Consider the following 144,179-nt stretch of genomic DNA (forward strand, 5'->3'; position numbering starts at 1 on the left):
ACCTCTGTCAGTGAGGAGAGCCTCCTTCAGCTCTGTCATCCCTCCCTCAACCCTGCCTCTGTCAGTGCAGGGAGCCTCTTCTGGCTCCTCTGTTTCTTTGATGCTTTGTCCCTCGTTGTAGCAGAGAGCCCCTGCCGGCTCTCTCACCCTCCAGTCATTCCAGGCAGTGCCTGGTTGCAGAGACCTCCCCGTCTCTGCTCCACTCTCCCTGCTATCTTCCCCGGCAGTTCCTCTTATCTCCACCAGCCAGTGACTGCCAGTGACGTCACCAGCCAGTTTCAGCTGGATAAAAGTGTGGCTTATGATCCACATGGATTTCCTCTCTCCCTCCAGCTGCATTGCGGGACCTGTTGCTGTTGGTAAGTGATCCCTTTGAGTTATTTTTATATCTCTTTCCTTTCCGTCATGTGCTCCCTGCCCCAGGGGATCCCCGTTTATTGTTTGGGGTTCTTTCCCCTATTTTCCCCCAGGACAGGGTCATACTAATTATATGCGACAGGCTGAAAGAGAGGGTGTGAGAAGCATTCTGGTAACTGTTTGTGGCCCTGTTTGGTGATGTTTGCCAGACATTTAAGGCTGGTGAAGAAATGGCAATTATTGGAAATGGGAAAGAAAGTTGCAGCTCAGGTGCAGGAATGAAGAGGAAAGCAAAATGTATTCACTATAGTGGCTTACCATGATTTGAAAGAGTTGGCATTTAGAGGGACTGTGCTCAATGGGTATCATATGTCTTACTCAGGTGGGCTGCACTAGCCTATCCTCATGGTAGACTCTTATCAATTAGCTACACAATTTATGGTTTATTGATTTTGGGTTTTCTCCCTAGCTTGCTTCTTTGGTCTTTTGGCTAGGGTCAAGTGAGACCAGAGGGCATTTGAACCCCAAGGCCTCTGGGCTCGGGGCTTATAGGAATGCCTGCCATGGATTTGGGAGTATCTGAAGCCCCAGACTGGTAAGTCTGGGAGTTAGACTACTTGGCCAGAGGTAGCACTCTACACACTTGAATGATTGAGCTCTGCTCAGTCAAAATTTGGAACTTAATTCAGAACTGATTTGGTCCTGGAAATAAAATGTTATTTTAAAAAAATCATCATGTTTGCTCAGTATGGGTCATGTGTCTTATAGTTATGCTTAGTGTTGGCTGCATCGAGTCAACTTTCTAGTTGGTTTCCATTACTGAGCATATGCTACTTTTGGCAGCAGTGTAATACTAGACAGCATATTTAATGAGGTTTCCTTCTATGCAAATGTAAGACAAGGGGCTTTTTCCTTTATGCTGATAGCGGTGAAAAATCTTGTCTTGCATTCAAGTAAATATGGTATTTATTTCAGTGCTTACCTCTTTGCAAAGGAGCCGAGGATTGGGAGTGGAGTGTGGCCAGGAAGGGGCTGAGCCTAAGCTTGTACTTACCTCTTATCTCCTCACATCTCATAACACTCTTCAATAGAGCTTAGGGCACCTCTGGCTGCTCCAGCACCCTGGCTGAGAATAATTGTTCAATACTAACCTAGGTTTCCCAGCCTATTATGGTTTAAAAGCCTTGTTATGATTAAAGCTAGAATGTTTGGTTACATTATTGAGTGATTTAAACAACAACTTTTATGGCAAGTAGGCTGAAAAGTAGAAAGATGGATATTTCATTCTATGCTTGCTAGCATGGAGGAATTGTACAGAATCATCCTGCCTGATGTAGCAGAGTTGGAACAATGAAAATAGCAGGTAAGGAAAACCCCTTCACATCCCACTTATAAACAGTGGGGGAATTTAAATATTCAATTAACCTTAGTTTACGAATGCAGGTTTAATGAAACCTAAAGTCAAATGTATAACAACTTTGGTAAACAATGACATTTTTTTCAACTGTATATTCATGCTATGCCACTTATTTGTCATTTGCTATGCATTACTGACAGTTTCACAATAGAAAGAATCCAGGCATATTTATGAATCTTGCAAAGCAGTAGCCTTCTCCCAGATGCCTTTAGAACCATATCCATCATGCCACCATCTTTTAGGAGGCTGGTGCCTGCTATATTAAAAAAGAACAATTTTCTCTTACACACAAAAATTGCTTTCTGAAGTGAAAATCCTGACCAAAATGCAGACTTATTCAAATGGCCAGCCTGGTGTTTAGCAAGTATACTTAAAAGTGCTGGAAGAACTGAAAAAGAGCAGGGAGGGACTGATAAGAAGGTAATAGAGGGGCAGGGCTGGAGGTTGGGAAAATTGGCAAGGAGTTCAAAAAGATCATTACATCATTGACAATGATGCTGTAGTTTGTTCTGGTTCAGGTGTCTTGAAGTCAGATCCTCTGCTACCTTAAATCTGGCACACAAAACAAAGTGATTTAAGAGGGAAACCTTGGTAGCACAGAGCTGTTTTAGTAGCTGCTGTTCCTTTCTAGCCCTCTTTGCACAGGAAGGTTGTCCCTAAGCTCCCACAGTTCCTGGATTCTAGAATGGTATTTGCAGGTCACTGGTAGTTCATGCATAAAAGGGACCTGTTAAACACTAAAATTAAAGATGGATAGAAACTAGCTGTAAAGTTGTTACATATTTTCAAGCACTAACTTTATAGCTGATTGGCTCTCTTTATAGCTGGATATTTATTTTTATTATGTGATAATTACATTACACTTGTGGCTGGTCTTATTTTGCACTTGTGGCTGATCTACATTTATTGCATGATTAACCAGTTAATTGCATAATATATGTAACATGTAGCAGGGGTCTAAATGCAGTAATCCACTCCAAGGGGTTGTTACAATGCCAAGCTAGTCAAAAGATTCAAAAGGAGGCATTAATGACACCTTGCTATCTGTGACAGGGGGCAACTCCTGGGGCCTGGTCACAGTACTGGTCTGCCCACCTGTCTAGGGCAGTCTGCCCAGTCTCTTCTGCCATGCCTTGTTGCTATGCTTGAGTTGTAAAAAATGTGGGAGGCTACCTGTTTTACTTCCCTGATGCCAGAGGATGCTGTACATGACTCTGACCTTTCCTTGTCATGTCCCATGCCTTGCAGATGGCATCCTTGAGTTGTTCTTTACTCTGGCTTGTGGTTGGGTCAAACTCAGCCCCTTGCTAGCTTCATGCATCCGCTCTTTCATTCTACCCCATTGGGCCTCTTTCATACCACCCCACTCTCTCACAGGGCTTCTTGCATGCTGCCCCTCACTGGGTCACACCCAACCTGCCCTGCTCCCTTGAGCAACTGCATAGGCCATCAGGCTGGCCTCTCACGCTCCTTGGCTGGCTGGCACACAATCTCTTGGGCCCTCTTGTGACCCTCATCTGAATGGTGACCAGCCAGTATGTCTTGCCCTGAGCCGAGCTCTGACCCAAGCCCCTATTCGGGTACCTCATCACTCTAGCCCCCTCATTGGGGCCAACCACTCGCTCCTTCCCCATGACTCCCATTGAACGGCACCACTTGGCCTCAGGTCCAACTACGGCCTCACGCATCCAAAGATCAACCGTGGCCTCACTGCCGCCTTCTGAGGCTTACACTCATGCCCTCACCCAAAGGCCTTCCACTCACCGCCCCTTCTCTGGGGCCTCACTACTACGGTCCCTTCTGCCTAGGGCCACTGGGGTCTTATGGCCCCACATGGGACTCAGGTGCTTCTTACCAAGCGTACCTGGCCCCCACTACTCACACTGGGCCCAGGTGCCTTTCCCTAGGCATGCCTAGCCCTACTACTCACACTGGGCTCAGGTGCCTCTCTCTCGGCATGCCTGGCCCCACTACCCTCCAATCTTAATGACCCACTGGATGGTGGGGGCTGGGGTTATCAGGCGCCCCTACTTGCCTTTCACCAGGGAGGTAACTGACCTGGCATTTCTGAGGGACTGTCCCACCATGGACAGCCTCACCAGACCACCCTTCCTCAGCAGGATGCAGCTTCTGGTCATGCACAGGACCAATGTAGGCCTATCTGCTCTGGTCTTATCCCTGCTGGGTTATGTGTTGTTTCTGGGCTGCTCTCTCTCCTGGGCCTTCTATTGCAGCCTTCTTCTGGCTGCCACCTTCATAGCAGTGTGCATGCTGACTGACTCCTACCCTTTTTCACCTGTGATGTCCTCCCCCTCAAGAGGACCTTCAGCCTGTTTGAAGCCCTGGCCCCACCTCCAGGCCAGTCGGGATGCCAGATGGCTTTCTGCAGCCCTGGCCTGGCCCTTGTGGGCTCAATTGCCCTTTGACCCTGGCCCCCTTACTTTGACTAGTTGAGCGATCAGAGAATTACCCTAGCTAGACTAGCTGCTGCCCTCTGTGGACAACAGGGATCCCCTTCTGGGCCCCACCATATGGCCCTCTCCCCCAGGGCTTGCTTAGAGCCCCAAAGATATTAATGGAGCAACTCTTCTCTCAACTGAGTTCAACTCTTCTCTCAACCTGAGCCCTAGGCCTCATCCCTGCCAGCTCTATTCAGGGGCTTGCCTGGCCCCGTTGTAGGCCCACAAGCTGGTAGCCCCATGCCTAGGCTTGGCTTTGCTCTAACTAGGCCCAAGCCTTCTTTCTGGGGCTTGAGACCTCACTGGGCCCCTAGGAACCTCCTACCATTTCCATAGTTCCTCCTTTACTTCCACAGTGTTGTGAGCAGCAGCTCAGCTGGGTGTTGTTGCTCCCTGGCTGCTTGCAGCAGACTACTGCCTCCATCCGGAGAGCCTGGATCTTAAAATGGCCACCTCATCAGGGCTGGCCCGCATCTGCTGGCTGCCTGCTCTCAGACTTAAAGTGACAGGCACCCAAAGGTGCACTGCCACACACCTTCCCCCTTAAAATGGCTACTGGGTGGAGGTCTCTCTGCTGCTTACCCTGCAGGCTCATCCATCATCTGCTACAGCCCACTAAGTGGTGAGTACCTTGATGGTGCTCCACCACACTATCTTATAACTCCCCTATCCCAAGCAAACCTTAGTTGGAGTTCAGTATTGGGCCACTGGTTACTAGTCACCTTCTTTATTACCAGTTCTTCTCCAACCATTTCTCTTAAGTGTAGTCTCAAATCCTTTCTACCCAAATTCAAGCTACCCAGAATACTTTTCTTTCATCCACAATTCTAAGTTTACTAAAATACATTTTTCTTCCTATGAAGTCTCACAGCTTCTGCTTATTTTCCTGCTTTTATCTTCTACATTAAATAGTAATATGTTATCAGTGTTAAATAGCAATATGTTATCAGTGTGTAACAACATAATTCAGAATAGCTACGGGGTTAGATTAATTATGCTTGTCACCATCTCCAATTGACAGCTTACCCTCATTATCTGATCCCTTTTCTTCACAACTGTAATAGTCCAGTAGAGGGTAACTCAGACATTCAATTTTAGATTTAAGGCTTTAGATTTCACCAACGTTTTGTCTGTGTCTTTCAAGGAGGTTAATAGTACTAGAATTAAGAGCAAATCATTCTTCCCAAATTACACACCAAAAAGCACATTCAGATCTCATTTATTATACTGATGTAAATGCAGAGTAATGGAAGTTAATGGAATGGCTTTGGTTTATACCTCTGTTAGAGATCTAAATCAGACCACACAACACTTTTGCTGTACTAGTAACTCCCTTCTTTAGCAGTTACTTCACAGGGCATTCATTCACCTCCTGAAGGTCTCCGATAATACCTCATTATATTATCTTACCTTTTAGTTTCTGAGACAACTTCAGCTAGCTGTAAGAATATATCCCCCTTCTCTGGTTTGAGGATTTCTTCCTTAGTTTAAAGAATGCTCCTGCTTTGCAGCGACTGATAATATTTTCATCTTCAGCTCTTTGTAATGAGTGGACTCTTCAAAATTTGATTTTTTCACTATTCTGTGCTGAGGAAGTATAGCAGGGAATTGGGTCTCAAGCTTATCCTTCCTGATGAGCTGGGACTGGAAATGCCATGGTGGGACTTCACTGTGGCAGACATGACCCCTTTAAGACTCGCATTTGCTAAGACTAGGATGGGGGAGGAAATTCAAAAGGAGTATGGAGTTCCATGCTGAACGTGAAGGTCGGAGCTCCTGTAAGCAAGGAGAAAGGAGAGTGAGCTGGGAAGTGAAGATTTAGTGGGTGCCAGCATGGAGGTGTGGGCCAATCTGGACTGGGAGTATCACTGAAGCTTCTGAAGCAAACTGGAAGTGGACACGGGACTCTCGTCACAAAAAAAGGAGATCTGGAGCAGCCAGGGACCTGCAAGAGACAACAGAAAAACAGAAGTTAGAAGAAACTGTGAGTAGTATTGTGAATCGGATGCTGAAGGGGTGAACTATCTACTTTAAGGAGGCTGATAGCCCTGCTTAGTAGCAGGGTAGGACATGGAGACTTGTCTGACTGAGGCAGTGGCCGTGGCTTACTGAGCTGCTGCTGATAATGCCACCTGCCATCTGCTCGTTCAAGCAGCAGGGAATATGAACTCGATGGGCTGGAGAGTCCTCTATGGCACACAGCCTGAGATTTCAGGGACAAGGTGGCAGAATAAAGAGAAAAGCATCCTGTACTAAGACAACAGTTTGTGGCCCGAGGAAAGAGGGGAAGGAGAAGGCCCTACTCAGGGCAGCAATTTGGAGGGAGACCACCTCAGAGATCGGGAGACAGAGTAACGAGGGTCCGCTGAGATAACACTTCTAAACACTTCTAAACAGAAGTGCTATTAAGAATACAAGTTCGCACACCCAAGATCATTTTGTTTATTTTCCCCGTTTACACAATTTTAGTTGCATGCAAATGAACTAATAAGAACTGTGACCTAATTCTGATTGTGACTTACTGTAAGTGTCCAGCAGAGAGTGATGGATTTATACTCTCTCTACGATGGCCAATATCATTAAGACCAACAGGTGAGAGATGGACCTCTCAACAGGTGAGAGAGGGTATAAGGGTGAAAGAGGCCTGGGCGGAGTAGGCACCATATGCAACACATCTGATCAGTCATTCTGAGGTATAGCTTTTCTTCAGCCTCCTGTAGAATCATTAAGGCATGGCAGGAGAGAGACACAGTGGTGGGGAAAAATTTAGGATCTGAGAGCAAGGAGGTGCCAATTCCAATAGTGCCCTGTGACAGGAAGACTTTAATTATGTACTATTAAATCAATAGCACTAGGTTGTACACTTTTTCTTTGCCACTCAATTAGAGTATTGCCCTTAATTAAAAAAATTGTGATTGTTTTAGATAGTGTAGGAGTGATGTCGTAGCAGTGATGGTCTAGAAATTATGTGAGAGGCAAGGATTTCTTAGGGTAATATCTTGTATTGGATTAACTATGTAGTTTGGATACAGTTAGACATGCTTTTGAATGCAGGACATTCTTCCTCTGGATCACAAGGAGCCAGGCACAGCATAAGAAAGAGCAGCAGTGGGAAGGAGAGAGAATTTCCCTGGGGTAGCAGACACACAATTAGCAGAAGAAATGAAGCTGATTATTGGGAGATCAAGGCCCATCAAAAGGAAGGAGGATCATTCTCATCTTTCATGTGTGGTACGAATTCCAGAGTCAGGTAAAATAGAATATGTCATAAAACCAGGATCAATGTTTAGTCTTTGGTTCTTAGTGTCCAGCCAGCTTATGAATTTTGTTCTTAAGTTTTCCTTTTAAAGGTGTTAGGTAGAATTCCTTTGACTATGATGATAAGTTAAGTCAGAGAGGGGGTGGCTATTCTGTGAGAAATATGCTTCTACTGGAACACATATGCCTCCATCCTTTATGTTTTTTTTCTGTGAAATATATTTTTATCAGTCTCTTCATTCTGGTACATAGTTGCTATTTAGTTTCAGCCACATAGTTGCCTTGAGGGCACTGGGTGAATTGGGTCAGCTGTATCACATTTTGGGAAAGGCACGTGTAGGAACCATGGATTCTGATGGTTTTGTTATAGGGGTTCTTGACAGTAGAGGCAGCAGAAATGTGCTTACAAGTTAAGCATTTCTTGCTAAGGCAAGACTATGTCCCACATGATGTCTCTTGGGCCATGGAGATCTTCTTCTAATGATGAGCTGGACAAGGTTAAGGGGCTGTTTGAAAGTTGGGAATATTTCTCTCAAGGTCTGATCTTTGTTGAGTATAGGCTGTAGGTTGCTAATTCTTCTGAACTTTGTGGGATGGTAGGTGACCACCAGGGTTGTACAGTCATGGAGGGTTTTCTTTTTTGTTTTGTAGCAGGTCACTGCAGGGTATTTGGATAGCTCTTTCAAATGTAGTCTATTTCTCTACTGGAGTTTCCTTGTTGTATAAAGGCAGATTTTAGGCTGGTCAGGTGAGCATCACAAGTGTTCTCCTCAGAACATATGTGGTGGTATTTTAAAGCAGGGTTACCATATTTCCAGTTCCAAAAAAGAGGACATCTGTTGTGTGGGGGGAGGAACGGTATATGACTGGGGGGGCAGTGACATGACAGTGCCCTGCCCCTGCCCATTCTGTTGCCCCTCACTCCCAAGCCACAACCCCCCCATCACCTCCCAGTGCCCCTCACTCAGAAGCCACATCCCCCGCAGCCCTGCCCTGCTGATGCCCCTTACTCCCAACCCATAATCCCCTGCTCCTGCCAGCCCTGCCTGTGTGAACACAGGCACTAGCCCCAGTGCTGCCAGGCCAGCCTGCTCCCTTCCTACCTGCTGCCCCCTTCCCCACTGGAGGAGCATGCATCCAGGGCATACACCTCCCCCGCCTTGCTGCAGCTGCAGCTCTGAACCACCCCCCTGCCCACACACACACACACACACACACACACACACACACACACACACACACACACACACACACACACACACACACCACCCTGCCCCACACAGACTTACTTGCATCCAGCTGCCAGGCTGCTTCCACCCCCTGCCTGTCTACACGCCGGCCACCTGTGTATGCACCCTGCCTCCAATTGCCCTGCCCCCAGCCTCAAGCAGTTCCTTGCTGGGGCAAGCCAGGAGCAGAGCAAAATCCTGCACATTTGGATTGTATTTTAAAAAACTGCCTGGACTAAGGTTGGAGGATCTAAAAAGAGGACATGTTCAGGAAAACCTGGACATATGGTAACCCTACTAAGGCCAGGCAGAACAAAATACAGCTTATTTTGTTCTGCTTGATCTAAACTATCTGGATTTCTCCTCCATTCTCACTATTCTGAAAGTCTGGCTATCCCTTCAATAGCACTTCATGACCCAACAACCATTTTCAATAATAAAAACTAAATTGGGATTTTTGAACAGTTCCCAATTGTATATTTACAACAGAAAACTAACTTGAGGTATCTAGAGAGCTGCATATTGTTGCTGAAAAGGCCGTTTGGGAGGGAACAAATACTGCCTCCCTCTTCCCCCCCCCCCCATAAGATGCTATATATATTTTCTTTAAATGAAGAGGCATGGAATGAGGTCCTAAATAGGTTCCAAGTGTAAAATACAGGGACCGAAGAGGAATAATGTGGGTAAATTATAGCCTTCATATTTTCTCTTTTTCAGTAGTTTTTCCTTCTTTACCTGTGGAAAGTTATGTCTTGTGGTTGTGTCAAGGTTGACTGTGCCTATTGGCTAAGGGGTTGGACAGCGTGGGATAGTTTGGACAGAGGTGATCTGGCAGGGAGTTGGACTAGATGAGCTCTGGAGGTCCCTTCCAGCCTTATTTCTCTATAATTTTAAAAGTAGAGGGAGTATGATTTAATTTTTCTTGACAAGGAGCAAGAAGAATAAACAGGACCGATTATGTTAGAGTAGATACACACTATACCTTTCTTTGTGTTGCTTTTTTCCTACTACAGCCCTCTGTATGCCTCCTCAATATGCAAGGTATATCAGCATGAAGATCTACCGACTCAATGTGAAAGAAGCACAGATGGTAAGTTAGAGAATGCAACTTGAATATCATAGTCCTATTTTAAGTTGGAAGAAAAAGAATTAACTAACAAGAGATAAGATTCTAAAGAAGATAAAGCAGTTGCTAGTTTCTACACAAGTTAACAACTTGAATTAAAGATGATGGGGGAAGCACAGTGTTTCCTTTGACTGAGTAACTACTGTCTTGTATTTAGGGGTCTACTGCACTTGAGAATGCAACCAGCCAATTTCATGGGCAGAGCCTGAGGCTGGCTTCCATTTTCATGGGCTGAGCACAGCAGGATCCTCCCATGCCTCTGATTAACTGAGGGGTCCCAGCAGTCCAGCCCCTCCCAGAAGGCCCAAAACTATGGCTTATTTACCCTGATTAAGGCTGGGGAAGTCATGAATCTATATGGTATTAAGTGTAGATTAACAATTTCCCCAGGTTTAATCAGGGTAATTAAGCTGTGGTTTTGGGCCATCCCCAAGCAGGGATGCTGCAGAAACAGCTGCACCAGGGTCCCAAGCCAGCTGTGGCAGGCAGCCAGAATGCTGCACCAGGGTCTGCGGAACTCTGGTCCAGTTCGTTGTATATGTGCACCCGCCACTGGCAACAGGCCAAGCCGGGGCTCTGTGGACCCCAGTGAATCCTACTGGCTGCTTGCCACAGTTGGCCCAGGAACCTGGAGCAGCTGCTTGTGCAGCATCCCTACTTCCCACTGTGAGCACCCCCACTCGCTCCCTGCTCCACTCGCTCCCTTCTCCTTTCCCTGCCGTCCTCCCTCTCCCCCTCCCCACCTCTGTCCTGACAAATAAGCAGCCACGGACCAAGCATCACCAGGTTCTGGTAGGGACAGCAGATGGCAATGCTCTCCTTCCTGACAAGTCACATATATTCTGTCAGTGCTGTGACATGGTGAGTATAGGTCACCACTATGATAAGACTGTCTGGTCCCCAGCCATGGGTCTACAAGTCGTCAACAATGGAGCAGGTGGAAGAAGATGTTAGAATTTTAACAGCTTTGGAGACAGATGAAGGTTGCAGTGGAATGAGATCTCCAATTGTCTTGGCCTCCTTGCTGTTGGATCAAGGTCCTGTTCTGTCAAAAACTGTGTGGAAGCTGATGCATAGTAGCTTTGCCACAATAACAGAAATCATGCATAGGCATCTTCCATGAAAATGGTTGGGTCCAACCTGACATGTGGCTCTGAGCCAGCGTGTGGGGTCAGACCCAACACACCCTTGAACCAAGGTTGAGGCTGGATTTACCACAGAGGCCTGGACCCACATATCAAATCAATCTATAGGCTCTATCCAGCATTCAGGCCTGGCTGCAGGTTTAGGAAGTTGTAGTCATTAAGGATGGCCACTACTTAGCACTACTCAACAAATTTTTCTAGCTCAATGTATCTGATATGGTAGTGAAGGACTTGCATCTTAACCAGACTCTAATAAACAAAACAAAAAAAATACAAAATTAAAAGTCTAAATTATGAAACAAAATTCTGAAATTCCAAAATTTCTGTTTCAAGACAGGTTTCTAGAATGATAGTTTTTATTCTGAACCAGAGCAAAACAACAGATTAAAAAATATAAAACCTTTTTACAATACAGAAAGATAGACTTTTATTCAGCTCTGCTTCAGACCCACCTAGAGACTTAGGGGCACTCTTTCATGGCACACAAGAGTAGCACCAGCTGATTTAATCTAATGTAAAAGTGGTGTAGTTCAAAGAAAATTCAAATGTCTAGGTTTCCTTCTGAATCTCATATTCAATTGTCAACAACTATACTCTATTATAAATAAAATGAAGCAACCTGAATTATGCTGAATACCTGAATGAAGCAGGTCTTTCAAATTACAGGGGAAAAAAACCCCCTTAGAAACTGTAACAACAGTAGGACAGTGGAACAAGTTTCATAGGAAAACTATGGAATTTCCTTAATGGCAGATTTTAAAAAAGAGTCAGAACAGAATCAATCTGGCATGCTTCAGGAATAGTTAATCCTGCATTAGAAGTTGGACTAAGGGAACCTTGAGGTCTCTTTCACCCCTATGATTCCATATAGACAAAGCCATATTTAGCAGTAATACATAATAATAATCACATATACCATAGCTTTTTATGTGTATGAAATGAAAATACAAGGTATCATATAGTGTAAATGTTTTTCTTTAAAAATGTTTTTTGAATTAATTTTATGGATTCTTTAACTAGAATAATGTGTTTTAAATTATTTTGGGTCCTCTGCTAACAGGTCATGTTGGAATGCCTAACAGAAAATACAAAGAAGGTGGATCTACTCAACAGGAACTTTGTCTCAGCCTTTACAAAAAAATTAAGCTGTAGCCAGACACCTAATAAGGATTATCTGGATAAGGAAGGGGGCAAGCTGAGGGAGGAGATAACAAAACAGACGCTCAGAGAGCTTTTGTTGGGTCTAAATAAATTGAAGTCAGCAGGGCCCGTTGAACTTAATCCCAGGGTCCTGAAGGAACTGTCAGCGGAGATCTTGGAGCCCTTGGCAATGATCTTCATGAAGTTACGGGAGATGGGCCAGGTACCAGAGGACTGGAAAAGAGCCAGTGTAGTGCCCCTCTTTAAAAAATGCAAAAAGGAGGACCCAGGTAACTACAGATGGATTAGCCTCACCTCAATACCTGTAAGTTACTGGAGTATATACTAAGGAAGGCCATTTGCAAGTATCTAGAGGAGGAGAGGCTGACCACAAGAAGCCAGCATGGATTTATGAAAAACAAATTGTGTCAAAGGAACTTGATCTCCTTCTTTGACAAAGTAACTGTTTAGGTGGATGAAGGGAATACTATGGATATAGAGTATCTGGACTTCAGGCTTTTGACAAGGTCCTGCATGACCTGCTCATAAACATTTTGGAGCAATGTGGGCTGAAAAAAACTACTATAAGGTGGAAAAATAACTGACTCAGTAGCCACAAGCAAAGCGTAGTTATTAACAGGTCCATGTCAGAATGGCAGGAGGTTTCTAGTGAAGTCACAAAAGGGTCTGTCCTGGGTCCAGTGCTGTTCAATATGTTTATTAATTATTGGGATGCTGCATAGAAAGCTCCATGAGCAAGTTTGTAGATGACACAAAACTGGAAAGGACTGTGAACATGTTGGAAGATACGAGTACAATTCAGAAGGATCTTGATAGATTAGAAAGTTGGGTTAGAGCTAACAGGATGAAGTCCAATGCGGACAAATGCAACATGCTATACCTTGGAAGGAATAATCAAGACACAAATATAAAATGAGTGACACATGGCTGTATTGGCAATACTATGGAAGAAGACTTGGGAGTCTTGGTAGATCACAGACTCAATATGAGTCTCCAGTGTGATATAGCCACACAAAAGGCAAATGCAGTTTTGGGAGGCATCAATAGAAGCATTAAGTGCAAGACATGGGAGATGATAGTGCCTCTCTACTCGGCACTGGTTAGGAGTACTCATTTGGGGTACTGTGTGTAGTTCTGAACACCACATTTTAAAAAGTACATGGAGAAGTTAGAGAGGGTCCAAAGACAGGCAACAAAATGATAAAGGTCTTGGAAAGCAAGTCATACAAGAAGAGGCTGAAGGAGATAGGCATGTTCAGCTTGCAGAAAAGGCGCTTAAAAGGAGGCATGATAGCAGTCATTAAATACTTGAAGGGCAGCCATAAAGAAGAAGGAAATCACCTTTTCTCTCTTGCTGCAGAGAGGAGGGACGTAGACTAATGTTCTGAAGTTGCAGCAAAGTTAATTTAGGTTGGATATCTGGAAAAACTGTTTCACTGTTAGAATAGTGAGGAAGTGGTATAGACTGCTTAGGGATTTTGTCAACTTCCCATCACTGGAGGTGTTCAAGAAGAGGTTGGACAGCCACTGGCTGGGGTGATCTAGGCATAGCTATGCCTACATTCTGCTATGGGTATTTCCTATGATTCTGGGCTTTGCTGGTTACCTCCATCGCCCTTTCTGCTACGTCTCAGAGTGGTTTTAAGCCTCCCTCAGAGGCATTGGGTGTTGGCTACAGGCAAGCGGGGGATTTTGACTGGGGTATGCCAATGCTCCTGATGGGTTCAAAGCTGAAGGTATCTGGCCAGGGAGTCCTGCTCCTCCATTCAGGGTCAGACTGATCATCACCATATCTGGGGGCAGGAAGGAATTTTTGCCTTCTCCTGTATTGGGGGCATGGCCCTCTACCCAGGATCTAAGCATATAGTGACAACCTTTCATAGAAGCAGGACATTGGCTGCCATGTTTTCCCTGTTTTACCTGTGGTAGGTTAGTGTGTTACATCTGTGTTGTGTCAGGGTTGACAGTAGTCTAGTGTAGAGTTTAGATTTTGGATTGTATAGGATGGTTTCGATAGGAAGGATCCTGCTCGAGGCAGGGATTTGACTAGATGACCTCTGGAGGTCCCTTCCAGCCCTCCCCCTCATAGTCTACTTGCCTACAATTCTATAATTAAATACACTCTGATTTTAACATCGGGTAAAACATACATTATCAGAAAAGGTAATATGTAGTGATAATATTGTTGCCTTCATACAAGTGTCCTGGAAATTGTACCAGTAATGTGTCCATAATGCAATAAGCAGAGTTTATCTCAGTGTATGCCACAACCCATACTTTTTAGTGAGTTAGTTTCCAATTAGTATTCATGTGTTGCCCAGAGGCAATCCATGATGTTAAATGATGATGTTGTTTCATTAATATCTGATTAATATTATTGGAATTCAACCTGTGGTCTGTCACAAAAATGGCTGTCCCTATATGTCATGTCACTATATCTTTTATAGATCCATATTTTTTGCCATCTGAATGCTTTTCTTTGTCTTTCATTTTAGCTTACATCTTTCAATGACATGACATGAACTACCATTATTTTACTTTGCTCTCCCAGCATGCTTTATCATGGTTGTTTCAGAGCTGATATCCCATCTTGGTGGATGCATGTCACAAAATGTTCTGAAACTCATTACTTCAAAGACAGAATTTGCCTGGACACTTGGAAATAGTGGTATTGCAGCTTTTCTCTGTAGTTTTATTGGTGCTCTGTTTTATGTGGTTTGTTCTTATTAGCATGTAACATTCTGAAACACCACATGATGCAGAGAATGAAAAACACTTTACAAATATAGTTATTGCATATTGTTGTGTCTGTGAACCCTTTAAATTTTTTTAAATGTTAAATTTGCCAGAGTTAATGTGTTAAGAAGGAACAAGCTACTTAAGTTAGTTAGACATCTCTTTCCTGAAGAAAATTACTATAATGGTTACTTTTGCTAAAATGCAATTACTGTCACTGTAACAATCAATCATATTTTCTTGTGTAAAGAACTTTCGCTACTTTTGAATGCATTAAGGAACCTAAGATCAAGTAGCTCAGTACAGAAAAAGGAGATGCAACAAAATCATGCCTTTTCATAAAATCTAGTGAAAGCTATAAGCAAATGATTGTTTGGTGGTTATTTAAAAATGGCTTAAGCTAAAAAGTCCTTTGAAATGGAGTCACAAGTGATTTGTAAAAGATCAAATAAAACATTTTAGGGCTGTAAGGTTTTCAAAATAGATGAATAAACTGTTTGTGTAACTGCTCAACACAGCACAACCTTAACCAAGTAGGTTTCACATGCCATTTACCAGTGCGATGAAATGGAAGCTTTGTTAAGAGGAAAGGTTTTGGAGGAAAAAAGATGTTATTCTGATATATATTTATTATATATTAAAAGTTTTTTTTAAACTAAAGAAATGTTTTTTTTTAAGTTTCTTTGCTCTTGAATCGGGTCCAGAGCCAGCCCTTGAGTAGCTTAGAAATATCAGTGTTAATCTCAGCTCTTTGCATCCTTACCCTAGGAATACATGTAAGGAACAGGCCCTTGTATAGGCACAGGGGAAATTGTTTCAAAGATCTATCCAAAAATATTAAGACTGCTTTGATCCATTCCCAGCACCACAAGTGGCCATGTTTCACTCTGAGGAAGTCTTCTTCACATATTTCCTGATAGAAGCACATGGGGAGTAGTGGTAGAAGAGAATGATTCCAATACATGAAGTTACATACCCATTTATCTTTCAGTGGAAACTTCCCCAGAAAACAAAGATTTTTAAATGTAGGTTCAATAGTTAAACTCAAGGTTTTTATTACTAATTATTAAAAATAAAGAGCTAATTCTTCAACATCATTTGATGATAATTTCTTTCATAATGTTGAAGTAAAGAAGCTGGGATGTAGCATTGCTTTGCTAACTATAGTAAGTTGCATTTTGTTTGTAAAGTGATCATGTGACATTCTTTTGCCCATACTGCTTCTGTTCCTCCTATTTCTGGACAGAGCTGCTGTTCTATATTTATGCTAAAAAGTCATGTTATCTGGAAAAGAAACAACATTAAAGTGCTCGATCAACACCCCCCCCCAACAAAAACAAAAGTAAAACACTAAATCACTTCATTTCAGGTATTGATATTTGGGATTAGCTCTTGCATTTTGATTGAATGTGTGCGTGATTTTTCAGACAGTTGATAATTATGACTTTAACATCATATCATTGTAAACAATAAAACAAATAATATAAAACAACTTAGCTTGAACAGCAAAAGACTTCTATCTTCCCCCTTTGCAGGGAAAATCTAGGCTTCAGAAGTAAACAATAATTTTGGGTGTCCAGCATGAGGCACATTAGAAGTAGGTTATTTTAAGACTGTACTGAGCACCACCTTCTGAAAATAAGACCTTTTTACAGGGTCTCAGATTCAGCTTCCATAATTTGAGCCACCCCGAATTATTAATCACTCCTGAAAATGTTGTGCTCTCTGGTCAGGGCTTATATAGATCTGCCCTCACTCTGGGGAACCTCAAAGCACTGGTAATTCGAGGCTTTCTATAAATCGCAGAATCTTCACAAGTGACTTGGTTAACTATGGACCATACAAAATAGACTCAGGAATCTGTTCTTATTTTCAGTATAGTATTTTACACTTCACTGTTCATGCTAATTCAGAGCTGTCCAACTTCTAAGCAGCTGGGGATCATATTCTGCATGGGGTGGATGCCCCAGGAGGTGCACTAGTTCAAACAGGGCAAATTGGAGGTGGGTGCAGTGGCAAAGACCCACCCACTGTTTCTCCCTCCCCCTTCTCCCTGTCAGTTGACCATGCCCTGGGAGAAGCAGCTAGGGACCCTTTTTTTTTTTTTTTTTTAACCCTGCCCTTCCCCTTCATGCTCAGCACAGCACCCCCCACCCTTCCCTTTCTTCCCCTACCTGCTGCTACTGCTTTGAGGGTGGGGTGGGATGAGCTTTGGCGTTACTTCTGATGATCCAACTGGTATCTGCAAGGAGCTAGGCTCAGTCAGGGACAGCAGCAGCAGCAGGTGGGTTCCCCTTCCCTGCCAGTCTCCTCAGGTGTTCCCTGTCAGCCCAGGAGCAGATGCTGGGGAAAGGAATCCACCTGTTGCCACTGCTGTCCATCACTGATGCTGGATCCATGTGGAACCCAGCTGCAGTGGGGGAAAGGAGCAGCTCTCATCCCCAACTCAGATGCTCACACACCCTCTTCCCAAAATTCTGGATCGGACCATGAATGTAAGCCACGGGCCTCCAGGCTGGACCCCGCCTCACTACATCATGGGTGAGGGCAGCCACTGTACTGCACACGCGGAAAGCCCCAGCTCTTCAGCTGCACCACACCCATGATGGCAGCCATTGTACAATATGAATTGATATTGCACGGCACATGTAGGTAGTGGTCACCATCTCCGCTCCCTTGCTGCACTGCACTGTGTGCTCCCCTGGTGCTGTGGGCTGCATTGCCCTGTCCCCTGGGTCTACAGTGGGAAGTGAAAACTGAGGGAGGGAGGGGAGAGCCTAGAGATGCTGGCTGCAATAGCAGCTGGAGTGATAGGGTGCTCACCAGAGGTGGCTAGGTAAGAACCTGGGGGTTGTACAGTAACTCCTTGAGGGCTGCATGCAGCCCACAGGCTGTTAGGTGGACATCTCTGTGCTATTTTATGGTCATTTAAACAAAATTTTATACATTTTTCTGCAAGTAAATAAGAAATTAATCCCAAATCAGAAAATTCAAATGGTCACTCGCCTTTATCACACACAGCTCAAATATGCAAATACTTACTCATGCAAATAATCCCATTGATTTCAGCAGACTCATTCATCATAAATGGTAAAAGTAAAGGTATGCCAGGTCATGCCCATAGGTATTCTGTAATCATAGTTTTGATATAAGAAAATACTGCTTTTCCCTTTTCTGTATTATGTTAGAATGAAAGACACAGTTAAATTTAGGTCATTTTCTAAAAAACAGATATTTTACTTTATCATGTGCAATTAACACACATGATAACTACTTTAAATAAAGTTGTTAAATGTATTATTACAGTTATCATTATAAATGTATTTTATTAGTTAGACCTATTATACATGATTTATTAAACATAATTTAATGTATCACTATAAATATATTTAAATCAGTTGACTAATAATTTGTTAAAATGTTGAATACATGTTATATGAGCTGCTGTTATATTTAAATGAGTTACTAATCCTACAGCTAAGTGACATAACAAAGGATTACTGATTTATATCCACTGTTTTTCTATTATTTTTGTGTTATTGATTACATATTGTGATTTTTAGCATTGCATTAACATCTATAAGTATAGTTTTATGTCTATAAATTTATATTGATTTGTTTCAGAAAGTGGACTTATTTAAAGTTGTAGATGCCTGTCGCTGGTAGGTGTTATAGGGCTTTGGTCCCTTTTTGGTTGGTGCCTTACCCCCAGCGAAGTCAGGGTGAGATCAGACTTCAGTGCCACCTAGATGTTTCGGGTGCTGCTCCTGCTTACTTGCCATGTCTTTGATGTTCGTTGTTGGAGAGGCAGTACCCTGTAGGTGGCGCAACGGGTCTTGACCCTGGGCTTTCTTCATGGGGCTCCAAGCTCCCCTCTACCCCACCCTTACCACATGCATGGCTGGGCAGAGGCTGCTCACCGCAGGTCTTCACCTGGATGATCTAGCCTCATCCACGCTGCCTGCCCCGAATGGGTTGGATCTTCCTGGCCGTCAGTCTGTCCATGTCTGTCCCTTGTCTTCAGGCTGGCTCCCAGGCAACTAAACCTGCCCTGTCCGGGGCTAACTGTAACTGAGGAAAACTTAACTGAGTAGTGTCCGGCATCTGCCGATGGGCTCTTGGGATTCCGTCTCCCTGGACCCTATCCCAGGAAAGGTCTTAGAAAAGATTATTAAAGAGGCCATTCTTAATGGACTGGCAGATGGCAACATCCTGAGGGACAGCCAGCACGGGTTTGTTGTGGGTAGGTCTTGCTTGACCAATCTTATTTCCTTTCACGACCAGGTGGACTATCACCTGGATAGGGGAGAGAAGATTGATGTCATATATCTTGGCTTCAAAAAAGCCTTCGATTTGGTATCCCATGATCACCTCCTGGCAAAACTGGCCAACTGCAGCCTCAGTCCACCACAATCCACTGGCTGGGGAATTGGCTCCGTGGTCAGACCCAGAGGGTGGTGGTTGAAGGACGTCAATTGTCATGGTGCCCTGTGACCAGTGGGGCCCCTCAAGGATCTGTCCTTGGACCTATATTGTTCAACATCTTCGTTAATGATGTGGACATTGGAGTCAGAAGCTGACTGGCCAAGTTTGCTGATGATACCAAACTTTGGGGTAAAGCATCCATACCTGAGGACAGGAGGGTGATCCAGACTGACCTGAACAGGCTCAGGAAATGGGTGGATGAGAACCTGATGGTGTTTAACACCAAAAAATGCAAAGTTCTCCACCTTGGGAGGAAAAACCTGCAGCATCCTTATAGGCTCGGCAGTGCTACGCTGGCTAGCACTATGGATGAAAGGGACTTGGGGGTCATGATTGGCCACAAGATGAACATGAGCCTTCAATGTGATGCTGCAGCTAGTAAAGTGAGCAAAATGTTGGCTTGCATCCATAGATGCTTCTCAAGCAAATCCCAGGATGTCATTCTCCCCTTGTACTTGGCCTTGGTGAGGCTGCAGCTGGAATACTGTGTCCAGTTTTGGGCTCCACAATTCAAAAAGGATGTGGAGAAGCTTGAGAGAGTCCAGAGAAGAGCCATGTGCATGATCAGAGGTCAGTAAAACAGACCTTATGATGACAGGCTGAGAGCTATGGGACTCTTCAGCCTGGAAAACCACAGGCTCAGGGGCGATCTGATGGCCTGAGTTTATCAGAGGTGTTCACCAGGATCTGGGGGAACGATTGTTTACCAGAGCCCCCCAAAGGATGACAAAGTCAAACAGTTTTAAACTCCTGCAAGACCGTTTCAGGCTGGACATAAGGAAGAATTTCTTTACTGTCCGAGCCCCCAAGGTCTGGAATAGCCTGCCATTGGAGGTGGTTCAAGCACCTACTTTGAATGCCTTCAAGAGAAATTTGGATGCTTATCTTGCTGGGATCCTATGACTCCAGCTGACTTCCTGCCCTGGGGTAGGGAGCTGGACTTGATTATCTTCCGAGCCCTAATGTCTATGAAATCTAAGAAATCTATGACCCTTGGTTACTTGGGGGACTCGTCCATCCTTTTTATCCTAGCAGGAGTCTGTCCCTTTTATCCTAGCCCAGGCCTCTGTCGGCTCCCCCAGCATGACCTCCCTGGGGCCCGGCTGACCTGTAGTCGGGCTATCCTGGTCCCACCAGCCAGTCATTTGCTTCCCCCTCCCAGGGGTCTGTGATCCCCCATGCTCTGCTCGCTGCAGGGCTGCCCAAGTGTGCCCGTGTGGGGCCGTCCCCTGTCGCGGCATCTAAGCTCCCAGTCAGAGCCCTGCCATTCCCCTGTGTTGTCTCATGGGGCTGCTGCTCCCCGGTGGGGGTCCCTTACCCCTGCTGGCTTCCAGGGCTTACACTCTTTGCCTTACCAGTCTGGGTCTTCTGGCAGGCACCTGGCCCCTTCCTCCGGCATCCAGGGCTTGAGCTTTCTGGCTCTGCAGCCGGCATCTCCCAGCCGGTATTCCACTCCTCGGCCCCTCTGCAGCTGTGCCTTCGGCTGCTTTATAAGCAGCCCGCACTTCTCCGGAGCTGTGCCCCTAGGATGTGCTGATTCACAGGCTCAGGCAGCTCCAGAACTGCCAAGCCTGCATCAGTGTCTCTCCCCAGCTGCTGCTCATCTTCACCCTTGCGGTGAATATCGGGATGCATTGCATGGGGGCTTGGGATGCTTTGGGGGGCTTTTGCCTCCCTTCTCACAATGCCTTTGCTATGTTTTAGAGATCCCAGTAGTTGTGATGGAACACAAGAGTCACCCCTAACAAAGCACTCCACTGCTGCCTAAACCTAATATAGGATGCTGACCATGATGCCAAATTCTTCCCCAACCTTTTGCAATAACTGGCCATGACATAGCTCAAGATTGAATCTGCCTACCATGAGAAACATTTCTTGAAAATGACAGAGAGAAAGAAAGAGTAGAGTAGGCATTTGAGAAATTAATTTGTCATAGATGATCAAAACTAGTGATTTGTGAGAAGCCTTGGCAGATAGTGACCTTAACAATATAATTATATAAATATAACAAGTTGCACCCTTGATCTAACAAGAGAGGAACTTGCCTAAGGCACACATACAGTCAACAGTTAACTTTTTTTAAGGGACTGTTTCTGAAGCTAACTTACATCTACAGCATGTACTTAACATAAAATGTTTATTCCATTTGCAGCCTACACATGGATATAGTATGCTTCTCTGTGTGTATATATATCATAATTGTGCGTTGTCAATAATGGGGCATTTAATATCTTTCCCAGTGGGATGAAGGCAAAGAAAAAACTGTAAATGTTTATGTATAAAGGAATGGATACTATTCAAGGATAGGGTTTTTTTTGAAGTTATAAGGGCATGTAGTATGTGGATGTTATCCTAAGTAAGGGGATGAAAGGCAAATATGTTGGAGAGTCTGGTAATCCCATTTTCTGGTCTTCAGGATTTCTGCTGGGGCCAGGAGATTCCCCCCCCCCGGCTTATGAATGAATTATTTGTTCTGATTTTTCATTTTCCTCCACCTTTCTCTGAAGCACTAGATATTGGCCACAGCATATTTTAGCCTAACATTTCTGTCATTGCACTTAGCAAGGCATTGACATTGCCCTCATCTCCTTTGCTCTTTACCTGAGGTAAATTGTGGGAAGTTTCTTTCTATAAGTTGCTTTGTGACTGATGTAAGGGAGGGGTTGGAATAAACCTGTTTGGTACAAAAGGTTGCCTGAGAATGCAGGGGACTGGACTCAGTGGCCAGGCCCCCTTCCCAGTCTTGTGTTCTGTTTTACATGTAGAGAACAGCCTTGATCATTAGTATGTGTAAAAGTTATTTAACTTAAAACAGGAAAATATGTAACCTATCAAGAGTAGAAAAGTTGATTGACAATTGTCAATATAAGAATCAAAGCCTGAAAAAATGTATATTTTATAGAGCTGTGGCAGGCATGACCAAAAAATATATTTTTCCTTGAAGGATAGATGATAGCATAATAAAGCTAATGGCAATGGAATACATCAATAATTCCTTATTAGCTAGAAGGATTTCTCGGTAGATGTATATGTTCTTTTGTTTATTAAAGTCCTTGGTTACTTGGTATGAATGGACATCTATTTTTAGTGTTTCTATTTTGCAACTTTTTAAATGTATATCGTTCTCAAAGAATTTTCTGTTCATAAGTTTTTCTAGTCTATTTGAAGTTTACGTAATTTTATTGTTACTATTGTGCTGTATATTACTAAAATAGTTAATTACTCTGCTGATATAGTAAAAGAAATAGCATTGTCTGTATATGGAAAGATGGAGGTCTACCACATCTGACATTGTAATTAGAATTCAGAAAATTCATTGACATGCAGTTGTTTTGTTGGCTGTCAGCCTAATCTTGTTACATTGTTTTTAGCTCTGAAGAGAGTGGGGTTTAAAGATCTCCAACACAGTAAATGAGATGGAGTTGTAAAGAGCTTAAAGAGCCAGAAAAGTATAACTCCTTCAAAGCAAATTATGTTGCAGATATGATCCTTTGAAAATTTTGTCTAAGCACCTGTGACAGGGGTCAGCTCGGGGCTGGATTTCAACTTTGACCCACCCACCTGTCTAGGGCAGTCTGCCCTGTCTCACCTGCCACAACTTGTTTTTAAGTGAACTTGATGTAATAAGCAGGAGGCTGCCCATTTAGTGCCCCAATACCAAGGGGCATTGTGCATGGCTCCACACCAAGCCTACACTTTGTCTCATGTCTCACAGATGGCATCATAAGTTCTTAACAGCTCCAGCCCCACACTGGGGCCCATGGCATTCTAGTCTGGACCCCTACTAGATCCCTCCTAATCAGGCTGTCTACTCTGCCCTCATTCTGGGCTGACAAGCCCCCTGAGCCTTTTTCCCTCTCAGCAGTGGCCCCTCTGTGACCCACACAAACCCTGGCCTCACCTCTAGGCCAGTCAAAACCCCAGGCCCCTTGGTTCTGGGCATCCCTTGTGGTGGGCACTCCAGCCCTCTTGACACTTCTGGTCATGGCCCCAGCATTGACCAGTCGAAGGCCTCTCTGGTCAGGTCTCTGATCAGCTAGCCCACTCCCTCTCAAACTGGTCCACCTTCTTAGGCCCCTCCATACACAGGCCTCATGCCCCTTTGTTCCTAGGCCTCCAATAACCCCTGGACCCTCTGCCTGTCCCTACTTTGGATTACCCACCAGGATGTCGGGCCTGGGGTTATAAGGTGCTCCTACCTACCTTTCACTATGGAGGCAACTAGCCTCGCATTTCTGGGGAGCTATCCCACCATGGGCAGCCCCACCAGACCATCCTTTTCCAGCTGGTTGTAGTTTTCAGTTACACCTAGGACCAGGAGCCTCCTGCCATACCCATAGCTTCTGCCCTTACCTTCAAGGTGTTCATGAGGAGCTGCTCAGCTAGGTGGTGCCTTTCCAGCTGACAGAAACAGTTTGCTGCCTCAGTCCTGAGAGCCTGGATCTAAAATGGAGGCTGCTCAGCCCTCTCTCTCCTCTTATCCCTTGGCTCTCTTGCAGTCATGTGACTGCCTTATTAGGGCTTGCCCACACCTGCAGGCTGCCCTGTTGCCTGCTGTCAAGCCTTAAAGTGGCAGGTACCAAAGGTGCTCTGCCACAGCACCCCTTAAAGAAATATGGAATGTTTTCTAAAACCACTCAAAGGAGTGATGTCATTTAAAACTTTTGGAAGTATTGCTAATTTATTTATTGCTCAACATATTGGTAGCCAGTTGGATAATAATTTTATAGGTTCATTTTAATCATCTGGATTGAATTGTGTTGCATGGGACAATGCAATTCATAGACTCTCAGTCTTAATAGAGGTATGGGTCAAATTTATCACATGTATAAATATGTGCAACTCCATTGACTTTGTTGGAGGTACACTTCCTTAAACTACTAGTTAAAGTGAACTTATTGTGATAAATTAGTATTTGATTCCTACCTCTCCCATTACATTTCAGTAGGAGACAGGTGCTTAATTTAGTCTTTTCTAAAAAACCTAGCAGAATTAAACCTAATAGTATTTTATATGTACAGCCCACCTTTGATTTTATCATCTCAAGTTGTTCAGCAGTAATATTTGTGGCCCTAAGGTATATGCAATTTGCCTATGCTAACAACCAGTATCACAGCCCAGGACTTCCAGTCCTTTTCTGATGCTGCCTCATTGCTGCTCTTTTGGAAATAATTATTCACTTCACCGAAATGTGAATCAGGCCCTCTCTTCCCAACATGCCAAAAACAAGGTCTGAACAAGTAGTAGTACCCAAGGAGAGCTGTAAAGATTAATTTATGTCTAACTTCAGGCAACATACATATCTGTAGTAGTTCTAACACTTTAATTTCAAGTTCTTTTTACTGTAGGTAAATGTAATGATAGAATTTAACTAATTGTAACTTCCAGATTAACTATAATGAAAACTAAGGAAGTTTCATTAAGTGAAACTCTTATATATAAGCCAACAGCCAGATTAAGACTCACTTTGTGGCTGGTTCTTATGCCTTTAATCAAATGTGGCTAATGCCTTTGATTGTTCATAGAGTAATTCAAAAGCTGTGCTTGCTTCAACTGAAAATCTTAGCTTTCCTTCTAGTCTCATCAGGCACATCAGGAGGGCATATATGCCTCTTGCAGTGTCCCAAACCCATTTGAGATGTTGCAAAAGGCATGTGGTGAACAAAAAAGGGCATCGGGAGGTAGGGCAGATTTTACCTTCTGGACCAGAAGGCAGGATGCACGTCTTGTGGGTAGACCCATGTGCCAGGTCAGCGCAGCAGGGTCCACCCACTCCCACCTATCATCCAGGGGGTCTCCAATACAGGTGACACCAGCCAGGATCAACCTCTGTCATAACCGGGATGCATCTGCTGTTGGCACCTTCAGCTGGGGGTTCCAGAGGAGGGGCTTGATGAGCAGGTCGGCACCCTGGGTGACTGTTGCGGGGGAGCTGGAGGTGGAGACCAGCCTCCAGGCCCAGAGGAGGTCCTGGTAGAAATTTGGAAGCCCTCAGAGGTCCTGCAGGGAGAAGCCTCGCAGGCTGAGGAGCTGCCAGTCATATCAGAGCTCCTGAAAGTGGTGGAGGAAAGTGCGTCACAGGTGGCCCTATGCCGTGTGGCTACTGACACCATATAGCAGTTGAAGGTGGAATGCTAGGACTTGGCTGCACAGGCAAACCAGGCCCTGGCTGCCCTCCCACAAGGGAAGGCTCAGGACTTCTGCAGTGACCCAGTGCCATCCTGGCAGAAAATCTCCAGTTTTTGTCTCTGGAGTACCACCAGGAACTCAGGGGACACAGGCAGGGTGTGTAAGTGGTGCCAGAGCATGGACAGAACCAGCTGGTTCAGCACCAGCACTCTCCCATGTAGGGAGAGACATCTCAGGAGCCCTGCCCATGCCCAGAGCTGCTCCATGACCCTTGTGTCCATCTGGCGCCAGTTCTCTGGCGGGGAGGGGTCTGTGGGGGACAGGTAGACCCCAAAGTAGAGCAGTGAGCCCATGCTCCAGTGGATCTCATGGAGCATGGGTGGGAATGAGTCCACCTGTCACCCATCACCCACAAGCCAGGCCAAAGCTTTTGACTCAGTTGACTGGGCAGAGGGGGCCGCTGAGTACAATGTCTGGCAGGCCTCCACCCACACCAGGTCACCTGAATCCTGGACCATGAGGAGTACATTGTGAAAATAAGTGCACCTGAGGGGGACACCAAGCAGAGCCACCCAGGCCGCACCCACCGGTCCTCAAAGGCATCCAAGGAGCTGATGGATGCCACCCACTGGTGCTCTACCTGGAGATGTGCATGGACAAGTGAGAGGAAAGAACCTTCCTGGCCAGAGCCTCCTTCCTGGTCAAATACAGGGCCCACTTGGCCAGGGCCAGGAGGAGGTTGACCAGAAGATCCCAGGACTTGGTGGGGCCATGGATGGGGTGACCAAAAACAAAAAGGTGGGGGGTGAAATTTAACCAGAACCTCAAGAGGAGGCTCTGGAGGTGGAGGGGCTGCAGCCTGGTGTACTTGAGGGTCATGTGCACCAGGGTCTCCCTCTGTTTGCAGAAGGGGCAGACCAGGGTGTCCATGAAGCTTGCCACATGCCTGTGACCACACAACAGTCATCCAGGGTGCCAACCTGCTTGTCGAGTCCCCCCTCTGGAACCCCCAGCTGGAGGTGCTGATGGAAGAGGCGCCCCAGTTGCCACAGAAGTTGATCCTGGCTGGTGTCACCCGTATTGGAGACCTCCTGGATTATGATAGGCAGGAGTGGGTGGACCCCTCTGCGCTGACCTGGCACATGGGTTTATCCATGACATGTGCAATCTGCCATCTGGTCCAGGAGGTGGAATCTGCCCTACCTCCTGATGCCTTTGCCTGTGTTGACCAGGTCCTGTGCAGTGGTGGTCCCCGCCCCCCCCCCCATGTTCTCCAGCCCACCGGAATTTGTTGTGGGGCTGGCGCCTCACTCGGTGCTCCCTGCTCCACCACCTGTGCTGGCTGGAGGACACCAGACTGGTCTGCTTTGCCACTGTTCATCACCGTCACTTTTACATGCTCATGCACTACACTGTCCATCATGCTGCCCTCACGTCCCACCCAAACACCAAGTGGCGGGACCTGCTCAGTGAGGGCATGGCTGGAGCACCCCAGTGGCTGAGTCTGTACTCTACACTCATCCCATGAGCCACTGGGGACCTCAGCTGGTGTGTATGTGGCCTGAGTCCATCTGAACTCCGGTCTGCTAAGACCCCAGACTCTGGTTGGGATTGGGAGAGCTCTGCAGGCCCTTGGGACAGGGGTGCAGGTAAGGGTGGGAGTGGGACTCCTTCACATGATGGTGGGGTAGAACTGGAGCCCTGTGGGGTCTGTGCAGGGTCCCTGACAAGATTGGCCTGTTGATTAGGGGACCCCACCATGACCCCCTCTGGTGTGGGACTATGGGGCAGGCTGGAGGTGAGGTTTTTCTGGGAGTGGGAGGGAAGAGACTCATGAGGCACCAGGGTGTCTTTAGCAGCTGCCTCGGGGTCCTGGGAAAGGAGACCCCCTCCTTCAAGACTTACTGGGGTGAGCCCCAGGGCCTCTTTATCTCTTAGATCATCAGAGGGAGAAGGCTTCACTGCCGGGCCTTCCTTTAGGTAGGCCTCAGCCTCAGCACCGGTGGCCTCAGGGGGTAGGCCCTGGTCAGTAGAATGAGTGGCTTTCTCCATGGGCTCCTGTTCAGGACTGTCTAGCACCCCAAAACCTCCTCCACAGGGATCACCCATTTGATCTTTCCTGGGGGTGGGGTGTCAGGTGCAGCTGGAGAGGCCCCCAGAGGCTGGGCTGTTCCTTCCTTCCAAGTGTGGTGATCTTGGGAGGGGGAGAGGAGTTTACATCAGAGGGGACCTGAACCAACTCAGCCATGGGGTGGTCTTCAGGTGGACAGGCTCCAGGAGGAGAAGGTGAGGGTTGGTGGGGATGAGGCAGCTATGACAGGGTCATGACTAGGGGCAGGGGGACCCTGCTCCCTCTCTCCCCTTGGTTGCTGCTGCCCTCCCCAGGACTCCATCAAGCTTGCTTGAGGAGTGGGGTCCCTTGGGCTCACAGGGGGGCTCTTAGTTGTGGCTGGGGTTCCAGGGAGGCCTGAGGGGGGAGGGGTGCTGGTGGTAGGGGCACCCCTCTTGCCAGTGGGATCTGTGGATGCCCTCCCTGCCTGGCCCATGGGGCACTCATGAAGCAAGTGCCCCGGGGAATGGCACCAGAAGCACCACAGGTCCCCCAGTGTATAGAAAATCCTCACCAGGGCTCCCTGATAAGAAATTGCCAGGCACCCGTCAGCCTCCGCCACACTCCCACTGCCAGCTGGATCATAACCTGGTGACGGAAAGAGCACATGTGGTGGAGGCTGGGGTCTCCAAACCCTGGGGAGAGTTATCTCCCTAGTGGTGGCCCTATTGCTAGGGTTCTGAGCTGGGGGAGCAGGGCCTAGTTGGGGTATAGGGAGGGATGGAGCTGAGGAACACCCTGATCCCCATCTCTTCTAGAGGCTCGAGGGGGACGTACTCGCCCTCCACCATGAGCCCCTTCTCCACCACCTTTTGTGCAGTGGCCTCCAACGCAAGGAAAAAGACCCCCTTGCCATGAAAGCGGGAGGCTGCCACAATCTTTGGGGCCCCCACTACCTGAGCCAGGGCCTATACCCAGGTCTCAAAGTGCAGGTTCTCATGCTTGGGCAGTTGGCACTTCAAACCATGCCTGCAGGTGAGCGCCTGAAAGGGGGCCCTGCTGCCTGAGCTGGAAGGACTGGCAGTGGAGGGTCCAGGCCCCCTGGCTTTGGGTCTCCCTGCAGCTGCCTGTGCATAGCTGTGGTTCCCCCCATCCCAGGGGGCCATGTTGGTGGGGCTGGGGCTAGGGCTAGGGACAGGCTGAGTGGGTGTGCTGGCTGGTGTAGCACATTTGGTCCCCATAGGCACTGGAGGTCTAGGCTTGGGGACAGGTCTCCTGCCCTTCCCACTCCCAGCTGTGGAGAAGGCTGAAGAGAAGCCCTTCAACCCACTGCCTTTGCCCTTGGTCCCTGAAGACAGGAGTGGGGGCTTGGGAGCCCCTCCAGGGGGGGCCTGGCCAGGGGAGACCCCCTGACCCTGTTGGCTCCTTACTGGAGTCCTGCCCACCCCTGTAGCAGAGGTTGCAGACTTATCCAACCCTGGAAGAGGTTGGTCAGACTCTGCCTCCAGGGTGGAGGCTGCAGGGCATGCATTCACTTGGGGACTTGGCTAGGATCTGTCCCCATAGTGGGGACTGCAGGAAGCTCTGTGGGGGCATCTGCCCCCCAGAAGTTTTCTGCCCTGCCATTGTTTCACATGAGGGCAGGGAAGACAATAAAGAAAAACAAAATATCCCACAGGGCTGGTGAATCTAGCAGGGACAGGCTGGGGTTGTGGGGCAGAAGGGGGATAGGGAGGAAAGGAGGAAGGGGTACAGGAAAAAACCAGGAGACCTATGGTTTAAGACTGTGGTGGAGAGGGGGAAAAGCACACACACAAGGGCTGGGGAAACTCGAGCTGGCTTACTCAGCCATACAGCAAACACCAGGTCAGGGGGAGTGGACCACAGGACTCAGCACACAAGGGCAAAAAAAACACACAGTGAAGGTTGCTGAGGCAGGTGTAAAAGACGTCTGGAGCAGTGGATGGGCTTGCTTGGGAAGATCTGTCGAGAAGCCCCTCAGGCCTCCAGCTGGGCACTCAGCAGAAAAGCAGTAGGCAGGATGACAAATCAGGATCAGATGCAGTGAGGTAGCTGTGGGGGAGGGTAGGAGTAGTCAGTCAATTAGGAAGTGATCCAGTGTAGGAGTGGTGTCAGGTGGTGCAGCAGGGAATCTCCCTCTCTCCTGAGAGAGGGCAGCACCAGAAACAATGGCAGCAGCATCAGCAACAGCAGTGGTGGTAAGAGCTGTCCAGTTCAGCCACTCAGGGTGTGCTTCTGGTGAAGGTGGAGGTGAAGGTAGGGGTGACCAGCTAAGGTAGCTGGGGCAGGCAAGGTTCTTTTAGGTTCCAGCAGTGATGGTAGGGGAGGGGCCCACAGGCAGCACAGGCTCCCTCCCCAGGTTGTCCCCCAACTGCGGTTTGGTGGTGGGCTGGGCAGCAGGCCAGAACAGGGTGCAGAACCTGGGGTGTGGTGCAGTGCAGTGTGCTCCTCCTTGAGGGTGGCAGCAATGTGTAGCAGAGGACCTCCGGGGGGCAGGGGTGGGGGGGGGGCAGCAACAGCAGTAGCAGCAGCAACCCAAGGCAGGAAGGGTTGTGGCCAACTTACTCCAAAACCTCTGAGATCAAGCCAGCAGCTAATAGTAGCCAGAGGCAGGAAAGGGCCTGGCCATCTTCTCCTCAGAAGCTCCTGAGACCAAGCTTGCAGCAATAAGCCACAGCAACAGCCTGGGACAGGAAGGGGTATGGCCTCCCAGAGGCTCCTCCTCCAGAAGCTCCTGAGAGCAAGAAGCCCTGAGCTGCTTGCTGGGGCAGCTTTTTATACTGCTGGGGCCAGGACAGGGCAGGTTTTTGTACTGCTGGGGGCTCTAGCTCCCCCTAGCTGCAGATCCAGGAGGAGCTGGGCAGGGTTCTTTTGCCTCAAGTGGCACAACTTGCCCTATACTGAAGTGCATGTCTGGGCATGTGCTCTGAGGCAAAAATCCCCGGCTCAAATTTGAGCTGCTGAAAGTGCACGTGCCTGCATGTGTGGACGCACCCAGAAAGAGTAAACTTAAAGTTGAGTAACAACAAAAGTATTTTCTTGTTATCCACTGAAGGACTTCCCATCTGTTACAGCTTTGTATGAACTGCTTAGCTATTATATTCTTGAAGGACAAGGCTTATACTGGGCAAAATTAACACATTGTAAAATAGCACACTGGTAACAATTTGACAACACAAAATTGAGAAAACGCTTACATTTCTCTTCTCTATAGAATGATTCAAATGTTAACCAGAAGTACAAAACAAAACAAGATTTCTGAAAGCAACACTTTCCCATTCATAATTATGTGAAATAGAAGAGAATGAATTTATGGACTGTAGTCTCATCCGTTTTGATTTATCACCTGCTTTTGGCATCCTTGAATATGTTCTTAAAATCTTTTCTACCCTTGTTTTCTCTGATTTTATTTCCTTCTACCTCCCTTCTACCTCCCTATATGATCCTTTAAAGAGTCTCACAGAGGGTCCAACTTGAGCCCCACCAACTTTCTGTGAATTTCCACAGCATTTTGTCTTTACTCTGAATCTTCTGATCTTCAAGATTTTATATGGGTAATCCCATCTGCAAATATGTACTCATTATCTATACTGATAGTAGAATACTTTTTTTTCATACCTGACTCCTGTCCATAAAGATATCTTGGTCTGTCTCCTTGATGTCTTCTGCAGAATGCCTGTCGCTCAAGTTAAGCTCCTATGGGCTGAAACAGAGAACCTAATAAACTTTTCTAGGGCTAACCTGTTTTCCTCTTTTGATCACTTGAGATTATTTCAGCCAGGTCTGTGACTTTGGTATCATCTTTGACTTGGACCTATTTCTACAGCCTCATATCAAGGTTGTATCTAAATCTTCCTAATTCTTTCTGGATAACATCTCTAAGATAGAGTTTTAGCTTTCTTCCCACATAGCTAAAACTTTAATCAAAGCTGTCATCTTTTTTGCATCTCAGTTGGTGTGCCTACATGAGCATTTGATGCAGGAGCAGTTTACTCATGAGTGAACTATTTGTAAGTAAATGCTCCTGGACAGGCATCTACACATGCAGGGAAACATAAGGAGATTTGTTGCTAATGGCAACAAAGTGCCCCACTTCCTGGGGCCCTGCAGTGGGCCCCTGCTGGCACCGGGGGGAACTCTAGGTTCCCCCTGGGTGCTAGCCCAGGGGCTGGCAGGGAGCACTGGCTGCCTGCTCACTGCTAGCTGCCCACCAGTGGATAGGGGGCTCGGACCTACCCCACCCCTGCAGCTGTTTCCAAGCCTTGTGCCTCAATCATCTAACCAGGGCATGGGGCTAGGATCTGCCCCTGACCGGGACAGTTCCTAGCCCCTGCTCTGTGATTGCAGGGCGGGGGCTGCAGAGCCTATTGCCCCACTCAGCTCCACAATCATGAGTGGGGAATAGGCTCCCCAGCCTCTACCAGCAGGGAGCTCCCAGTACCAGCTTCATGGTCGTAGGCCTGATGCTGGGAGATCCTTATCAGGATAAGGATCTCCCAGCCCCCTGCTTCCCAGTCAAAATGACAAGGCGGGGGCTGGGAGATAAGGATCTCCCATCCTCCACTCCTTGATTGCTATCTCAGAGTAGAGGGTTTGGAGCTCCCTGCTGTCAGGGCAGGGGGACATAGGCCCCCCGTGGGCTCCGGTGGTAGAGCCTGCCCTGGCAGCAGGCAGTTCCCGGGGGCAGGGATCAATCTCCTGTTCCCTGGTGGCTGATTTGCTCCTGGTCAGGTTTCTACACAAGCACTACTGTGCAGTAAGTAATCACAAGTACATTTGCTACTTGCATCTGCAGGTAGCAAATTTACTCATGGTTAATAAGGTTTACTGCGCAGTAAGCTTGTGCGCATGTAGAAGCACATGCTTACTGAGTAGTAAACTGCTACTGCGCAGTAAAGCATCTTGTGTAGATGCACAGTTACTGTAACATTCTTTTCTCTGGTCTTGATAAACACAATCTTAAACTGGTTGTATTCTCCTAGGATGCTGCCACAAAGATCATTTTCCTAGAATGTCACTTTGAGCATGTCACTTTTTTTCTTCCCTCTATTGCCCCCTCCCACCAACCCTTCTTCATCCTAACAAATATGAGCCACTCATCTTAGTTTTGAATGTCCTTCATGGCTCATTGCCTCCCTTCATTCAATATGAAGATGTTATTTAATGTATCTAATTTGCCAGTGATACTAGTCTCCATTGCCTTTCTGCTATATTTTCACACAATCACTTTGGGGTTATTCTGTCCCTCACTTTTGGAAGGGGCTTCCAATAAACATTAAAAAAAAAATACCTCTTTTTTTTTTTCTAGTTCCTCCTTATGACTCTGGCCTTTGCCATGATAATCTGTAAACACAAAACTTGACAATGGTGAAGTCACTTACAGAGATACCACTGTACATTACTTGGACCAGTACTGACCCTGACTGTCAGCTGGGATCCCCCTGTTGGATCATCTCTTTAGTTTGCAAAGCCCTCAGGGCAAGGACTTTGCAGCTTTTATTTTGCACACTGGGGTCCTGGTCAATGATTGAGTCTACTAGGCAGTGCAGTAATACAAGTGATTAAAAATAATAAAATAGAAAGTAGCAATATTACTATGCAAATAGGTATGTTAATGTCAATACTCTGGGAGTTAAGTCTCCTGAAACAAAGTTGGCTTACTTTTTCTAGATTTGTATTTGTTGTTATACCTTGTAGGCTGCTCATGAGTATGCTACTGGGTACCTGCCTCTAGAGCACCAGTGGGCAAAATGCAGCCCGCAGGCCAGATGCGGCCCGCCCCACCATTCTATCCAGCCCGTAGGGCCCTTAAAAAATTTAGAAAATTAATATTTATCTGTCCTGGTTGCCTGTCATGTGGCCCTCGATGGCTTGCCAAAACTCAGTAAGCAGCCCTCCGCCCAAAATAATTGCCCACCTCTGCTCTAGAGGCCTACTAGCATCTAGGGTCTGTCCCCTATTCAGCAGTCTTGCCCACCCCATTTTAACGTTAAAAATAGTAGGGGAGGCTGCACAGTAAGCAAGGCATGCTTTTGAAGAGGCAGGTCTTGTCTGCTCTGAAGTTGCACCCCAGCCGCATCCCAATTTTACTCTTGCTGAGCCCTTTAGCTATGAGTCCGCTGTTCAAGGCTGCAATCTCCTAGCTCAGCTCTGGTCACGACCCATGACCTCAGGTTCCAGACCCCACAATATCTGCTACATAGGCAGCTAGGGGCCTTATGTCCTTTTTCTCCCCTGCCACCTCCTGCCTTACAGTCCAGGCAAGCCTGGCCTTATTTGGCCTCAGAACACGCTCTAGTCCTTATCCTCTGTCCACTCAGCACAATTTCAAGTATAGGGTGTCCCCAGTCACCTCTTTTCAGTGGCTTCACCTCCCTTTCAGCCACAATCCAGCCCTTGGGGGAAAGTGCAAATCACAAAATGCAATCACCAGTCTCAGTTCAAAGGAATGTCTTGCATGGGGTTTGTCACATCCTTTGGTGGAGAGAGCAGAGGCGGGGAAAAGGGCCAGGTACCCCTGGATCCCCTTCCCATTCTAGTAACGGGGTAAAGGCCCTATTGCCTACCTACACATATAATTAAGCTTTCAGTCAGTTAAAACAACATGGAAAAAACTAAATCTATGGACACTGTATTATCCTTTTCACATTTCATGGTATGATTCTGCTTCGTTGATTTGTATGAAATACAAATATATGCACATATATTAGAGCTGAACATACGAGTTATTATACATTTGATCACATTAGTAACACAGAACTAGCAAGGAATACCTAGGTCTTCAAAAACATTTACTCTGGCTCATCCTGCCCACCACAACCATATAGCACCAAGTAACAAATTTAATAATTAAACAGAATGAGCCCTACAGTGTGCCACAGGAATTGAGCAAGAGAGATGCCATCATTTTGTGTTTGGTGTATTATACACAGCATAAAGAACTATGGATACAGCTACTTGTTGTTAGCACTGACTTCCCAGATGCACAGGACTTTTTATTACATCTTGACAGAAGGGAATTTAAAACTTTTTCTTTTGAGGTTTTGCAAGTTCCACAGGACATTGCTGTTGCCAGTAATAGCAGGGGTTAAACATGAGGCAGAGCTGGATGTTCCTGAGAAATTGTGCAATAATGTAAGCCTCAGTTTGAACTCATGTATTGCAATGAGCTGCAAAGAATACTGAGTCTTTTCAGGCAAAATATCAAGTTACATTTTGGGTTGTGCTATTGATTTCATTTGGGCCACCTGGAAGTAAGGTACTACTTAACTGTCAGCCAGGGTGCTCAAACCTGATCTGTAATTTTTAGAAAGCAATGGAGTCAGTTTGGCTGGAGGGAAGGCACAGCACTTCTTTTAAATGCAATTCAGTACAACCCTGCTAATGAGAGGAACAGGGAAGCAAGAGAGACTGTATATATTTTCAATCTTTGGAGGGTCTGCAGAATTCATTGGCACAGCTCTTAAATTCTTCTTTTGTTGAAAGTTCTATAATCTATTCCAGTATTTTTAATCTGAAAGCATTTATCCATTTTACCACTTTATTTTATCATTTTAAAGTGCCACTCATCACTTGAATATCTGAGCACTGTCCACATAAAATAGATTGGCAACAGTAAAATACCTAGTGGACTTAATGAAGTCTCTGTTTCCTCTCCTTTTTGGATTAGAGAAACTGTTGGGGAAGGTTTTCTTTTGTAGTTGGGGTGGGGGTTTCTGTTTGTGGAGAGGGGAGAGGTGTAGACAATAGTGTACAACAAAAATAAATTGATCACAATTTTATTATACTAACAATGCAATGAGATTCTCTGACTCTCCCCGTTCTGTTTCAATTGTAGTTGATTCTAATAAAAGGTAGTCTCAAACATTATTTTTACAAGCTGTATTTCAGGCCCACTTGTCTGTCTAGGTGAAAGAACTAATGGCTGCATTTGTATCTCTACTTACAATTTTAGGTATATAATGAACACACTCATATAAAATTCAGATCTGAGAAGCAGAAAGTTTCCATAGTGAGAGCTGGTTGAAAACTGAAAACTTTTTTTTGTGGTTATATAAAGAAATGCATACATATAAAGAAGTCCTGCCTTTAAAAATATCGAAAATTAATGTTTTGACCCACCCTGCTCCACAGGCCATTTGTCACTGCTCACATTGTTGATCATCCCTTGATACAAGTATGATGTCTGCTGGGGAAGGAGGCAGGATTGCTGGTGAGTTTTAAGGTGACTGAGGAGTCTAATTCATGCTCTGCAAGTTTTTCCACAGATATGACAAGTGATGCCTTGTGGGGAGGCACATCTGTTTGCCAGTATGTTGTGCACTTTCCTTCCTCCTCTGCCATTTCTTGGCTTCCTGACCAAGATGGTTCTCTTCAAAGTGGGTTGTATCTTGATGTATGGTGCAGTGCCATTGAGACCTGATACCAGCCAGCATTTCCCAATTTGCAGGATTGAAGCCACCTTGCTTTCAGGGCATCTTTGTAGTGCTTCCTCTGTCCTCCATGGGTCCTCTTACCCTGACTATGTTGAGAGAAGAGGACTTGCTTTAGGAGATGCGTGTCAGCTATCCGCAGACAGTGGCCAGCCCAGCAGAGTCGATGCTTCACGATCTTTGCCTCAGTGCTGGTTATGTTTGCTGTAGAGAGGATACCGGCACTGGTGCAGTGGTATTCCCATCTAATGCAAAGGATCTTCCTGAGGCAACGATGATGGCTTCTATATGTCACCCACATGTCACACCCATACAGGAGCATGGGGATAACTATTGCGTTGTAGACCAGGATCTTAGTTTTCATCTGCAGATCTCGGTGTTCACATGCTGCCTCTGAGCTGATTTCTGGTATTTGATTCTGCAGCCTCTTCCTTCGTGTGCTACCATTTAGTCTTCATCTGTCTTCATCCTGATCTGTATACACCAGGGAAACAATACAGATTCTCTTCTCATTCCCATCCAGGGCTTGTTCCTTCATTACACTCATCTTGGTTATGTCTCCAGCTCTCCAGTTGCTGGTTGAGCTCTAGGTCAGACTGACTTTGGTTATGTTTGCATGATGTTCTGTGACTTTCTTTCATTTGTCTGTCCTGGTATAGGAATCTTACAGAATTATAGTCAGCCCTGTACCCTTCTTTTTACATCGGATTCTCCTTTGAAGTTCTTCATTTGTCTAAAATCATTTTACTTTATACCTTCCATCTTTAAAAAAACACTCCTCTTTACTTCTTCTGGCCTTCTACTGTATCTTTAATTTTATACAGTTGTTCCCAGTCCATAGAATAACACTGTCAGTACACTGGTATAATACATTTTGCACTGATAACAAACATAATATTTTCATAATTTTATCAATTTTTATGCAGCAGTTTTTGCTAAGGTGCAATTTTAACTGCATGCTTGAATGAACCATCAGCATTAACTGAGCTTCATAGTTCCATGAAAGAATCTCCTTGTTCTGATGTAGAGATGTGTCCCTTGGATGGCAGATGGGGTGCCCCTTATCTGGGAAAACCTTGAAAGATTGCACCAGATGCTACAAAATAAGATGGTGTGAAACAAAAGAATCCCAGAGAGAGAAAAGTCTGATTTCAGACTTCGGCAGACTGAACTTTCTTAGCCTCTTAAACCAGGGGTGTCAAACATATGACCCACAGGCTGTATCCAGCCTATGGAGCTGTGTTCTCTGCCCCGTGGGGCTCGTAGAGGGGCTGAGAATTTAGGGGCAGGGTTTGCTCCTGAAATCCACGGTAGGGAGACTCACTGGGGATGTGTGTTTGTGGTTGCAGCTGAGGGATGGCTGTATTATCCCCACTGCCACCACATTTGGATCCTGCTTTCAAGGGTGGGGGGTCAGTTTGACACCCCTGTTTTAATTAAGTTTGTCTAGAAGAGGGAAAATGATGCAGATGGAGCTCATGTAGCCTTTTCAGGCAAGTCTGCATAGGAAAGAGAACTCTGATTTCAAATCTGAACACTCCGAGCTCATTAACCTCGGAAGGAAAGTGGATTAGGGGATAACCACTCAACCTGTTCCTAGCAGTCGAGCAGGCTATGCATGGCATTCCTATGTACTGGATAGGGTGCACTGGCCTCACAAGTCATTACATATGAATCTTGCTTGTTGTAGAAACAGCACAGGAAAACAAAGTGCTCTTTAGTATTTTGCACAAATGTTTCTCCAATGCTACTGCACAGTTTATTTTCCAAATGACTTTATCCATGGCAACATCAGTTTCAAGGACTCTCTTCTCTGTCTACCACCCTGCCTTTTCACATAAACAGACCACTGCATTGTTGATACATTGTTACTTAAGGGAAGGTGACCCACAAGAGGCTATTTGTCTTTTTGTGCTAGTTATCAGTGGTACCCAGAGTAACATGTTCCTTTCTCCCCAGCTAATAGCAGATCTTTCCTGTGCTCGTCTTTGTGCCTGTTTCCTTCTCTTTCTACTAAGTTTTATTTTAAAATTTGGTTTACACTGAGCCTCTTCTTTCTCAATCGCTATCACAACGGGTGTGACTACACATTCATTAATGTGCTGTAATTACGGCGCATTAAGTTAGTACCTGTAAAAACAGCTGTAATTGGTGCTACTGTGTATTACTGCAGATGAACACTTTTTGTGTGACGTTTAATGACCATTGGACTGATCTACTGCGCATTAATTCATTGGTATAGTTTTTGCTAGCTGTGCTAATGCACAATTAAATTAATCCAATGGGCATTAAGCATTATCCTTATCTACATCTCCTTATAATTTGTTTGCATTAGAATCCCAGGTATAATGAAGAACTTCATTGCCTGTCTACCCTCTCCTCTCCAGGAGAGTATAACAGTGGGAGTGAGAAGCCTTGGTTTAATACTCTTGTATTACCAGGAGTTGGTGGATCAAAGGTTGAAAACCACTGTGTTAGATAGTATTGGAACGATGGTGGAAGCTATATGCTATATATATATTTACATATACTTTATATTTTAGTAATACACTACATGTGTTTTATATCATTAACTCTTAAGCATCTAGAACAGAAGAGAAGATGTGCCAGTTCAATTTTATGCACTTAATTATTCTATTTTATTTGTCTGTGTGCATTTGTAATACTGCATGGCGCAGCTACCTGCGGGTGATTTGGAGATGAGCTGGAAATCTGCAAGCTAAGAAAAAACGGTTCTATATATGACAACAGCAAAGATAAACAGGATATATATACTTGCTAGTCATTATATTTAAACCATAATGATTTGTAAGCAAAAGGTAGGTCAAAGTATGATTATGTTAATACAAATCTTTGACATGACCTCAAAGAATGGGAAGGTGTAAAATAAGAGGAGATTTTTCTGTTAGGGCAGAACTGGACTGAACTCTTATAGATTCATAGATTCATAGATGTTAGGGTCGGAAGGGACCTCAATAGATCATCGAGTCCGACCCCCTGCATAAGCAGGAAAGAGTGCTGGGTCTAGATGACCCCAGCTAGATACTCACCTAACCTCCTCTTGAAGACCCCCAGGGTAGGGGAGAGCACCACCTCACTTGGGAGCCCGTTCCAGACCTTGGCCACTCGAACTGTGAAGAAGTTCTTCCTAATGTCCAATCTAAATCTGCTCTCTGCTAGCTTGTGGCCATTGTTTCTTGTAACCCCCGGGGGCGCCTTGGTGAATAAATACTCACCAATTCCCTTCTGTGCCCCCGTGATGAACTTATAGGCAGCCACAAGGTCGCCTCTCAACCTTCTCTTGTGGAGGCTGAAAAGATCCAGTTTCTCTAGTCTCTCCTTGTAGGGCTTGGTCTGCAAGCCCTTGACCATACGAGTTGCCCTTCTCTGGACCCTCTCCAGGTTATCCGCATCCTTCTTGAAGTGTGGCGCCCAGAATTGCACGCAGTACTCCAACTGCGGTCTGACCAACACCCGATAGAGGGGAAGTATCACCTCCTTGGACCTATTCGTCATGCATCTGCTGATGCACGATAAAGTGCCATTGGCTTTTTTGACGGCTTCGTCACACTGCTTACTCATGTTCATCTTGGAGTCCACTAGGACTCTAAGATCCCTTTCCACCTCTGTGCCACCCAGCAGGTCATTTCCTAGGCTGTAGGTGTGCTGGACATTTTTCCTCCCTAGGTGCAGCACTTTGCATTTTTCCTTGTTGAACTGCATTCTGTTGTTTTCTGCCCACTTGTCTAACCTGTCCAGGTCTGCCTGCAGCTGTTCCCTGTCCTCCGGCGTGTCCACTTCTCCCCATAGCTTTGTGTCATCTGCAAACTTGGACAGAGTACATTGCACTCCCTCGTCCAAGTCACTAATAAAGACATTAAAGAGTATCGGTCCAAGGACCGAGCCCTGCGAGACCCCACTGCCCACACCCTTCCAGGTCGAAACCGACCCATCTACCACGACTCTCTGGGTGCGACCCTATAGCCAATTCGCCACCCACCGGACTGTGTAGTCATCCAAGTCACAGCCTCTTAACTTGTTCACCAGTATGGGGTGGGATACCGTATCGAAGGCCTTCCTGAAGTCTAAGTATACGACATCCACCCCTCCTCTTGTGTCCAGGCGTTTCGTAACCTGGTCATAAAAAGAGACTAGATTGGTCAGGCACGATCTGCCTGCCACGAACCTGTGCTGGTTTCCCCTCAGCATAATTTGCCCTGCTGGGCTCTCACAAATGTGAGCCTTGATAATTTTTTCAAAGACTTTGCCAAGGATGGAGGTGAGACTGACTGGCCTATAGTTGCCCGGGTCCTCCTTCCTCCCCTTTTTGAAAATGGGGACCACGTTGGCCCTTTTCCAGTCCTCTGGGACGTGGCCCGTGCACCACGAGCGTTCGAATATTCCCATCAGTGGCTCTGCAATGATGTCGGCCAGTGCCTTCAGCACCCTCGGATGGAGCTCATCCGGGCCTGCCGACTTAAAGGCATCCAGTTCTTCCAAGTGACTCTGCACCATCTCAGGGTCTACGCATGGAAGTCTGGCGCCTTGCTGCTGCCTCTCTACAACCCCAGTGAGAGACTTGTCGTGTCCCTCACTTAGGAACACTGAGGCAAAGAACTCATTGAGGAGTTCAGCCTTGTCCCCCCTGTCTGTCACCAATTGTTTCTGCCCATTTAGCAGGGGTCCTATTCCTCCCTGGGCCTTCCTTTTACTCCCTATATATCTAAAAAACAAATTCTTGTTGTCTTTTACTTGGGTTGCCGTCCTCAGCTCCATGGTAGCTTTGGCCCTTCTAACTGCCTCCCTACAAACTTAAGTTGCCTGTTTTTATTTGCTTGGCTACTATCAGTTCTGGAATACCAGGAATGTTTCAGGCTGACTTCTGTGCCTTGGCAGAGCAGTGTAGGGAAACTTGCTCATCTTGCTTTCTTTGCTTTGATACCATATTCCTAGTTTTTCAGATGTGCTAATGCAGAGGCCAATCTGTGGCATGAGAGCCACAAGTGACACAGGCAGCCTCTGTGGGGCACACACAAGATTGTGGGGGGGAACAGGCAGCACAACAGCAGTTAGGAGAGGAAGCTGAAAGCAATGCAGGAGATGAGGCATGGAGCACAGAGTAGCAAGCAGAAAGGAGATCACCAGAAGACGGATATCCTCATGGCACTCGGGGAGGGTGCAAGGCTAATTTGTGACACACCTACCAAAAGGTTGGCCCCCAAAAAGTTGTTAATGTATACTGAACTTCAAAAGTTGCACTGGGAAGATTTAGAAATATGCAATAACATATTCTGAATAAATTAACTTTATTTTAATAATTCAGAGTATTTTTTTAAAATTTTGATAACCAATTTAATGCTTAACAGACAAGAGTTCAAAATTCACTAGAAGAAATATCAAATCCTTTTAGTACAACAATAAATATCAGGCCAAATTTGCTCTGTTACACCATTGTATTCCATGGGGCACAACTGGTTATGCTTTAGTCAAACATAGGCTATTGGACTCTGTGCAGTGGTAACTGAATTAAATTTAATTGTGTGTGATGTACAGGAGATCAAACTATTACGGGGGGGGGGGCAACCTTTTGGCAGGTGTGCCACAAATTAGATCTGGACCCTCCCTGAGTGCCACTCTGATCCCCTTCCCCTTCCCAATCTGCTCTGCTTTCTTCTTCCTGTGCTGTACTGCCTACCCAATGTGCTGCTCTGCTTTCTGTCCTGTCTTCCACTGTGCTACCTGTCCTCTCCCTGATCTGGCATGTGCCACATACAGGCTGTCCATGCTATTTAAAGCATGCATCCTGCAGATTGGTTACCTCTGAACCGATCATCTATTAGTCCTTTATGGGCTTGCATCTATGAATCATATTTATTTATCAAGCATTAATATATTTAAATATGGAATAACTGGCAATTTAGTTTCTTGAAGGAAAAACAGTAAAGTAAAAAACATATAACACTGAAAATCTTGTGATATAAAAAATAATGATTAGTGTTGTAGTAACAGTGCCTGTGAAATTGTAAATCCCACCCCCAACAAAACCAGTCATCAGGAAGTATCGCGCTGAAACAAAGGAAACTATATAAGGGCCAGAAATTATGTCATAATATTGGCTTTGGGATATGGATTAATGATCCAAAGAAACTCTGGAAGGAATTAATTACCTACCACTTGTAAAATTAACACTATTCTCTGTCTCTTATAAATGTATAAATTCTGTGTTATAAAGGCTTGTAGTAGGATGCCTGACAAAGTATTGCAGCAGTCTGAACATGCCCTGGCTATAGCACTCTGCAGGCTTGCAAAAGCTACAGCCCAGCTGCAGGCAGTAGGCCCTAATTGTAGGCTGCCTAGGAGGACTGGACCATCTGAGAAAAATAATTAGCTGGCCACAGGAAGTTAAAGGCTCTTAGGGAAGAGAGCTAGAGGAGACTGAGATAAAAAGGAGACAGGGAGAATAGAGGAATAAGGCTAGTAGCAGTAAGATCAGGCCAGGTTGATTCTTGGGGTCTGGAAAGAGACCCAAAGTTATGAGGTTGGAAGCAACTGCATCACCATAGGGCTGGAGTCAGGGCTATGCAGAGAAGGAAGACTGCAGTGTGGAGCAGGGGTGACACATAGCAGGTGCTTGGGAGTGCACATGCAGCCCCAGAGAGTACTGGTGCACCCCCTGCCAGGCCACACTCCCTGTTTGGCCAGCGGGCAGGGGGACAGGCAGGAGCACCAGTGCCTCCCTTGTGAGTGCCAGCCAGGGAGCGGGGCTGCCAGCAAAAGCGGCTGCGCTGCTTCCAGAAGTGGCTGCAGGACTTCTGGAAGCGGCATGGCCGCTTTCATGGTGAGTGAGATTGGCCACCGGGTAACCGCCCCCCCCGGTTAGTGGGATCGGCCACCGGGGGACTGGTCCCCTGGTCACTGACTGGTGCCAGGAGGGGGCACATGCTCCCCCTGACTCAAGAGGCACCAGACACCCATGGTGTGGAGGGAGAAGCAGTGAGCTGGACGCACTTTCTCAGGGCTAGAGGAGACTCAGGGTGGTGAGCATACCCTGTATGGACTATGTTGAGTTGAGGTACTGAGTGTGACTTTTGTTGTGGCATTTCCTGAGAGGCCAGTGGGCCTGGAAATAAAAGACTCATGTCTAAAACTCTGAGTTAAGCAATAATCCTGAACCTGCTACAAAGCTGTAATTCTTCTCCTGTATAATGTTGAAGTTGAATTGCATATGAATAATTTGTTATTAATTAATTTGAAAAGGTCCAGCGAGTACACTTCAACCCTACAAGTGAGTCAACTGCTTAGTCTCTAGGCCTATTAGATCTTTGGCTTCTCTGCTAAGTTTTCCAGTTTCCCCAACTGTGTTGATCCACTAAGTGAGGTGGACATCTACTTTTCATAGATTAGTGGTTCTTAACCTTCTTGGACTGGAGGCACCCTTCCATAACTTGTGAATTAAGTGGCATGCAATTTCAAAAACTAATTTATGGATTACAATGCTCACCAGCTTGAAGAGGGGCACCCTTCAAAGGATCTGCTGGCACCGTAGGGTGCTACTTTACCCTGATAGAGGATCAGTGGCACAGACCATCAAACAGCTATCAGTTGATAAGTGACTTTTTTGTCTCCTATCCATTTTTTTCTTACCTATACATTTTAGATTTGGCCTGCCATATGTCAATCAGAGGCTCCCAAGTCATGACTAATCCCATAGCTAGTCTGTTATTGGTAAAGGCACTCTTGTTTGGTCAGTAGGACCTGTAGGCTTTTTCAACTGGTATTCAACAGAAATTTGATGTTCTCCAGGAGTTGTTGTTTTGTTGGGTAGCTCCTCAGTGATAATCAGCAAAGTTGGTAACATTTTCCTGTAACTTGGGTTTGTAGATTCTCTGGAAGCAAAACCCTTGGGAAATATGGCATTTGGCAACTTTTTCTTTTGTGAACATACTGCTTTCTGTTTACTGTATGAGTGTTTCACAAGTTAGTAATCTCTGACCCTGAGAATTGGAAGTTTTGCTTTTCTTTTTCCCCTCAGGAATATCATATATGAAACATTTTTAGAAGCAAAATTTTGAGATGCCTCCAGAAGTACAAAAAAATCTCTATACCTCAATATTTAAGGGTTGTTCTGGAATCTTCCTCGTATTAATTCTCTTGGATACATTTTTAAAACTAACTCCCTTTTAAGCACAAGTACAGATGTCTAATTCAGACTTTCATGTGAGGCTTTCATGTGTTGATTTAAAATTTTTGATTATATTCTTGTGTTTGGGAGGCAGAAATTTATTGAAGCTAATGGAAGTTCTAATTCCATAAAAACTGAAGGCTTGAGCCTTTTGTGGTATACATTTTGCTTGTGATATGTAGGGACAGAGCAACCCAGTCTCATTAACAATTGAAAATTGCATAGCTAAATTACAGTGTTTCTATGTGTACCCATTAATAACTTGGCTATTTTTACAGCAAGCAGCTGTCTACCATTATAGTTTTGGGGGATTACTCTATTTCTCTTACGCCCCATGTTCAATATGTCCTTCTATGTTTTTAAAAGCTAAAAATAATTTGGTGCTTCTCTATTCTTTCAAATGAGGGGAAAATATTTTTCATTTTTTTATTACTATTTATGTTCTTGCAGACTCTGACTTTTAGGGACATTCTGTAGATTAGGTAATTTTCAAGAATTCAGAAATTATGGTGCAAACCTAATCAGATGTCTATTTTCCAAAGTGCTCAGACTAATAAGCATGATGCCTAGGAAAAATGCTAATTCAATGCATAGAGAAATAACTGTGGGACAAAACAATTAAAATACATTGACATGAAAAACTGTAACTGCTCATGTAGCTAAGAGTTTGCATGATTGGATCTACAAATTTAAGGTCTTAGTTCTGCTTCTTTTTCCCCCACCCCAGAGCTCTACCCTGTATTTCTGGAGAATGCAGAGGAGCAGGCTCAGTGAAGCAGTCTAAAGGAAAAAGGATTCTACCTGATCACTTCCTCTTTCCAACTGCCAGGCTATTTAGTGTATTATTCAAATCACTCACAGCTAAGGAATCTGAAGGAGATCTGCTTCCTTCAATGCCTGTGTTCTAATGGAAGTCAGGGTAGATTTCCACCTCAAAGACTAACTAAATCAGAGATGTATACACTTTTGTAAGTAGAGGACTTCATCAGATGCTATGAACGGCCTTATTTTAAAACGAGATTCTATACAATTTAACAATTCCTTCCAGCTGTCTCATGATGGAGTCTCTTCAAAGTTTAGTTCCCCACAGTTTCTTTTCCTGGCCAAACACAACAATAATAACAATTAACAAAACATTGTATGGCTTTTCAACTATGTTACATTAATTTATTAACTAAACTGATGAGCACTATTCACTTAGTCCCTGAAGTGCCTTGCAAGTTTCTCTAAACATATTCATGGTGCTGCAGCTAGCTATGCTGCAATAAATCGTCCTAGTCCTAACATTGGCCATATCTTGAGGTTCAGCTGCTTGACCCTGTCTGAGGCGTTGTTAGAAAAAATGGCTTACTCGGTGCCTTTTGTCTTTCTGCTTTCTATGAGGATGTCTGCTGCTTCACAGTGGGCATGTGTGCTATTATGGTGCAAGAATAAATTGTGGAGCTTACTGCTCTGCACATGTGCCTAGGAGCAATTAACTCCGGAGCAATAATCTCTGCACTTTATTCATGTGCAGCCAGGTTGGAGCAGCTGGCAGGAGGCTCTGAGGGTCAGTCTGCTAGCCTGAGGCCACTCTCCCTGGCTCAGTGTGCTGCAGAAAGGCTGACTGGGGCATGAGAGAGCTTCAGTGTGGGGCTAGCAGTCCCCCTACTGAAGCACCCACATGCCCCAGCTAACCCCTCCAGGATCTACACATGTGCTGCTTTGGAGTTTTTTACTCCACAGCAGGATATTACTGGTAAATACAGGTCTACTCCAGCCTAATAAGGGTGCATGTGTAGACACCGAGACATTTACTGAACAGCTAATTAGTCAAACGTGCAGTAAATGTCTTGTGCAGATGTGTCCAGTATTTACTTGTCTAGACCAGCAGAGTAGGGGTATGGCCAGGTACCTGGGGCAAAACAGAAACAGTGACTTCCAGGTGCTGCTGCAATAATGAACATGCTGCTGCCAGCAGCAGCCATTTTCCCCCAAACCCCTAACTCCCTGCAAGTCATTGGCTGGGACAGTTGCCCCTATTGACCCCTTAGTTGTGCTACTAGCCTGAACTGACAGTTTCTTACAATTTCAGATCTGCCTCTTATGACATTGATGTTGTTTGTGGCCATCATCATGCCAAGGGTATGCATATGAAGTGGTGCCTGTTCCCAGGACTCCAAGTCTCCAGTGACTCTGACATTAGATTCCTACAGTGCACACCATTCTTTTTTTCAATTTTATGCTGATCAAAGAGTCACTAGGCGACAACCCATGCTTCACTGGCCCATGTCTGCACATGCAGGCATGTGTGGTTTGTGGCATCACAAACTGCATGCATGAAATGTTAAAACTTGCAGCATGGGGGCAAGACTTGTTACCGGGATTTCCCAGTAGTGAAAAAAGGCTCTGGGGGAAAAAATGGTTCAGAGCATGCAAAAATGGTGTGCACTGGAGCAGAGGCCTGGTCTTTCAGGGAGATGCTTGGCTGCTGGCCATAGCATCTCTACTGCTCCAATGGTGCCCTAGCTGCTCTACCATGCCAGGAAGAGCTGGGCAAGTGTAGTTTGCTCAAAATGGGACAATGTGCTCCACAACAAAGTGCATGTGCAGGGGTGTGCACTACGGGACAAAGCAGCAGCACTAATTTGTGCCACTGCTGTTTGTGCCCTTGCAAATGCATACCCCGATTGTCTGGAAATGGTCACTGAGTCTATTTTGAAAATTAAGTCCTAAATACAGATTAGAGCAGGGGTCAGCAAAATTTTTGGGCAGGGTGTCAAAAAACACCTGCAACCCCAACTTGTAAGATGTTGGCATGCTAGGGGTGGATGGTGGGGGAGCTGTGAGGGGCCTGATCCTTGTTGTGGTAGTGCAGCCCCAGCCCCTTCCCTGCTATTTACCCCAAGGTGCATGTGCCAAGCAACATGCCTTCTTGTACCATGCTCTGGCACGTGTGCCGGGGCTTGCCTACCCCTGGATTAGAATCTGACTTTTTTTTTTTTTTTTGCACTGTCTTTCACAATTCAATTAGATTGGGGGTAACCACTGCGAGGCATTAAAATGGCAGATATACCATTTCTTGTGTAAACTGATTTGCTATGCCCAGTCACCTGTTTAGCTGTATTGTTTTCTAGCAAGACTATCTAGGCAAAGCTAGAACTATGGTCTAGTACAACAATGGTCTAGTACTTTGGCTTTTCTAGTAAATGGTCTTTTTTGCTCCAGGGGATTTACTTCTGCCTATTCTATATTAAATGGTCACATACGTAAAGGCAGGGACATGCTAAAGCATCTTACCGAATTGGGGCCTATATATGTGAAGCACAGCTGGCCTACTCAAGTAGTCTCAAAGAGCCAGGGTCAATATTTTGGGGCAGATTTTATCAACTTTATGTTGCTCACGTGTGCAAAGGGAGTAAAAGTTGTCGCAAATTTTCTGCTGGAGAATCCCCCAGCCCAGGGGATATAGAGCTGTCTTGTGTACCTCTCCCTAGCCACTGGCTTATAGGGCATTTCCAGGTAAGACAAAGGAGTGACTGTCTCTAGCTAGTATAAGGGTTACTAACTCTGGGGTGGAGTTGGGAGGAAAAACTGAGAAATATAACTTGTTCTAAGCTCTGAGTTTCTGAACTTGTTCTGTTTGTGCTGCAGAGAGTAGCTGTGTGGGAGGAGAAATCCCATCTTTTGTATTTGGTAGGAACTCCTGTTGGCTCAGTTAGAGCCAGCTGAACTTCTTTCCTGTTCTACCTGGAGTGCATGCAGCCCAGTCGGGAAGAAGTCAGTGGAGCAGCTGAAACTGTTTTTCTGTCCTTCTTGTGATGCAGCAGGCAGCCAACTGGGAAGCAGTAAGAAATAATAACTTCTGTTCCTAATGCTCTGAGTACACCCTGCAGGAGAAACATTGAGACCTCTGAAAACACAGGGAACTGTGATACTAAGGAAAACATGAACATTGGAGGTTGTGAGCTATTGTGAAGTTTCTCTCACTGGATACATTGAGAAGCAAATGGGGGAGTGGTATCTCTCCCACCTCCTTGTAATAACTGTGCCGATACAACTACATTAGTTAAAAAATTGTAGGGTGCACTTCAGGGAACATATTTCTTGTTCAGACTAAATACAAATTTTGTTCTGAGGACAGTTGCCCTTGAGGGCTAAATTTTTAGCCTCAAGGACCACATGTCTGATAACGTTGGCCTAATATGCCAGGGTGTAAGCAGTACACTGCTGACAGCTGCCGATTGTTAGTCACTTATGACTAACTTTTTTTCTATTCATACAAATGAAAGAAGCTGCTTCTTAGTACTTTTTTTTATGCCAGGTCAAACAATAGCTTTACACTGCATAATGAATCTCTTTTGCAAGCCCTTAGGGATGTATTCATTTGTGGTAGATCACTAGTCACACTGGGGTGAATTTGATGCACACATTTCGGTCCTTATCTGTGTCTGAAGTACCTGTTTTAAATGGAAAATCATAAGCAGTTACAAGAGCTTCTTTCTTGTTTTCCTTCTTGCATCTCAAATTCTGAACTCACATAGCTTCTGTTCAATATTTTAGAGGTGCTGGGGAAAATATTTTAAGCCTAGCTTATGTAATCAATCCTTATCCTTGTCTTGGTCTCCCTCCCTTCTCACTCTGTTACCTTTTGATAAATGTCTGGTGTTTTATAGTTCATGCTTGCCTATTATCATCTCTTCTTTCAGCTCACTTGATATAGCTACCAGTCACATCTCAAGCTCACTTTCATTTCCCCCACCAGATAAAAATCACAACGCAGGTGAGATTGTGTTTTCCTGAATGTGGTATAATTTGGTCCAGGGAAGATCCTCTCAGTGCAAAGATGGTTTTCTGGAAGTGCATCCAGTGTAAGGGTCTTGTGTCAGTTGCTGATTAGTTACTGGTGAAGATGGAGGGGGAGAAGGAATCTAACATGCACCGGCTGCGCTTATGCTGTGCCATTCCTCCGTTGCATTTTCATTCTGTGATCAATGTTTGTCATCTAGGTTAGAGCAACGCTTAGACCATTCTAACATAGCTTAGAGAGGGTGACCTCAGAGCAGCAGTAGCAGGACCAGAGATTTGAAAAGGCCAAGTTCAAATCATCTTTGTGCACATGCCTTGAATGACACTGTCACTTAGCTGAACTTCAGGATCTGTCTCACTGTTTCAGTTCAGCAGCTGATATGTTGTATTCAGTGCGAGAGACTTCACAGTAGTTCACAATCTCTGATTTTCATGTTTTCCTCAGTCTCTCAGTTCACTGTGCTTTCAGGGGCTTCAAGCTTGGAGGAACCAGTTTGATTGAGTTTGCCAGCAGGGAGAATGGTTTGCTGTAGCGCCAGTGAAATAGACACTTAAACTGGACCCTTATGCTTCTGTTGCCAAAAATAACAAAACCAACAGGTGGAAGTAGGTCTAGGATGTATAGCCAAACAGATGACAGTCATGCTTTGTCTTTTTGATAAGTAGGAATGTTTTCATTCATGTAACCAGTTTCCATATTGGATAGCAAGTGATACTATGAATGACATTTGTACAGAACTTTTCATCCCAAGAGTTCTTGAAATTGTGCAAACTATGACTCACTTTACTCATGGCTGAAATGCAGCTACTTCTGGCACGGAGAGCAGCAGCTGTTAAGTGTTGTAAAGCAACAATTCACAAGAGTTCAGCATAGGCAGTGCACTTTAATTGAAATTATGGGGATAATTTTGGTAGCCCCAAATCAGTCACTTTGTTTGGTATAAACTTGGTCAGAATGTAGAAATATCAAACCTTTTTTCTGTATCACACAATTTCCTGGCCTGACATTCCTTAGCTGATAAGATCTGAGAAGTTCACAGAAGTTTTATGGCTGTGGAATATTGCTCAAATTTTATTATGCAAAACTAGCAAACACTAACTCCATATTATGAAATATTAGAAAGGTCAACATTTTTGGTCAAGGTTTTTGCAAAAGCTTCCTCTGGTGGGATTGACATTTCCTCACACTAAGACTGGTGGTGAAAAATATTTTAGAAAGCACCTTTTTGTGTTGTGAAATATCCTTGAGCTACTCCCCGTGCTTTGTCTATGTTAATAAACAGGTACAGTGGTCTCAGACTGGTGGCTGAGCTCCTGAAGCATCCGCTATTATAAGGGTCATTTAACCAACTAAATTTGTTTGATTTCCATAAATCCCCTCAGGGTTTTTTGTTATATTAAAATATTATTATTATTATTATTAAGACTCTCAGTATCCTAGGAGATGTTATGCAACAAAAAACAAAAAAATTGAGCTGCTTTTAACTGGAGTTTTGAGATCTTCAGAGGTACAATGTACTTTTTCAATACTTTGATTTCCTGCCAAATTTAAGTAATTGAGCAAGCAGTTGGATTTTTGGCACAGTTGCATGAACTAATTAGTCAAAATATGTGTTCTTTCTCCATTTTGAAAAAGAAGGAGGTTTTAATTTTCAGAAATACTAGCAAGGATACTGATTATGCAGTTGGATAAGGGTAGATGTACCTCTGCCTGTACAGAGCTCAACTTAAACTGCACAGCTCACACTGGAAACATAAGCCTGCCCATGCATAGCTGGTTGCAAGATCAGATTCAAAGACACTATTATGAACAGGCAGTCCATATACTGGAGTATTCCCCTTTAGCAAATTCCTGGACTAACTAATTTAGCTAAAGAGTTGGGACAGAATCCTGTTTCACTCAGCCACAGAAGTGCTGTTTTTGGCACTTATGAAGTATGCTATCTTATTTCACTTGCAGTATGGACATACAAGTGTCCACACAGCTACTGAGTATGTGCAGTAGGATGCATTCCTGGGCAAGTGTAGGTCCAGAAATTACAGTCAGAATAGGCAGGCAGGTACTAGATACCAAAGGAAGGGTTTTTTTCCATGTGTTGACCAAGAAGTTTAGTGGTTTAGGCACTTACCCAGCAACTAGGCAACCTAGGTTCTGGCCCCCCCATCCAAAAGCAGCTTAAATTTTTATCTTTATGACTTCCTAGCACAGTGCTTTAATGACCAGGCCACAGGTCTGGTCTTGGGACATTAGATAAGTCCATAGGTGGATTGAGGATTTTGAAAAGTGGGGTGCAGATGGTGTGGCACATCATCGCATATAACACAATATACATTTTTCTCCAGTTAAAGAGAAATGAGAAGCATTACTAATATGGTAGAGAGCTAGCACTATATTATTCAGTTTAAGAACAAAGCAAACAACAAATATAATTATTGGAATGTGTACTAATTTGTTAGAGTATATATAAAGATAAAAAACAGCAACAAACTAGGCAAAAAAGTGAAAAGATATTGTATCATTAGTCCTGTAGTCATCCTAACTAAATATACATATCTTATTTAGATTCAGAGAACATAATCTAGCTGCCTTGAGCATCTTGACAGTGCTTCCAACACTTCACTGTCAGCCGTTTCTACACATGAGTTAATATTACCACACTTGAGTTAAGGTTTTTAGCTAGAGCAGTATGCAGTACTGTATGCTGTATAAAAGCAGTATGCAGCGCTGTAAAATAGAAGAGAGGAATGGCTAATAGACAGCAAAATTGCAGAGGAAAGTATGGTTTCAATAGTGAAACATTAAGACAATTACAAAAGGATAGAGGGTCATTAACACTTTTGCAGTGGAGAGAGATTAACAGAAATCAGCGAGATGATAATGAGCCACAAAGTCAATTGACAATCTCAGCATTGCCTGGATAGAATGCCACTGCACATCCCAAGCACTTGGCTTTAAAGTTTGGGTTGAGCGGGAATCAGAGGGAGGAGGTGCAACTGCACTACCCCAGATCCACCCCTGTCTAGGTTCCACTCTAGTCCTTGTGAGGCTGAGCCATTGCATCTCACATTTACTATTCATTGGCTAAAAGAGATGAAGATAAATGGAGAAGTTTTTGCTCCATTACAAACAAAGGTCAAGGCTAGAACTGATAGCAGCCTCCTTTCTATGGCAGCATTCATCTTATTGAGCCAAACAGTATCTGTCTGAACAGGGAGTATGGAAGTTGGTCTTCTTGCTTCCTGGGTAAGTGTTCTAACCACTAGCCTAATGGGTTAACACATGCAAGTGCCTCTTCCTGGAACCCCAGGTTCCAGTTTCAGGACACACATTCAGGCATGCTTATATCTACCATGACAGAGTTCAGCTTAGTGTACATGCTCAGTGTACACTTACCATAGCTGACAATCCTATTCTATGTATAAGTGTTGCAAGTGATAAAACCAGAATGTGATAAAACCAGAATGTGATAAAACCAGAATGTATATAACTGGGTTTCTACCATTTGGGTGCATAAAGTGCAGTAAGATTTTGCCCCTAGGTTAGGGACAGAAGTTACACATAAACCGGTTTAAGTTATCAGAAACTGGTTTAAACCTGCAACAGAACATAAGTTCAGAGTACATAAACCAGTTTAAAAAAGGCTGAAGCGGATTTAAGATAAACCTAGCTGAATGTAATATCAGACTTAACTGAGTTGGGCCAAACCAGTATATGGAACTTGTGTCCCATACCCCTTCCTGGTTTAAGTTAAATCAGAGTCCCCCAGAATCCCAGCACGCTTTTCAGGCCTGGGCTGGGCTGGGCTGGGGTGTCTGCTCCAACGAGCAGGGATGACCTCACCCCTCTCCTCCCTAGCTGGAGCACTATCACTGCTGCAGCTGGCTGAGAAGGAGTTGGGTACTGCAGGCACAGCAGCGTTTGCCTGGCTTCCCCCTGCCCCACCCGCTCCTTGCTTGTCAAGCAGGGGTCCTCCCCTCCCTTCTTCCCCTCTCACAGCACAGGCTGTAGCCTGCATCTGGTCACAGTCATGCCACCCCCATACTAGCTAATGCTGAAAGGTGTCTATGTATGTGTCTCTCCAATTTCACTGGGACAGAGGCAGACAGAACACTGTCTGCTTAGGGCTTTTTGGAGCTAATCAACAGGTAAGCTGGAAATGTCCCTTTGTTTCTTCCTTGGAATAAGCTATTTATGAAGAGCTTGAACTAATGAGAGAGATTTTTGTTTTCTTGATGGGTTGTGATAAGTTTTGTGCTCTCAGCTCCCTGCTGGTTTGCTACAGACAGTATGAAGAAGCAGGGTAATGGAAATTGAAAAGCTCAGTATCATCAACAGATGGATGAACTGCACATAAGCAGTCCTCCACGCCCCCCCCCGGTTCTTTGCCTCAGAGTGCTAGCCAGGGGGCCGGGGTCTGGCAACACTCCTGCCCCTTGAGGAGTGAGCGGGGAAAAGCCTGGGACCGTGCAGGCAGGGTGGGAGTTTAAACCCCTCCCTAAACAGAACATCCTGTTGGGGCCTGGCCACAGCCCTCTGCCCTCAGCTCAGCACTATGGAAGGGAAGGGAGGTCTTGCTCTAGTGCCCCCCTCCAGCTTCTAGCTTGAGCCACTGCAGGCATGTGCCTGCATTTCTTGATTTAAAAGTGACTGTCTGTTAGTGCTGTGTGAAATGCCTGTGTTTCATTTTGGTTTTGGATTTGGTACTTCAATGGGACAGTGATTCATTTCAGCATTTTGAATCGCTGTTTCATTTCGTTTCAACCAAAACTGTTTCGAGTTTTGACACTGTTTTGGTGTTTCAGCCATAGGCTATAATGGGGATGACTAAAATGCCTATAACTTTATCATGTCTTGATTCTGATGCCTGATTCTGATGCAAATTCCAGGGATGGTAGCTATGAAGTTTGCCAGGTTTTAAGGAGGTAGGTACAGGGGTTTCTGGGAAACGGCACCTCAAGGTGTGGACAAGCAAAATTTGTGACGTGGGTGACACTATGTGTGTTAAGGCGCAGCAGGGTGAAAGCTGCAGGTCTGCTAGCCCCTGCTGTGGCCACAAAGCCTGCCAGCTGTCAAGGTGATAGGCTATAATGGGGAAGAAGAGCACACACACCAACTGCAGATGCTTCCTCAGCCAGATGAAGGGTTTTTCAACCCCAAAGCTTGCTAAGATATATTTCTCCAAATATTCAGCTGGTCTACTAAAAGATATTGGATTGACCCAAATAACCTTGTCTGCCTGGTGTGTGATTCTGCAGCTCTGTATCTTCCCTACACTTCAGCCCATGCGTCGAAGCTGGCATCCCAGGCAGCTAAGCTGAGCTCACCTGGAGCCTCACAACTCCACTGCAACCAGCAAGCTTCAGGCCTCTCAAAGATCTTAGGGGTCTGGGCTTTCCCCAGGCAGGACTGTGCATGCATGTGGTGGCTGGAGGTTATAAGGTGCCTTCTACCTGCCTTTCACTAGGGAGGTCCTCAGTCCTAGCATTTCCTGGGGGCTGCCATGACGTCGGCAGTTCCACTAGGCCTCCCAACCCTGGCAGGGTGTAGTTTTAGGTCATGCTCAGGACCTGGGGCTTCCTCCTTCCCCATAGCCCTGTCCCATACCTCCAAGTTCATCCTGGCATGGGAGCTCAGCAGGGACATGTTCTTCCCTTGCTGGCTGATGATACAGTGAGTGCCGCCTTCAGTTCTGAGAGCAGGGCATCAAATGGTTCAGAAATCAGAAACCTAAAGGAAATAGGTACAGATGGAGTGAGGGGGGTGGCACTCACTCCATCTGTACCTGGAGCTTGGGGAACCCCAACAGTGGGAGGTTTACTTTGAGGAACACCAGCTGCTTCAGCAAACCAGGATCCAAAGAGGTGCAGTGGGGTATCACAACATCACCAGCAATGCTAAACACTCTCTCACTTGGAACATTGGTCGGTAGACAAAATGGGTGTTCCCGGGCAACCATGGCCAGATTCTGCCACATCTAACTGTGACTTGCCCAGTAGGCCAAAGAATTGCACAGTAGCAGCTCCACTTCCTCAGCGAGATAGGCAGCCACCAAGGCCTGAACCCTACCTGTCTGATGGTGGGGTCTGGTGCCTCTGGACCCCACCATGGAAGCCATGCCCTTTACCCACATTGGCAGTGCCTATGGTAGAGGAGGAGACTGACTGGTGGATGGCATGCTGGCACAGGTCAGTGGATCCTCCTCTTCCATGTCTCCCTCCCTCCGCCCTTCTGCTTCCCTGACTCTCGTCACTAGCACCTATGTCCACTGATCCGGGGTTTTGCTGCTGCATACACTACCCTTCACTCTTGGGTTGCATATGGCAGCTAGCACGTTGACTGTACTGGACCACAAGGGACCAAGCCATTTCCTGATGCCCTCTTTCAGCTGCCTTACCAGTGCCTGCACATCTGGTGACAGCGGCTTACCCCAGCCAGGAATATTGATCCCCTGGAAGCTTTCCATTTGGTTCTGAAGTTCCCTCACTACAGGGATCACCTGGCTAAGGAAGGCATTGGCAGTGCTGAGGGTCTCAGTGGCCTCGAGGAAGGGGTTGAGGACCAGCAAGATCTGGGAGATGGTATCCCACTCAGCTCTGTTAAAGGGGCCACTGATCCCAATCTCTCCGAGCAAGGCCATGTCATGGGTGGCCTTCTATTGTTCCTCCAGCCTCAAGAGCATCAGATATGTGGTGTTCAACTGAGTCTCCACATCCTGCATGATTTTGTGCTGTGGGATGTTCAGCTCTGCCCATTTCTCCCGCAGCATCTTGCCCCGCATCTTGCTAACCACCTTCCTGCATTTGGAAATGAGCTTGCTGGTGGTGCTGGCACTGTCACTGGCAGCCCTGTCCCCCTCCAAGGTGTCCCTGACAATGAGGTGGAACTTATGTGCCACACAGCAGATGCCAACGAAGTTGACATCATGGACTGCCTTGACCATATTGGCCTTATTGCTGGTGACTGTGAACCCATGAGTGAGCTTGCCCTGCCCAACGAGCTACCCCTGCACCAAGTGGTTCATGGCCCCCATGATCTTGGTTGCAGTGTGGGACTCATCGTTCACTTCAGCTTGAAGGAAAGTCCACCAACAGCCTGACTGGTTGCACCAGTGCCCTGTGAGGGAGAGGTAGGTCTGCTGGTGCTGCTTGTAGTCATGGTGCTGGTGCTGGGGTTTATTATCACAGCTGGTGTCAGAGGGGGTGCAGCTGCAGGCATTGCTGCAACCTCCTTGCTTCCAGTACCAGCAGAAGCATCATGGCTGGTTGAAAAGAGGCTGCGTCTCAGTTTGGGCAGTGGGGAACTGACACCTCTCCCTCTGCCCCCTCTTGCTCCCCTCTCAGACTTGGCAGCACTGGCCTTTCCAACACGCTTCATGTTTTCCTGTGCTAGAAAAGGTGTCTGACTGTGTGTAGTGTGTGTATATGTAGGTGTCTGTGTGTGCAATCTATCTAATCTATGCTGTGCTTTCCTGAACAGTGCCCAGCTATCACACTGTCAGACAAAACACCGGTTTCTTTTTCGTCAGATAAAAAAAAAAAAAAATTCAAAGGAATGGATATAGGAAAAAAAAAGAAATTATATGGGGCTAACAATACTAGTATTGATGTTAGGCTAGTATAGCTAAGATGGCAGTGTAAGTTGTATCCTATCCACTCCTTTGTAAGTAGAAAGCACACTCCCTATCTAGACAGTAGCACCTAGGAATCAGAGTCAGTGCCTTTCAGATGCTGCTCTCTGGCGAGAGACAGGCTGAAAAAGGCTGACATCTTAGGCACTCACAGGCTTATATACCGTTTGAAAACTTTTTAGGTCCCTCCCCCAGAGCACTGGGATTGGAAGGGACCTCAGGGACAATTGGCAGACACTGGCCAGCTACAGATGTCAGTCTGTTCCCCACTCTTCTCCCTCCCTCTCCTTACTTTCTCTTTCCCTGCAAGCCCAGCTTCAAAACACCTTAGAAATGCTGAAACATCTTTGAAGCATTTCAGCTTGTTTCATTTCATTTTAAACTTTTTGACATGTCTCCCATTTCATTTTGGATTTGGAGTTTTGACCATCAAAATGCTCAAAACACCATGAAAATGAAATGGTGGTCAAAATTTTGCATAGCCCTACTGTCTATCCACTTGCAAATTGGTTCAAGCTCTGCAGGTTAGGCTAACCTGCACAGAGTGAATCAGTTCAGGCCTTTTGAATGTCTATTCCTAGCCCTAACTTTTAATAAGTCACTGGACTTAAAGATAGGAGACCTGAGGTTACCCTAGTTTTACCACTGTGTGACCTTGGACAGTTACTTGACCTCTTTATATCTCTGTTTCTATTTTAACTGTCTTTTCATTTACTTGTTAGCTCCTTGGGGCAAGGGTTGTCTTACTATAACTGTATATATCACCCACTCCTCAGTGGGTTAAGTATACATAATGACTAACTTGACAGCACCATATTAGTTTGGGCCAATGAGCAGTCCTATGAATAATGTGCCTTCCTATGCTACCTTACTATGAATAATGAGATAGTTAGAGAATGAAATCAAAACTGAGAAATTTACCAGATGATTTTGGAAGACTGAAACAGATATTTCCAAGGCCTATATTTTCTTTTTGGAGAACTTAGAATAAATTAAAAATGATTTCCTAGCAGATGTAACTCAGGAACCTGTACAGTTAAATAATTAAATTTGTTGTTTATTTGTTTGCTTGGTTGTTTGAATATTCACATTGACAATAGGACTTTCTGCATAATAACATTTTTTGTTTGTTTTCAAATAGAACCATGGATATTTAGCATGAAATCCAGAATGATTTGCAGAATACAGTCCAAGGATCCTTTTGCTTTTGTTCTAAATATGGGAAGGTTTCTGCTTGATAACTATAATTATTTTATCCCAGTTTAGCAGCTCACTGTGGCCACATAAGATACATTTTTCTCTGTTTTGTGGGATTGCTCATATTAATGCTGTTAATATTCCACAACAGCATTCTAACCTCTCCTACAATATTCATTAATCCATTGTATACAGTGGCATTACTGTACTAATAGACAACTTTGGGCAAAATATGAAGTTTAGCTATGCTCTTCTACTTGAAAGGACTGTAAGAGCTAAAAGTCCCTGGGAATTAATAATTAAGTTGCTTCATGTAAGATACTGTGCTTATGCTGCAGGAGTGTGCAATGACCCCTGTTGAAACTGGGGCTCTACTATGCAACATGTTACAAATGTCTGGGTGCTGATCCCTGGGCTAGGGACAAACATTCAAAAAGGCTGAGCCTGAATTGATTCAATCTTTGTAGGTTAGTCTAACCTAGCTAGGCTGAACCAGTGTGTAACTGTACAGATATTCACTCTGTACTGAAAAAAATGCAGGCACATGCCTGCAGTGGCTTTGACTAGAAGCCGGGAAGCACTAGAGCATCCCTCCCTTCCTTTCCACAGTGCTGAGCTAAGGTGGGTGGGGCATAGCCAGGCCCCAGCAGGATGCTCTGATTAGAGAGGGTTTAAACCTCTACCCAGGCCTGCACCATCTCAGGCTTTTTTCCCTGGTCACTGCTAAAGGGGCGGGAGTGTTGACAGACCCGAGCCTCTGGCTAGCACTCTGAGGCAAAAGGGCAGTGAGGGTGGGGAGGGGGTGGTGCACAATGAATGCATCTGTTGATACTGAGCTTTTCAATCTCCCTGTCCCTGTCTGCAAACCTGACAGGAGCAGGGGGGCTGATAAAACTACAGTGTTATCAGCTCACCAGCAAACCACTGTTATCAACCCATCAGCAAAACAAAAGCCTCTTGTTAAAAAATATTTTCCAAGGAAAGAATGGAGGGACATTAACAGCTGCCCTGTTGATAAGCTCCAAAAAACCCTAAGCAGATACTGTTCTGTCTGTCTTTGTCTTGTCTGCCTTTCATAGATTTCATAGACATTCAGGCTGGAAGGAACCCTGGAGGATCATTGAGCCCAGCCCCCTGCCCAGGGGCAGGAAGTCAGCAGGGATCATAGGATCTCAGCAAGATAAACATTGAAAAGTATCTTGAAGGTGTTCAAAGTGGGTGCTTGAATAACCTCCAGCAGCAGTCTATTCCAAATCTTGGGGGCTCGGACAGTAAAGAAGTTCTTCCTTATGTCCTGCCTGAAATGGTTGTAGAGGAGTTTGTGACCATTCGATCTTGTCATCCCTTGGAGCACTCTGGTGAACAGATGTTCTCCCAGATCCTGGTGAACACAGACACTTCTCAGCATTAGCTAGCGTACCACATAGCTAGGGTCCATGGGGCTGGGGTCCTAGTTGTGGGAGATGGGACAGATGGAGTGGGGAACCTCTGCTTGAGCAGTGAGCATCAGGGAGGGAAGCCAGGCAGACCCTGCTGTGCCTTCAGTCTCACCTAGAGCTCTGGCTAGGGAAGAGAGGGGCAGGGCCAGCCTGTTCTTTGGAGTGGAGAGCACTACCCAGCCCAGCCCAGCTGCAAAGCATCTGTGATGTTGGGGGACTCTGGTTTAACTTAAACCAGGAAGGGGTCTGGGACAGACTTTGCATAAACTGATATGACCCAAATCAGTTACATCTGATACTACATTCAACCAGGTTTATCTTAAACCAGTTTCTGATCACTTAAACTGGTTTATGTGTAATGTCTGTCCCTAGCTTTGGAGGTGAATTAATTTTGTGGGTTAGGTAATTTTCCTGTGAGTAACTTGCAGTTTATTGCATATACTGTACTGTTTGGGGATTGTATGGGGTGAGTGGGGCCTGAGGCTGGTACATGAGCAGGGATTTACCCAATTTGAGGAGGCAGCCAGTCAACTTTCATGGGCAGATTGCAGGGTTGGTTGCCATTTTTGTGGGCTTATTGTGGTCAGGGCTCCAGTGCTTCTGGCTGAGCAGTCCCACTGGACCCACCCCTCGTCACTGGTTAGCTGCACGACCTGCCCATCTCATAACCCCGCCCTTTGCTGCTGATTGGCTGGAAAGGCTGTCCATCATGCATCCCCACCCTTTGCTGCTTATTGGAGAGGGATGGAACCACATGACAGGCAGCCCTCCCAGCCAATTGGCAGTGAGGGGCAGGGCAACAGCCATCTTGGGCTCTTGTGTACCAGCAACTCCCTCTCCCTTCTTCCCTCCTGTCGACAGGCTGCACAGCCAGGCTGCAGTGCTGTGAAGATTGCTGGATCCCTCTGGGGAGCCAGCATTTTATTTTCAGTAAGTTTTCCCCCCCCCCTTTTTATTTTTTTGTGGATTTTGTGGACATTGCCTTCTTTTTTGGATTTCATGTTTTTTGCAAACCTGCAATTTTAGTGGATCCCCTGATTTAGGGGGGAAAAAAAAGTTTAAAAAAAGCCAGGAACTTTTGTAATTAACAGGTGCTAGTAAATGAGAAGTTTTATGAAGAAATATTATGAAGAAAGGTGTTTGTAGGGACAACAGCAAGCAACAAATACCACAATGGTTAGGAAATGAAAAATCTGTCTTTCCCCACTGCTGGCTTTTCCATTGCTTGTACCTGTACAGGCTACATCTAGAAAGACTTTCTGACCCTGGATGCCTCCACTTGGCTTGTATTCTTGATTTCCAGGGAAGGTAGTCTACATACCAGAAGAAAGCCGGGCAAGAGAAAGTTTGTCATATGCTGGGTGGAATCTTTTAGGAAGAAGGCAGAGGAGTTATAGGTAGATGCGAGTAAATTGAGAAGTGTTTGGTAGTCTGCAGAGTTTATTGACATGATACATATATAAACCCCTTAGGAAGAGGACTTCAGGCTTCAGGCAAGTAGCATTCTCTGCAGCCATTCCAGTCAAGGGTAAGGGTTGAGGTAGAGACCAATACATCCTTGAATGCATGACTGCCTAGATGCTGTCCCTGGGTGAGCTTTGGCTTCCTTGACCATGAAATGATTTTCAATGAGGACTGTTAAGAAGAGTTGAAGCCCATCTAACAAAGGGGAAGAAGATCTTTTGGTCACAGGCTTGTTAACTGCTGGTAAGGTATTTAAACTAAGTTTGACAGGGGTTGGTAGTATGAGTCAGGTAAGCAGGATTCAGAATGACCTTGATAAATTGGAAAAATGAACTGAAATAAATAGAATGTTTCTCACCCCACACTGTCTCTCACCCCATTCTCATTAATAAATTGAATGACTGTGGCATTGATGCCTACACAGTTGGATGGGTCAGAAATTGGCTGATGGGGAGCACCCAGAGAGTGGTGGTGGATGGGTTGTACTCGACCTAGTGGGATGGGAATAGTGGGGTTTCGCAGGGCTTGGTCCTGGGGCGTACACTGCTCAACATCTTCATCAGCAACTTGGACGAGGAAAACACGTTGTCCAAGTTTGCAGTGTTGTCCACGTTGGACAGTGGAAAACATGTTGTCCAAGTTTGCCGATGACACCAAGATGTGGGGAGAGGTAGGCATGGTCAAAGGGAGAGAGAGGCTGCAATTAGATTTAGACAGACTACAGAAGTGGGTGGATGGTAACAGGGTGGGCTTCAATGTGGATAAGTGCAGGGTGCTGCACCTGGGGAGAAGGAATCCACAGCATATATACAAACTGGGGAGCTCCCCCCTTGAGAGCACAGAGGCAGAAAGGGATCTTGTAGTCATTTTTGACTACAAGATGAACTTGAGCTGCCAATGCCAGACCACAGCCAGCAAAGCCAACCGCACCTTGTCGTGCATCCAAGATGCATTTCAAGCTGGTTCAGAGAGGTGATACTCCCTCTCTACGTGACATTGGTCCAGCCTCAATTGGAGTACTGTGTCCAGTTCTGGGCACCGCACTTTAAGAAGGATGTGGCCTGCCTTGAGAGGGTTCATAGGAGGGCCACCCGCTTGGTTGGAGGGCAACAGGGCAGGCCCTATGAGGAGAGGCTGAGGGACCTGAACCTGTTCAGCCTCAGCAAATGGAGGCTGAGTGGGGATTTGGTGGCTGCCTACAAACTCATTAGGGGAGATCAGCAGCAAATAGGAAGGGTCGTATTCCCCCCAGCAGTACCTGGGATGGCGAGGAACAATGGCCAGAAGCTGCTGGAGAATAGGTTCAGGTTAGAGATTAGGAGGCACTATTTCACTGTTAGGGTGGCTAGGATCTGGAACTAACTTCCTAGGGAAGTGGTCCTCGCTCCTACCTTGGGTAAATTCAAAAAGAGGTTGAATGAACACCTGTCTGGGGTTGTGTGATCCCAGCATGTGCTCCGGCCAGTGGCGGCGGGTCAGACTAGATGATCTATTTAGGTCCCTTCTGATCCCTAACTACTATGAAACTATGAATGAATTTCTGTAAGGACCACTGAAAAGTTCTGTACCTAGGAAGCAAAAATAAAATGCAGAAATACAAAATAGGACATAACTGGTAGGCAGCAGTTTTGCTGAAAATAATACAGAGTTGAGAATGAATCCTAAACTGAAAATGAGCAAATGATGTCCCACTCTTTCAGGGGGTGGGAAAAAACAAATATTCTAACAGGTATAATCAGGAGGATTATATGTAAGATGCTCTACTCGGCAGTGGGAAGGCTTTGGTTGCAATAGCATGTGCAATTTTATGTACCAGCTTCAATAATCATGTAGACAAATTGGAAAGAGTTTAGTATTCAGAGTGATCAGAGAAAAATATGCCCTATGGTGACAAATTGAAAGAACTGGGTTTGTTTAGTGCAGAGAAGAGAAAACTGAGGGGTGATGTGATTCAGTCTTTAAATATCTAAAAAACTGCTATAAAGAGGAAGTCATAAATTTGTTCTTTTTATCCACTGGAGATAGGACAAAAAGTGATGAGCTTTAACCACATCAAGGGTGATGTATATTAGACATTGGGAAAAACTTCCTAACTGTAAGGAAAATTATACACTGGAACAGATTCTATAACCACGCTGCATAATCTCCAGTGCTTGAGATTTGTGAGTTAGAATGACAATTTCTTAGAAATGGTCCTGTTTTACACTTGCAGTGGTGACAGTCTGGTCTTGAGCTGTGGCAGAGCTGTGATCCCTGACTGAGTGTCCCTGCCCCGAGTGTGCAAGCTGCAGATCGCAGCTGTGCCTTGGCCTCAGACCAAAGCTGCCCCTGCCACAAGATCCCAGCGGCTCTGGAGCAGCCCCCTGTCCTGCTCTGCCATAGTTTCATAGTAGCTAGGGTCAGGAGGGACCTGAACAGATCATCTAGCCTGACCCCCTGACCCTGGCAGGAATGCATGCTGGGTTCACAAGACCCGAGACAGGTGATCATCCAGCCTCCTCTTGAATTTGCCCAAGGTAGGGGCGAGGACCACTTTCCTGGGAAGTTGGTTTCCGATTTTGGAGTTGGTTCCAGATTTTGCGCCCTGTCAGAGAATTTGTGATTTTTTTAAAAATATTTTTTTTATCAGGGAAAATCAGGATTCCTGGTAATCAAGAACAGCCAGCACGGACTCACCAAGAGCAAGTTATGTCTGACCAAGCTGATTTCCATCTATGACGAGGGACAGCATAGATTCATGGATGTGCAGTGGATGGGATATACCTTGACTTTAACAAGGCTTTTGATACGGTCTCCCATGTGATTCTCATTAATAGGCTAAGGAAATACAGACTAGATGAAGGTACTAGAAAGTATAAACGTAAGTGGTTGGATCACCATGCTCAATGAGTATTCATCAATGGCTTAATGTATAGTTGGGAAGAGGTATCAAGTCGAGTTCTCAGGGTGGGGTCTGTGCTGGGTCCAGTACTGTTCAACATATCTTCATTAATGATTTGGGTGAGGGACTGAATGCATGCGTAGCAAACTTGCAGATGACACCAAGTTGGATGGAGTTGCAGACACTTTGGAGGACAGGGTTAGAATCTAGAATGACACGGAGAAATGGTCTGTAGTCAATCAGATGAAATTCAACTAGGACAAGTGCCAAGTCTTGCACTTGAGATTGAATAATTGCATATACAAATGCAGACTGAGAATAACTGGCTAGGCTGTGGTACTGCGGATAAGGACCTGGGAGTTACAGTAGATCATAACTGAATATGAACCCACAGTGTACTCTTTTTGCAAAAAAAGCTAACAGTATAGTGAATTGTATCAACAAGAGCGTCACTTGCAAATCAAGGGAAGTGATTCTTCTACTCTATTCAGCACTGATGAAGCCTCACCTAGAGTACCGAGTCCAGTTTTGGGCCCCATTATTTAAGAAGGATTTGGACAGATTAGAGAGAGTTCAGTGCAGAATGACAAAAATAATTAGGGATCTGGGAAGCAAGCCTTATGAGAAAAGGCTGAAAGAGTTAGGGGTATTTAATCAGGAGAATTGAAGACTGGGGGGATTTGACAGCAGTCTTCAAATATCTGAAGAGCAATTACAGAGAGGATGGAGATGGTCTTTTCTCTGTGACTATAAGGGAAAGGACTAGGAGTAATGGTCTCAAACTGCTGCAGAAGAAATCTGGGTTGGAGATTAGGCGGCACTTTGACAACGAGGGTGGTCAAACATTGGAAAAGACTACCTAGAGAAGCTGTGGAATCTCCATCCTTGGAAATTTTCAGGAGCAGGTTAGACAGACACTTAGCTGGAAATGGTTTAGTTGGGGATAATCATGCCTTGAGCAGGGGGCTGGACTAGACCTCATGAATCCTTTCCAGCCCTACTTCCCTATGATTCTATGACCCTTAATTAAAAATCATGGGGAAAAATATTCTGATTACTTTGGTTTTTTTTTTTTTTTTTTTATTGTATGAAGTAATGTTGCAGTATATTCCAGATAAGCTTGTAATGCCAAATATCTTAAACTTGGGTCCGGAATGAGTACTGTTGTTTGCTTTCCACGATATGGTTTCACTTCAAAAGCAGTTTTGCCATTTATAAAGGAACAGGATTTCTTTGTAGACAGCTAGCCAATCATCCTCGCATAGCTGAATTCAAAATAGTACTAAAATTCTCTTTACTGCTACTACAGTATCTCTCAAAATGAAGCATGAGATCATAGTAGCATTTTGGTTATTGGTTCAGTTTCCTATTTCTTTCTAGATCTTTTTTAAGCTCATACTGTCCTTATAGAATGACCTCTTGGCTTACTTTGTGTAATCATGTGACCAGCTGTTTACTGTGTTTCACTGTGTCCTAGTTTGAGTCCTTTTGATAACCTAAGAGGACATTTTTAGCTGTACAGTTTATGGGAGGTTTTGACTGGGCAGTGTTTTATTTATTTCACTCATGCAACTAGAATCCACAGTCAGTGAGAATAAATGATGACAAGAAATAACCCAGTTTAACAGTATTGTCTATTAACTTGAGATTTGACCATTAACTAATAGGCTAACTTCAGTGTAGTGAAATAATTTCTGTCCTACCACCAGTTCCGCTGAAAAGTAAAATGCATGATTTTTCCTTACCATGCTATGGCCTAAGAAGTACTGTGATCCACTTAGTTAATTTTGGTCCAGGAGATGTGCTAAACTGTGCTTTGCAAACAATTTAATCTATTTTGGTAGGAAATGTATATTTTTAATTCTGTAACAGAAATACAAAGCTATCTTTGAGCATTCTGATGCTTATTTGGATCAGTCCTGGGGCTTTTGAAAGTACTGAGTTCATTTCTGGAAATGCTACTACCAAGTTTTACTCTCTAGCACAGTAGAACCCCAGACAGTTCCATGAACTTAAATAAGAAGTTTATTAACATCAGTGGGAACTTCTCCAAGTAGTAAATGCAATGCTGTAGAAGAATGTTGTTTGTAGGGTTGTGCCTTTTAGTTTCTTAATTGATTAATACACTTGATGCTGATAAACACAATGTAAATTACTTGATATAGCCCATATTCTTATAGTGTACAGTTGCTGCATACCAACAACTTTCTGGAAGATTGGGTGTGATTTGTTCTTGAAGGAAGAGGTTCTCTTGAATTTTTATTTTCCTTAATTGCACATTTTTCATACAGCTTATTTGAATGGCAGAGGCTCTGTTCATAATTTTACATAAAAATATAGCAAGCTGTTCTTATGCCAAGCGTTCCTTTGGGCAGCTATTTTGGTATCCAACCCCGAAAAGTAACAAGAAAATACTGCACTCTGAGTTATTTTTAAATGGTTAGAAATAGTGTCTGTATTATTTCAGGGCACTGACGAGCAAAATCTTTGTTAGAAAACATTGGTTGTTTGTTTACTGCAATATGTCTGCCCATGTATCTGTTCTTAATTTTTAGAAAAGTGTCAAACTGAAAGACAAATATTTTTACTGTTTGCTTCAGATTTGAATCTAAGATGTGCTGAATGTATTCCTGATTTGTTTAAAAAAATCCTGGTTGTATACATGTAAATTAGAAGGATTAGTATTCTGTCCTGTTGTATTTCAGTTAAAAAGTAGCTCCCTGTTTCAGGTTGTGATATTTTAGCTGTTCTAGGGAATGAAAGTCTCTTGCACCTTGTAGACTTAGTCTTTAACGTGGATTTTTAACTTTTATAAATGATGAATTGTTTAAAAACAAAATAAATCAGAAGGAAACAAAAATGAATGTTATGACTCATTTTAGTTTAATTCCCAAGTTTTAACTGATTCATCAGAATATGTCATCAAAGGATATTCTGTAGATTATGGAAATTTAAGATGCACAGTTTGTATAACAGCTTTTAAATATCAGGGACCCTATTTTTTACTATATTTTAATGGGACATAACATCAACGAACCCAATTTATACATGTGTAGTCACTTTAGTTTTGGTAACAAGGGAAGGCACTCTACATGTATCAGATAAGAACTAGATTCAAACTAAACAACATTTAGTCTGAATAATCACTTTCTGCTGTGATCCCTTTAAAATGAAACAAACATGTTGACTTACAGAGAAAAATCATAAGTGGCAAATGTCTTCTAATACAATTTTATTCAAAGGAATGGTACTTTTTTGGCTCTCAGGAAATTGTTTGCATACATCCTCTGTATGAAGTTGACCCATGAAGTCAATGGCAGCTGAGAGAATTAAATTCACAAGGAAATTGCAAAATAAAGCACTGAATGTATGTATGTAACATAGTTTTTTAACATGTGTATCCTTCAGAACAGACAGGATTTATCTTTTAGATGCTTTAGTTATTCTGCAGTTATCTACAGTGGTGGATATATACCAGCCGAGTGGCGCTGAACATAAACTATTGCTGGAAGCAGTGGAACATTTTCTTGTGAGTCATAAGTTTTTAATTCATACCATACTTACTTTTTCATTTGTAATAACTCCTATTATGCAGACAGAATTAATTACATGTATAATAACTAGTGAAATAAACTTTGGATATGCCCTACATTTGAAATCTAGAGAAGAAAAAAATGCTGTTACACATGAAATTCCATTTCTAAAACCACAGGCTGTGCAGTTAATATACATTTTTTTCTGTTACCAAACTGTATCTAATCAAATCCTTACGAAGCAATGCCATTCATTCAATGCATGACCCATAATTCTCTTTGGAGACAGTGCACAGCTGCTCCAGTTAGTATTAGCTGCTTCTTATGGCCTGGTATCTTCTTTCAATAAAAATCACAGATGGCGGGGTGTCTTTCACACCCTGATAGTAAATATGAGCTTGGGTCAGGTGAAGGGGTGAGGTAAGTACATGTACATTCTTCTTTAAGTATAAAAATCCTGCATCAAGCCCAAGTACCATTTATTTTTAATTTAAGCCCCTAAAATGTTGAACCCTGTTCCAATGCTAATGGTGATGTAAAACTCTAGGAAATAGAGATACCATTGTGTGTTTTACAGTGGACAAGCACTATAATTAAGACATCAAATTAATAAGGCCAGGCAGTTGTTAGCTACTTATGAATTCAGCTTTGAATATACAGATACATCTGTAATCAGTACATTTTCTCTAAGTATATTAGCCTCTGAACAAGGCATATTGCACCCTAAAAGCCAGCTGTAATGCTTAGAGTGCCATTGATAATTTCCTCAGGTTGGGAGACCCTAGGGCATGTTCAGATGAGTGGAAGGTGAAGTTCACGGCCCCTCAAAGGTTTTTGAGGGGCTGCAAAATGCACACAGTGCATATTAATCTGTTTGCTGCACTGCATATCTCAGTCACCCAAAAGTACGAGGCTGTACTTTTCAAAAAAGCTTGTTTCACCTAAAAGCTCATTCTGGAGAGAAACACAGAAGGATTTTGAAAAGAAAGTTGACACGTGGTGGGGAAAGAGCTGGGCAATTTAAGCACAGAAATCCTTTATTTACACTGCTGTACTTCTTGCTAGCTATCTTTGTTGCTAATTTGAGGGGGGAAATACTGATGGTTAACGTTGCATATAAGCAGCTACAAACGTTCACGTCACAACTCCACTGAGAAGGAATTACTGAAAGACTTGTATTTTGTAGGAGTCTGTTCCAGAGCTAGCAAGCATTAAGGCATCTCTACAGAGTTGGGCCATTTGTTGCCGTCTAATACCAGCTCAAACAATCTGCGTCCAAGTTAGTAGGAGGGTATAGTCTCTATTCTATGATCCCTGAGTCACCATCAGATTCTGTTTCTATCTGAAACAGAGAGCCTATTATGGACTAACATTATTGTTAGAATTAATGCTAGTAGACAGGAACCACTCTTTCTCTGTCTTTAGACAAACAGTTAACTTTAACTGCTCTTTCAATATTGAAGAATGGATAATCTTCAAACCACAGAGATTACACGAGGACAGACTCATTAAGTAACCTACTCCATTCAACTACCAGTACAGGACTGTTCTTTACAATGTATTTTCTAGGGTTTATTTTCAAGCCAGTTTAAAAACCTTCCATTTCTTTTGAGTGTCTGTAATCCAGAATATTTTATTTTCCACTGGTGTGCTGCCTAAAATTTGCTTTTCTATGGTCTATTTCATTGTTGCTTGTTGGTCACTTTTTACATCTTCTTAATATTCCATCTTCTTCCTTGGGGTGAAATCTTGGCCCAAGTGAAGTCAATGACTAAACTCCCATTCAATACAGCTACAGTTTCAACACTGACTGTTATATAAGTTAACTAATGAGACATAACATATACCTTTCAAATATTTGCATATAGTATAAGTATAAACTTCCCCAATTTATTCATAATTTAGTTAAATTACAGCATATATGTTTGTGTATGCAATTAAATTAAATTAAATTAAATTATTCCCCATTTGTCTGTCCCTCCATTCACTTAATCATTTTTATTGTTCTTTCTGGATCTTTTTACAGTTAATCTTTTAAACTCAGACTTTTATTGTATGCAAGTGTTGTGCCACTCTTTTCTCCCTCCTGCTATCATCTTTAACTGCAAACTCATTGCATGGCTGTCCATTGTTATCCTCCTATATTATCTACTTTTTGTCCTTCTATTTTGAATTTCTTTTTCTCCCATTGCAAATCTCTCTCTCCTAGTCGTATGTTCTTACATTTTTTTTCTAAGATCAAACTTCATTTTTTTCTTTACGTAAATGCTGAGCTTCTCCTTAATTCCTTCTTTATAATTGATTGTTAATTTGGTCTATATAAATAGTTATATCTATTTGCTTGTGGGTATTCAACAACTGTACATCTGAACTGGATTTTGGCACTAGATGGTGATCCACAGAACTATGGGGAACACGAATATTATAACTTCTTCCTACCTTATTCCAGACTAAAGAGGTTTTACTGCATGACAGAACATCTGAGGCTTTTGCCTGTTGTGCGATTTTATGCCTGAGAACATTCCTTCTCCTAAGTGGAAAATTTATCATTCTTGGCTATGGTTGATATTTGGATGTCTAGTTTTAGAGCTGAATCGAGGAGGATTCCAAGGCTGCTCACCACCTGGAGACAAATGCCTTCAAGAAAGGGAATTGGCAAGGCTGGGTTCATAAAACTGACTCCCTTCCTTACCATCTTATATGTTAGGCTGCAATCAGCTGCTTATGTCTTTCAGATGCTTAGCTAGCTAAATGACAGCATTTATGTGTTTCTGATGAGAAGCTGTACAATTGCATTAGTTGTCAACACACTAATATTTGGCATCTGAAAGTGTGTGTGTGTACACTAAAAAGGTCTATGCATCTATTTTAATAAATGGAAGAATGCCTTAGCCAAGCTCTGGACACCATCACTATTAATTATGAAAGTACTTTTTGTAAATGATAAAAACCATTCCAAAATGCACACTTTTACATACTGCTGCTAGACAGCAAAAAGTTTTATAAGAAAGATGGCCCCTATCCCTAAAATTCTTACAGGGTACCCCATTACCTCATCCTGGTGCAAATTTAGAAAACAATCTGCAGTTGGTTTTGACTGTGAACAAAACTGACTTCAGCAAATTGGAAGAAATGTAAAGAGGGTAACCTGCATAACTAGACGCTGCAATGGGCTGATTAATGATAGTGTGAAATTTAAAAGGATTAGGCATTAGAGTATTTCCAGTACTCATGTCGGGAGAGAGACAGAAAAACCTTAAAGTTACAAGCTGTTATTAGGGGTAGTGATGCCTCTCCTCATGACCTCTCTAGGACCCAGTGGAATCTTCTTGCACTGGATCTTGCTGTACATTGGCAGTAGAGCAGTTTTTCTGCATGATTGTCCCCTGCTAACCTTGTGGTTTTCCACTCTAAAATCCATTCAGAAGTTAATGCTGCTTGAAGCATTAGCTCCTGCTGAGTTCCCTCTAGGTTTTCTGCTGCACAGTTGTGGGAAGACTCTGCCAAATGGCAAGAAAACTCCTGGACTGTCTTGCCAAGGAATGAAAGACAGCTTACTATTGATGGAAAGACATGATTGAGGGTTATTTTTTTTAGGGGATTTCTACAATTCAGAGGCCTAACCTGTTCATCCTTTGGACTCTGGATGTATTATCCTACTTCACTGAGGGAAGTATTTGCAGGAAATGTTTGATTTCCACCTGTGAAAACTGTTTGTCCCTAACTACATATAACTTGCCGACAAGAATAAAAATAAGAGATAATTAACTATCTAGCGCGCTGAATGTTTAGGGCAGAATTCTGCTTGCTTCTGTGTGGTCACATGGCAATCTTATAGCTGTGTAAATGGCATTTTTGGCAGTTGCACACATGTTGTAAATGCACAGTCATTCCGGTTGTATAAGTGTATGCAAGTCCTGCAAGTGTAGCCCAGTCAAAATCTAGGACTCATGGCAGGTAAGAGGGACCCATGTAAAGCTATGTAGCTCTTTGATATGTAGCCTATAACTAAACTTTTTTCAGCTCCATTATGATTTAGTGTGCTAATTCTAATTTATGAAATCTTAAAATTGAAAAAAAAAATCAGGAAAACATGGGAAAAATATGTTGTTGTTATTGTAATACACCCCCACCTCCCCCTAAATATTTTCTATATTCAGTTATACCATTTTAGCATTTTCCTGTTTTGGCTTACATTTTGAGCACATACCTTTTCCACCTCTTGATAGTCTCTTTCACAGTAAACTGCTGCAACTCCTCTGCTTCTGCAAGCTTCCCAGAAATTCGTCGTCTCCTGTAAAATCTTTAAAAGGAAACTTCCAAATTGATGCCACCACTAGGTATGTTTGTGGGTGGAGTGCGACTTAGATATTGCTCCTGAGAAACCAAAGCTTATGTAAACCCTGCCAAGTAATCCTTCATTCAAAACTATGTATGGTAGACCTGCTTTTTGAGATTTCATAGATTTCATAGACATTAGGGCTGGAAGGGACCTCGGAAGATCATCAAGTCCAGCCCCCCGCCCAAAGGGCAGGACGTCAGCTGGGGTCATAGGATCCCAGCAAGATAAGCATCCAGTTTCATCTTGAAGGTGTTCAATGAAGGCGCTTGAACAACCTCCGGTGGCAGGCTGTTCCAGACCTTGGGGGCTCGGACAGTAAAGAAATTCTTCCTTATGTCCAGCCTGAAACGATCTTGTAGTAGTTTGTGACCATTCGTCCTCGTCATCCCTTGGGGTGCTCTGGTGAACAAACGTTCCCCTAGATACTGGTGATCACCCCTGATAAACTTGTAGGTGGCCATCAGATCACCCCTGAGCCTGCGCTTTTCCAGGCTAAAGAGCCCCAGGGCTCTCAGCCTGTCATCGTAGGGTCTGCTTCCCTGACCCCTGATCATGCGCATGGCTCTTCTCTGGACTCTCTCAAGCTTCTCCACATCCTTTTTGAATTGTGGAGCCCAAAACTGGACGCAGTACTCCAGCTGCGGCCTCACTAAGGCCGAGTACAGGGGGAGAATGACGTCCCGGGATTTGCTTGAGAAGCATCTATGGATGCAAGCCAGCGTTTTGGTCGCTTTACTAGCCGCAGCATCGCATTGCAGGCTCATGTTCATCTTGTGGTCAATGATGACCCCCAAGTCTCTTTCTTCCATAGTGCTAACCAACATAGCACTGCCGAGACTATAAGGATGCTGCGGGTTTTTTTTCCCCAAGGTGGAGAACCTTGCATTTATCGGTGTTGAACACCATCAGATTCTCATCCGCCCACTTGCTGAGCCTGTCCAGGTCAGCCTGGATCACCCGCCTGTCTTCTGGTGTGGATGCTTTGCCCCAAAGTTTGGTGTCATCGGCGAACTTGGCCAGTCCGCTTCTGACTCCAGTGTCCACATCGTTAATGAAGATGTTGAACAGTATGGGTCCAAGGACAGAGCCCTGGGGGACCCCACTGGTCACAGGACACCACGATGAGTGACTTCCATCAATTACTACCCTCTGGGTCCGACCCCGGAGCCAATTTTCCAGCCAGTGGATCGTGGGGGACCCAGGGCGACAATTGGCCAGTTTCTCCAAGAGACGATCATGGGACACCAGATCGAAGGCTTTTTTGAAGTCAAGATATATGACATCAATCTCCTCTCCCTTGTCCAGGTGATAGGTCACCTGGTCATAGAAGGAAATGAGATTGGTCAAGCAAGACCTACCCGCAACAAACCCGTGCTGGCTATCCCTTAAGATGTTGGCGTCGGCCAGTCCATTAAGGATGGCCTCCTTAATAAGCTTTTCTAAGATCTTCCCCGGGATAGAAGTCAGGCTGATGGGCCTATAGTTAGCCGGATCCACTTTCCTCCCTTTCTTGAAGATAGGCACCACATTGGCCTTCTTCCAGTCTTCGGGCACTACACCAGAGCGCCAAGAGTTTTCAAAGATCCGCACTAGAGGCTGGGCTATGATGCTCGCCAGCTCCTTGAGTACCCTGGGGTGAAGATTGTCAGGGCCGGCTGACTTGAAGGTATCCAGCTTCTCAAGATGTTCCTTCACAAAGTCAGCATTAATGGAGGGCAGGGGATCACCCTCACCCGGACTTCCTGGCCCTGTAGCAGGCACAGGCGTCCCATGGGGCTGATGAAAGACTGACGCAAAGTACCTATTTAATAGGTTGGCTTTTTCCTGGGCGTCAGTTGTCAGTTGCCCCATCTGTTTCAGCAGGGGTCCAACGTTGCCCCTGCTTTTCCTCCGGCTCCCCACATATCTGAAAAAGGACTTTTTATTGTCCTTGATGCTCAAAGCTAGCTGGAGTTCAGTTGCAGCCTTGGCTTTCCTGGTCTGCTCCCTACAGGACCGGACCAGTGCAGAATAATCCTCCTTGGAGGTGACTCCCATCCTCCATCCTTTGTAGGCCTTTCTTTTTAGCCTCAGGAGGTCTGCTAGGTCCCTGGAGAGCCAGGGGGGCTGCTGTGCCCTCTTGCTGCCTTTCCTCCGAGATGGAATAGACTTAGTTTGTGCATTGAGGATCGCTCCCTTGAGGAGCAACCACTCTTCTTGAACTCCCCTCTCCCTGTGGTCACAGTCCCTTAGGGCCTCACTGACAAGCCTCCTGAGCTTGTCAAAGTCGGCTTTCCTGAAGTCAAGGACTTGCGTGTTGCTGACCGACTTGCCAGATTTTCGGCGGATAGTGAAGGTGATCAGCTCGTGGTCGCTGTCACCCAGCTTCCCATCGATCACTAGGTCGCCGACTAGGTCCTCCCCAGTAGCCAGCACCAGGTCGAGCAGCGCTTTGCCTCTCGTTGGCCCATAGACTTCTTGAGTCAGGTAGATGTCATCCACGCACGAGAGGAAGCTCTGCGACCGCTCAGATTTTGCTGAGTGATCCTCCCACGAGATGTCTGGGTAATTGAAGTCACCCATGACAACCATGGTCCCGGAGCAAGCTGCCTCAGCCAGTTCCTGGGCAAACTCCTGGTCTAGCTCAGGACTTTGGGTGGGAGGTCTGTAATAGACTCCCACCATTGTGTCCCCTGTGCCATGTTCCCCACGGATTTTAACCCAGAGGGTCTCCAGCCGTCCACCCTGGTCGCCAATATCGGCTTGCAGGGACGCATAGCTTTCCTTAACATAGAGAGCTACACCCCCGCCCCTTTTCTCTACACGATCCCTCCTGTACAGGGTATAGCCATCTATCCCCATGGTCCAGTCATGGGTGGAGTCCCACCAGGTCTCCGTGATCCCTATGACATCATAATTGTTTGCACTGAGCAGGAGGATGAGCTCCTCCTGCTTATTCCCCAAGCTCCTGGCATTTGTGTACAGGCAGGCAAGCGCCCCCTGGGGGGCTCCTTCCTTGCCCACAGATTTTACCAGGGCTGGGGCTGGGGCGGGCTCCCTTGAGTGCCATGATCCGCTGGCTTTGCAAGGATTCTTTGAGATCTTTGAGTGTCTATAATTGTTAGGCAGCATGAAGATTGCATAATTCCATTTCCCTGCCTCTCATCTTATCTCATTCTTTCATTAATTTCTTATATAAATTCTGCAATGTCATTCTATTAACAGAAAGTATTTGAGATAGAAAAGACCATTTAGAACTTTTAGGGCACATATACACATTCATAAATGCACAGTAAGTGGAGTTACTGTGCAGTAGCACCGGCGAATATCTTTTCAGTGAAACTACTGCGCAGTAGCCTAATAATACTGTGCAGTAGTGTATTAGCATTGTTTGTGTTGTGATGCACTGCTGTGCAGTGTTATTAGGCTACTGCACAGTTAGTGTCTCACGTAGATGTACCTAGTTAACTAAGGAATATACCTACTTGTATGAATATACATTTGTAGGGCTTTGTTCAGTGTAATTTTCCCTGTAGTACACTCATGAATACCTTCTCTGAGTTAGTTTTTTACTAGATTCCATGAGAGAAGACATATTCCATAAACTACAATATTCATTAAAAAATTGCTAAATATTTTCCTAATGCCTGCCTTAAATTTCACTTTGATTGATCAACAGCATTGTTACCATCTAGTTATTCTTCTTCCGACCACATACACTTCTTAACTGTGCCCCCATAACTCTCCTTCCTAATAACAATAGACAAACACTTGAAAAAGTGTAATCAGATCATCTCTTAGTCAAACAGTATATATTCAAATTTGGATGCCTGTCAGGTTGTCAGCCATAATTAATACTCTAGATTCCCACTGAAGACAGTGCTCAGGGACTCTGAAAATCCAGCAAGTTATTTTGGTTTCTATCTGTGGCTATAAAGGCCTAGCTCTAGCTTGATTTTTTGGCTCTTTCCTTATTTGCATCATAGGTAATCCATGCAGTTTCACAATCACATTTGCCACCCACCTCTGAATACTGGTATCTGATTGGTATTAAGCAATCCAAATTAGCGGACAAGACTTCAAATGCAACAGTAGCAACGCTCTTTTAAAGAGGGACAATTTTTGTTTTTTGACTTTGCAAAGAGAGGCAAGATTATTAAAAACACAATTCCCTTATGGATACTCTTTTGTTACTTGAAATCCATTGTTCTAGACTCCAATCAAAATATGATTCTGCTTGGAAGTCAATCTATAGGTCCTGTGTATAATTTGATTAGCTTGTTTGACACAGCTTATCTTTTTAAAAACACTTTCTCAAAAATGTAGCTTAGTTTTTTTTAATCCTATGGGGTCATTTATTAATTATTATAGATTAATTGCTTTATATTGGCTGAATTTTGTCTGACAGTATTTTTTAGATTTTAATTAAGAGGTCTCGTGGATTTATTATTAATAGCTTTGGGCTCTATTAATGGGAATACTAATCAGCTCTCCACTGCAGTATGATGCTTTGCAGGAGTCACCCAGGCAATCTGGAAAATGATTCAGTCCAACTGAACTAGCTGTTGAACAGCTAAATCCAATGAAGAGGCCAGATGTGAAGCTTTCTGTGAGTAATACTGGCTCCTGCTACATGAGAGACTGTAGTTCTTTAATAACTAGAGCTCTTATACAGAGCACTTCTATCTTGTACCTCATAGTGCTTGGTGTCCAGAATAAAGAGAACTAAAATTGTTGCTGCTTATTAGTGTCTGACCTTACAAGCATTTAAGCATGGGCATAACTGTATTCACATGAGCAGTTGCATTCCTGCATTCCCTAAGGCCCTGTCACAAGCTCATGTGTGTGGGCAAGATTTCTTTGCCTGAACAAGACTCCACTGAGTTCACTAAAGCTTCCCACAAGTAGAGGGATCTGCGCAAATTTATGGGCTTGTACAATCAAGGCTTTAGGTTATATTTGTACCACCTTCAGAGAGAGCGTGGGGAAGGATGAAGTCACTTGACTTGTGTCCCTGTCTTGTGTACCTAAGCCCACAAATTGGGTAATACAAATCACTCAGAAATGGCCCTAAGCATGCACCATAATTGGACACAAGTGGGCAGGGCTTAATTTTTTTCAGCAGTGCTCCTGGCTTGTTCTGGTGGCAGTATAGTTATAACCTTAGTTTCCTGCTGTAGGGTCTACTCCTGTACTTATAACTTGGGCAGAATCTGAGGATAATGGTACCATACTGTAACAGAGTAATCTAATACATGACAGTGTGCCACCTGCTGTCATTCTGGTACCCTTGTAAAATAAGTAGCACTGGTAAAATACTGGACCAGTGAAGTCAATGGCAAAAATATCAGTGGTGTCCCATAAAGATTATATTCAAATAAAGAAGCATTGAAGAATTGGTGGACTGGATGCATCTTGTTTATAAAGGGCTTGTATTTTCCTTTATCAGTTGTTACGATTTTCACAAATGTAAAATACAAACACATCTGTTATTCGCCTGGAAGGGACCTTGGAAGGTTGTTGTGTCCAGCCTCCTGCCCCAAGCAGGAAAGACAACTGGGGTCAAGTGACCCCAGCAAGGTGACCGTCCAGTCTCTTGAAGAACTCCAGTGTAGGCGATTGTACCACCTCTGGAGGGAGCTTATTCCACAGTCTGGACACCCTGGCTATGAAGAAGTTTTTCCTAATGTTAAGCCTGAAATGGACTTCCAGGAGTTTGTGACCATTGCTCCTGGTTTTCCCCACGGGTGCCCTGGTGAACAGTTGTTCACCAAATCCTCGATGTACGCCCCGATATAGTGGTAAGCTGCTACCAAGTCTCCTCTCAGCCTTCTCTTTTTCAAGCTGAAGAGTCCCAGGTCCCTCTGCCTTACCTCATATGGCTTGCTGTGCAAGTTTCTGATCATACGGGTGGCCATTCTCTGGACTCTCTTGAGCTTTTCCATGTCCTTGTTGAAGTGTGATGCCCAGAATGATTTGCTTTTGAATTAAATGAGCTAAATTGAGTTTTCTAGATGGTTCTATTCTAGATGAGTTTATATTAAAACTAATTATCTAATAGATCTGATTTTTTAAATTAAACCAAGTTTACCCTTTAAAAATATGCTAAATACATGGATATCTGCCACAGATTGAAATTTTAGGTGTGACAGCAAAGGTAAGAGGGAGTGAGATGTTAATTTTAACAATACAGTTGTAGCCAGCATGCAGTAGTTATATATCTATAGAAAATTAGCTGATATAAATCAGAAATAAATTTGATGTTAAAGAGAATACAAATAGACAAAGTTTCATATTGCCACTGATAAACTATGGTTGATATTTGGATGTCTAGTTTTAGAGCTACATCAAGGAGGATTCCAAGGCTGCTCACTACCTGGAGACAAATGCCTTGAAGAAAGGGAATTGGCAGGGCTGGGTTCATACAACTGATTCCCTTCTCTGACTGACTCCCTTAAAACTGGGTTAATAAAACTGACTCCCTTAAACTATTACTCATGCTGAAAATGTGAATGGTTTGGCAGCATGCAACCTTCTGGTTACAGTCAGAACATCCATCTCTTGAGTGTACAATGACCAGAAGGTTTGAAGTCAGAAGAAGGAGGAATTTGATGCTTAGATTCTTTCATTTCTTGCGCATATTATTATAAACAAATGCTTTGAAAGAAATGCTGGGAATTCCAACATTTTCTGGGACATTACCAAATGATGACGAGCTTCCGACATCTTACTTTATTGAACATATCTAAATAAGGTAATGTTTGTAGACTAATTTGGTAGTTCAGAGGAGCTTAAGAGACTTGTAAGTTCCCCATTTGGTACCTATTACTGTGTGCCTTGTCAAGGCAGTTACGTTGAATTATGTTTAAGTATATTTAGTAAGTTTAAGTACGTTAAGTTTAAGTCTGATTCTGATCTCTCTTACCTTAGTTTAACTCTACTGTATTCAATGTAGCTAATACTTAAAACATTGTATATGAGATCTGGCCAGAGCAAGGATTGGCAACCTATGGCCTGTGGGTCATAACGAAACCATGGAGCCATTTAATTTGGCTTGTGATGTGGGGCTTCAGAAACATTTGGTGATAGTGGGTTTCCCATGGGGAAAAGTAGGAGTCTCTGGGTCATTCTGGCCTGGAGCCAAAAATGTTGATTGATGAAATGTATCCACACGTGATTTGTTAATGAAGTTTCCTTTAACTAGGTAAACCAGTACAGCTTAACATTTTAGAGTGGTGGGCTGGGTGCTTGTGATCTGGCTGCACCCTGGGTGCTCTCCCCTCCAATAAAGGAGGGGTGGAGGGAGAGAGGGGGCTGTCAGTGTCAGAGGGAAGGGAGTGAGAGCGAGAGGAAGAGAGAGCTTACCTCTGCTGTACAACCCCTGCTGCAGAGGAAAGGAGAGAGCGAGCTTGCTTTCATGAAGCAGTTTGCCTTGGAGGGGAGAGGCAGAGATGGGAAGGCTGTGGAGGAGATCAGTGTGCAGGGCAGGGAGGGGGATGCACCATGCCGAGCTGCTTGCCACTATTCCCTTGTGCCTTGGGTTGGACCCAGTCACTTCATGGGGAGGCCATAGGTCCAGCACTTGAGCATTTATTAGAGAAGGAAATTTGTTTTCCCTTGCTTTAATGTTGAAAACTAATTTAACAGAAAGTTTGCTACTGAAAACCAGATTACCAGATTCAAATATACATACTCTCCCTGCTGTCCACTTTACAGTGTATTTAACTCCTTAATTTCTCTAGACAAATGCAAAGTGACATTTATAGGAAGGGCAGCTATTACAAGGACTCAGGACTTAATGCAGTGACCTGGCGTAGCCTTTATGACCTCAGCAATATAAAATAGCTTAGTAGTTCAGTCATCTTTCTGTTCAGCTTTATTCCATTTGGGATGTAGCTGTTGCATTTATACACCTTGTAATCTGTGAAGTTAAAATTAAACAATTTGCCAACCTGTCTAGCAGTGAGCAACCGAAAATCGCACCTCTGCATGCACCAGACAGTGTTTTGTGCTGGTGTTTTTTTGATGAAGAAAAATTTAGTAGAGAAGTGAAAGTGAGAGCTTTGAGAAGACAAAGTAAATTTGAAAGGACTTTAAGCTTATTCTCTTTCAAAAGAGTGAACTGTAAATGTCAAAGCAGTATTGGGAAAACAGCATATGATGTAGACATTTATTTCAATACTAGCGTTCCTGAATCTGTGAATTCAAATGCTCCTGTGCCATATAATATCATGATGGAACACATGGAACAAACTAATAAATCAGGCTCTTTCCAGTAATAAGTATAGCAAATGTCTTTTTAGGCCAGTGCTAGAGCTGAATTTATACTTATTTTCTGCCGACATTTTAAAAGCTGCTTGTTAATCTGCTTTTCTGCTTCTCATGTCAAATATGAAATCTATCTTGACTTGGGCAGAAGTTCTTATAGGCGTAAGAGTAAACCTATTTGCTAGTGTTTTCAGTTGAAAAAGTGTCCTGTTACCTGAAAAGTTCTTGCATTGTTACATCATTGGGCTGGAGCCTAAGAAAGATGAAAGGGGAAGACTAGGATAAATAACTAAGCATAACCTACTATGATGCATTATTTTTATATTATACTTGGATGCAATTACTTTTGTACAATTACACCTGTATACTGTATCATAGTCACCTTTCTATGTACTGTTATGATCAATGTCATGAAGGGGCTTCTCTTCATCCATATCTGTTCCTAATCTTCATAGTCTTCCACAATTCCACTTTGATCTACCCAGGCAAGGGGCCAAGATGGGCAGAGAGAAAACAGAGCCATGGCCTCAACTTCTGTTCCAGTAAGCAGAGCTTGTCAGAAGGAAGCATTGCAAGAAGGAAGATGAAAATGCCCTATACTCTCATAAAGCATAGTGCAGTGTGCTTATTACTCCTGTGCATTCAAGGCACAGCTCTTCCCGGAACTCTGCATAAGCAGTGCTGCTCAATGCCATCACTAGCAAATGCAGCTTGTACTTTATTTGCCATCTTTCTCTGCAGCAGTTTGCTCTCTGAGAGTGTGCAGAGAATGTGTATTCCACCAGTAAGCATGTCCTGTGTACCTGCTTGCACTTTCCACGTGCTAAGCCCAAAAGGAGAGAGTGAAGCTGTCCTTCAAGTGTCTCCCTGCTCCCCTTATAGGTAGATTTAGGATTTTAACAAGGCGGGTATGGGAGATGTCTGACACACCTCAGGGGGTGGCTGCTCCCATGCTACAAGTGCTGCCCTTGCAGCAGGTGGACCATTCCACAGCAGTAGCCACCAGGGACTTTTTTGAATCCCTAAAGCAGGTAAGACTCCTCTGCTGCCACCTTGTTCTTGGCAGCTGCTCCACCTCTGCCCCTCTCCTGCCGTGCTCAGTGGCACCTTCTCTCCTCCCTCTCCAGCAGGGGCTGGGGAAGCCTCAGAACTGCTCTGCTCCAGCCAGGTGCTGTTGGGAGCAGCTGCACAGGGTCCTAGGCCTGGATGGGGACAGCAGCAGTAACAGTGAGTGGGTTCCCCAATCCTGTGCCTGCTTCCTGCCTCGTGCCCCATGCGTCCGCCACTGGCCAGAAGCAGGCACAAGAATTTGGGCAGATGGGACTGCCCACCACCACTATCATCCCTAATCAAGCCCAGCTCCCTCTGCAGCTGCTCCCCACAGCTGGATCCCCCAGGCCAGCAGAGGAAACCCAAGGAGGGGCTGGTAGCAGAGACCTGCCCCTGCCACTGAGCCTGACATCCCACACAGCTGCTGCCCACAAACTCCAGCTGGAGCAGGGTCAGCCAAGGACAATGACAACAGTGGACCAGTTCTGCCTTCTTCATTTGCTCCCTGCTCAGTTCCCCCCTAGCGTCTCCCACTACCATGGGACTCCAACCACGCCTCAGACTCAGCAGGGAACCCAGGCATCTGGGGTGCAGGGAACTGATGCCGCTAACATGTGAGCTACACTTTGAAAGCGGGGTGTATCTGTACCACTGCATCTGCCCTTGGCTCCCTGTCTTGTGCTCAAGCGCACTGGAGACTGAGAAATCAAGAATGGCAGAAGGGGATGCTTTTTGGGTTTGGTAAACATGATGCTGAGCCACTGGATAGGTCATGTTTCTCTGCAGTGCTCTGAGGAGGAACTTTGCTGAAGCAATATGGATCTGCCCTGAGAGTGAGAGAGTCTTGAACTTTTTTCAAGAAAGTTGGTACAGGACTCCCTATCACCCACTGGCATTTTCTTCCAAAATTTTTTTTCCAGCTTGCTATATTAGTTTAAAACTTCAGATAAAATCCTATTTAGAACCTTTTATCAGGAAGTCTTATAAATCATTAAACACTAATCTGTGTAGTTGTAAAACTTAATGCTGATCAACATCTCCATAGAGATTACCTTATTTTTACCAATATTTGGCTTTGTTCTAATTGAAACATTGTATGTTCATAGGATGCAGGTACATACCCCATGGCAGCTCTCAGGGCCAGAGGTATTTTGTTATTTAAATTACTATCTGTATTGCTATTCCCATGTTGTGCATTTAACAGAGATATCACACACCAATCACATATGCTGTTCCCAGAAGACTGCCTCATGGAGGTGGCATTTGAGGTAGTGGTGAATAGATAGTTTGCATTTCAGCTGTTATGGATCAGCAGGCAGCATCTGGTTTTGTTAGTCCAAATCTGAAAGAAACAGAAGAGCAAGCCTTTTCTTTTAGATGGGAAAAATTCTAAGGGAGCTGAGCCTCATTTCTCAGGATACATACTCCTTCTGTGCTTCAAAACCAAATGTTAGTGGGACTCTAACTTTGGGATAATAAAGCCTGTCATCTTTTCAGAATGGTGAAAATCAAGTCACTTATACTCCTGTTGTTTCAGGAAGTAAATGGAAGTTGACTTTCCCACAGGTGGAGAAACTAAGGTTGCTTACACAAGTTACATTTTTCATGTGATTGGGCCCCTGAAAGCGCTCTACAGCCATGAGGTAACACACGTGTGTGGCTGCAGAGTGCTCTTAAAATGGCTGATCATACAAAAAATGAACCCTTATCAAATTGGGTATTTATATTTGATGATGGTGCTCTGAAGTAGAGCACCTTAGGGGATTTCTGTTCCCTTGAGGGTTACTTTTTTGTGTTTTGTGGGGCTGGGCTAGTGCTTGTACCAGTGAGGCTGTCAGTGGGGGAGGCAGGGGGAAGAGCAATAGGCAGCTGGGTTGGCTGGAGCTGGGGGGTGGGGAGATGGCAGAGTGGAACAGAGCCCCCTGGCCTTGCAGCCCCCCCCAGATACCCCAACTGTGGGTATTGGGGGAGGCCAGGCTGGGTCATCAAGGCAAGGGGGCTCCATTCCACCCTGCCTCCCCACCACCAGCAAAGTTTAACTGGCAGCTGCTGCTGTCAAGAGGCCCAGGCCAGGGGTGGGGGAAGGAGGCCCCCCCACCTCATGGGACTGGCCAAACTCCCCCAGTACCCCAGCTGGGGTAGCTGTGGGGAGCCCGCGAGGTGAGGGGGCTCTGTTCCACTGCCTACCTCCAGCTCCAGCCAGCCCAAGCCCAGTTGGCAGCTTCCTGCTCCCTCTCCCTCCCCCTTCCTTCCCCACAGCCCCGGAGTTGGGAAGGAGGGGAGGGTGGTGCTGGGAAGAGGTGGCTTGGCAGCCTCCTGGGAGTCTGCTGCAGTGCCCCTCCTGCTGGCCAGGGCTGGTGCAGGCAGGCTCAAAACCTCGGACCCAACGCTCTGTGTAAAGTGCCATGAGTTAGAGAGAGGCCCTAAATGTCTGTAGGCACCCGAAAAGTGGTGACACTTTTGGCTGGGTCCAAAATAAAAAATGTTCTTTCACTTCAGGAAATATTCTGGCTATTTACTGCAGGTGTCAGGAAACCAAGTGTTCCACAGGTGAGTCTGAAAAGAACTGTTTTTACCAAGGACCCTGCTTGGATACCATGTTGATAGATACTTTAGAGATTTCTAAGGTCTTTTTCTGCCTATTTCTATCCACTTCAAATCCTCTTCTTCCGTCAAACTTGCTTCTTAACATATCAATGTCAGAGGGTCTTCCTCTCTAGCCTTGGCAGCTTCAACAGTTTGTGCAATGACTTTCTCTCTCTACCAGTAAAATAATTTAACCCTTCACTTCTCTGTCTGGGTCTGGAGTTTGTACATCCCATCACATTACCTATCTTTATTAATAATATGCATTTATTCCTCAACTGACAATTTTCCTCAGCAGTCAAATTATGAGTAGCACTAAAAAAATTTCAAGGCAGCACTTCCTTTGTTAAAAGCCTCAATCATATCAGGTGTTATTAAAGATAATGATTACCTCCAGATTGTTAGAACATTTCTTCTACTTGAAAAATTTAGGTTAAGGTTTGCCACTGCAACTTAGATTTATCCTAAACTTTTCATATTCAAAAATAAAGCATGGAAGCCAGGGATTAATGTTGTGATGACCTGATTACAAGTATTATTACCCTATATATTAAGCATTAGTGATTAAAAGATGGGTATTAATATTTGGGTAAATTAATGCTATCCTCCTTAGTTATAAATCACCATTGCATTCTGTACCACAGATTCTCATAGTTAAAAATAACTTCATTAAACATTTCATTATAAATATTATGGTACTTTTTTGAAAGACATATTTTAGGATCCGTTTTTTTTTCCCAGTCAGCTAGATACTGCAGCTGTATTCACTTTGGATGTAATATTTCTCACTAGCTGTTAATACCTGGCACGCAGTTTGTAGTTGTCATGCCCATACATGCATGCAATAGTATGTTCCCACTCAATTTTATCTTTTAAATATAAGCCTCCATTTAAAATCCTGCTGTCTACTTGTGAAGATAGCATTTTGGATATGAATTGATGTGCTACAGCATTACCACCTATGCATACGGACTGAAATAATAGCAGTGACTACTCTGAATTGCCCCTCAATGGGGTCTTAGCTCTGTAGCCAAATTATGGCAATTTAAATGTCAACAGAGCTATTTTACTTCGGATCATTTTAGTAGAAGCATTCAGCTAATGTGCTTATCCAGTGTGGTTGGGTATTCCATTCATCTGAAAAGGCATACCACTGGAATAAGGCTACACGTTTTAAATTGGGGATGGTTTAGTCATCTAAGCATCAGGTTAGATTTCCTAGACTAATATCTAGACTCTCTGGAACCACAGGTTCAAATCCTGGCAGGCAGTCCTACCAAATGTTATACTTCTCACTTGACACTCATTTGGTTTCCAATATTTGGTCTGTCACAGCTCTACTGAAATCTCATACAACTAGCAAGGAGTGAATGGGTTTTCTCTTTATTTTCCATTCTGACCCCTGGGGTGCACAGTGACAGCTATTGTGTAGGCAGTTCAGGGAAAACCCTCCTTTTTCTGTATTTCTGTATTTCTCCATTTCTCATTGTTTCACCTCTGGAAAAGAGCTAAAAAGTCATGGTTGGTTCTCACTTGCCTGCCTCATGCTCATGGCAACTTTCTTCTCCTTTGCACAGCAGGAAGAGGACAAATATGAACAGTAGTAGAGTATTCCTGGGAGGGACTCAAGGCAACTGTGAAAGGGTTTATGGGAGAAAAGGAATGGGAGGGATGGATCTGGGGGGAACATTTTTACAGAGAGGAACATGGGGGAAAATGGAAGACAGAGAGGACAGAGGGATGGATAAAGAAAAAAAAGTATGGGCGAAGGAAAGTCTTTGGGGAAATATGCACAATGAAAGAGAAATGAGGAGAAAAAAACCCAAAGCAAAAATCTGAAGGGGAAGCCAAGTAAATCAAGAAGCACAATATGATTTGAAAAGAGAGAAGAGGTATTAGAAAAGTGAACTTATTCAAGACTGACTGAAAAATCATAGAAAAATATTGAGAGAAAACAAACAGGCTTCTTTACTAGGAACTTGCTATCTTGGGATTTGAAACAAGGATACAGAAGTGTTCACTTGGGTATCAGTTGCTTTATAGGCCTGAATAAATGTAATTGGTGTTCTTCCTCTAGATCCTAAAGGCCAAATGATTGCATCAAAAAAAACACCATCACAACTAGCACTATTTTTGATAACCTGAGCCAGAGTCCAAAACTTGGCTGGTGTAGGAGGCTGAACTGCTATCATCTCTAGAGGCGTTCCTTTTGGAACAGGAAACACCATGGCAAAGAAATGGTGGAGTATCCTGATAAATGTATAGAGGATTCCTAGGCTGTCAGAAGGATGCTGATTTCAGTCTATTTTATTTTCTACTTTTAAAAAAAGTACCTATATTGTTCCTTTCCAGTGTGAAGAAGTAGGAAGAGAGATAAGGTGGCATGGGGTCTTTTTGTATTTATAATATGTAGGCCAATCTAGAGGATAGCTAGGTATGTTGTGTATCTGCCTCAGTATCCTTCCCATCAAATTGATCTAATTCTTTGGAAATTGAATGACATCCAGTATTAATGGACTATACTTGTTGAGTTTCACTACTGAACAAATTCCACTTACACATTTTCATGTGTCAGGTATGGTGGTTCCTGTCAATGGACATTTTGACAGTATGAAAGAGGATGGTATTTTGACTCTGCCCTTATCTTTGGCACTGCTAGCTGTAGAAAGCTATTAGGAACTGTTATGTAAGACGACTTCAGAATCTTGACTTGTAAACTACTGTCCGCTTGAAAGCAGTGAAGATTAAATAGAATTACCAACCTCTCTTTATGACAGTATTTTATATTTCTTCATTCCCAAGGTGTCCCAAATGTTTCATGTATTTATAGAAATGCTGAAAAGTACGGACCTTTAATCCACGTGTTGCAGCCAAGTGACCCAGTGCTTGGTACATGGTGGTGGGAGGAAGAAGGCCACAGCACGTTCTCAGAGGAAGTGACATGGGATCTTTAACATTCCTACAGAGTGGATAGGATCTTGCTTTTTAAATTTATCCCCATGTAAAGCAGAGGATGGTTAAACATTACTGGAACTGTACTAGGATGCAGGATTTTGTACCCTTTTTCCTGGCACAAAAAGGTAGTATACAGCCACAAAGGGGTTTCTTGTGGAAGAGAACTGGCTGTCTCCTAAGAAAGGTCTCCATCTTCTGGCCAGGAAGATCTCTCCCCTCTTAAACTAACTTGAATGGCTGCATTCTTCTCTTGGAGGTTGAGGACAGAAAGTATCCCAGAATTCTTAGCTCTGCCTCCCATCCTCCAGTGGAGAGAGAGGGAGAACACTGGCTTCCTGATGTCTCACCCAGGGAAAGCTGTCAAGGAGCCCTGTAGGGACCATGCCATGGCTGCCAGTGCCACACAGCCACCGAACAGACCTGAGTTATCCCAGGACTGTGCAAGGGTGGGGCTTACCCCCAGGCTGGAACCTGGAGTTCAAGCTCTGGGCATCTCCCTCCCATTCCTGGCCAGACCAGCTTGTGCATGAGCAAGGGGCATTTCTCACATCTGGGAGATTCACAGAAATTCTTAGCACTAGAAATGAATGCCCAACCATGTCCTTAGCTTTCTGATGTCTGAAACAGTGCTAGAGTGTTTTTTTTAAATTTCCCTGAACATCTGCAATCAATGTAGTATAAAGAAAATTTATCAAACAAAGCAGCAGAGCTTCAAAGATGCCTCATTTCAGGAGCTATTGCCACTGTCAACAAGACACGAATTTAAGGTTAATATACTATGGCAAAAGGGCATGAATCTTTTGTATGGAATTTGGGGTACAATGTTGCAAATGTTTACTTGATGAATAATCCCTACTCATCTAAGCATTTTCATTTGTTTTTTGTTTAAAATTCTGTAGTGGGGGCATGACTGAAAGGAAAGGAGTTTAAAATCATGTCCCACGCAGCCAGATGCCTTGAAATTACTTCTTCAGGGTATTGATCTTAAAGGAGAAACTTGTTGCAAAAGGCTGGGATAGAGAGGATTATGACTCACCACTATAATGGAACAGGCTTGGCATAAAGTGGAAGCAGATTGTACTTCCCCTGTGTACATGGAATGGCACTGGGAGAGATTATCTTGTATACCACAGCTACTATAGGTCTTTGGCATGAATGCAACAGTCTAGTTCTCACTGTGCAACTTTCTCCACTACTCCATCATCTAGTCCACCATACTCAGGCATACCAGGGATGACATTTAGTCCTACAGGTAGGGGTTGATCAGAATAGGAAATTACCAGGTGCTTTGAGCCTTGAAGCGTTTGAAAGGAGATGAGATTATAGCAGATGGAAGTCTGTTAAATAGGAGGTGGAAAGGGTCTGCAATAAAAGGGGGTGACATTCTAAAGAAGGATCAAGTTATTTCCATAGAGCTCTAGGAGCAAAAAGCCCCTCATCTACCAGTTAATGCGTGCCTAAGGCAGAAGCATAGATTGACTAAGAGATGATAGGCTAGTAGTGCACTTTCCTGTGAAGATGCAAATTTGTTAGCATTAGCTGAAGTGGCCCTTTCTGGGTCTCACAGACAGTAAGGAATGATATTCCTTTTAAAAATATTTTGTTTGTTTCTTTTCCTGTGTGGGAGAGCTTGTTATGAACTAAAGTCCTACTTGGTGGGTCCTTTTCCTGAAAGGAATAGCTGTTTTCAGTGCTATGCCAGCTGGCTACTCCCATGCAATTCTGTTCTTTAGTTCTTGTATACCTTGTCACATGTTGAAACATTTGCTTTTCTTAAGACATCCAATTTTTTCCTGACAAGACTAGATACCCAGAATAAATTCACTTCTCTTTGTTCCTAGTTCAGAGCAAACTCATTGCTTATAAAAAAAAATTACCTTTCTATTAATGTGGTACCAAATTAGACTTTGAGATTGTTATACTTCATTTATGCTTAGCTTAAAAAGAAAATGAAGTAAGCTTCATTCTTTCTTGAGTCAGTTGGCATCAAAATAAAAATTTAAGATGAAAAATTAAAACTATTAAGAGACTTAGGAATGCAAGGAACAAGACCTTTTAGAGGAGATTAAAGTGTGTGACAAGCATTAGTATTTCAAGGTGCTAGTGATCTACTCATGAATTGATGTGGCTAATAATAAGATGAAGCGCATTAAAAGCTGAGATCATCCAAGCTTGTGAGGAACTGGATATGGGCAATTATGAAATAGTTAAGGTATTAAATAAAATGGATGATTCTGCGAACTTGGCAGTATAGAAAGCACATTTATGTGATCAAGTGCTCAATCACTAAACCTTTCTCTTCAAATATAAACATTAGGAAATAGCATGTAGTGTGAAAACTGGGAAGTTTAAAAGGAAACCATTCCTATTTTGTGCAGCAGTCTAGCATTTCATGTAGTGAGAAGTATTACTCACTGTGAACAAAAAACATTAAGTGTTTTAACTTCAGCATTTCCATAAGCAGTAACCTCTAGAAAGTAACACCATTGACTTCTGCAGTATGGGAGCCTTATGCAATATAAGAGACTGCAGAGTAGCCTTTGTCATGCTTATATAATTGTAAATACTTTTTATGTGAACTCCATTATGAGCCCTTTGCTGCACTGAAGTGCCTTATTCCTTTGGGGTATTACAGCAGAATCCTCTTAGATCCCATCCAGTTTGTGAGGACTGTAGGGCAGGGATAATCATCATAGAAAGGGTTTTTAACCTAAAATCATGTATGCCTGTGATTACACAGCAAACACAACTTCTCCCTAGTGTGGTTGGAGCCTTTATTAGTAGGGCGGCCATGAGGAAAACCAGAACATTGAAGACCACCCCCGTCAAGTCAGTGGTGCTGTTGTAAGCAGTGGCAGAGGCCAGCAGGCAGGGGTATGGGCACAGCCCAGCAGGGTGGCAGAGCTGCCTGGCACATGATACCACTCTGCCTCCCTACTGGATTGTGCCCCATGCCCCTTTGATTCTTGGATGCTCAGGGGGTTGAAACCAGCCTTCCAAAGCCAGGACTGTCCTGGGCAAACCGGGGTGTATGGTCACCCTATTTACTGGGATACCATATTGGGACAGTTACTAAATTACCCACCAGCAGAATCTGAATGTCTCTACATGAAAGACTAAATAGAAATGATTAAAAAGGGAACAACCTGTCTGTATTGTTTCCACCCCCCCCAATGGTGATGCTCAACCTTTAGGCCCTGTGGGCCAGATGAATGGTGCAGGGCTGGTTTGTGAGCCAGATTGGACCCTGCATGTCAGCATTTGGGCCACATGGCCTTGGCTGGCTACTTGTATGCTGGGATTGGGCCCCATGCCACCCCCATGTACTGAGATTGGGCTCTTGGCCTTGTGCTGCCTCTGCCTAGTCCCACATCCTGGGACTGGGGCCCTGTGCTGCCCCTGCTCCATCCAACAGGCCCTGCGCTGCCACACCTGGCCCTGTGCGTGGAAATTGGGCCCTGGAATCTGACAGACTGCATGCCGGATCTTCATGCCCTAAACCCATATTTCATCTTAATAGGGGTTGATAAGAATATGATTAAAACAGGTAGGGATGACACAGTGCTGAGGGCTGGATCTGGCCTGTGGGCCAGGGGTTGAGCTCCCCTGCCCTAACTGATACATAGGACAGAATATCTCTGTGATGCAAGTGGATGGTTCAACTTTCACTGACTGAAAAGAAGTTTTGCCATTTGCTTGTGTATGAGCAGGCCCCAATACTGCAAAATCCTATAAACCCATTAAAAGGAGACTAGTGTTCACCTGTTAAATGTTAACAAAGTTTCCCTCAAGCTAATAGGACTAGTTATCACAACTCTATGACATTCAGTGACCAGCTACAATGAATAAAATATTTCCACAATCAGTAAAAATACCACAGCATAGCACACACTTGTTGATTTTAGAATTAAAAAGCATTATTTTCTACAGGTTGTTTTCTATTATATTTTTTCAGGTTACATTTTAACTGGGAAAAGGTGAAATTTCACCTCAGGATAGTTTATCTTTGATGTTGCATCTCAATTGAGATAGGGCACAGATGGTTTTTACATCAATGTATCTAGTTGAGGAAAAGCCGAGATGAGAGATCTAGTTCAACATAAAAATTGAGGTGGTGTTTTTACACTGAAGGCAAAACTTAAGTCCTTATATTCACAAGAGATTTCATCCACACCCAAGTCTTTCTGAGGAAAGAAGCTTAGGAGAACGAGGTCCCATTGACATGAGTATTGTTGTGTATGAGGTTCTTTTGCCCTTCTTACTTTGTAATCCTATTTGTTTTAAAAGTGACCATATCCTCAGCTGGCACGTATCAGAAGAGCTGCATAGGAGTCAATGATGCTGTATCATTTTATACCAGCTGATGCCTTGCATCAGTATTTTCAGCAGATCCAGATTAAAAAATGCTGGATTTAATGGGCTATGTGGCAACAACATAACAAGGTTTTATTTCAGCTTTTATAGATTTGTCTTTGACAACTAAGGAGAAGCTGTCTTCTTTTTTTCATTTTAACTTGAAACTACTGCATTAAAGGCCCCGAACAAAATACTTTACACCTGGCTAAGCATTGTATAACCCATTGACCTAAAATGCATCTGTGCTAAGTAGGATTTATATTAATTCTGTCCAGATTAAGCAACAGTCAATACCACTATTATCCAGTTCCTGTTCCCTTAGAATTTTCCATAAAAATACCATTTTGATTAAATAGAATCTGATTGATAAACATTATGTTGTAAACTTTGCAAAATGTATTCAATATAACACATTGTTTAAATATAAAAAAAATCTGAGGCTGTTTAAACTGAAACTGTCAAATCTCTCTGGGCTAATTAAATAATTTGAGCTTGACTTCTTGTGTAGAAATCTAGTCAAGGTTAAACCCACCTAATTTTGTCTTTTTATTACTTCTTGATCTTTGTTATCAAATACTAGTTAGAGCATTATTTTTAATTCCTATGTTTTGAACTGGTTGTTCCAGTAGACTAATGGTATAAGCCCACACTTACATAGGGCCATCAAAACAAAACTGAGTATGCAATCAGTGTAATAGAGTTTGTATTCTGAAACCCTGATTGTTCTTGTTTTAAGAACTTGTAGAACAGCGGAACTGTGCAATTTATCAAAAGATCATATTGCTTGGTTAACTGAATTCATTGTTTTCAGGCTGTGGTTTGCTGTTTGTGTAAGTCCCTTCTGATTCACATGACACTGTTTCATGTTCTTATCTATTTTTAAGCAGTATATAGTTCAGCCGCTTACTGCATTAGATTCCAAATCCCCATACAGGAGGTGATTTCTTACTCTGGAAAGGCAGTCACACATTCAGACACTGGTATTCCCTTCATTGATGATACTAGGACATTCTTGTCACATTGTGTAGTTCACTTTCATTGCAGGCCCTTGAAAATTAAAGTCCCTTGCCGATGCAGTTCCTCAGGTTTTGTGATCTCCTGCGTGCAGATGCTTAATTCTGTGACAGTGCCACACGTTGACTTGGGTGTATTGTGGGTTTAGATAGAGATAACATCTGCCACTACATATGCAGAGTTTTTAAAGTAAAGCCCAGTGTTGGGGGACTGGATGGCTCAGGATTGGTAATAGGATACAGAGCCTTTCATCTCTGGGTCATCCACTTAAATCCATCACACAGTGCTAGTTTCTGAAAGTCAGTACTGTCTGATGTTCATGGCCTTAATCCATTTCAAAGTGTCTACAAACAAAAGACATCATTACAACTGGGAGTCTTGACAGAGAGGCCAAGGATCTGATAGACATGGAAATTAAGCTGCCACTAGCAGAGAGAATCCTGTTGTGGTTGAAGCACTTTGCTGGGGCACTACAGGGAAGGTTACACTGTGTGGTGCTCATTCTGAACCTGCTCTGAACCCCGAATTTTAGATTCTAGGGTTCTGAGTGTCAACTTTCAGAGTTCACTTAGAAATATTCTAATTGTCCCCAAAGCTTGTTGCTGAGTTGATATACATGGACTTCTAGTATTCCTGATAGTAAGATTTAGTGTTATAAAAATCATTCTGTAGAAAATTTATGAATTGTAAAAATTCATGATGTGTAAATATAGTGAAAGAGAATAACTGCTGCAAGACACAGACGTTGCAGAAACAATAATCACAAAAGGTTTGAAACCAGCAGAAATGTGACAGGCTTCTTAAATTTATTGTGTAGTGGGCATCCGTATAACTTTTTTACAATAGTGATGATCAGGATAACAAAATGACTATTTAAAATAAACATATTTAAACTGCAGGAGCTATATGTCTGTTCCAGCATCCATTCAAGTGCATTAGGTGAGATGTCATAAGTCAGGAAATACAGCATTTTCCCAAAGAAAAAACTTTAATTTCCACCTTTTCTTGAGCATCCTCACAGTGGGGAGTTCCTATTATCACATGGATTATAGTGAGGTGCAAATAGCCCTCTAATGTGATAGCATTTGCAAGAAGCACAGGGAGATTGAACATGCAGTTGTCAATATTATGTTCTACTAATGATGTTGGTGGAGACAGCTTGCTTATATGATGAACTAGTCCTTCAGGAGTTGGGGCTGTATGCATACTTTCTGTCTCTTGGGACACTTCTGATACAGAGGGTTCATCTACATGAGATACTTTCCTGTACAGTAGATTCATTTACTGTGCAGTAAAGCATCACCATTTATACATGCAGACACTTACTATGCAGTAAATGAGTCTACTGCACAATTAATTTACTACCTGCAAATGCAGGTAGCAAATTAACTGTGGAGTAGTTAATGTGCAGAAGTGCATATGTAGTTGCCAACCAGGAGCAAATTTTCATTCCCACCATGAGGCAGCTGCCCTCAGGCTAGCCCCAGGACCCAGGGCTCAGAGCTTCTCTAGTCCCAGTGCTGGGGAGGCTCTTTGCCTGCCCCTTAAAATGCTGTGGTAACCCCAGTACCCTGGGCCATCTACAGCTAGCCTCTAGCTACTGGATCCTGCACCAGTTGTCCTGGGTCAGCTGCAGCAGCCTGCCCAGACCCCGGTGCTGTCCCCTGGCACAGCCCCACCACCTGCCTGCTGTCCTGTGCTGTCTCTCTAAGCTGGACGTGCTCCAACACCCACGTTTATGAGGGTCTCTGGGGTCACATGTAGGAGTGCAGGCATGACCAGTTGGTGTGCCAATGTCACATAAAGGTCAAGGCCCTGCGGACACAGTGGGTCATAACTGACCACGCAACTGCTGGTCAGGGGCTGCCTGCAGGTTGAAGCCCCTTTTGCAGCAGCTGGATCAGATCCTTGTGCCCTGGGATTCTGGCTGGAGCCATACTGTATATTCTAGTGCAGGCAGCCTCCCCGAGCCTCCGCTGCAGCCTGGCAGCTGTGATGAGGTGTCAGTGGTGGAGGGCCCCCTGGGGTGCCAGGAGCCCATCCTTGCTCCGACTATCATCCAGCAGCTTCGAGAGCCTGGGCCAGTGCCTGCCCTACCAGCTCTGGGTGTGCTGCCCCACCCAGGAGGCCAGCCCAGCCAGGGCACTGCCTGCCCTCAGCAGCTCCAGCACTTTCCTGGAGGGGGCCCTGCCTGGGTAGCCGGGGGCATGCCCCTGCACCCCAGGACACCACTGGGAGCTACACATCATTGCCACCAGTGGGAACAGATTTGGGCCATGGGGCATGCCTGGCATGCCCAGCCAGTAAGCTCTGTACTGGTGGGGAGGGCCTTGCCCGTACCCCTCTCCCCTCTCCTCACTTGGCTGAGCTCCCCCTGCTCACCAGAGTTCCCCCCCTACAGCACACAGGGAGGCGGGAGGCAGTGTAAAACTTTAATGAGCAGCCAGTGCCCCCTCAGCTAGGCAGGTAAGGGCCTCTCTTGGGGAGAAATGTGTCAATGCCGGCGGTGATGCTGTCCTTGGCTGTGAGGGGAAGGGATGTGTAGCATAGGCACAGGAATTCTTCCAGGTGGCATAGATTCATAGATTCTAGGGTCGGAAGGGACCTCAATAGATCATCGAGTCCGACCCCCTGCATAGGCAGGAAAGAGTGCTGGGTCTAGATGACCCCAGCCAGATGCCCATCTAACCTCCTCTTGAACATTCCCAGGGTAGGGGAGAGCACCACCTCCCTTGGGAGCCCGTTCCAGGCCTTGGCCACTCTAACTGTGAAGAAGTTCTTCTTAATGTCTAGTCTAAATCTGCTCTCTGCTAGCTTGTGGCCATTATTTCTTGTAACCCCCGGGGGTGCCTTGGTGAATAAAACCTCACCAATTCCCTTCTGTGCCCCCGTGATGAACTTATAGGTAGCCACAAGGTTGCCTCTCAACCTTCTCTTGCGGAGGCTGAAGAGGTCCAGGTGCCCCAGTCTCTCCTCATAGGGCTTGGCCTGCAAGCCCCTAACCATACGAGTGGCCCTTCTCTGGACCCTCTCCAGGTTATCCACATCTCTCTTGAAGTGTGGCGCCCAAAATTGAATGCAGAATTCCAACTGCGGTCTGACCAGCGCCCGATAGAGGGGAAGTATCACCTCCTTGGATCTGTTCATCATGCATCTTCTGATGCACGATAAAGTGCCATTAGCTTTTCTGATGGCTTCGTCACACTGATGACTCATGTTCATCTTGGAGTCCACTAGGACTCTAAGATCCCTTTCCGCTTCCTTTCCACCAAGCAGGTCATTTCCTAGGCAGTAGGTATGCTGGACATTTTTCCTCCCTAGGTGCAGCACTTTGCATTTCTCCTTGTTGAATTGCATTCTGTTGTTTTCTGCCCATTTGTCCAACCTGTCCAGGTCTGCTTGCAGTTGTTCCCTGCCCTCCAGCGTGTCCACTTCTCCCCACATTTTTGTGTCATCCACAAACTTGGACAGAGTACACTTCAATCCCTCGTCCAAGTCGCTGATGAAGACATTGAAGAGTATCGGTCCTAGGACCAAGCCCTGCGGGACTCCACTGCCCACACCCTTCCAGGTCAATACTTACCCATTCACTACGACTCTCTGGGTGCGACCCTCTAGCCAATTCACCACTGGACTGTGTAGTCATCCAAGTCACAGCCTCTTAACTTGTTCACCAGTATGGGGTGGGATACCGTATCGAAGGCCTTCCTGAAGTCTAAGTATATGATGTCAACCCCTACTCCTGTGTCCAGGTGTTTTGTAACCTGGTCAGAAAAAGAGACTAGATTAGTCAGGCATGATCTACCTGCTACGAACCCGTGCTGGTTTCCCCTCAGCATAATTTGTCCTGCTGGGCTCTCACAAATGTGAGCCTTGATAATTTTTTCAAAGACTTTGCCAAGGATGGAGGTGAGACTGGCTGGCCTATAGTTGCCCAGATCCTCCTTCCTCCCCTTCTTGAAAATGGGGACCACATTGGCCCTTTTCCAGTCCTCTGGGACCTGGCCCATGTGCCACGAGTGTTCAAATATTTCCGTCAGTGGCTGTGCAATGACATCAGCCAGTGCCTTCAGTACCCTCGGATGGAGCTCATCCGGGCCTGCCGACTTAAAGGCATCCAGCTCCTCCAAGTGACTCTGCACCATCTCAGGGTCTATGCATGGTAGTCTGGCGCCCTGCTGCTGCCTCTCCACAATCCCAGTGAGAGACTTGTCTTGCCCCTTGCTTAGGAACACTGAGGCAAAGATCTCATTGAGGAGTTCGGCCTTGTCCCCCCTGTCTGTCACCAATTGCTTCTGCCCATTTAGTAGGGGTCCTATTCCACCCTGGGGCTTCCTTTTACTCCCTATATATCTAAAAAACAATTTCTTGTTATCCTTAACTTGGGATGCCATCCTCAGATCCATGGTAGCTTTGGCCCATCTAACTGGCTCCCTACAAGTGCGAGCAGAGGAGGTATACTCCTCTTTGGTAATCTCCAAAGATTACCAATGGCAGCATTCCTTCAGGTGGCCAAAGGTGCACTACACCAGTGCATGGGTCCAGCCCAGGCACCTTTTGAAATGTGCCTGGCAGGGGTCCAGCTGGCCAGTGTAGGGGTGCATGAGTCAGGAGAGAAGGGGTTAGGTGGGGTCTCTGATAAGAGGGGTGGGACTGCCACCTTGCCCAGCTGGAGGTCTAGCAACCCTGGCATGAAGAGCCTGGAAGAGTAGTTTTAGAAGACACAGACATCATGGGCAATGCCCACCCAGCCACTGCTCACATTGGTGAAAGCACCATGGTGGTCAGCAATAGCCTGCAGCATGATGGAGTGAAAGAACTGCCGGCTGTAGTAGGGGTGGTAGTTGTGGGGTGGGCAGGCATTAGGGATGTGGTTCCCATCCAGGGCCTTGATGTACTGGGGGAAGCCCAGAGTGTGGAACTCTGCCACCACCTCTAAGGGATTGTGTACTCTGAGGACGGTCCACCCCAACACACCCTAAAGAGCAACGCAGACTGCCAGGACAACCTCACTAGTGGTCACCTTGCCCATGCCAAAGAGATGGCCAATGTAGTGTGGGCTGGCAGGCGTGGCCAGCTTGAGTAGGGAGATGGCCAGCCGGGTGTTTGTGGGGAGGGACAGTCGCATCGTAGTGGCCTGCCACTCCAGGTGTGGGTGGCACTGATCAAGGAGTTCTTAGAAGGTGGCCCGAGTCATGTGAAAGGATTCCAGCCACTGCTTGTTGCTGCAAGTGTGCTGGACGATGTGTAGCCAGCAGTCCTGGCTGGCCTGGTAGGCCTATAGAGGGTGGGGCTGGAGCCCCAGGAGCTTGTGGAGAGCACTGGTAGTGGCATCCATGTGCACATTGTCAGCATTCCTGCCAGGGTCCAGGCAGCAGCATGGTGACAGGGGGCCTCATGTTGAGATTAGCCTGGCCACATGGCTGCACAGCATGGGGAGGGAGGGGGCAGTGAGGACTGAGACTAACCTGGGCCAGGTGGTGGTCACCATGGCAGTGAAGCGCGGTGAGCAGGGTGGTGAGCAGGAGCCAAGGGCATGGGCTGTCTCTCCGTCAGTCTGGGTGGGGGTGGAGCAGCCATTGTGCAGTGGGCACAGGCTCTGGTGACAGAAACACAGAGGACTGTGCCAGCACACTGCAGCCTGCTCTGGGCCAGAAAGGTGAATGACCAGGGAGGAGCGCATGGGGCTGGCTTTTAAAGAAGGCCCCTGGCTGCAGGAAGCTGTGGCCAGAGTCTCCAGCTCCCCCTGGCTGCTGCAGGGAACCAGGCTAATGCCATGAGTAGTAAATTTGTTCCCAAATGGCCACATGTGTAGACACCTGCCCAGGGTGGGTTTACTCTGCAGTAAATTACTGCATAATAAATGCATATAGCACTAATTGCATGTGTAGACGTGCCCAGAGTGTGGGAGAGACGGCCAATTGGAAAAGAGCCAGAGAATTATTTTCAGTAAATGATGGTGAAACTTCGTGAATAAAAATTGCCAGTTCTTATGGAACTCTAATTCTAAATATTTTAAAATTATACTATACATTTTGCTTTAGGGATCGTAGTTCCTGCTAAATTTGTCTGAAGAAACAGTATTACAACCATATGTTGAAGGGATCTGAGAATTAAAAGTATTCTGCTTCCAATGTAGACAGGGTCTAGACTTCAGTTATTATTTTTGCTGGCAATTTTAAATAGTTAGACAGTATTGGATTGAGGCAATTTGAGTTCAGAATTTCTTTCCTCGCTTAGCATCTCCAAGGGTGTCCACAGAGAAATGCTTTTTAAACTCTTACATTATTAAGGTTACACTTAAATCAACCTTATGTAAAGTAGATTGTTGCCTTTATATTACAGAAAGTAGTTCAAAGGTAAAGAGAAACTGTCTTTAGATTTAATCTAAGCTTTATCCTTAATATTGTTTTCATAAAATTCATTAAACGAGTTGAGCAGTATTAATTTGAATAGCATTTTTCTCAAGGATGTCTGACATATTAGTTTTAAAAACATATATTTAAGACAACTCTAATGTTTAGAATCACATGTTAGTGCTATATCAGTAACTGAAGCGTGACGTTGCTCATTCCAAAAATAAGATGTTAAAGTGAAGCAGGAATGGGAAACATAGCACCTTTTTCAAAAAGTTTTACTCTAAAAATAGTTTGACAGTTTTCAGTGTTTTGGCAGGCCGTTAATGGTAATACTTCTATGTCAGTAAACCAAATAATTGAAAGAATTAGATAGCAAGCTGTTAATCTGACCAAAAATCTGACTGTGGAGGGGGTGGAGAGAGAGGGTGATTCGCACAAAAATCATATATTTATATGTCCTGTTGAGTAGGGATTTTGGAATATATGAGTGGAGTTAGGCCAGAGCTATTTTTTTAATTGCAGACTATTGGATTCTCCAGTGACCCAAAATAAAAAAAAACAAACAAACCCCAGGGTACAGTCTCAGAGTAGCATTTTGGAATTCATTGTATAACTTTTGTTAATGAGAATCATGCCCTGAAACTATATCCTTTATGTTCTTATAGCTAAAAAATAAATAAATAACACCCCCTCCTCCCCGTCTGTGTTAGGCCATTCATTTTGCTTTAACTTCTCCTCATTTTTTGCTATTTACTGACTCTTACCATATTTTGGAAGGAAAGAGAAGTCCAGGACAACTTTGAGCCCAAATGGATCTTCTGCTTTGTTAGACATTATTAATTGAGCAGTGAATGGAGGAAGCATGTTATTGTGAGGCTTTTTGCTGTTTCTGAAACCAACCAATATCATTGATCATAAGCTGTCAAATTGATATGTGCTGTTGCAAAAAAATATAAAGCAACCAGTCTTTCCAATCATTTGGTGTTGCTTTCAGGCAAATTATTGGGGAAATCCCCATCAACACATGGGGTGTTTTTCTTTCTCTTGGTGGATAAATATGGACTTCAACTGAACTGTGGGGGGATGGTCTGTCATTAGGAAAAAAATGATTGCTTGTAGATCAGGATTATAAATATTTGTTGAAAAATAGAAGGATGCCCTTACTTTACAAACAAGAAAAATCCGGTTATTGTGCCTTGTTTTAATTAGATTGGAAAATGCTGAGGTATTTATATACCTCATGCATTCCTACATAGTAGTTTGTGTATGCTTATTTTCCACAGTCTGCTGTTTTAGATATAAGATCAAGGCAGAGAATTTGGGTCAGAGAAAATCAGAAATTGCTTACTAGTTTGTTTTAATAAACCAAGAACTGGAGCAACAAAAATGAAATTTGTTCATGTTACAATATTTTGCTGACTTGTATTTTTTCTTTTGGACTATTGCAGCTAGTGTGTGTTCCATAGTGGATCCATGTTCCCTTATAGAAACTTTTCTTTGAGATTTTAATGTAGCCCTGAGTAAAATTTCCAAAAATTTAAGTCTCATTTCCAAGTTTAAGTCATCAGAAACTGGTTTAAACCTGTAACAGAACAGAAGTTAAGTGAACATAAACCAGTTTCAAAATGGCTAAAACTGGTATGAGATAAACCTGGTTAAATGTAGTGTTAAACTTGACTGATTTCGGTGAAACAGGTTTATGAAACTTTTGTCCCAGACCCCTTCCTGATTCAAGTTAAACCAGAGTCCCCTAGCATCCCAGCATACTTTCTAGCTGTCTTTTCTAGCAGAGAAGGGTTTTGGCGGGGGAGGAGAGAAGAGAGAGAGAGAGAGATGTGGTGCTCAGGCAAGGTCCCAGGTGACTGGAAAAGAGCCAACCTGGTCCTTCTCTACAAGAAAGGGAGGAGGGATGACCCAGGGAACTATAGACCAATCAGTCTGACATTCATTGCTGGAAAAATCCTGGAGAAAATTGTCAAGGGATCCATCAGTGCCAGACTAACTGAAGGCAAGCTTCTGAATGCCAGCCAACATGACTTTGTGACTGGCAGGTGTTGCCTTACCAACCTAATCTCTTTCTATGACCAGGTAACATGTGCCCTGGACAAGGGAGATGACCTGGATGTCATATATCTGGACTTCAAGAAGGCCTTTGACCTAGTTCTCCATGATGCCCTCATGGTTAAGCTGGGGAACTGTGGTCTTGATCATCATATGGTCCAATGGCTAGGCAACTGGCTATGGGGTCGGACCCAAAGAGTACTAGTTGAAGGGAGCAAATCAATGTGGTACAGGGAGTTCCTCAGGGCTTGGTACTTGGGCTAGTACTCTTTAACATCTTCATCAATGATCTGGATTTGAAAGTCAGATATGAACTGGCCAAGTTTGTGGACAATACCAAATTATGGGGGAGAGCGGTCACACCACAGACAGGCTAGGGCTTCAGGCTGACTTGGACACATTCTCAAGGTGGGTCAACCAAAACCTGATGGCCTTCAAGGCAGAGAAGTGCAAGGTGCTGCACCTCGGTAGGAAGAACCCCTAGCATACTTACTTACAGGCTCAGCAGTGCTACACTCACTAGCACCATGATTGAGAGGGACTTGGGATCTTGATTGACCACAAGATGAATAAGAGCTGCCAATATGATCCTGTGGCTGGCAAAGCTAACCAAACTCTGGTGTGCATCCACTAATGCATCTCAAGCAAAACCAGGGAAGTCATCTTCCCACTTTACTCGGCCCTGGTGAGACCGCAGCTTGAGTACTACATCCAGTATTGCCCCTGCCCCACTTCAGGAAGGATGTGGAGAAGCTTGAGAGAGTCCAGAGGAGACCCACTCATATGATCCAAGGCCTGGAGGTAAGGCTGTACGAGGAGAAGCTGAGGGACTTGGAACTCTTCAGTCTGGAGAAAAGAAGGCTTGGGGGGACTTGGTGGCGGCCTACAATTATATAAGAAGGGTACATCAGGACCTGGGAGAACAGGTGTTCACCAGAGCTCTCAAGGGGATAACAAGGTCTAATGGCCATAAACTCCAGGAAGGCTGATTTAGACTAGACATAAAAAAAAAAGTTCTTTATGATGCATGTGTCCAGGGTCTGGAACAAACTCCCCTCAAGCAAGCATCTACTCTGGACTCTTTCATAAAACAGCTGGATTTATTTCTTGCTGGGCTCACTTGATCCCAGCTGACTTCCTGCCTATGGTGGGAGGGCTGGACCCGATGATCTCATAAGTTCCCTTCCAGCCCCTAATGTCTATTAAATCTATGATAGAGAAAGAGAGAGAGAGAGAAACTCCTAAGCAAACCCCAGCTGGGGTCTGGGGCCAGGGAGAGGGGTTAAACCCCCCTTTTCCTGAGTACAGAGCTGCCCTGCCCTGCTAAACTTATTGAAAGTTACTGGTGGCTATGACTGTGGACTACAAATCTCAGAGGCACCTGAAAGCAGGAAGAGGAAGCGATGAGCAACCCTGAAGAGTCCTGCTGTTGTGATGCTGGCCTGAAAATTCCAGAGATGTCAGGGGCAGCAGGAAGAGGAAATGCCAGAGAGCTGTGCTGTGCTCAGGCTTCTGGCCTGAGCCACTTCAGGCATGTGGCTGCATTTCCTGAATCAAAGGTCCAGGAATGCATGTCCAGTTGTTTCTCAGTTTAATCTTTGCAGCTTAGACTAACCTCCAAAGACTGAATTGATTCAGCCTTGGGTTTTTTGACTGTCTGTACTTAGCCTTAGGGTATGTGTAGACATTACACTTAGATTGATCTACCTAGGGTTTGGTTAACCTAAGTGCCAAACTGTACACATTTGGGGAGGTTAGATTTGGAAAACAAATGTCGCTCACCTATGTGCAGACCACACACTTAGAACAACCTAAATAGGGTTAGGTTGATCTATGTGCTGATCTGTACAATTGTTTGGCAAGGTTAGATTGAACAAAATAAGACTGGCCTGATCTAACTTTAGTTCACCTAGGAGGTGAACTACATAGTTTGGGATAACCTTTACCTGAACTAACCTGAACGTGTGTACCAGAGCAGCCCCAAGTGGACAACCCCCCATCTGTTAACCCACCAACCCTGCACCCACCCTGACTGACTTGCATCACATTCTTGGCATGGCTCCTGGCTTTGGCAATTGTATACACATGTGGGACTTGATCTATGATCACATGGCTTAAAATGAGCCACATGATTATAGATTGGATTCTGGGAATGTACATGCATGTTCACAGTATAGCCCTGGGGCTAGGAAAGCCCAGCTTCTCACCACAGTCCCAGGTCTGCACTTTTCATACTCGCCCTTGTCCTAACTGGGTTATCTTTAGTCCTACAACCTGGGCCAACCTTGAACAGACAATCCCTTTCATAAACCTGCTAGGCCCCCTGATCCCACCTACCCTCCCAGCAGACATGCCATTCCCCCTGAATCTGGCCACCCCTCCCAGCAAACTCACTGGCCTCTCCAACCATGCCAACTCCCCCTGGACCCACCAAATCCACTTGCAGACCCACTAACCCCTCTTATCCCACCATCCCCATCTCCCCATGGACCTAGTAGCCCCAGCTTACTTAGATCAGGCTCCTGGCACTGGTTAAAGTCTGTACATTTGGCACCCAATCTACAATCACACTGCTTAAAGTGAGTGGCAAGATTATAGACTGGATCCTAGAAAGATCTGTACGTGGCCTCAGACACTCTCAAAAGATTTAGTTCTATATTGTATTACCGTCTTGGTGGGACCACACAGAGTTTGAGGGACTACCTCCCCTCCTCAGTCCCATGGATTCTGGACCTGTGTGTCATTGTAAAGGGGTGGTGAAACGGTGCCTAGGAAAAAGAAACAGGGGGACCTATGGGCAGATGAACCTCTTTGTGTCACAGTTCATTTTTAGTACAAAATGACTGCAGTGACAATACAAATGACAGTTAAAATACAGTATTAACTCATACTGCAATATGGGATAAGTAGCCTGGCCTCCAAATTTGCAGGCACAGTTTTTTTTCCAGTTTTGGCTGCAAATGTGTGGGAATGTGTGTACATGTGGTGGTTAACACCTAACCTCCTGAAATAAACTTGTCCTGACATTAACAGGCACAATCAGGCCTATTATGCTTTTGTTAAACATGTGTATTATGAAATTGAATGTATATAGAACAGTTTATAATAAATTGCTTTAAATATTGTGTACTGTGTTCTAAAAGAGCAGATTATTCTGTCTATACAGCAGAACCCCCTGATAATGTAGTCATTTATTCTCCACAGAACAACTGCTTTGTAGTTGAAAATGTTGCTGTAGCAAGTTCAGGCTCCATGGGTGGCCATGACATTCCCTGGTGACCACACAACACTTGCCATGCTCCAGCTCTAGACTACCGTCCTGTACTTACTTACCTGTCATGCCTTGATGTATTTAATTGATTGAAAGGGAGGATGCCTAGTGGGTCCTAGCTTGAGCTGCCATTTCCCTGACAGTCAATAGGTTTCTCCCATACTACACTGTTTCATGCAAAGTGGGCCCTGTTAGCACAGCCATGCCCCCCAGGGCATGTGTAGCATAAGGGCTATTCACAGCCTCTGAGCTGCCCTACAGCTGTGCTCATGCCTCATAGGTGTTACGGTACAATCTCTCCCTTGTTGGGGCCTCGGCCTTCTTGGCCTCCACCCCTTCTCTTCAGTTCGGCCTTCTAGCCTGGGCTCACTGTGCTGGACCTGATTTATGAGCATCAGCTCTTATCTCAGTTACTTTATTCCTGGGCTCCTGGCCCTGTCTCTACCCTTCATTGGGCACTGAGCCTTTTTAGGCTCCTTCTGGGCTCCCTGGCCCTGACTCTATGCTGCTTTGGGCAATGAGCCTACTCTGGGTCTGTCTGGGTCCTCTGGCCCTGTTTCAATTCTCCTCTGGGCACTGGGCAGAGTGCTCCTGCTGGGCCACAGGTGCACCCTTTCACTTCAATGGGCAGCTCCCTGCCTAGGCCGCAGTGTTTCTTTGCCGCCTTCCTTCTTGTGGCTAGCCCTGGCTCAGCTGTCTGGGCACTATCTGCTGCCATTTCCTTCCTTAAAGTAACACGAAGGAGCCTGAGGCTCTCTGTTACAGTTGCACATGACACCATGAGAAAGCTTGGGACCTAAGGCATGAACAGGCATTCATTTCTACCAGTGGAAATTTCTGAGATGTTTCCACCAATAGAAATATTTCTGGGAGAGGGAGCATACAGACATTCAGCTTGAATGCTGCCCCCTTCCCCCCCCATGCCTTTACCAGACCAGGGTGATGGGGGAGGCATAGGGAGCAGTGGTTTTTCCACTCTGCTCAGTCCCTGGGAGGGGTGTAGCATCAGGTAAAGACCCCCTGCATCTTCCCCAGACCAAGGTCTGGGAAACGAGTGGGGAGCAACTTCCTTTGTTCCACTCCTGGGTAGCTGAATAGAGAGGCAACAGGACAAAGTCTCTAGCTTGTTCCTAGTCTGGCTGTGCCTGGTTTGGAGAAGAGGCAGGGAGCTGTGGTGGTTCTTCTGGTTGAAACAACACTTGTACCTGGTCATACTGCTTCACGGATGGGGAAGTTGTGCTATAACCAAACTGACTGTGAGCAGAATACAACTGCATTCCAATGAACAGCGTTAAGAAGCTTTGTTAAATTAGTAGTCATTCAGTCCAAAACAATTGTAGTAAATGTGCATCGGTCTTGATTTCTATATACATTTATTTTGATATATTTTAATAACTGATTTCAGAATAGGCATATTTGGGAGAAGGAGGAGTGATGTAGCATGGTACAATCTCTTTTTCCTCTCAACTTCATTCAGATTTTTCTTGTAGTTTTTTTTAAGTAACCCTTCTAATTGTGAGGTTTGAGCTCTGTAAATGACCTTCATCTTGCACTGGTTTATGTCAATGGCAAATGTCAGCTGACAGTATGGGGTGGGTCATCTCTATATTTGAGGGAGAAATTCTTTTACTTTATAAAGTAATATTATTTTGTTCCCTAAAATATTGTAGTTTGAAGGAATTTAATGTAATTCTTTTGCTGTTAGGGCCCTATTCTAGTTCTGTTGAATTAATTAGGAATATTCCTCTTGACTTAGGCTGGATCAGAAATGGGCTCTTATTAAAATATCCTATTCATTTTAAGTGAAAATGATTTTGTAAGAGAAATTAAACAGGTATTACCAAAGTTACCCTGAGGTCCATTAGTTAAGAGAGAATGACTTCAAAGGTAATCATATAAGCAACACAAATTAAAAAATTGCCCATTAAAATACATTACAAATATATTTAAGGTAACATTTATTCATTGAATAGGAAGATTGGCAGTCATCATTGCCACCTGGGGGCAATAATCTTTTAAATCATTTCTGTTCAAAGCATAGTTGGAAATCAGTTCTGTTCTGGAAAGCATAGATCATAAATCAGGGACCTCTCACTTGTCTCCTTAATGTCTATCTAAATTTCTCTACCAATACATTTTCACTGAAAAGAATGTCATTCAATGAAACCAACAGAGTTTTCTATGAACCCATTCCATTACGGATGAAGACAGTATATCTGTATCTGTCCACATGTGGCGTTCCAGCACCAAAGCCACTGTACTTCTGTAAAAATTGAAATATATTCATAAATCCATATAATTTTTCAGCTATTTGTTTTATTTGCTTTAAACAGTTCTGTTACGTTGATGTTTGGGTTAACTATCAGGTGTTACAGAACAGCTTTATAGAAAAAAAAGACTGTGCAATGTAGCGCTGACTATATAATTAAGCTACAGCTCACAGGTCACATAACTGGCTCCTTGAAATAGGGGTCAGTGGAGTTGGAAAGGAAGGGGAAGCACTATCATTCTTCCAGTTACATAGAATCACTTGAGGTGAGTTGTCTCTTGAGATGCAGCAGCCTGGTGCCCTTACTACTTCTGGCTTTTTCTGAATGATTTTGCCTTTTCCTGCCCTTTTAAGGCAATGTGTACTCTGGAAAATTTGAAAAATTATACTTCTACTTCCTAAACTTTGGAACATGTGACAGTTTCTCATCTCTGCGTGGCATGATCTCCCCACACTATCCAAAAGGAAGGTCTTGCTTATGGTACCATACAGGAATGCTTTTACTGGTAGGAAAATAAAGCAGGTAAAATGTAGGACTGGGCCGCTTTGCAGTAATAGACATGGGGCTCTTGAATTTTAATCAAAATGAGGTTTGGCCTGAGTAAGGAGTCTAGAATCACACCCATAATCACTAAGGGTGTGTCCAGACCAGCACGCACGTGCCAGTTGCAGCATCTCAAACCAGTTTGAGATGCCGTAAGAGGCACGTTGAGAATGAAAAAAATGTTCCCTGCCCTGCATATTTACAGAGTGGGCTCAAAATTTGATACCTGGATTTCCAAGTATCCAATAAAAACATCCCAGAAAAAAGCAGTGCAGGGCACAGTTCCCCACCGTGCCCCGAGGCAAGCCAGGGCTCAGACCTCCAGAGATGCTCTGGCACCTATGCATGTGTGGGGGTTGTATGGGGTTGGGGGGATTGGTCAGGGGTCATGGGTTCCCTGCAGAGCCCACAGCCCCTCCCAGAGGGCCCCAGCCCCCCCTGCAGCAGCAGTGGCTCTGGGGTGCTCAGGGCCCACTGTGGCCAGAGCCCCCAGTGGCATGGCATGACCCCAATCACTTCAGAGCTGGCACCTCCTGTTGCGGGGCTGGCCTGGCTTGGCACAGCGCCATGTGGGGCTGTGCGGCTTTAGGTAGCACTGGGGCCATTCAGGCTGTCACCTGGGGCCTGGCCCTGCTTGCAGGGACCGTGTGTCATGCTGGGCCAGGTCCTGCATCTGTGGGTCCTGCATGCTGCCGGGCCAGGCCTGTTCCATGGAGGCAGGACCCAGCCCAGCAAGACACATGGTCTGTGCGAGTGGGGCCGGGCCCCGGATGACAGCCTGAGCACCCACAAACTCCCCCAAGCCCCTCCTCCCTCCAAATTGCTTTACACTTGTAAATATATCAATAAAACATTGCCCAGCTGACCTCTCTCTATACAGTGGCATTTCATTTTAATAGTGGAAGAACACTATTTTGGGTATTTTAATGCAAGAAGTTGGGTATCTTATCAGAGTATTTGCAATTTGTAAACAGGGAACACCAGGATCCCTGCTGGTGAGACAAGTGGTGAGACCTGTGCTGTGGAGCCTGTCCAGGGCCAGCACTGGGGCCCAGCTGGAGAGCAGACAAGGTAGCTGAACTCTTGGCCATTTGGGGCCAAGAGGACATGCTTTGACAGTTCAAAGGGGGTTACCACAAGGAGCACATCTTCTGGGCGATAGCTGCTCAGATGGCAGAGTGGGGGCACCCCATCTGGGTCTGGCAGGGACGCAGCCTTGGGGCCACAGGTCCAAGGTGGTGGATATTGTCACAGGTGGCAGCAGGTCACAGCCAGGCAGCAGCCCTCAATGCCAGACTGCTGCCATGGGTAGAGGGTGCAGGGGCCACTCCAGGTTAGGGCTGCTTCAGCAGTCCAGTTGGCACAAGGGGTAGTGTCCCCAGATACCAAGTGGCTAGGCCTCAGAAGTAGCTCTTGCCAGGGCAGGTTTTTATACCTGGGGTGCTGGCCCCAGGCTGTAGCTCCCCCTGGCTGCAGATCTGGGCAGAGCTGAGCAGGGTTATTTTGCCCCAAGTGGCACAATTTGTCCTACACCAAAGTGCATGTGTGGGCACGTGCGCTGAGGCAAAAATCCCTGGCTCAAATTTGTGCCAGTCCTATTTGAGCTGCTGCAAGCACACCTGCCTGCATGTGTGGATGCACCCTAACAGCCAGGAAAGTGAAGAAAACACAGATTTTCAATTTGTTTCCTCACTCTCTCCTCCCATATATTGATACTTCAAAATACAAGAACTCTCTAGTTGTCTTCTTTTTAGCCCACCTAAACAGGGTATGTCTCTGTTTGGTTCCTCTTCTTTATCCAGTGGCAAATGGCTAGCGCTGTATGTACAGAGATCTGAGAGGCAGGCCTGAGGACTTAAGAAATGCCACAAAAGCCTGCATTTCTATATAAACACCTGAAGTTAGGCTGATGGGAAAAATTTAGCAGCTTCAGTTTTATTCTGAGATATCATTTCCCCCCCGCCCCCCAATTTCAATTATGTTGCAACAAACACAACTTAAATCCTTTTATTTAATAATAATGCACACATGTTACAATATAACTGGATTGGTCTGCAGAGTCTGAAGAGGATCCTTCAAAAGAGGCCCGAAGTACCAAACTGCATTGAAAGACTCCCTTAACTTTGTTTTGAACCCACAGATGCTTAACTCCACAGCCAGTAAGTTCAGATGAGATTTGCTTTGGGAAAAGGCTTTGAGACTGCCTTTTTTACATTATGGCTAGGTACAGACATTATACTTTTAGAAGTCTAAGTGATCAGAAACTGGTCTAAACTCATAGGAGAACAAAAGTTTGGTGAACATCTACTGTTCTAAAAATGGTGGAACCTGGTTTAAGAGAGATCTGGACTGATGTTCACTGAGACGTAATCAATTTAAGTTAGATTTGTGTATTGAACTTCATTACCAGTTCCCCTATTGATTCAAGATAGGTCGCTGTCCACCAGCATCCCAGGCAACTTTGCAGTCACCCCCCCTGACTCTTGGCTGCTCCAAACAAGCACCCAACAGGCCCCAGCCCCAAGCTGTTATAGAGCCAAGTACGCACAGACCCTTTCTGCAGCCCGACCTCCTGTCTCTGGCCAGCTGTCAGCTGTAGGCAGGCAGCATTGGAGGGGAGGGAAGGGAGGCATCTGCGTTCCTGCAATGAACCCTGTCATGAAGCACTCTATAATGTACACAGACATGACACTGAGCCTAGGAGAATGCCCATGCTTGGGGGCAGCACCACAGAGCCCGGCTGGGCTGCCAGGCATGGGTGAGCATTCTCCCCTTCCCTTGCTGTGCTGCCTGCCAGCCACAGACATCGGTCAGCTTCCAGCAGGCAGTGCACAGGGGTGGGTATTCATAGATTCATAGATTGTAGAGTCGGAAGGGACCACAAAGGATCATCATGTCCTACCCCTTGCCCCTGGTAGCAAAGAGGACCAAGGTCAGATGACCCCAGCCAGGTGTCTATCAAGCCTCCTCTTAAAGACCTCCAAGTTAGGTGATAGTACCACCTCTCTTGGAAGCCCATTCCAGATTCTGGCCACCCTTACTGTGAAAAATTTCTTCCTAAAATCTAACCTGAATCTACTCTCCACTAGTTTGCACCCATTATTCCTAGTTACTTCCTGGGGCACTCTGGTAAATAGCGCATCTCCAATTCCCTGCTGTCGTCCCTTGATAAACTTATAGGCAGCTACAAGGTCTCCCCTCAGATGTTTTTTGTGAAGGCTGAAGAGATCCAAATCCCTTAACCTCCCCTCCTAGGGTCTTCTATGGAGGCCACTAATCATGTGAGTGGCCCTCATCTGAACCCTCTCCAGATTCTCTGTGTCCTTCTTGAAGTGCGGCACCCAAAACTGGACACAGTACTTCAACTATGGCCTGACCAATGCTGCATAGAGGGGGAGCATCACCTACCTTGATCTGTTGGTCATACATCTGCTAATGCACAACAAGGAGCAATTGGCTTTGTTGATGGCTTCATTATACTGCTGGCTCATGTTCATCTTGGAGTCAACTATGACTCCCAGATGCCTCTTAGCCACTGAGCTGCTGAGGAGGTCATCCCCCAATCTGTAGGTATGCTGGGGATTCCTCCTTCCTAGATGGAGTACCTTGCATTTATCTTTGTTGAATTGCATCCTATTTCATTCTTTCTATTGATCCAACCTGTCCAGATTGGCCTGCATCTGCTCCCTGCCCGCCTGTGTGTTAACTTTACCCCATAACTTGGTATCATCTGTAAACTTGGAGAGGGTGCTCTCCACGCCCTCGTCTAAATCGCTGATGAAGATATTAAATAATATCGGTCTGAGGACCGAACCCTGCGGGACCCCACTGCCCACCTCCTTGCAGGCCAAGAATGACCCATCCACCACCACTCTCTGGGTGCAGTCCCTAAGCCAGTTGGCCACCCGCCTGACTGTGTAATCATCCACTCCACAGTCTGCTAGCTTCCCAATGAGGATAGGGTGCAAAACTGTGTTGAAGGCCTTCCTAAAGTCCAGGAAGATGACATCAGCCTTGGCTCCCATGTCCAGGCAGTGTGACCTAGTCATAGAAGGCTACAAGGTTTGTCAGGCAGGATCTACCTGTGACAAACCCATGTTGGTTTCCCCTCAGCATCGTTTCCCCTGCTGGGCCTTCACCAATGTGTTCTTTGATTATTTTCTCTAGCACTTTTCCAGGAATAGAGGTAAGATTGACTGGCCTAAATTACCTGGCTCATCCCTTCTCCCCTTCTTAAAAATGGGCACCACATTGGTCCTTTTCCAATCCTCAGGGACCTGGCTGGAGCACCATGAGTACTCAAACAGTTGTGCCAGTGGCTCAGCTATGACACTGGCCAATTCCTTCAGCACCTGTGGGTGGAGGTCATCCGGGCCGGCTGACTTGTACCCATCCAGCCCTTCCAAGTGCTCCTTAACTAAGTCAGCACTAACCTTTGGCAGTCGGGTGCCTTTTGGACATCTGTCTATGTTCAAGGTGGGGGAATTGTCTTGGCATGGGATGGCACGGCGAGCACCTGTGCCTGGTTGGGCTCCATGGGGCTGTGCTGGGTGTTCTCCGGGGCTCAGTGGCAGGGCTGTGCATACATTGTGGGGTGCTTTGTGATACGGTTTGTGCAGGGACCTCCCTTTCCTCTCCCCTTCAGCCTTGCACTGCCTGCCTGCAGCTGACAGATGCTTGTGGCTGACAGACAACATGGGAGGGGGAGGGGGGATGCTTGCCCATGCCCGGCAGCCAATTGGGAATGGTCTGGGTGCTTGGCTGTGCTTTGCCCATGGGGCCTGTTAGGAGGTGTGCAGGAGTGCCCTGGCCTTGGCTAGTGCAGGCAGCCTGGGTCCCATCCCCCCGCACCAAAAGGTGAACATGCATTCTGTTCTCCACTGATCTAATCTACACCGCTCACAGAAAACCACGTAACTTAGATCCATTCCACCTCAGGCTTTTTGGATGCCTGCACTTAGCCTATATGTAAGTGGATGGTTCTTTTAGCACAAACCATACCATACAACAGTGTTTGTTTTTAACTTGATTTCTGCTTTTAGCATTGTTATTTGTCTCCATCACTTCCTCTAAAGCATGGGTTTTAGGAACATTATTTTTTTTCAGAGATGTGATGTTAGACAAGTCTGATTGAGGGCTAATAATGGAAAAGTGGAGAATCTATATAGTTTAAGTACCCTAAATATCTAAGTGTTTTAGATTCAACAATATGTGTTAACAACTGGCAGTTGTTTTGTTCCTTTTTCTCAGAATTTATTTATGTATTTTCCCTTTTCTTTTTGACACAGGGTACTAGCAGATGTGAAATTCTTCTTGGATTATTTCTTATTAGTAATGCTGAAGAATAAGCCTCTATCTTAGGGGTAGGCAGCGTTTTTTGGTCAGAGTGCCAAAAACCACCACAATGCCTAGCTTGGAAGGTCCCGGAGTGCCAATATAGCAGAAAAACAAAATGAGGGCAAGGGGTACATGGCAGGATGCCCTGCTTGTGCCCCTTGCCCCCCCACCCAAAGCACCTGCCCCACAGCCTTACTGCCCCTTGCCCCCCCACCCAAAGCCCCTGCTCTACAGCTCAGGCTCTGTAGTTGCCAGCAGCTACCCCAGCTCTGCTTGCTGCAGCTGCCCAGAGCCTAGGCTGGCTCCAAACAGCTGTGCCAGGCTCATCACCTCTGTGCCGGGAGCGGAGGAGAGACCAGGTCTGCGCTGCCTCGGACCCCTCCCCCACTGCCTGCTCTGAGGCACATCTGCACACGCCGTGTGGAGCTGATGCAGGAGCCCGGCACAGCTGTTTGGAGCCTCCTGGCTTCAGCTGCCCCTGCTCTGGGGAGCTGGTGTGTTACGCCTCAGCTCTGTATTCTTGGGCAACCCTGGCACAGGATGCAGTCTGTCTGACTCACAAAGGACTCACCCCCCCCCTCCCTCCCCTCCTCTACATAAAAAACTGATTAAGATGCAGTGAGAGACGCACTTAAAACTCTCCAGATAAGGGTGATAAGAGTGAAACAACTGCCCTAGGTCTCATTTACATCCGAGATGGAACCAGATGACCATTCATTTACATGAGAGATGGAAAACAGAAAGCCTGAAGCAGAGACTGCAGTGAATTCTGGGACCAGAGAAGCAGGAGAGCGCTGCATGATGGGGAATCTGTGCTTCCAACGTTAATTAACCCATGTTCACACACACCCAGCTCAGCATTTATCAGACCAGTTCTAATCTGGATTTGCTAAGGACTTTTCCCCCCCCAGACACACACACACAGCTCTAAGTTTAATAGGCATCTCGGGCCGTACATTCCCCGGTCCCACTATGGGAGGCCTATTTAAACTTGATTGACTAAAACTCGGTTGCCAGGTTAGGGAATGCTGAGGCAAGAGACCGAGTCAGAGGGGGTACGGGCAACATTTGAACGATGGTTAAGGGTTCATCACAGCATCCAGCCTGCTGGAGCCCTAATCCCAGGTGTTGTCGTATCTTTCCCGAGACGACTGGTGGGAGTCCTCTCCACAAAAGGTTATGAGCACCCCAATAATTGCTTTAAGTCTGTTAAAAGACTATAGTAAAATCTGGAAAAGTCATGCTAAGCTGAGGCTTGTGCACAACAAGTAAAAATCCAAAATCCTGATGCTGCAAGCTATCTATTGTTCCTGAAGAAACCATGAGATATCCCGTCAGGATATCTGCCATCCATAGGAATCTCAAGCTGGCTCCCAAGTATTTGGGTTACTCCCTAATCTTAAGTGTTTCCTGATTATCAATCAGTTATCTGAGATGGTCCAAACCAGATAACCCCTTGTCAATAGAAAAGACAATGATTTACACTACTGAGGGTGCTTTGAAGCAGCTGAACTGAGGGTATAAAAATCTGTAAGTGTGTGTGCTTAAGAAGAGAAGAAAGAGAAAGAAAAAGAAGAAGCAGGAGGAAAGAGGGAGAAAGAAAGAAGAAGAAGAAAACTCCTGTGCTGACACCATCCCCTGTCATTCTTGGGACACTGGAAGAACAGATCGTCTCTCTCTTCAAGGATTGTGCTACGGACTGTGCCTGTCAGCTTTGCAGCCTGGGTACCGTGGACTCGGTGAGATTCCCAGCGTTCTCTCTTCTTTCTAGGCATAAACTTCTGAACCTGAACTGTATCAGTTAAGCTTGAGCTAAGTTTCCCCAAATACTTAGTGAAACCAGGGTAGTATTGTCATTGTTTGTGCTTGTTTTTCTTTTGCATGTCTATTACTACTAGTACTATTATATATTTCATATGCTTAGCAATAAATAACTTTTATAGGCAAACTGGGAGTAATTGGGTATATTTTTCCTTCTCTGCTTCTTTTTCCTCCTGTGCTCTGCAGCAACGCTTCTTTTACCTATGCTAAAGATCCCTGTGAAGCCTAAATTATTGTGGGGTCTGCTCATCAAAAGGCCAAAGATTGGGACGTGCTGAGTTTGAAACACATAAGGGGATCAGCTTGTACAGGCTGATTGACCCAGTTTGACTCAGACGTGCCCTTATGAACTGAATGCTGGCCCATGAGGGTGTCAGCTGGACACCCAGCCAGATTTAGAGGGATTCTGTTTACCTGTGTGCTTGTGTCTGACTGCATTTTATTGTTGCTCTTATGAACTGATTCTTGGCATATGAGGGTGTCAGCCTGTCCATGCTGATCAGCCTGGCCAGGTCAGGCATGTCACGTTAACTTGTGTGTGTGTTTGTGTGTGTATGACTGATTTGGTGACTGGAGGAACCCAGTCCCATTGAGATTGAGTCCTGCAAGATAGCTCCACTGGGGGTGAGGGCTTGCAGAAAGGAGAAATACAGCTCCATATAGTAACACAAGCAGCACATTGACAGAATCACCAAGACCCTAGAAACTATCCCTAATAAATGAGCACACCCCAAAGTAATGGGCAAATTTGGTAACAGGTGCCAGCCGGGATCCCAGGCTGCTCCCAGGCCACCCCTGGGGAGGAGCTGATGCTACTGCCAGTTGGCAGGGGCATGGCCAGCTGGCTGCTCCTTGTGGGTGGCCATGTGGCAGTGCTGAGGCTGAGGCAGCCACTGGCCAGGGATCCCTGAGCTCTCTATGCTCCCAGTGGGGGCAGCAGCCAGGGTGGAATGGTCACTGGAGGTGTCAGGGTGGGGTATGGGCATGGGTGTGGGCTCCTGGGGTGCAAAAATATGTGTCAGCTCCCACATGAAGGGTATAGTCCTGGGTGCCCCACTGGACTGATGATTGTGGCCAGTCATGACCACTCATTGGGCCCATAGGTCCTTGGCCTTCATGTGCCACTGCTGTGTAGATTAGGAGTGTCTCCGCACATGCCCCTCAGCTATTAGGGTCTCATAAGCATGGCCATTTGAGAGCCTGCCCTGGGTGAACTTCCTTAGGATGTCCTCCCTGCCCCACAGCACTACAAGGCTGTGCACATCTTCCCAGATCCAGTTTGGGCCCCTGGGGCTCCAGATGGGTTGGTGTATGTGGATGGGGCTGGGTCCAGGCATGGGGGAGGAAGAGGACACCATGCCCCAAGCCAGCTGACTGGGCTCCCAAGTGGCTGGCCCCGTGATGCTGGCCCTGGAGGGCTGAGAGCAGCACCCCCAATAGAGGCATGGCCAGGGAGTCACAGCTGCACAGCTAAGATGTCTCACCATGATCCTGCAAAGAGACAGAGGTGTGGGGTGAGCAGCAGTGGGGAGCAGGTGCTAGCCCTGGTGGCACAGTCAGCAAGGCCAGCAGCTCTGGGGAGGATTGCAGGGCTGGGCAAAGGATGCAGCCAGCTGCAGCCCTTGGCAGCACATACCTGTGGCCAGACAGCAGCACAGGAGGGAGGCAGACCCAGCCTGTGGGTTGTCCAGGGGAGAACACGGGGTGTGCTGGGGTGCTGCAGCCACAAGCAGCTCCTGCCTACTCCCTGGAGTGTACGCCCCAAGGCACAAAATAGCTGCAGGCTTCTATCTTCTGCAGCTAGGAGCTGCCAGAGAGCAGCCAAGCCCAGGAGCAGGAGAAGGGGCCAGCCAGGTGCCCTGGGGCTGAGCTCCAGCTGGCAGTGGCTGGGCAGACACAGTGGGGAGGCCCCTGAGTTGCTGCGCAGTAAGGCGTCTACATGTATGTTACTGTGCAGTAACTAATCGGGCATAAATTTGATACCTGAATGATGCAGGTATCAAATTTATACTCAAGTCATCATATTTACTGCACAGTGTGAGTGTTCATGTTTAGATGCATTCCCGTATTGCACAGTGATTTAGGTTACTGCACAAATGTGCATGTATAGATGTGCCCATTGAAAAAAAAGTCTGGGACCAGTGATTTTTTTTTTTAACATGTGACATAGAGGATATATATTACAGTTACAGCTCCTTGAGTATTTCAAAATTCAGCCAAGAGATGTATTAATGTAGGGCAGAAGTGATCTGACATCTATACATTTCTTTTCTTTTTGAATTAGTATTTGTCTCCCACAAAAAAAATTTTTTTGGAGACTATGCTTTTCTTATGGCACAAGGAAGGAGAAAAGAAGTGCATTATTTATTAAGGATGTTCACCTATAACAATAATGTGAAGAAGACATTAACACATTGGGAAGTAACAAGGCATTGGATCATAGAAGGATCAAGATAAGTGATGAAAAAATATTCCATCTGAATATTATAGAACATATTTAAAGTGTATTCAGTTTTTTAGCTAAATCAATACATAATTCCATAGAAAACAGAGTTTCTTCTCCTTAAAAATTGCTGTTATTTTCTTTTTATGTCCAGAAATGTGTGGACTAGCAAATGCAACCTTATTCCTAACCATATGTTAATTGTTAATCAGAAAGATTAATATACAGAACCCTTTACCTTCAACTTTTTGCAGATAGGACCAAATGTTTTGTAATAAATGATAGGTACTGTTTTGTACAGATAGCCACATTCTTGGCTAAAGTCAACTTGTAATGCAGTCAGTTTACACCAGAAAAAATTCTTAGAGATGAAAAGAATATTCTCATTTTTTTACATTTAAAATTTACATTTGAGAATTCTGTCTTTAAACATAATGGTTTTAATTGCAGAAAATATCCTTGAATTTGACATGCATCAGAGATGTGAAGCCTCCACTACAGATGCAGGAATCAAATATGACTAATGTCAGAGAATGAGCTATTTCATTTCCATATAATCAGTATAGAGGAGATTAAAAATGCTGTAGTTGAAAAGTAAGGTAAAAAAGTTAAATGACTTATTTTCTTTTAAAAAGCACACAATTATACTCTTCTATAGGGAAGTTCAGAGCTTAGTTTTTGTGAGCTTATCTTTTGAGGGTCCAGGGGGCTGTGAGTCCTAGGGGTGGCTGTGATGCCTTTTGGCAGCTCTGTGACTGTGCCCTGCTCTGACTCTAGGGTGCTTCCCCTGTTTTGTGTGCCACGCCTTTATGGAATATAAATAGATATAATGGGTGGCTGCCCACAGACCGATGCTCAGCCTCAGTCGTACTGGCCCCCAGGCCCCTGGCTGGGCCTCTATGCTCTCAGGCCCCTGGCTGGGGCTCTACACTCTACTGTGCCCAGTTGGGCCATGAAATTATCCCATTAAGGCTTTGGGTGCCCATTAGCCCATTGGGCACCCAAAGCCGCCCTTTACTGCGCCCCATGCCTCATGGGTGTTACCAATACAATGTCCCTCTGTGGGGCTTCACCCTCCTCCCCTTTAATCTAGGTAGTCCTACTAGCCTAGGCCCACTGGGTTGGAGCTGGTTTTGAGGCACTAGCTTCACTTGAACTTTGGGCTGCGCCCCTCTCAGGCACCAGGTCCTGCTTTGACTGTGCCCCTCTCAGGCGCTGGCCCCCTGGCCCCGCTGTGACTTACTACACAAGTCAAGTGCCCCTCCCGTCCCCCCAGACACTAATGAGTCCTCCACCTTCCCTATAGATTCATCTGCAAACCACCAGTATTCCTAATATAAATACAAGCCCCTGGGCTATAACATAAATAATGACATATATCAGCCTTCTGCCCCTTTAAGAGTATAAGTCTCTACTAACCCAGCATCCCAGGATTCCCTGGGCAGGGGCTCCTTCCCTGGTGGCAGCCAGGGAGACACTACCTCTGCTAGCCCTGGGCTTATGTACTCCCCTGGTGCTTCCTGCTCTGGTCATCTGACTGACTGCAGATGCTGGCTAATTACCCCATTAGCCAGTTGCCCTGGCAAACTGCAGCTGTAGCACCCTGCCTATCTACAGGACTCCCTGGCTGGGATACTTCCCTCTGTAAGTAACAGACAGCCTGGGGCTCTCTGTTAAAATATGGGAGATGTTGAGAGGGTGTGGGTGCTTGTGTATGGTAGGGTGTGGTTGTGTGTGTGTGTGTGGGGGGGGGTGGTCACAGATTTCATAGACATTAGGGGCTAGAAGGGACCTCATGAGATCATTAGGTCCAGCCACCCCACCATAGATGGGAAGTCAGCTGGGATCAAGTGTGCCCAGCAAGAAATAAATCCAGCTGTTTTTTGAAGGAGTCCAGAGTAGGTGCTTGCAACACCTCTGGGGGGAGTTTGTTCCGGATCCTGGATACACGTGCTGTAAAGAAATTTTTTCTTGTGTTTAGTCTAAATTGGCCTTCCTGGAGTTTGTGGCCATTAGACCTTGTTATCCCTTGGGGAGAGCTGGTGAATAGGTATTCTCCCAGGTCCTGATGTACCCCTCTTATGAAGTTGTAGGCTGTCACCAGGTCCCCCCTAAGCCTTCTCTTCTCCAGACTGAGGAGTCCCAAGTCCCTCAGCCTCTCCTTGTACGGCCTTCCCTCCAGGCCTTGGATCATATGAGTAGCTCTCCTCTGAACTCTCTCAAGCTTCTCCACATCCTTCCTGAAGTACGAGGCCCAATACTGGATGCAGTACTCCAGCTGAGGTCTCACCAGGGCCAAGTAAAATGGGAGGATGACTTCCCTGGTTTTGCTTTAGATGCATCGGTGGATGCATGCCAGAGTTTGGTTAGCTTTGCCTGCCATGGCATCACATTGGTGGCTCATATTCATCTTGTGGTCAATCAAGTTCTCCAAGTCCCTTTTGGTCATGGTGCTAGTGAGTGTAGCACTGCTAAGCCTGTAAGTATGCTGGGAGTTCTTCTTACCGAGGTGCAGCACCTTGCACCTCTCTGCATTGAAGGCCATCAGGTCTTGGTTGACCCACCTTGAGAGTGTGTCCAAGTCAGCCTGAAGCCCTAGCCTGTCCTGTGGTGTGACTGCCCTCCCCCATAATGTGGTATTATCCATGAACTTGGCCAGTTCACATCTGACTCCCAAATCTAGATCATTGATGAAAATATTAAAGAGTACTGGACCAAGTTCCAAGCCCTGAGGGACTCCAATGGTAACCCTGCACCACGCTGATTTGCACCCTTCAACCAGTACTCTTTAGGTCTGACCCCATAGCCAGTTGCCTAGCCATTGGACTGTATGATGATCAAGACCACAGTTCCCCAGCTTAACCATGAGAACATCATGGGAAACTAGGTCAAAGGCCTTCCTAAAGTCCAAATATATGACATCCACCTTATCTCCCTTGTCCAGGGCACATGTTACCTGGTCAAAGAAGGAGATGAGGTTGGTCAGGCAAGACCTGCCAGTCACAAAGCCATGTTGGCTGGCATTCAGAAGCTTGCCATCAGTTTGATGGATCTCTTGAAAATTTTCTCCAGGATTTTTCCAGGGACGTCTGACTGATTGGTCTATAGTTCTCCAGATCATCCCTCCTCCCTTTCTTGTAGATAAGGACCAGGTTGGCTCTTTTGCAGTCATCCGGGTGCTCCCCCGAGTACCACAATTTTTCAAATATCCCTGCCAAGGGAGATACAATGATGTCTGCCAGCTCTTTCAAGACCCTTGGGTGCATTCCATCTGGGCCTGTGGACTTATGAATGTCCAGTTTCTTAAGGTGTTCCTGCACCTTCTGGTGGGACTGGACATGTTCAAATCAGCAGGTCCTTTTGGTGGAACTGGATGTGTTCAAATCAGCAGGTCCTGACGATCTCCACTCCAGAGTGCTGAAGGAATTAGCAGAGGTCATTGTGGGAGCCCTGGCACAGCTTTATGAGCACTTGTGGTGCTCTGGCAAGGTGCCAGAGGACCGGAAAAGGGCCATTGTGGTCCCCATTTTCAAAAAAGGGAGGAAGGAGGACCCAGGAATTTGTAGGCCTGTTAGTCTTACCTTGGTCCTGTGGAAGCTCTTTGAGAAAATTATCCAGGTGCATATCTGTGAAGGGCAAGCAGGGGAGTGTATGCTTAGGGGCAACCAACATGGGTTCATTAGAGGCAGGTCATGTCAGACCAACCTGGTGGCCTTCTATGACTAGGTCACAAAATCCTTAGATGCAGGTGTCGCAGTGGATGTAGTCTTTCTGGACTTTAGGAAGGCCTTCAATACTGTCTCTCATCCCATTCTCATTAAAAAATTAGGAGATTGTGGTGTTGATGCCTACACAGTCAGATGGGTCACCAATTGGCTGGAGGGCCGCACCCAGAGAGTGGTGGTGGATGGGTCATTTTTGACCTGGAGGGATGTGTGCAGTGGGGTCCCCCAGGCCTCGGTCCTCGGGCCTGTACTGTTCTTCATCAGCGACTTGGACAAGGGGGTGAAAAGCACCTTGTTCAAATTTGCAGATGACACTAAGATGTGGGGAGAAGTGGGCACACTAGAAGGGTGAGACAGGCTGCAATTGGATCTGGACAGATTACAGAGGTGGGCGGATGACAATAAGATGGGATTCAATACTGACAAGTGCAAGGTACAGCACCTGGGGAGGAAGAACCAGCAGCATACCTACAGGCTGGGGAACTCCGTTCTCATCAGCACAGAGGCAGAATAGGATCTTGGAGTCATTATAGACTCCAAGATGAACATGGGTCGCCACTGCGGGGATGCAGTCAGGAAAGCTAACCGCACCTTGTCTTGCATCCACAGATGCATCACAAGCAGGTCCAAGGAGGTGATCCTCCCCGTATATATGACATTTGTCAGGCCGCAGTTGGAGTACTGCATCCAGTTCTGGGCACCGAACTTCAGGAGGGATGTGGACAACATCAAAAGGGTCCAGAGTAGGGCCACTTGCATGATCAGGGGGCAGCAGGGCAGGTCCTATGAGGAGAGGCTATGGGACCTGAACCTGTTCAGCCTTTATAAGAGAAGGCTGAGAGGGGATCTGGTGGCCATCTATAAACTGGCCAAGGGAGACCAGCAGGCAATTGGAGATTCCCTGTTCCCCCAAACACTATCAGGAGTAACAAGGAATAACAGCCATAAGTTGACTGAGAGTAGATTCAGGCTAGATATCAGGAGGCGCTACTTCGCAGTCAGGGTGGCTAGGATCTGGAACCAACTTCCAAGGGAAGTGGTACTTGCTCCTACTCTGCGTGTCTTCAAGAGGAGGGTAGATAATCACCTAGCCGGGGTTGTTTGACCCCAGCATTCTGTCCTGCCCATGGCAAGGGTTCGGACTTGATCTGCTCAGGTCCCTTCTGACCCTACCAACTATAAAACTATGAAACCTAATCCACATTGATTTTGTGCCTGTTGCCCGCTCCTGAAATGGTTAGTGCTGTTCCTAGCAGTGTGATCCTCCTGGGAGGGTGAAAAACCGATGCAAAAAAGTCATTTAGGAGATTGGCCTTTTCTTGGGCATCTGATGTCAGTTGCCGCATTGGATCTCTCAGGGGCTCAATACTATCCTTATTCTTTTTTCTACTTCTCACGTATCTGAAGAAGGACTTTTTCTTGTCCTTGATCCCCATAGCTAGCCTAAGTTTGGTTTGTGCCTTGGCTTTTCTTAACTGCTTTCTGCAGGAGCAGGTGAGTGCAGAGTAATCCTCTTTGGTAATGCTTCCTGTTTTCCAGCTGGTATAGGCTACTCTTTTGAGCTTAATGAGGTCCAAAAGTTCCTTATTCAGCCATGGGGGCTTCTTTGCCCGTTGACTGCATTTCTTGTGAGAAGGGATGGCTTTGCCCTGTGCTTCAAGGATTATGCTTTTGAGCAATGACCATTCCTAATTTCTGGGGGGGGGGGTATGGCCTCTGATTGCCTGACTGACCAATTCTCTCAGTTTGCAGAAGTTGGTCTTCCCAAAGTTAAGGACTTCTGTTTTACTGAGGGGTTTGCCTGCTCTTCGGTGAACTGAGAAGGTGACCAATTCATGGTTGCTGTCACCAAGCTTCCCCTCAATTTGCAGATCACTCACCAAGTCCTCTCCCTTGGCCAGGACCAGATCCAGCAATGCCTGTCCCCTAGTCAACCCATTGACCTCCTGGGTTAGGTAGAGGTCATCAATGCATGTGAGAAAGCTACGTGACCTGTCAAATTTGGCCATGCACTCATCCCAAGAGATGTCAGGGAAGTTGAAATCCCCCATAATGATCAAGTATTGGGAGTGTGCAGCTTTGACCAGTTCCCTACTGAATTCCCAATCTAGGTCTTCCTCTTAGTGGGGGGAGGCCTATAATAGACTCCTACAAGTATGTCACCCACCCCATGTCCTCCTCATATCTTGACCCCGAGGGTCTCAAGACACCCTTCCTGGTTGAGAAACTCAATCTGCAGGGAGGGGAGCTGGTCCTTGACGTAGAGAACAACATCCCCACCCCTCTTCCCCACACGGTCTCTCCTATACAAGGTTTAACCCTCTACTGCCACCAACCAGTCATAGGTGGAGTCCCAGTAGGTCTCCATAATTCCTACAAGGTCATAGTCATTATCAGATAGGAGAAAGGCCAGTTCCTCATGCTTGTTTCCCAAGCTCCTGGAGTTTGTGTACAGGCAGCTAAGTCCGCCCTGTGAAGCCCAATGCTACCCTGAGGGGTTAAGAGGGACCTTTCTCAGGCTGTTGCCAGAGTGGGATCCCTTAGGCTGGCCAAGTTATTAGTAGTGCGGCTGACATGACCTGGGCTAGACCTGTTAGTAGACCGCCCATCCCCACAGCAATCTCAGTTTAAAGCCCTGTCAAGAAGGTCAGCCATTCTGGCTGAGAAGAGCTTCTTCCTTTTCCAGGTGAGGTGGAGGCCATCCTTTCCCAATGGTCCGCTCTGTCTGAAATGTGGGCCATGGTCAAGCAAGCCAAAACCCTCACAATAGCACCATCGCTGGAGCCTTCTATTCACCATGCCGATGCACCCGTGCCTCTGGAGCCCATATCCTGCAACAGGGAGGATTGAAGAGAAAACTATCTGTGCCCCAAGACCATTGAGCCCAGCTCCCAGAGCCCTGTAGTCATGCATAACCTGGCCTGGAATTCTCCATGCCGTGTCATTGGTGCCCACATGGATGAGGAGGATGGGATGGTGGTTGGAGGGCCAGATAAGCTTGGGGATCTTCTCCATCACATCCCAGACACAAACTCCAACAGGCAGCAGACCTCACAGGTCAGGGAGCCAGGGTGACAGATCACTCTCTCAGTCCCCCTAAGGAGGGAGTCACCCACAATGATAACTCTGCACTTTCTTCTAGGTGCAGGTGCAGGCGGCCCTGCATCCTCACATGCTGGAGCTGGTGGAATAGCTGGCTGCATTGATGCAAGGGGTGCAAAGTGGTTGTGTAGCTCCAGGGGAGTGGTAACCCTGGTGCTGTGCCTCTTTGGGTTGGAGGCAACTGTCGTCCAGGCAACCCCAGCCTGGACTTCATGGCAGTTCCTTGGTTCCACCACTCTGTCATGAGCCATTGGTGGAGAGCTGGAAAGTAAGAGTCTAGCTCCTGCTCTGCATCCCTAATGGAGTGCAGCCACTGGACTGTTGCCTGGAGTTCCCTAATCTGGCACTCCAGGGTCTTCACCATTGAGCACACCCCACAAGGGGGAGTATCAGTGCCCCCAAACCTAGCTGCCTGCAGTCTTGCTGGCAGCCTCCACAAGGAGTTGGGGGTCCATCTGAATGGAGGCCAGAGCCTGAGGCTGGAACCATGGGCTCCATTTGGGTGGAGACCCCAGAGGTGATGGAGCAGGGGAGTCCAGGTGCAGGGGGGAGCCTCAGGGTGCAACGTGTCCTACCACCATGGTCCTTGTAGTAGTCTGGCTACTACTATGCAGACCCTTGGCTATGACTCAGTGCCTGGAGCCTCGGGCCCTTCTGCTCACCCTCCTGCGTAAACTCCCATGCTAACTTGCACAGCGGGCAGATAAGCACATTTGTTTGCACATCCTGTTCACGTGGCTCCCTGGGGGGCTGGGTGAAGTAGGAGCCAGGGTGGGGCAAGACCCTCCTCAGCTCCCCTCAGCTGCCTCCCCACAGCTTCACTTTCCTAGTCCCCTCCCACCATGGGCCCCGCTTACCTCTGGCTGTGCTGGGGGTCAGTCAGGGTGCTCTGTGGCTGCTGGGGGTCACTGGGGGGCTTTGGGGTGCAGGATTGTGATGGGTTTACACCCATGCATCTCACACCACTCCCAGAGCCCAACTGGTTTGACGGGGTGTGGCTGTGTGTGGTATGTTGGGGATTTGTGTATATGTGGGGGGTTGTGGGGGAAGGGTGTAAGTGTTTTGGGTTTGTGGAGTGTGAGGGAGGGTGGGGGAAAGTGTTGGGACCCTGCCCCCCCAAGGTGCAGCTGCAGCAGGCAGAGGCATTCAAGGTGCTTGTGTCTGGTGCAGGTGCCCGGTAGGGCGCAGATCCAACCAGTGCTGCACTTCACAAGGGGCACAGCCTCTGCTGGGCTGTCTGTATTGCCAATGCTCCCTGCACTTGCCGGGCATGGGAGGGAAGCCCCAGGCACTGGAACTGGCTGCCTTTCCCACCTCCTAGGGGAAGGTGCCTGGGGTTTCTCTCCCATGCAGTGCAGTTCTGGCAGGGAAGGCAGCTGGCTCCAGCAGTGGGGCTTCCCTCCTGTGCTGCATGAGTGTGGGGGCTGTGCATGCACAGCAGGGAGCGCCAGCAATACAGACTGCCTGGGGGTGTATGTGTCCCTCACTGTGATGTGCAGTTCTTGGCCGGAGCCATGCCCCGATGGGCACCTGAGCTGGGCATGAGTGTCTTAAACGCCTGCTGCTGCTGCTGCCACTGCCTGCTGGGGCTTGCTCCAAGGGGGGAGTGTGTGGGGTCCCCACACCCCCCCACCCTCCATCACACCCACATGCTGCCCACCTGAGCTCCATGCTACCACTGCCCTCTGGGCACAGGTTCTGCATTGCCACCAGCCCCACACTCTACACTCCTGCCCAGCTGCAGCTCCACCCCTGCTGCCTCTCTACCTGCTGCCCAAAACCAGCAGGAGACCAGGTAAGTGGAGCAGTTCCTTGGGGGCTGCAGTGGCAGCAGCAACAGCCCTACCTGAAAGCTGCATGCTGGCTGGGCTGGGCCCTTCTGCCCACGAGGTTGTGAGCAAGGTGCAGTAAGGTCTGTTTGGAGGTGTGTGTACATGTGGGCACCGCTTCCACCCTGATGGGCGGAAGGGCGGGCTGGGGCACAATTTATTGATGGGCCCTGTGGGCCAGATGAAAGTGCTTGGCAGGCCAAATCCAGCCTCTGGGCCATATTTTGCCCGCCCCTGCTATAGATTGATATAAAATGGGGCTTTGCAATAGTAAGCTCAGGAATTATTATTTTATCACTGCAGGCAGGGTAATAGTATACTTAGTATATTTAAAATTCCAACCATTTCCCAAAATGGAAACACATTTTCTTGAATTTTTCAAAATCTAGTCATCTACACCATTGTTTAGTGGTATGGTCATATCTGTGGTCACTATTAAAACCAGTTAGGGAATAAAAGTGTTCAAATAATTGTTACAGGGGTGTACTTGGTAGCCGTGTTGGTCTGAGACAGGAAGACATACAAAAAACTAGAACTCTTGATTCCAAAATGATATCTTTTATTAGATCAACTTGAAAATCACAAGAAAATTGTCTTTTTCTGCAAGCTTTCTGGATTAAAGTCCCTTTTTCAAGCTCTGGGAAAAGTCTAGATGGTACAAGATGGTAAAAAGTCCCCTTAGGTAGGAAATAAACTTCATTTTTGCACAGAGGGAGCTGAAGATGGAAGGCTGTCCCTCTGGGTCCCTGAGAGTGTCTTTGTGAGCTGTGCCGAGTGAGTAGCTCTTTGATGTGTAGATCAGGTAGAATTATAGATAGCTCTGTGTGCCACTTAGAACAAAAAAGGTAAGTTGTTATCTGAAAGAGCTTACAACTTAAGGGTCTAAACCTTTGTTTCATTTTACTAATATAGACTCAATGGGCACATCCCCACATGCAGGGACATGCGTTTGTAGCAGCAAAAAAAAGTAGCGGCACAGATATGTGCTGTTACTTTTTGCTGCTGTGTATGTCCCTGCACGTGCACTTTGATGTGGGGCAAAATGCCCTGCTTCAGGGAATCTGCTGTTTTCTTGGTCCTCCCATCTTCTGGTATGTTGGAGGAGCTGGGTTGGAACTAGAGGAGGGGAGATGCTTTGTCCAGCAGCCATAGCATCTCCTGGAAGGACTGAGCCTCCGTGTCTGCCGGTGCGCGTTCCTGTGGTGTGCGCCATGCTACTATTTTGTTTTGTTTGTTTTGCTACCACAATTTCGTGGTAGCAATTTTTGGCCCCATCCTGCAAAATTGCAGTGCAGGGCATGTTTTAATGTACCGGGCATGCAGGCAGGGCACTCAGCGAGGTTTGTGTTGTCACAAATCTCATGTGCCTGCATGCTTGTATCTGGCCAGTGGGACTATGACTATGAGTAAGCTTTGAATGCTTTTTTATCAAGATAGGCTTTAAATAATTCAAAATTCAGTGACAAAAGACCATGATGAGTAAAGGTAAAGGTTACGTCTGCTATTATGAATGTGTTGTAAAGTTATTTGTGTTGTGTGCCTGCTTAGTCCTTAATCTTTAATCTCCCACTTTATTTAATGTATTCTATTCCCTGTCTCCTTTCCTTCCTTTCCATTTCAGGACAGTAGTCTCAGGATAATGGGCAGATGTTACAACAGAGGTTTAAGGACCAGATAAGTATAAGGAGCGGGGATTCAAAAGCAGACAGTAGAGAACACATTGGTGTTAAAGGTGAGTTAATAACAAGATAATTGTAGCAACAGATACATTTTAAAATTAATTGACTTGCATATAAAGTTAATTCCAATTTGAAGGCAAAGTAAACTATATTACCCTGACGTGTAATGTAGCTTATGTTTATCTCTACCCACCCTCCCATTTATTGGTTCTTACATCCCCTTCAGTTATAAATATTCACTGTAACTTAACTCTATGGCAACTTTGAATAACCTTTTATTTGCTATTATACTTGTTGTGTAAGGAAATTTGTGGGATTTATTCATTTTTATTCATGCTTACGTCTTTCTGCACTGGGGCTAAGATGCAAAGAAATAGTTAAACATATCTGAATGGTCACCTATGGGGGAAATTTCTTTTTCTGTGTTACATCATTGCCATTAAGGTGCTATTAATTGTAAACATCCCATGTTTTCAATTCCTTGTCCACGTAATCTAATTAGGAGAATATCAGACGTTAAATCTTTTAAGTAGCATTAGAGTATGTGTTCATCCATAACATGTGAGGATGCTAGTTTGTGCTGATCCCTTAGCTTTTCAATAAGGTTGCAAAAGGATTTAATGTACCATCGTCTGGGCTTTTCCACTTTTCCCTTCCTCTTTCCTTTCTTTTATTCTCTTACACCTCTTAGCTCACAGGTTCATGCCATCTTGTCTAACCCCAGTTCACATAAAAATAAAACTAATAATGTTAATATATGGAGCAAATAAACCATATGCACATTACAAGTTTCAAAAGCAGAACCGAAAAATTATGGGTAAAAATGCACACTACATATAGGGACAGTGATGAGGAAAGTAATCTCTTTGAAGCAGGGTCTCTTTATTTATATAGGGGTCTGTATTACACAGCCAAATGATTGGGGTATCTGGTAACTGAAATAACATTATTTTAAAGCCCCTGTGTCTTTGCCTGTTTATGGAAAACCTCTAAAATACCCAGCCTAAAAGAGTGCAGCATATATGTCATACTCATTACTTGGAAAGAGAAACACCACCTCTGTGTAGCTCCACTGTGACTTAAGCTATAGTATTTAGGTAATGGAGCTTACAGCAGGTCATGTCCAGCCTTCCTTAGTTAAAGATGTCAGAACAACATAAGCTGTTGAGAGCCAATGAGTCGAGATAATAGAAATGTGTAATGAGGCTCCGAGGATCTTCTGCAACAACTTGGAGCAGTGGAGGAGGGGCGGGGGAAACCGTTGCCGTTGCAGGTGCAGTTGCAATATATGTGTCTTTAGGAATAAGGGAGCAGAATACATGTCAATTTAAAAGATAGTCCTTTACTGAAACCAGTAAACATAAAGACAGAAAACTGCAGTTGTGCTTAACTCCCGTATTTATGAACGGACTGAACATGCCCTGGGCAGCTCTATGAAGCCAACTGGGGTTTCACTAAACCCCAGCTTGCCTTTAGTCATTGTGGAAAGGAGTGTTGATTACAGAGATACTCTAAGTTGTTCTATAAACTGTAAAGTAGCTCTTTCTTTTTTTGTAAGAAAAGAGTTGAAAAAAATTATACTTAGTTAAGTCTCTAGATGCCCTGATACACATTTATTTTTTTCTCCATATATAGGTATCTGAGACATTTTCTTGCTGTATAGGTGCAGAGTTCCTCTAAAAATCATCTAACTGTTGTTTGAGTTTTGCGGTTGTAGCTTCAGAAGCATAAATTTTATTTTTGTTCTGAACACAGATAAGACAAATTGTGTTGCTTGGGTGAAAACTCAAATGGCTGCAGTTGATGAGAGAACCTACCATCAGCATCTTTTTTATTTTGTAGTGTCATCACAGCATTGTTAAACTCTCTTTTGGGTATAGTTTGCACAGCTTCCTCCCCCCAACACACTTCCTTGCGTGTAATATAAACTAATCTTTATGATAGCTGAGTTGTCTTATTTGAAAAACCTTGTTTAAAGATTTTTAGGATCTTCTTAATCTCTTCCCTAATAAGCTATCATTTGCTGAAAGCTGGGAGGAAAAGGTCCATCTGTCTTGCAACATATGTATATACATTGTAAAATCAGTAAATATAGCAGCTTGCTGCTAGTGATGACTTTCATAAATTGAGATTCACTGTATTGTTACTCTTACAGGATTTACAACTGAAAATCAGATATTCCTGGTTACTTATCAAAGAAAATATCTATGGGTCAAATGGAGTATTTTGAATTACAGTGTAAAAGCTCTGACACTTTTCCAAAAGGTAATGTTAAAAGAAATACAGAAAAGGATCATTTAAAATACTTCTTGTGTATATCCTGTGTTGCATTTCATGGCCATGAGTCATTTCTCACTTTGCATCATTTTCTGTGTAATTCCATTGAAGTCTAGGGAGATATACCCAAGTTGTGACAATACAGTCATTATATTTTGAATGCAGTCTAGTGCAACATACTAAAATATTAATCTGTTTCTCTTTGGTGGGAGAAAAGAAGTACACCTATAACATTAGCAGATCATGGGTATCTCTATTTAAATTTAGCTGTGAAACATTAGTATCATATTAGCTAGAGTCGGAAGGGACCTAAACAGATCATCAAGTCTGACCCCCTGCCTTGGGCAGGAATGGATGCTGGGGTCATATGACTCCAGCCAGGTGTCTATCCAGCTTCCTCGTAAAGACCCCCAAGGTAGGAGCAAGCACCACTTCCCTTGGAAGTTGGATCCAGGTCCTAGCCACGCTAACCATAAAGTAATGCCTCCTAATGTCTAGCCTGAACCTGCTCTCTATCAACTTGTGGCTATTATTCCTAGTTACCCTGGGGTGGTGCCTGGGGGAACAGGGCATCTCCTATTCCCTGCTGATCCTCCCTGGTGAATTTGTAGATGGCCACCAGATCCCCTCTCAGCCCTCTCTTGTAGAGGCTGAATAGGTTCAGGCCCTTTAGTCTCTCCTTGTATGGCCTGTCCTGCAGCCCCCTGATCATGTGAGTGGCCCTCATCTGGACCCTCTCAATGCTAGCCACATCTCTCTTGATGTGCGGTGCTCAAAACTGGATGCAGTACTCCAACTGCAGCCTGAACAATGCTGCATAGAGGGGGAGGATCACCTCCCTGGACCTGCTTGTGATGCATCTGTTGGATGCGTGACAAGGTGTGGTTAGCTTTACAGACAGCTTCCTAGCATGGGCAGCTCATGTTCAACCTGCAGTCAACAATGACTCCAAGATCCCTTTCCACCTCTGTGCTGATGAGAAGGGTGTTCCCCAGCCTGTAGGTGTGTTGCAGGTTCCTTCTCCCTAGATGCAGCACCTTGCGCTTGTCTGCGTTGAATTCCATCCTATTCTCATCCGCCCACCTCTGTAACCTGTCCAGATCTAGCTGGATTCTGTCCCTCCCTTCTGGTGTGCCCACCTCACCCCACATCTTGGTGTCATCAGTGAACTTGGACAACATGCTTTCCACCCGCTCGTCCACATCATTGATAAAGATGTTGAACAGTGCAGGTTGAGGACTGAGCCCTGGGGAACCCCACTGTCCACATCCCTCCAGGTTAAAAATGACCCATTCACCACCACTCTCTGTGTGCAACTGTTTAGCCAATTAGCCACACAACTGACTGTGTAGGCATCAATGCTGCAGTCACCTAGTTTTTTTATGAGAATGGAGTGATAAACAGTGTCAAGGACCTTCTTAAAGTCCAGGAAGACAACATCCACCCCCATGCCTTCATCCAAGTACTTTGTGACCTGATCGTAAAAGGAAATAAGGTTAGTCTGACAGGATTTTCCCTTAATGAATCCATGTTGGACCCCCTGAGCATGATCTCCCCTGCTGGTCCCATCACAGATGTGTTCCTTGATAATTTTCTCAAAGGTCTTCCCCAGGACCGAGGTAAGACTGATGGGCCTATATTTATCTGGGTCCTCCTTTCTCCCTTTCTTGTAAATGGGGACCACTTTGCCCTTTTTCCAGTCATCCAGCACCTGATCAGAGCTCCATGAGTGCTCCTATAGTCATGCCAGGGGCCCTGCAATGACCCCTGCCAATTCCCTCAGCACCCTTGGATGAAGAGCATCCGGGCCATCTTGATTCAATCAGCTATTAAATAAAAGCATCAAAAAGCTCTGCTGAAGCATGTGATCTATACAGATGCTGGAGAGCTGGGTCAAACTAACGTGATGCCTTTTCTGGGCATGCGCTATACTCAGTGCAGAGGCGTGCCAGGCTTAAAGTGCTATTTTTCTTTTTTCTATGTCTGTAAGCAGCCTGTAGTGTGTCTATCCCAGGCTATCCTGAAAGTTTTCTGTGGACCTGCATTAGCGTTCCTATCTGTAAAACTGGCATTACACTTATTTTTATAGTGCCTAGGGGTGTTTATAGACATGCTCCAGGAGTGGGGGGGTGGGAGGTGGGGAGGGAAGGGCACTTTAATTAGAGTGTCTCCGAGAGCTGCTCTAATTAAAGTGCCTGAAGTGTCACGTGTATCAGCGTCCTGCTCTGAAAAATGCTGGCGGGGGCACTTTAACTAAAGCTCATTGAATGAACTTTAGTTAAAGTGCCCCTGTCACCATTTTTCAGTGTGGGGAAGCTGATGCACATGATGCTGGAGTCTGCTGGAGCATGGTTATTACCACACTCTAGCACAGAATTATAATTACAGTGTGTCAAAGAAGCCTGACTACACATCTATAGGCACCCTAGGATTCCCAGCCATAGACCAGGACTCAGCTGTGGTAAGCTTTGTATAAATGAGGTGCTTCTACACCTGCAATTAATGCACATGAATAAACTCTGGAGCTTATTGCTTATTGTTCCAGAGGCTGAATGGGGGGGGTCAGCCTGCCAGCACAGGGCTGCTTCCCCCATCTTGATATGCTGCAAAGGGGCTGGCTGGGGCAGGAGGGTGCTTCTCTGTGGGGTTAACCGACAGGCAGTCCCTGCACTGAACCTCCCTCATGCCCTAGCTATCCGGGGCAGTGTCTACACATGTGCTGCTGTGGAATAAAAAACTTTGCAGTAGGATAGTACTTGCATTTACAGGTACTATCCTGCTGCAGAGCTAATTAGTTTACTCTGGCCTAATAGGGGCACACATGTCAACATGCAATGTTTACTGTGCAGTAAATATCTTGTGTAGGCACACCCATGCAGAACAAATATGGTCTCTGCCCCAGGCAATCTAAATTTAAGACAAGGAAGCAACAGGTAGATACAGATAGGCAGGGGGGCACAAGGAAACAGTGAGGCAAACTTAGTCAGTATGGTAAGTAGTGGTTTCATCACCCCTGTGGCTTAACTTTGTGAAGTTATTTTTGAAGTTATCACAAAGAAAAATGAAACAGAATTATGAAAACACTTTTAGCCATTTATGGGGACCTCCTCCCAAGCACAAAGAACAGTGTAGGAGAAAGCAAAAGGAGAAAGCAAAAGGTAGATGATAGAGCCTGGCATTATTGGATGATCTGAAATGTGACTTATTCTCTCTGTACTGAATCTGAAATCACTTTGGGGATTGGACATGAAGACCTTTGAAACCAAAGACAAATGATTACCTTTGATATAATAAAAGGGCTTCCAGATCAAGAAACAGGGATGCATAAAGAGGGTGCCATGATCAAAGTGTTGGGTTAAATATTTGAGTTTGAATAGAAGGAGACAGGAATGGAGGGAAGAGACTGATCTGTAAATCATCATGAATGAATTAATTTTTGGTTGTAAATAAGTCTACTTAGAGGTAATATATAGGGGGAGAAGGGTAGGGGACCAAGGAAGGTGAGTTTCTTTGGAAGTCTCAGAGGGCTAGATACTTTACCAGATGATGTCAAATTCATATTGAAATCTATAGACAGAAGGATGCAAAAGTACAACAAATCATTCAATAGCTTGATCTCATATGTTCAATGCAAAACAGCAACATTTTGGGGTAAAAAACAATGGACAGAGAATAGATACTAATATCTAGGTAGAAGACTTGGAAACTTTATAACTGGATGAACAGAGTGGTGGTGAAGTGAAAGGGTATTGGATTAAAGATTATTGGATTATACTCACGCCTTTAAATGTGGTCCTTTCACTTCATGACTGAGACATGGGAAGTATGTTGCACCTATGTTGTGGATACAAAGACCTGTACATTTTGGTTCTCTTTAAAATGTACTTTTCTGTTCATTCTTAGTTAGCTCTTCCACAAGTTAATTCAATTTTGAACATTCAAAAATATTTTCAATCTGTGATAGATGACATGCACTCTACACTGGCTGACAGATGTTCACCACTAGCACTCCTCAATGATGCTTTCATTTTTATTTCTTCAAGACATTCCTAGGAAAAAGAAAACAAAATTGAATGTTTTTGAGAATCACTTGACTGGATGTGGAAGTCTCATCATTGACTTTACAGCACCAAAGCCTGTGGGGGGATTCTTTCTTCTGTGAACATTGCTGCTTAATGAGTATTTAAAGAAGCAAAATCTGCAAGTCATAGCATGATATTGCTGTATAAACAAAGCAAAGAGGATCAATTCACAGTGAAGCTAGGGAAACAGAGTTACCATAGATATGCATTTACTACAGAATAAATTACCTTTGTGTTAAAAGTGGAGCAGACACATGACATAGACTTATTGTGGTTGTATGTCTGCTCTTTACTACAGAGAAAAAACAAAGTAAATAACTGTGCAATGATTATGTTGTGTGCCTACAGCCTGAGTGAGATGAGATGTGTAGGCACAGAGCAAACTTTCTTGGTCTAGAACTGTATATTGATAAGATTTAAAAAAAATGAAAATGTGTTTGTATTAGCTGGCATTGATGGCTTAGAGTGTGCTGTATAGTTTGGGAAAAAGCATCCCGCAGCATATTTTGCCAATTTTCAGTGTAGTAGTCATCAAAGTATTGCTATTTTCCAAAAATGTGATAATATTTGAAAAGTTCTGACAGAGAATTATATGCACAATAATTGAGGGGAAAGGAAAGAAAACCACAGAAAATCTATATATGCTAGGGCTGTAAAACAAAGCAAGAACCCCACTGATAAGAATTTTCTTTATAATATTTTCCTATTAGATATAAGATCTTATACTTAAATTGAGCAAGATAAATAGTACAAACTCTCCTCTTGGAGAGCTGAGTGAAAATAACCCAGATAATTTACATTTCCAATAATTAAGGTCTCTGAGCACAAGTGTGTATTTCTGTACCAGAATGACCTAACCTTTGAAAGACTAAAACAATCTACATGAAAATAGAGGGAAAATATTTTTAAAATGGTGGGAAGCAAATTTAGGATTGCAGCCATAGAGCCTTAAATGAAAAGTAGATTTTGAGAGATTCCCAGCCTTTCATAACACATATGACCCTCTGAGATTGACACCGCAGTCATCAATATCTTCAGTATCTGTGGGTACAAAAGGATGAGAACATAGGTACCAGTGCATCGTAAAGAAAGACAGCTATGTTTTAATTTATATCTTAATCTAGGAAATGAAGATATAATCATCAGTAAATTAAAGGTGATTTACAGAACTCATGTGTTTTAGGAAATAAGGAAGTTAGAGTGCTGAGAAATAAAGCAGTCTCTTTCTGGTTTATTTGAGAAATCAAATAGCTGTTCTCTTTTTTTTTGCATTTGGTTTGGGTATTTTATGATTTCAGATATTTTTTGAAGATAACCACCCACAGCTCTGAATTCAACTTCTTGTTCTGGACTGAGCCCACACAAGAGTTTTCTATGTCTGTATGGTGTCCCATTGTCACTCAGAGGTTGCAGGAGACCAGAGATCTTGCTGGTAGGTCCCAATGTAGGAAAATGACCTAATTTATCAATTATATTTTTTAAAATAAAGGGGTTAGTGAAATATAACTCTGGAATCACAGGTTCATTTAAATATGTGTATTCATTTTAATTTACCTTTTCCCAAAGAGTCATCATAGAGAAGTAGGGCTGGAAAGGACCTCTGGAAGTCATCTAATCCAACCCCCTGCTTGAGGCAGGATCAGCCCTATCCAAATCATCCTATTCAATCTATAATTTAAACTCTACGTAAGATTACTGCCAAGCCTGACAAACATAGACAAACACCCTAACCTGCCACAGATAAAGCAGGGAAATCCTGGCAGTCAATGTTCTGTTTCTATAAAAAGTTATCAATAGATGCTCAAGAGATCTTGGGAAAGAAGGCCATGCCCACAATTACAGAGGAAGGCAAAACCCTTGCAGTCCATAAAGTTTGAGGTGGCATGGAGCCTCAAATTCATGACCTCTGTGCTCCCTTTTATTCATCTTAGCCTCAGCACCAGTGCAACAGCCTGTTATGAGCTGCTTTCATAGTACAAGGCATGGATGGGATTACTATTTCAGCTGATTGTGACAGCTGAAGACTCAAACAACTTGGGTCATTACAATGCAGCAGTTACTTGACAGATTTAAGAAGAAAATAATTTGGTGCTCTACCCTGTATTTTAAACCATGATTAGATTCACTGGACTCAAATCATTCAGGAAAGGTTATAGACAACACTATTTGGTAGAAAACTATTTTACTGCTTGAACTTCTTCAATTGCAAACTATTAAAATATAAATATATTTAAAAAAACAGCCAAAGGCTGTAAAGAGACATGAGTTCTCTCCAAGATCTAACCACATGAGTAGATTTTAGGGCCAAAGAGTCCAGGGAGAATTTGGATTTCATTTAGGATTTTCTCAGCAGCACTAGAAAATGGGATTTGGGCTATTTAGAAAATAGGATTTGTCTTGCTCCACAGTTAAATAGTAGACAATGGGCATGTCTACATGTGACTTTTCATGCACATTAGCCTAAGTTAATGTTAATTAAGAGTGCATGTCTACATCTGGGTGCCTTTAATGTGCATTAAAAATGGAGAATTTAGGCTATTCATGCCTAAATTTGATACATGCAAATGCAGGTATCACATTTAGGCGCAAATAGTTAAAACCCATCAACGCATGTGTAGATACATTAAAACTGTGTGTGCTGATTAACTTGGGGCTAAATTTAGTCCGAAGTCAGTTCACACACAATGTTAATGCACTTTAACGCCTGCACATGGAGATGCCTGCCTAAACCTGCTAAAGCTAATGCACATTAAATTTAGGCATGCTTAAATGCACATGTAGACACACCCTGTGTGTTAGAGTCATAACCGGTAGAGTTTGTGCCCTGAGCAGCAGACTGATACCTGATAGTTTGTGCCTTGGGGTGCTGGAAAGGAGCAGGTGGGCTCAAGGGCTCCAGCTGTGCAGAGCACAGTGAAGACAGGACCCCGCTACAAGGGGAGGTGTTGCTGCCTATGGCTAGGTTAACCCTCCTCTGCCCCCTGCAACTGCCCCTGTTTTACATGGTGAGTGAAGATTTAAGCCTTTAATTTGCAGTACCTGCAGGGTCAGGGGAGGTTTTGCTTGGCTTTTGGTGGCGACACCTAACACCTCCCTTTGCAGCAGCATCATCTTCCACAGGGGATATGAGGGACAGCTTCCAGACCCTGCTCTGCTCCATGCAGCCAGTCTTGAGCCCTCTTGCCTTTATTCTGGTGGCCCCCTACCACAATTCCTGTGGTCCCCCTTTACTGAGCACCAGGGCTTGTGCTCTGGTCTCCCATCTTGCATTACACTATTGCTGGGTGTCAGTTTTTCACTGAACTATTTGCATGATTTTCAGTTAAGTCTTGTGGAGCAATGCGAGAAGAAAGCTCATATGAAAGGTACAAGGAAAGAAGGAGGAGGCCTATGCTATTTGATCCAGAAGTTAAAGTAGCATGTAATCAGTTGGTGACATTATTGCATCCCCCCACTTCCACTATCCTTCAAAACTGTCCTATCAGTGATGTATTGCCTGATTAAATATGCATTGCTGGGAGTAGCTTTTCCTTCTACAGGTAGAGAGGAGACATTGCTTTTCACACTAGCTTACTGGGTCATGAATTTCCATATAGTCCTGATTAAAACTTCTAAGATTTTATTTTAATCCTGATTAAAAGTCTTCTAATATTTTGTTTCAAAATCTATCTTGTACAATAAGTTTCACAATTCTGTTGTGAGTGCTTTGCATTTAAATTACTCACAAAATGTGAGTTGGAGAAACTTATACCTATAATTATGCAATTTAGGGACACTAGCTAATGTTTTTGCTTTAGCACAACCGAAGCTAGTTTCCTTAATCCATATTTAGACCAAGCAATAGACGTGGGGTTTTAATTCAAAGGTATTGAGTGTCTCAGGACTCCCATTGACTTTGTATAGGTTCCTAAGTAAGGATTGAGGAGCCTAACTATGGGCAACCAGGTGTGACATTTCTAGCTACTGCCACTCAGTCACATAATAATATAAGAAATGCAAAATCCATTATCAGCAGGGTCTGATCATCTTTTTTATTTCATGATAAAAGAGGGGTCAACCTGCAATTCTGCAGAACGAGGAAATCCTGTGTGATTCAGTGACAACAGGAATAAGTAGGCTGTGTTATTCATTTGTAAGAAGATGAAGAATGGCATGTGTTCCTGCTCCAGTAATCACTGGGTTGATGAAAGATGTTCTGTGCATTTCAGTTGTATGAGGACCCTAACTGACTTTTTGTGATGGGTTGGTAAGAACTGAATCAAGGGTCATTTTGAGATCTATTCTGTCCTTGATTCAAGCATTAAAACTGTTGAGATGATTTCCATTCCTCCTTTTTACTTTTCCATTATCCCTTGTGCCTATCCTATGCATCTCTAGAAACAGTTTCAGTAGTTGAGATTTTCCCTTCTATTTCTTCTCTCTGAAAAGAAAGATATCCAAGTAGCAAAGAATTCCATGTGGGGCGAGACAAAGTGCAAGGTAATCAGGGTGGATCCGGGGGGATTGCTATGATGCAGTTGTACCCCCTTCTTTTGTTGCTCCTATCCCAGGCTGACCTGGGTATGGGGGAGCTCCAGAACAGCTCCTCCCCTGTTGCTGCTGCAGGCTGCATGGAAACAGCTCTTGGGAAGCTGAGCTTAGCTGGGGACATGTGGCAGCAGTGCTCAGGTTCCTCTTTCTGATACGTGTCCCTGGCTAGTGGGAGACAGCTAGGGGCATGGGGGCAGGAAACAGGTGCTGGAAGGGGAACTTGTGTTCCACTTCCACCCCTGTTCCCAGCGAAATCCAGCACCCCACACAGTCATCACTCCCTGCAGCCCCCAGCTTGACTGAGGCACTAGCGGCTCTGGGGCTCCCCCACACCCAGGTCAGCGAGGATGGTGGCAGTGGCATCAGCAGTGGACAGATTCCCCTCCCCTGCGACCTTTGTGCCTTTTCCCCCTGTCCAACTCCCCAGTGTCCCCCACCAACCTTGGGGCCTTAGTAACACCTCAACCTGGTTCCCCTGCCTCCCCGCAATGATCTGAGGGTAGTGTGGCATATACCTCCTCCATTAAATCCGGGATCTACCCATGTAAGTACCCTTTCCTCTTCTACTTCATATGGTAAAAGTTAAGATGCTTTGTCCAGCACTGGTGTCAATTATACATCCAGTATATACATAAAGGATAATTGAGGTCTGTCTAAAAGCAGGACAACTCACAGTTAAGTGTCCCAAACCCTAGCTACACAGAGCTACAACTCCAGTTTTATGAATAACAACATTTAGTGTACATGATTATAGAGGTATCAGGATAAAGGAAATGGAGAATAATCATTTTAACTCTCTGGGGAGAAACCCTGGTAAATATGTACATTTAATAGGGAAAGCAAAAGGGTCAGTATATAGGGCACTGGACTGAAATTCAGGAGGCTTGGTTTTATTACTACTGGCCTACTGGATGATCAACAGGTCGCTTCACTTTCCTACTTGTAAACAGTGACCATTAAGCTCACCCACTTTGTAAAACACTCATGTATGGAAGAGAAGTGCCATAAGTGTAGCAGTTACTCAGCAGTGATAACATAGGCCTTGGTTAACTTTCTGCATAATGGGTTTTTATTCTGGCCCATAGCAGGGACAAAAAGTCCTACCCATTTATATCATATGGTTGTAAGCCTGAAGTATGTTTGTGCACGTGCATGTCTTCTGGACCCTTCTGAATTTAGAAGGCAGTAATGGATTGAGCATTTGTTATAGTAGCTGAGGGGTTTTTACTTCATTTTAAGAAGAAAAATATTACCAAGTCTTGCTGGCAGTGCATGTCATACTTTAGAAATATGTTATGAAATTCACTCTGAAATCACTGGGACAGTTTACAGAAAATGGAGCGTTGACTCTTTGACAAAGGAAGTGGGTGGAGTAGAAATGTGTATTACCTCAGGGACAGAACAAGCCACAGTTAAGGTTTCAAGCATCACAGAAAGCTCTTTTCTTTCCTGTGTTTTTTTTTTTTTTTTAAATGGAGCTATGCATAACACGTACTGAATTTGCAGGGATGTTCTGTAATCAGCAACAATGACAATAGAAAGAAAAATAAGGCTCTAATTCCAGGGGTGACAAGGGTCATGTCTTTTTTTTTTTTTTTGTGGCTGAGGGCTGTGGGATAAGAACAGCAGCACTTCAACAGCTGGCCACAAGTTTACAAAATTAAATTATACTAAGATAAGAATTGCTGCCTTTTTGTTATTCTCTTTTCCTTAACCCCTCTTGCTTATATCTAAAATATCTGTGAACAGGGTGATAGTTTAGCTTTAAAGCGTACCTTATATAAAGCTTCTTACCTTCATAATTTGCTGGGGTGGATTTTGCATTATCTTTGTACTTTTCCCTATGTTACTGGACAGTTTCCAAGGATGAAATTATATTCTGCATTAACCAAACATGACTTACATGTTATAATCGCACATGACTGGTTGATACCTTTGTGAAAGGCCAGATATAGCGAAAAAAAAAAAATCCCTAAATATTTTTTGCAAAACAAAATGTTTATTCACAGTTTTAGTGAGGGACTTGAGGGTCTCCAGCTTTAGCTATGCATTTAAAGTGAACTATGTAGTCAGTCAGGACTTTACTGAAACTGTTTAAACAGAGGTCAAAGCTGTAGCAGCCTGATATATGTGCATATAAAGAAGAAAAGGTGCAAAGAGCCTTTCCTCCTTGTCTGGATAGCAGGACTTCTGTAGAACTAGCTACAAGGGGGTGCAGCCACTACACATGCCTAGAACCACAAGCCTCACTCTTCCCAAAATGAGAGTGATCAGTAGTTGGGCCTGTGCCTGAGACAGCCAGATGTCTCTTGGGAGGGATAGCAGGGCTGACCCTTCCAGTGTGTATGTGCCTTTAAACCACGATCTAACCCAGAAATATTTGGAAATAGGACATAGTGGTGACTTCAACGGATAAAAATCTACCAGAATTAGCCTGGAGGTCCTCATTATTCAGGGGCTAGGGAACAGTAAAAATCAAATTCAGTAGAGATAAACTGCACAAATCATTTCTGCTGATCAATAACAGGCTTATTCAGATAACCATGCTGTAGTGCAGCCTGTCTTTCCTAGAGTCACTGTGGAGTGAAGATTAGATAAGCTTAGGCCTATGAAACCTTTACAGTAACTAAACACATAGAAAATGTGCATCAGTCAATGATTTTATTGTAATGTAATGAAAGTCTGCTTTGTGTCCATAGACTGGGAGGGTTTATTATAATCATCAAAGCGTAAACAGCCGATTTAAAAATAAATTATACTGACTGGCACAATATGTCTTGCTGTGACATTTACCATATTTAATAAAATAAATTACATACTGAATCCTGCATTCTTAGCCTCCCTAAAACGGTGGAGGTTTTGGGTATACCTGGAAAGCAGCCCATAGATTCTTTTATAACATAAATCAGCATCAGTCTTATTAATCAGCATCGCGGGGCAGAGTCTGCAGATTACTAAATCTGAATGCTTTGGAACGAGGCACGTTTTAACTTGTGCAAAATCTTCACTGCAATTACCTGACAAACAGGGTGGTAATTTTCACCAGCTAATGGGGGTGGGGGAGAGGGGACAGGCACTGAGAATTAGGCCAGGGACATCCAGCTGGGATTTTAGCCAGCGAACTCCAGCTACCCTGAGTGGGGAAAAAAAGGTGACTAAATGATTCAGCCTCTTGATGAGAGGTAATTGAATCTGACCCAACCTGGACAATTTTACCCTGGTTCCATCTCAGGGTAATCCTTCCCAGGGCAAGGTGATTTCCCCCTGGGATTTCTGTCCCTTTGTGTGCAGTTGCCTTGGGGGAGTTACTACCAGCCTTATGCTTCAAGGTTCTCTGCATTAGGGAAGACTTCATTAGCATGGCCCTGGCCTCAGTTTGAATGTCATGTCTGGGTTTTTTTTGTTTAGTTTTTGTTTTAGATAGCTTTAATGCATAGAAAGTAAGCAAATATATGGTTTCATTTGATTAGAACTTTTTTTAGTCTAGGAATGATGGAACCAGGATGTTTTGTTTGATATAGTGTTATTACTGTGTGTTTAGCTAAGGTTAATAAAAAGGAAATTCAATAGATACATTAAAATGTCTGAGATGGTGGCTAAACACTAGTGAGCTAGAACATTGACCTTACTGCACTTAAAGACTGTGAGTCAGACTCCTGACGCCACAGGACAGTGAAGCACAGTGTATGTGGGGAGGAGAGGAGGACTAAAGGAAGTTTTGGAAAGATTTCTGTTCTTCAGAATCTTTGGGGTCTCCTCATATACTAGAAGAAATTTAAAGCAATGTTTAAAAAGTTATTAATTTTATCAGTGCACAAAATGAGAAGGTACTCACATCCTTAGGGCTCCTTCTGAATTGCTCATATAGACTTGCTCATCAATAGTTAAATATTCATTGTCTGCATATGCATGTTAATATTGGAGTTCTGATTATAAGAAATCTAGGAAAATTTGAATCAAAAGTCAGACTGGGAAAATCTGTCTAATTAGCAAGTTCGCTTGCTTTTTTAAAAGATTCTCTGGCTGCTGGTTCATTCAGACCCATCATTTCCACTCCTCCAGCAGGAAGTGGGCAGAAGGCAGTCAGAACCCCTTACCCAGTATAGGATGTCATAAGGCTCAATGGTACTCCTCACCCTTGCAGTTCAAGGATAGAAGTGCTGCAGTGGTTTTGGCCAACACCTTATTTGGAATAGGTCAAAATGGCATAAGTTAATTCTGAATACTTCAGGAGCCTCAAATTCTCTTGCTCAGAATGGTTTGCATGTGTGTGGTTCATGTTTTGTAACTAGTTTAGAGAAGCTCTCCTCTTGAATTCAGGTTCATCATGAAAAGGAAACCTGAATGAGTAGCAGGAAGTTCAGACCTTTAGGCTAGGGGCAGAAGTTACACATAAACCAGTATAAGTGATCAGAAACTAGTTTAAATCTGTAACAGAACAGAAGTTCAGTGTACATAAACCAATTTCAAATTGGCTGAAACTGGTTTTAAGATCCACCTGGTTGAATATATCATCAGACTTAACTGATTTAGGTCAAACCAGTTTAAGAAACTTTTGTCCCAGGCCTCTTCCTGAGGAAAGTTAAATCAGAGTCCTGCAGTATCCCAGCATGTTTTTCAGGCTGTGCTCTCTGCTCCAGAAGGCAGGGCTGCTCCCTAGCCAAAGCAGTGAGGGCTGGCTCATTGACTTCACTGGCTGGCTCATTACCCCCTAGTAAAGCCCCGGCTGAGGGCTGGCGTCTGGGTCAGATGAGCTTAACCCGCCCCCTCCCTGGCCCCAGAGTACAGAGCTGCCCTCCTGACTTAATTAGTGCTGACTGCTACCTCTGGGATTTGTAGTCCACAGTATCTGAAAGCAGTAACAGGAAGTGATGAGCAACCCTGCAGAGTCCTGCTGTTCTGATTCTGGACTGCAAATCCCAGAGACCTTGGGGGCAGCAGTCAGAGTAAGCAAACACACAGCCCATCTGTGTTTATAGTTCTTCAGCTTATAGTTTTTTCAGAGAAAGGACTATTCTTGTTTAAGCTTTTATGAATTCAATGTCACTACCTTCTCCCCATCCAGGCAGAGCATAGGCTGGTCCTAGCCATGCCCCCTCTGTTCCAGCAAGAAGTGGGGGGAAGTCTTGGAGGACTTTCCATCTTCCCTCCCCTTTGGCAGTGGCTGGCAGGTCTGCTCTAGTTCTCTGCAGCTTCTGGCTTGAGCCACTGCTGGCATGTGGCTGCATTTCCTGAATCAAAGGTGAATGTGTGTTCATTTGCTTATCGGTTCAATCTCTGTAGCTTAGGCTAAACTACAAAGGCTGAATCAATTACACATCGGGCTTTTTGACTATCTTTACCTAGCCTTAAGGTTTTACAGTTTGAGGGTCCTGCCCACTGTAACCCCATCCCTAAATTTGGGGTGAATTTACTTAATCTTTGGCATTTGTGAAGAAATTCCATGTATGCTGTATAGTAAAATACCTTGAAAATGGCCAACATGTAGTGAGATAAAAGTACTGAACACATTTATTTTCATAGTATTCTTGATTGGTTGCTGCTGTAGCTTAACTTAATAGCTTAAGCTTCACATAATAGTGCCATCTGTGGTAGTTGCCAGAAGTGAATAGTAGGAAGAATCATTTTCTGATCAGAGGACAATACTGAAAGTACAAAGTTCCAACACAGCAAAGAGACTTGAAAATTGTTCTCTGTCTGTCTCTAGTATTTCAGGTGAATATTGGTCCTCCGATTTCTAAGCTAGATATAAACATATTCACTTAAAAATTGGACAACCAGGGCAGCTGAAGTTTTCCATTTCTCTTATGTTTGCTTTTCTTTCTTTCTGTATTTAATTGAACTCTGTACAATACAGTTCTAGAGAGTTTTCCCAAAACAATGTACAAAAAAATCACACTAGTCAATATATAATACACATTATAGAGAAATAAAGGTTTTGATTCTCTTCTCTAGCCATGCCCTGAGAATGGGAGCTACAGAATGCTTGTTGTCTCTGGTTTGGAGCCACCAACTCTGGGATTGGGATGGGATTTTCACTTATGCCAGTGGAGGACAAATTTAAAATGCTTAACGTTACAGTTAAAGGAAGATTGTGTTTTCACATCTTGGCCTTCTGGTTGATATAGTAAGTAATCATAATCCAAAAAAACTGTACTTTTTTGTGATTTTTATTTTTTTTTAGTACTAGGCATCAAAATAATCATTCAAAGGGAAATAGCTTTTTGAAACTTTTTGTTTGTATTTTTTCTATTCCCTATCTGTTCTCCCCCAGGCACATGATAGATTCACAGAATATGACAGACAGACACTGTTTTTAAAACATGTCTAAGGGTAACAGGCTAAAAATAAGTCTTAAACTGTTAAGTGCTGAATTGATCATTTTTATTGGCTTTTGCAACTCTTGGTACATAGCTTCCTGAAAAGCTTCTTTGCAGTAATTATCCACAAGTGTTTATAAAGATGTATGCTTATAAATAGGATAGTTGAATTTCAATAATAATGAAAATTAAGGACATTATTTAATGCCATACACTCATTGCTCCTCAGTAAGTGCATCTACATGTTAAATTAATCTGACAAACTCTGGCATAGTTTGCACTGGAGTTTATTGCACCTGGGCACAGCATTTACTTGTGTGCCCAGGATGGCAGCATGTTGAGCTGGGGTGCCACAGCTCTGGCTGTCAGGGGACCTGAGGGGCCAGCCTGCCAGCCCAGGGCTGCTCCTGCCTGGCTCAACCTGCTGTGGAGGGGCTGGCTGGGGCATGAGGGTGCTACAGTGCAGGACTAGATGGTAGGTAGCCCTGCACTGTAGCACCAGTGTGCCTCAGTGAGCCCTGGGCATCATCTATACATGCAGTGCAGTGGAGTAAATAACTCTGCCATAGAATAGTACTTGAGTTGGGCAGTACTATCCTATGGCAGAGTTAATTAGTTTACTCTGGCTTAATAGCACTACTCATGTAAATGGCAATGGTTTACTCTGGAGCTAATTAGGCAGCTCCACAGTAAGCATCTCATGTAGGTGCATCCAATATTTCCAAGACTTTCAGCCACCAATGATATATGCTTTAAGCTCTTTGTTACAAGAATAGACTTTTAGGGTAAATCTACATGGATATTTTGGCTTAACCTGGAGGGTCACCCTGAACCATACTGAGCCATATCCATATTGATTTCTG

At 44.8% G+C, this 144,179-nt stretch overlaps 1 long non-coding RNA gene across 1 annotated transcript; it reads left to right on the top strand.

Moving 5' to 3' along the window:
* Positions 1–297: 297 nt before the first annotated feature.
* LOC132250406 (uncharacterized) lies at positions 298–113,456 on the top strand. Its single transcript, XR_009462120.1, has 3 exons — positions 298–359; positions 9,734–9,810; positions 111,460–113,456. It is a non-coding gene; the product is annotated as an uncharacterized LOC132250406 (long non-coding RNA).
* The last annotated feature ends 30,723 nt before the right edge of the window (positions 113,457–144,179 follow it).

The sequence above is a fragment of the Alligator mississippiensis genome, chromosome 4 (genome assembly GCF_030867095.1).
Source record: "Alligator mississippiensis isolate rAllMis1 chromosome 4, rAllMis1, whole genome shotgun sequence".
NCBI classification, from domain to species: domain Eukaryota; kingdom Metazoa; phylum Chordata; order Crocodylia; family Alligatoridae; genus Alligator; species Alligator mississippiensis.